Source organism: Oncorhynchus gorbuscha, linkage group LG18, assembly GCF_021184085.1.
Source record: "Oncorhynchus gorbuscha isolate QuinsamMale2020 ecotype Even-year linkage group LG18, OgorEven_v1.0, whole genome shotgun sequence".
Classification (NCBI taxonomy): Eukaryota; Metazoa; Chordata; class Actinopteri; order Salmoniformes; family Salmonidae; genus Oncorhynchus; species Oncorhynchus gorbuscha.
Genome location: NC_060190.1, coordinates 63332229 through 63476407, shown reverse-complemented (window position 1 = coordinate 63476407; position 144179 = coordinate 63332229). Strand labels below are relative to the sequence as shown.

The 144179-nt window shown below is 42.5% G+C and overlaps 1 protein-coding gene across 6 annotated transcripts; it reads right to left on the bottom strand.

Moving 5' to 3' along the window:
- Positions 1-31608: 31608 nt before the first annotated feature.
- On the bottom strand, positions 31609-125348 carry LOC124003602 (neural cell adhesion molecule L1-like protein). Of its 6 annotated transcripts, none has more exons than XM_046311994.1 (27): positions 125014-125346; positions 60870-61084; positions 58880-58897; positions 58260-58368; positions 57785-57975; positions 57115-57237; positions 56790-56960; positions 56438-56476; positions 54813-54924; positions 54500-54681; positions 54068-54199; positions 53841-53981; positions 52784-52895; positions 52235-52401; positions 51885-52050; positions 51650-51774; positions 50355-50456; positions 49822-50019; positions 49548-49618; positions 48288-48510; positions 47459-47574; positions 46997-47201; positions 46728-46850; positions 44746-44925; positions 34956-35087; positions 34112-34184; positions 31609-32846 (listed from the first exon to the last, which is right to left on the bottom strand). In XM_046311994.1, exons 2-27 carry the CDS (start codon positions 60976-60978, stop codon positions 32639-32641), a joined length of 3528 nt encoding a protein of 1175 aa, XP_046167950.1. In that variant the 5' UTR covers positions 60979-61084; positions 125014-125346; the 3' UTR covers positions 31609-32638. The 6 variants fall into 6 exon arrangements, with proteins under 6 accessions (XP_046167950.1, XP_046167951.1, XP_046167953.1 ...); XM_046311995.1 differs by lacking the exon at positions 125014-125346 and adding an exon at positions 74712-74857; XM_046311999.1 differs by lacking the exon at positions 31609-32846 and adding an exon at positions 32856-33990 and having other exon boundaries at positions 125014-125348.
- Positions 125349-144179: the final 18831 nt, after the last annotated feature.

The following is a 144179-nucleotide window of genomic DNA, read 5'->3' as shown; positions in this document are numbered from 1 at the left end:
GGCTCAGGCAGTGATTCTCCTGCTCCTCCTTGCACAAAGGCGGAGGTAGCGGTCCTGCTGCTGGATTGTTGCCGTCCTACGGCCTCCTCCACGTCTCCTGATGTACTGGCCTGTCTCCTGGTAGCACCTCCATGCTCTGGACACTACGCTGACAGACACAGCAAACCTTCTTGCCAAAGCTCGAATTGATGTCCCATCCTAGATGAGCTGCACTACCTGAGCCACTTGTGTGGGTTGTAGACTCTGTCTCATGCTACTACTGGAGTGAAAGCACCGCCAGCATTCAAAAGTGACCAAAACATCAGCCAGGAAGCATAGGAACTGAGAAGTGGTCTGTAGTCACCACCTGCAGAACCATTCCTTTATTGGGGGTGTCTTGCTAATTGCCTATCATTTCCACCTGTTGTCTATTCCATTTGCACAATAGCATGTGAAATTTATTGTCAATCAGTGTTACTTCCGAAGTGGACAATTTGATTTCACAAAAGTGTGATTGACTTGGAGTAATATTGTGTTGTTTAAGTGTTGCCTTTATTTTTTTGAGCAGTGTATAAAGTGTCATTGTTTAAAGTGTTATATAAATATATGTAAACATTCATATACATAGTTCATATATTATACAGCGCCAAGCCAAACCGCCTGACTATGTACCCCTGCTAAAACAGGAACTAGCTCACACAGCCAGCAATAAAACTACCCCCCCTATCTCTTCAGCTTTGCTGTCTTACGACTCCAGGAAACAAAGACATTCCATTGCATGAACACATACACCCAGCCATAGTAAACTGCCCCTCTACCTCACGAACCCCTCACGAACCCCTGACACAAAGATCTTCTCCTCTTTTACTGGTCGGGTGCCCAGAACAGAAGACTGCTGTGCACCAATGGGGGCTTCTACTCTGGCTAGAGCAGGTCCGCCTCCAACCCTACGGGACCATTCAGAAGGCGTCACGACAAGACTCTACCTACCTTATTCTATGTATAAAAATGAATGTAACCTTTGTATAAGTTCTCTTTTTCACCTGACCCCTCATCGGGTTATATGAACTAGATCCGTGCACGATGTAGAACAAGATATCTCTGACCAATAAACGGCCTTTTTGATACACCTGATTCCACTCTGTCCAGCGTCGTTGATCTGCATTCCCTCTCCAGTATGAAACACTAACAAAAGTGACTAGTGATAAATCGGATGTAATAAATGTTTAATGGCTAGAGATTTGAGTCAGTATGTTGGCAGTAGCCACTCAATGTTAGTGATGGCTGTTTAACAGTCTGATGGCCTTGAGATAGAGAATAAAAAACAGCTTCTATGTCCCAGCTTTGATGCACCTTTTCTGACCTCGCCTTCTGGATGATAGTGGGGTGAACAGGCAGTGGCTCGGGTGGTTGTTGTCCTTGATGATCTTTTTGGCCTTCCTGTGACATCGGGTGGTGTAGGTGTCCTGGAGGGCAGGTAGTTTGCCCCTGGTGATGCATTGTGCAGACCTCACTACCCTCTGGAGAGCCTTGTGGTTGTGGGCAGAGCAGTTGCCTTACCAGGTGGTAAGTTTGTGAGTGTGAGTGTTTTTGGTGACAAGCCAAAATTCTTTAGCCGCCTGAGGTTGAAGAGGCGCTGTTGCGGCTTCTTCACCACGCTGTCTTTGTGTGTGGACCATTTCAGGTTGTCAGTGATGTGTACGCCGAGGAACTTAAAACTTTCCACATTCTCCGCTACTGTCCCGTCGATGTGGATAGGGGGGGTGCTCTCTCTGCTGTTTCCTGAAGTCCACTATCATCTCCTTTTGTTGACGTTGAGTGTGAGGCTATTTTCCCGACACCACACTCCAAAGGCCCTCACCTCCTCCCTGTAGGCCGTCTCGTCATTGTTGGTAATCAAGCCTAACACTGTAGTGTCATCCTCAAACTTGATGATTGAGTTGGAGGCGTGCATGGCCACGCAGTCATGGGTGAACAGGGAGTACAGGAGAGGGCTGAGAACGCACCCTTGTGGGGCCCCAGTGTTGAGGATCAGCAGGGTGGAGATGTTGTTTCCTACCCTCACCACCTGGGGGGGCGGCCCGTCAGAAAGTCCAGGACCCAGTTGCACAGGGCGGGGTCGAGACCCATGGTCTCGAGCTTAAGGGTACTATGGTGTTAAAGTTTGGAGGGTTCTATGGTGTTAAATGCTGAGCTGTAGTCGATTAACAGCATTCTTACATAGGTATTTAGGTAGGGTGGAGGTGATATGATCCTTAACTAGTCTCTCAAAGCACTTCATGATGACGGAAGTGAGTGTTACGGGGTGCTAGTCGTTTAGCTCAGTTGCCTTAGCTTTCTTGGGAACAGGAAAAATGGTGGCCCTCTTGAAGCATGTGGGAACATAGGACTGGGATAACGATTGATTGAATATGTCCGTAAACACACCAGCCAGCTGGTCTGCACATGGTCTGAGGACGCGGCTAGGGATGCCGTCTGGGCCGGCAGACTTGCGAGGGTTAACAAGTGTAAATGTTTTACTCACGTTGGCTGCGGTGAAGGAGAGTCTGCAGGTTTTGTTAGCGGGCCGTGTCGGTGGCACTGTATTGTCCTCAAAGCGAGTAAAGAAGTTGTTTAGTTTGTTTGGGAGCAAGACATCAGGGTCCTCAACAGGGCTGGTTTTCTTTCTGTAGTCCGTGATTGACTGTAAACCCTGCCACATACCTCTCGTGTCTGAGCCTTTGAATTGCGCCTCTACGTTGTCTCTATATTGACGCTTAACTTGTTTGATTGCCTTGCGGAGGGAATAGCTACACTGTTCGGTCATTCGGTCATGTTTCAGGTCGCCTTGCCCTGACTAAAAACTGCCCTCAGTTTTGCTTGAATGCTGCCATCAATCCACGGTTTCTGGTTGGGGAAGGTTTTAATTGTCGCCGTGGGTCAACATCCCTGATGCACATGCTAATAAACTCGCTCACCGAATCAGCGCATTCGTCAATGTTGTTGTTTGACGCTATCCGGAACATATCGCAGTCCACGTGATCGAAGCAATCTTGAAGCGTGGAATCAGATTGGTTGCACCAGTGTTGAATAGACCTGAGCATGGGCGTTTCCTGTTTTAGTTTCCGTCTATAGGCAGGGATCAACAAAATTGAGTCGTGGTCAGATTTGCCGCGCGGAATGGCGCACGGGATGGCTTTGTATGCGTCGCGGAAGTTAGAGTAACAATGATCCAGAATTTTTACAGCCCGGTTTGCACATTCAATATGCTCAGACTAGCGTTGTTAAAATCCCCAGCTACAATAAACGCAGCCTCAGGATATGTGGTTTCCAGTTTACATAGAGTTTAATAAAGTTCTTTCAGAGCCGTCGAGGTGTCTGCTTGGGGGGTTGGATGTACACGACTGTGACTATAATCGAAGAGAATTCTCTTGATAGATAATGCGGTCAGGATTTGATTGTAAGGAATTCTAAGTCAGGTGTACAAAGTTACTCTATGTTGTTATGATCACACCACGACACGTCAATCATAAGGCATACACCCCCGCCCTTCTTGTTACCAGAGAGATATTTGTTTCTGTCAGAGCGATGCGTGATGAAACCAGGTGGCTGTACCGACTGATAACGTGATCCAGAGCATCTCAAACATGCTCAATGGGGGACATTTCTGGTGAGTATGCAGGCCATGGAAGAAGTGGGACATTTTTAGGTTTAGGAATTTGTACCATCCCTTGCGACATGAGGTTGTGCATTATTATGATGAAACATTAGATGATGGCAGTGGATGAATGGCATATCAATGGGTCTCAGGATCTCATTACGGTATCTGTGCATTCAAATTGCCATTGATAAAATGCAATTGTGGTCGTTGTCTGTAGCTTATGCCTGCCCCTACCATAAACCCACCAATACCATGGGGCACTCTGTTCACAACGTCGGCATCAGCAAACTGCTCGCCCCCACACGACGCCATACTCATGGTCTGCGGTTGTGAGGCCGGTTGGAAGTACTGCCAAATTCTCTAAAAATCACGTTGGAGGCGGCTTATGGTAGAGAAATTAACATTAAATGATCTGGCAACAGCTCTCGTGGACGTTCTGCAGTCAGCATGCCAATTGCATGCTCCCTCAAAACATGAGACATTGTGTAGTCTGACCAAAATGCACATTTTAGATTGGCCTTTTATTTTCCCCAAATGTCATGCTGTTTAATCAGCTTCTTGATATGCCACACCTGTCTAGTGGTTGGATTATCATAGCAAATGAGAAATGTCTACTGACAGGGATGTAAACGGATTTGTGCTCAGAATTTGAGAGAAATAAGCTTTTTGTGCATATGGAAACTTTCCAGAATCTTTTATTTCAGCTCATGAAACATAGGACCAACACTTTACATGTTGCATTTTTGTTTTTGTTCAGTAAAACTAATGTAATTTCTTACACCTTTAACTATCTTACAGAAAGGAAGAAGTCAGGAAACACCTGGAATGTACCCACTGGGCACACACTGGTTAAATCAATGTTGCTTCCACGTGGATTAGACCATGAATCGAAGTCTGTGCCCAGTGGATTGTCCAGAAAATCCCCCATAACAGAGTTAGCTGGAGTTGCACTGTTGAGCCCATTTCCTCCACTAGGAGCTGAAAGGAATACGTCAAGGCATTCAAGTAGGTCTAAATGTAGAACATAATTATTGTCTTAACAGCATTGAGGTGTATTAATTGAAGAGCTGTTTTTAGGATGCCAAAAAGACTCAATGCCAAATGGCTTTTTAATGTTTTGCGTTCATTGCCAGGATAGTGACCTGTCACTTCTGTTTAAACTTCACACTAATCACAGATTCAGGAAGTGAAACACAGCACTGATCTAGTGTTAATCAATCAATCAATCACTTAACTTGACAGCCCCTCAAAATATAACCAAGCAAGCTGTCTTACATGAACCATTATCCACCATAAGTGACTGCAACAAATTCAATAATATAATGAGATTAGATAATCTTAGTTCATAAGTAGTTGCTGTTTGTGCATTGACTCTATACTGAACAAAACTATAAACGCAACATTTAAAATGTTTCATGAGATGATATAAAAGATCACGGAAATATTCCATCCAGCTGATTAACAGCATGATCATTACACAGGTGCACATTGTGCTGCGGACGATAAAAGGCCAATCTAAAATGTGCAGTTTGGTCACACAACATAATGCCAGAGATGTCTCAAGTGTCAAGAGCATGCAATTGGCATGCTGACTTCAGGAATGTCCAAGAGCTGTTGCCAGATAATTGAATGTTCATTTCTCTACCACAAGCTGACCCAAACGTTGTTTTAGAGAATTTGGCCGTACGTCCCACTGGTCTCACAACCGCAGACCATATGTAACCACGCCAGCGCAAATCAAATCAAATCTTATTTGTCACATGTGCCAAATACAACAAGTGTAGACCTTACCATGAAATGCTTACTTACAAGCCCTTAACCAACAATGCAGTTCAATATTTATTTACTAAATAAACTAGAGATTTTTTTAAAATAAAATAAAACATTTAAAAAAGCAACACAAGACAATTACAGAACAATAACGAGGTTATATACAGGGGGTACCGGTACCTAGTCAATGTGCAGGGGGTAGAGGTTAGTCGAGGTAATTTGTAAAGTAACTATGCATTGATGATAAACAGTGAGAAGCAGCAGTGCAAAAACAAAAGGGGGGGGGGTGTTGACTGGGTGGCCATTTGATTAATACTTCAGCATGTTTATGGCTTGGGGGTAGAAGCTGTTAAGGAACCATTTGGTCCTAGACTGAAGTACTGCTTGACATGCGGTAGTAGAGAGAACAGTCTATGACTTGGGTGACTTGGACCTTCCTCTGACACCGCCTAGTATGAGGTTCTGGATGTCAGGAAGCTTGTCCCCAGTGATATATTGGGCCGTACGCACTACCCTCTGTAGCTCCTTACGGTCAGATGCAGAGCAGTTGCCATAACAGGCTGTGATGCAACCGGTCAGGATGCTCTCGATGGTGCAGCTGTAGAACATTTTGAGGATCTGGGGACCCATGCCAAATCTTTTCAGTCTCCCGAGGGGGAAAGGGTGTTGTCGTGCCCTCTTCACAACTGTCTTGGTGTGTTTAGACCATGATAGTTCGTTGGTGATGTCGAACTTGAAACTCTGGACCCGCTCCACTTCACCCACGTCGATGTTAATGGGGGCCTATTTTGTCCTCCTTTTCCTATAGTCCATGATCATCACCTTTGTCTTGCTCGCATTGAGGGAGAGGTTGTTGTCCTGGCACCACACTGCCAGGTCTCTGATCTCCTCCCTATAGGCTGTCTCATCTTTGTCGGTGATCTGGCCTACCACTGTTGTGTTTTCATAAACTTAATGATGGTGTTGGAGTTGTGCTTGGCCACGCTGTCATGGGTGAATTGGGAGTACAGGAGGGGACTAAGCACACACCCTATGAGGAGCCCCAGTGTTGAGGATGAGCGTGGCATATGTGTTGTTGCCTACTCTTACCACCTGGAGGCGGCCAGTCAGGAAGTTCAGGAGCCAGTTGCAGAGGGAGCTGTTTGCTGATGTCAACATTGTAAACAGAGTGCCCCATGGTGACGGTGGCATTATGCTATGGGCAGGCATAAGCTAAGGACAACGAACACAATTGCATTTTATCGATGGCAATTTTAATGCACAGAAATACCCGGACGAGATCCTGAGGCCCATTTTTTTAAGTTACCTGTGACCAACAGATGCATATCTGTATTCCCAGTCATGGAAATCCATAGATTAGGGCCTAATTAAGTTATTTCATTTGACTGATTTCCTCATATGAACGGTAACTCAGTAAAATCTTAGAAATTGTTGCATGTTGCATTTATATTTTTGTTCATTATAATTTTGCATAGTGGTCCTTTACATAAATCAGTTATCACTGTGGCCCTTGCTCAATGGTTGGGTCAGGAAGGTAAATATTGTGTCAGAGACGGTATCATATTGAGCTGGTTACTGTCAGTCACTGGAGAGTTATTGAATGATTTATTTTTCTTTGGGTATTGGATAATGCAGTGAAAACTGTAGGAAAACATATTTTAAACAAAGTTAATTCATGTTCTGTGTGCACGTTTCCCAGAATTACTTGTTCAGAGGTTGCCTATAAATAATGAAATATGACTTTAATTTAGCTTTTTTTCTTGAACGTATGCGCTCACTAAATATCATGTTGTGGTCTATTCCAAATTGTCTGAAGCCACTAAATTAAGTTGTAGGTAGTGCAAAGTGTTGTTATAACTAATAGCCAACAAGCCTCAAAGTTATTAAAGTATGAAAAACAAATATTATTAAATCAGGGACTGAGGTAAAGCAGTGAGATACAATACTCCACCTCTGGGGTAGAATAACATTCACAGCAGGATCCAAGTCAATTATATATAAAAAATTATAATCCGGTCTGAGATCAGATAAGCATCAGCAGCCAGCCAGTTTCATCTCCTCTCATGAAGAGAAGATCAATGTCAATGAGGGGGTGATTGTGGTAAACAACTTTCTCACATGTCGGTGTATTCCAGTCTGGTTCTGCTTGTAGTTGAATGTACAGATAACTGCCAAAATTAAGGAAAATTTTGAGTATGTACTGTTCTGACATTTTTCTGGCATGGTTTAGGACCACTTAACATTTTAGAGGGCAAGGTAAACACCAACAAATACACAGCCATTCTGAGTGAACACCTTCAACTTAGGGTGAACAATTTCTGTCCTGACGGGAGTGGTCACTTCCAGGATGACAATGCCACCATCCACACTGGTCCGAGAATCGTTTGATGAGCATGAAAACAATGTAAACCATATGCCATGGATGTCTCAGTCACCAGATCTCAACCCAATTGAACACTTTTAGGAGATTCTGGAGCGACGCCTGAGACAGCGTTTTCCACCACAATCAACAAAACAACATGGATGAATGAGGTCACATCCCTCCAATAGAGTTACAGACACTTGTAGAATGTATGCCAAGGCGCATTGAAGCTGTTCTGGCAACACGTGGTGGTCCTATTAAGACACTTTCTGTTGGTGTATCCATTATTTTGGCAGTTACCTGTACCTTGAAAGGGCAGAGCTGATATCTGCATAATGCTACAGTTTAACTTACAGTTATGAATATAACTACTGTTCCCTGAAAGAGGGAACGAGGTATAACATATTATGGGGAAGTCAACGAACAATCCTATTCACCTGAAGCAACCTGAAATCACATTTACATTACATTTAAGTCATTTAGCAGACGCTCTTATCCAGAGCGACTTACAAATTGGTGCATTCACCTTATGACATCCAGTAGAACAGTCACTTTACAATAGTGCATCTAAATCTTAAAGGGGGGGTGAGAAGGATTACTTATCCTATCCTAGGTATTCCTTAAAGAGGTGGTGTTTCAGGTGTCTCCGGAAGGTGGTGATTCACACCCAACGGACCACTGGATGCTGAGCCGACCTGGTGAAGACCCGCCTTCCTGGCTATAATACTGGGGCTCGCATCCATTTACTCAAATCAATACGCCTCTTCAGTGAGCCCAAGGCCCCAGATGGCATGGGGCCAAATATGTTCAGGGAACAGTAGTTATATTCATAACTGTACGTTCCCTTTCAGTTGGTCACTCGGTATAGCATGCTATGGAGACATACAACCACACCCCAAACCGGCTCAGATGGTACCAAACTAGGAGGCCCACCGCAGCCCAAGCACACACAGCTTCCACCGGCTCCGAAAGAGGTTACAGAAGCCACCCTTTCTCCTAATACTTACACTAGAAGCCTGAACTGTCAGAGCCCCATATAGGGAACCGGAACTTGCTCCAACTTGACTATGTGCACTGACCCCATGGTTCCAAGAACAATACTTACCTTGCGAGCATGAAAAATCAGAACTCACACAAGGAACCGCAAGTCCAAAACAACAGAATACCTGTCGTGACTTTGTAAAGTGCCCACGTGCGCTGCATGGCATTGAGCAGTGAAACTCACAGGAAACCTGCAATAACCTGGAAACGATCGACCTATATCAAAATTATCATTCCTCTCAAATTTTTTAGAAAAAGCACAGTAACTTACTGCCTTCCTGAAGACAAACAATGTATACACATCGCTACAGTCTGGTTTTATACCCTATCTTAGCACTGAGACTGCACTTGTGAAGGTGATAAATTACCATTTAATGGGGTCAGACTGAGGCTCTGCATCTGTTCTCATGCTCCTAGACCTTAGTGCTGCTTTTGAAACCATCGATCACCGCATTCTTTTGGAGAGATTGGAAACCCAAATTGGTCAACACGGACAAGATCTGGCCTGATTTAGATATTATATGTTGGAAAGATATCAGTCCGTCTCTGTAGATGGTCAACTACAAATCAACCGTAAATGTTGGTGTTCCTCAAGGCTCAGTTTTAGGACCACTATTGTTATCACTATATTTTTTTTACCTCTTGGTGGTGTCATTCGGAAACATAATGTTAACTTTCACTTCTACCCGGACTACACACAGCTGTACATTTTGATGAAACATGGTGAAGCCGCAAAATTTCCCTCCCTGGAAGCCTGTGTTTCAGGTTTAAGGAAGTGGATGATGTCAAATGTTCAACTTTTAAACTCTAACAAAACAGACGCTAGTTCTAGGTCCCAAGAAACAAAGAGATCTTCTGTTGAAACTGAAAATTAATCAAATAAAACTTTGAATGACCTCGGCGTTACTCTGGACCCTGATCTCTCTTTTGACGAACATGTCAAGACTGTTTCATCTAGGTTAGACTACTGCAGTGCTCGACTGTCAATGGTGTATTTGAGGCGAAGTCAGGTGCAGCAGAGCAGAGCATAATGAACAAGCACACTTTTATTAAAGTTCCAAAAACGAGAGCACTACATAAATCAAACGCTCTCAAGAAACGGAACATAAAAGTAAAGCGCGTAAACTAACACCACATCACATGAAACAATTACACACAAAACATGATGGGAAACAGAGGGTTAAATACAAGTAGATTGATTGAGGAAATGAAAACCAGGTGTGTATGGAAACAAGACAAGACAAATGGATATATGAAAAATCGGTGATGGCTAGAAAGCCGGTGAGGTCGATCGCCGAACGCCGCCCGAACAAGGAGAGGAGCCGACTCCGGTGGAAGTCGACAGTACCCCCCTTGACGCGTGGCTCCAGTGGCGAGCCGACAAGGGCCTCAAGGACATGAGGCGCAGGGCGATCCGGCCGGCGACGGTGAAACTCCCGCAGCGTTCATGATCCACAACATCTGCAACCGGAACCCATCACCTCTCCTCCGGTTCGTACCCCTCCCACCCCACGAGGTACTGAAGGCTTCCCACCCGATGCCTCTAATCCAGGAAGGAACGAATGATGTACGCCCCCTTGATGTCCAAAGGGGGCGGAAGGACCTCCCGCACCTCAAATTCCTGGAGCGGACCAGCCACCACGATAATAAGATAATCAGAGGGAAAACTGTAATCTATAACATACCTCGTTCACCCTTCTCAGGACTTTAAATGGCCCCACAAACCGCGGACCCAGCTTCCGGGAGGGCAGCCAGACGGGCAGGTTACGGGTCGAGAGCCAGCACAGGTCACCTGGTGAGAACACCGGGGTATCACCGTGGTGATGGTCTCACTGCAGTGATGGTGTCCTGATAGTGGGAAGAGCTGTCAATCTCTACATGACTAACCGAGATGGCTTCAATATAAACCTTCAATGTGGAAAAAGAAAGGCCCTGCTCAAAAAGGTCTTGCATGAACTTCAAAATGTCCACCAAAGAGCTCTGAACAAGGAGACAGTCCTTTAACCCTCAAACGTACGGCACTTATATGTATGAAACCCTCCCGTAGAGGGTGCAGAAGCTGACTGTACAATCGTAATCACGTTCGAGGGTAAACCCCTAGACTTCAAATTCAACCTTTCAGGGGGCAAACCCACAGATCTGCAGTCGTTGGTGCCAAATTCTCCTGTGAGCCTGGGACAATAGATCACAATGACACGAAATGCCCCACGGGTCCATGCCCGTGATCTATGGGAACCACCAAAATCAACAACAGACCCTCCTGGCGGACCCTCTCTACGGTGGCCTGAATCAGGTCCACCGTAGGAATGTATTGAGCAGGGTTCGAGGCCAATGATACGCAAATGCAGCCGATCCCAATTGAGTGCCCAGATTCCTTATTGAGTAGAACAGAAGACAATGCAAGTTTTCTCGCAATGCTTAAGATCTATGATGGCCTTTTCGAACCGGTCCTATATCTGGCCCAACCCAGAGGGATGCAGTCTCCATTCTCCCTGGAAATATATTGGCTCCCACGTTAAGAGATCCAGGAACATACACTGCCCTGAGCGACACTGCTCCATATGAGCAAATCACGTGCCAGGTTTAGGAGAGAGAGAGACGGCTATCGCCCAATGCTGAAACAGATGCATCAACAGAAGTACCAGAGGCACCACAGCTATCAGAGGCCATCAGACTGCAAGAACAAGCAATACATGCCCCATCTGAAACTGTACTAGACAGAACAGGAATGCGGCACTCTTCTGTTAGGACAAAAATGCATGATTCAGAACCGAGTCCAAAACGAGACCCAGAAACTGAATGTGCTGAGCCAAACAACTTGTCTTGTGATTCACTATGAACCCCAGAGACTGAATATGGGAAACCAGCATCGCAGAGTGGAGCTCCACCTGTGCTCTCGACTCCGCTACGACCAGCCAATCGGAGTACACTGCTAGTTTCCCAAACATTGTCTCCTAAAGGGGCCAAACACCAACCTGAGGACAGGAATAAGTATTTTTAAAGTATTTTTTAATAAGTATTTTTTGGGCTTCCGTCTGGCCACTCTATGATAAAGACCTGATTGGCGGAGTGTGGCAGAGATGGTTGTCTTGTCTATCCCATCTCCACAGAGGAACTCTAGAGTTCTGTCAGAGTGACCATCAGGTTCTTGGTCACCTCCCTGACCAAGGCCCTTCTCCCCTGATCACTCAGTTTGGCCGGGCAGCCAGCTCTAGGAAGAGTCTTCGTGGTTCCAATCTTCTTCCTTTTTAGAATGATGGAAGCCACTGTGTTCTTGGGGACCTTCAACACTGCAGACATTTGTTGGTACCCTTCCCCAGATCTGTGCCTCGACTCAATCCTGTCTCGGAGCTCTACGGACAATTCTTTCCACCTCATGGCTTGATTTTTGCTCTGACAAGCACTGTCAGCTGTGGGACCTTATGTAGACAGGTGTGTGTCTTTCCAAATCATGACCAATCAATTGAATTTATCACAGGTGGACTCCAATCAAGTTGTAGAAACATCTCAAGGGTGATCAATGGAAACAGGATGCACCTGAGCTCAATTTCGAGTATCATAGCAAAGTGTCTGAATACTTTTCGAAATAAGGTATTATCTGCTTTTATTTTTAACACATTTGCTAAAATGTCTAAAATCCTGTTTTTGATTATTCATTATGGGGTATTGTGTGTAGATTGCTGAGGATTTAAGAAATATATATTTTAGAAAAAGGCTGTAACGTAACAAAATGTGGAAAAGTCAGTGGGTCTGAATACTTTCTGAAGTCCTCTATGCTCTCTAAGCACTCCCCTACCTGTATCTGGGCAGAGGAGGAGACAATGAATACGACAAGTCTCCTCTCTAACCCAGTTTGCTACAATAGATTTTCCCTCAAGACAGCTCTGCAAGTGTTATAATGTCAAAAAAGTTACTCACTAAATCGAGAGCTTGGTATGGTGAGGTTAAATCTCCAAAAAGATGATTCTTATATAATTGGCTTTAAAGTTCCAAACCATCATTGATTTGTATGATGTCGGCACCTCCAATGAAAATCACTCATTACTGCCATGTACAGTATCCTGTACAGTATCCCAAAAGATAATTGATTTCATCACATGCATCATATCAACCTATCAACCTATATTGTTTCACACGCGCTACACGGAATGCAATAATATTTCATGTAAAAGGTGGATTTGGTCAAAAACAGTACATAGATTATTTCCAGACAATCTTTTGTGGTTGCTTGTAAATGTAATTTATACCTTTTTTGGAAGTGCATATTGGGCATGACAGCAGTAAACGACTATAGTTTCTCAGTGAAGCTACATATTTTGTGAATTTGATAATCTTTTTTTATTTTTATTTTTATTTATTTTTTATTTTACCCCTTTTTCTCCCCAATTTCGTTATTTAATTATTTAATGATGCATTGTACTAGATACAGTACATACATCTAATATAACTTGAAACTTGATTATTACATTATCTATTAATTGGCATGTACATGACGTCACGACTTCTGCCGAAGTTGGTCCCTCTCCTTGTTCGGGCGGTGTTCGGCGGTTGACGTCACCGATCTTCTAGCCATCACTGATCCATTTTTTCATTTTCCATTGGTTTTGTCTTGTCTTCCTTCACACCTGGTTCCAATCCCATCAATTACATGTTGTGTTTTTAACCTTCTGTTTCCCATCATGTTCTGGTCGGAGATTGTTTGTTTGTATGTTTGTGTATATGTATTGGTGCGCGACAGGTTCTTGTACCCACTTTTATGTTGTATTTTGGTTTTGGAGTTTTTGTTAAGTGTACTAAACAACTCCATTTATACCAAGTTCGATTCTCCTGAGCCTGAATTCCCTGCCACCTACACACACGTTGTTACACATGACCACAGTTATAGTCATAATTATCATTGTTGCAGTGAACCTGCAATGTATTTTAATCTTTAAAAATTAGCTATGAAATACTGTATTAATGAATGCAACACAGCTTTGGAGACACCCCCATCTAAAAAACAAATGGTTATGTCCACTTAGAACTTTAGGAAATTAAGCTTCTCCTCTCAACTGTGCCGCACAGCTTGCAAAATGATTGCTGTCCTTAATGAGAAATTACCAAATTTACCCTCTTTATGTAAAAAATAAAAACTGCCATTATTATTCAAAGACAGACAACCAAGCTCAGAAGGTTACATAGTTATACAATTATCTCAAAAGGCTTCTCACTCACACCTGATTCAGGAGAGGATTGATTTTCTCTGCTTTAACCAAGAAGTTTGATATTGCAGGCCAGCCACTTATAGCCAGAAAGTTAGCAAGCCAAATGCATAGCTGGAGCCCTGAGCTGGAGAAAATGTATTTGGCACATTTTAGATAGAATAGTTATCTTATAGTTATAAGATATTTAGCTGGCAAACATTTTATAGTGAATTTCAAGTGTAACTTGATCACCTCTCTTGTGCTGCTCAACAGTGATCATCACATCACAAAACTTCTGTTTGCTCCATGTGCTCTTTGTTAACAAACACACCATGTGACTGCCTCATGATAAAAAAATTATGGGGGATGGGGGACGGTATTGAAAATCATAACATTGATATTTCAAAATACCCGGTATATGGTATATACTGCCAATGTCTATTGTCCATAATTGTTGATTATACGATAATACAATTATTGTGCCAGGCAATTTTTTTCCCACAGTTTACTCACCTTCTTTTACCCCTGAAGGTCAAAGCAATTGAGCGCAGAATTGCCTTGATTGTAGTGCTCTGAAGCTGATCCTCTTAAGTGTGAGGGCTTTTGAAATTGGTATGGTAGGACTTTGGCTTACAGCTTATCCTGGAGTAACTGGTGTGAAAAATGTGTTCAGAATGTGTGAGAGCCTCTGCTCCTCCGGCGTTGTCTACAGCCCCTGGTGGGGAGCCCTGTGCAGGTGGCTGGCTAAACAGCCCAGCACACAGCAGATAACGGCCTCCTCATCTGATTGGTTGACAGAGACCCACTCCTCTTGCGGTCTCCTCGCCAGCTGTGAGCAAGAAGGTAGAAGCCAGAAGCCAGGGTGAGGTGGAGGCTCTGTCCACTCAAGTCATTAAGTCATTATAAAGGTCTTCTGAAAAGCCAAGGGCAGAGCTACGTCTCCTCACACAAGATATAGCAGTAAACATCTTAGTATAGGCTACTTGCAAATAAAATGATTCTGAACTGTGTGATACAATTGAGACATATTGTAAACGACGTGTTTGTAAAAGTGAAAGTCTCATTCAATCAATGAGTTTAGTTTTTTTTCAGAAATGTAAAATGTCTTTTAGTTTGTTTCTCTATATACTGTATTATATTGACATTTGTCAACATCATCATACTTGGAAGCATTTGTAAGACCAGTCAATGCTTTTCAACATTTAGAATATTTGATCAACATCCCTAAAATCTTGAAAAAATAGCACTTGATCCTCTGAGAGCAGACACAATAGATTTTTTGTTCAATAAACCAGGAATCATTTTTGCTCAATTAGCTATATTTATCTCAATAATAGTATTTCAACTATACTTGGCCAGCTCCCTTTGTTGTATCTTGAAGTTGTAATACATGTTTCATTGAAGCTTGACTTCTCATTCCATTGCATTTCTGTTGTAAATCAAAAAGAATCAATCAAAATCCTGGACAGGTGAAATATTAGGCCATATATTATCACCAATGTAATTAAATATTTTGGAGTCATGGTTGGTAACACATTTGTCACACACATTCATTGGTGTTGCAATACACTGTGCAGTTGAAATGTTGTGAAATATTCAGCACAAAAAACACAAACATTGTTTTTGCTCATAAAGTCGGGCGGACATGGTGTAGTTTTTTACTTGAATGTCGAGAATATTTCTGCATTTAAAAACCAGTGGGAATTTCCCCATCTGTAAGGCACTCTGGCACAAGTAATAATCCTATTTCTAAAGACCCAGGGCAAGGATTTACATAGCACCATTAGGGCAATAACGAGAAGCTGTTTAATGCCCTCATCAGCATATCAATAAATAATACAGTAGCACCTTAAATTTAATTTCTTTGATTCCATTTATGACTTGGCCAGTTCTTCGATTCCCCCTTTCCTGCATATACTTTCCAGTATGTTCATGTACAGTAGTATCTGTCATTCGTATTCCTGATTGGGTGTGTATCTGAATTTTTTTACCTTTGTAAATCAGTAATTCTTCCAGGTGATATTCTCCATAAGCCTTTCATAGCGACAGAAAGGTATGAGTTGTGAATGGGTTTGGAATTTATTTTCCCCATTGCATTGTGTATTAATAACAAAGAGAGTAAAATATGCAAATCCACTTCGAAGCACGCATCCAGTTGCACATTTGTGGTAAGGGCAGGTCTTATTTCTGTTTATTTGTTTCATGTTTCATGAAACCCATGGATTATACAAGCTAAGGCAACCTGGCCCCTAGTAGAGAAGGCCATACTGTAGCACTGCCTAGAGGGCAGACACTGTGATGCCCATGAGACCACACTCACAAACACAAGCACACACACACACTGACAGACAGACAGAAACTGAGGCACATACAGTAGAGGATATGTAGAGACTTGGAACCGAGAAGAACAGAGATTCCGGGTCGAACATTGAGTCGCCCCAGTCTGAACTGCAGAAACCTCTGCTTCAGTGCTCTGACCTGACAGTGTTGGGCCGCTTCCAGAGCAGGCCTAGAGCCATCTCAGATGTGTCATATACCCCCATCTGTCTGCCCCCCAGGGGGACCTGCTTACCTTTGCCCTGCCATGTGTTTCTCCATAGCCTAAATTCCCAAGTCCGTGCTACCAGAGTCACAGTACAGCATCTGTCTGTGCCAGATACGTCAGTCTGGGGTTGGCCTTTTCACGCCTTCTCCAGAAATACTGGGAAGATGTCCTAGTCCCAGCACTTAAAGCTTTGAGGAAAATACTCTTGACATTACAACTTCAAATATATGTTTCACTGAAAAAGCCACTAGTTCTACAACAGTTTGGATTGCTCCAGGGGACTGCGATCAGAAATCGTCCCTGGCATTTCGAACTCACCGGACCATTTAATTCCTTGAGGCCCCCACACCAGACAATTGTTTTACTTGACCCCTCCACACTGGCCCATTTTGTTTCCTTGAAACCCCCAGTATTAGACAGATAATTATAATTTTGCACAAATCCACCGTGATAGACAGGCCCACTTTGGTAACAATGGACCAGCCCATCTGGTATTTTCCTGAAATGCCAGATGGCCAATCCGCCCCTAAATTTCACACCATCAAGAGCCAGAACCAGACATGTGAGATGTCTCTGTAATCATCATTAACCTCAGCATCACTGCATCACAAATGCTTCTGCAAAGTCTGTCAGTAAGAGTACATGCATCTGATCTGTAGATAATTAGTCAGAAATGCAGATACCTCAAATCAAATTGTATTTGCAAATGCGCTGAATACAACAAGTGTAGACAAAACATTAAATAATTACTTACAAGCACTTAACCAACAATGCAGTTCAAGAAATACAGAAAATCAAATATTTACTCGTCTTCCAAGATGGCGTAGCAGTCAGACGTCTTTGTCTTGTCGTGTCCCTTGTATATATCTTTTTACGTCTTTTTCTTCGCATATCTTTTTAAAACATTTAAATTAAATAAACCTCAACTTCTAAATACTCTCCTGTATCACGCCTCACCCAATGTGGCGTGAATCTTCTATTTACTTCGGATCTGGAATCCCTCAACTGAAGCTAGCCAGCTAACTACTGTCATGACTGTCCTGATCAGGTCAGTGTCACGTTCTGACCTTTATTTCCTGTGTTTTATATTTAGTTAGTATGGTCAGGGCGTGAGTTGGGTGGGCAGTCTATGTTTGTTTTTCTAGGTTTTGGGAATTTCTATGTTTCGGCCTAGTATGGTTCTCAATCAGAGGCAGGTGTCATTAGTTGTCTCTGATTGAGAATCATACTTAGGTAGCCTGGGTTTCACTGTGTGTTTGTGGGTGATTGTTCCTATCTCTGTGATTGCACCAGATAGGACTGTTTTGAGTTTTCACATTTATTGTTTTTTTGTAGTCAGTTGTTCATGTGTACCTTAACGTATTAAAAAGAACCAAGGACACTTACCACGCCGCGTATTGGTCCTCTGATCCGTTTCGCCTCTCCTCTTCGGAAGAAGAGGAGGAAATTCATTACAGTCATTTTACAGGAGACCACAACCCTACAGATTATCCCTCAACCCCAAAAGAGTAGGAGATATCTAGGGGTCTGAAGATGTGGGGGTTTTATGACCCCTCATGCCCCTAGTAAATCTTAGGCCACAGACAAATTCATTTTGTCCTGTTACTATGGAGAACCAGCCTCAGAACATTAAACATGAAATAAAGGGACTTTGGAACAATGTTCAACATCAGCCACAATGGTGGTCATGACGATAGATGGAATATGAAAATGTATGTCATTTTTGTTTTGTTATTAAACGTTAATAGATGACGTTATTACGAAAACATTGTAACGTCAACAGTTTACCTAGTATATGTTTGACGTTTATACATTGTACATTGTATGGAAAATGTCCAAATCAAAGAGAATGTTTTGGTAAAAAATGAAAGGTGAAGTTATTGTCTAAAATTGTCTAAAATTGCATTTGAGTAAATTCTAGACGTTGCCTCCTCTCTGCGCACCGAACCCATTAGCGGGATTACATTCGACAACATACGGTGAACGCTACATAAATAGTCATATTAAACATTCATGAAAATACAAGTGTCTCACATGGTTCGAAAGCATAGAATCTTGCTAATCCAACTGCGTTGTCAAATTTAAAAAAGGAACTGCGAAAGAATACGATGCGAACATCTGAGGACAGAGCCCCATAAAACAAAACTATTTCAACCAGGACAGGCGTAATAAAATCACAAATTGCAATAAAATAAATTGTTTACCTTTGACGATCTACCTCTGTTTGCAATCCCAATGCTCATTGTTACACAATTAATGGTCATTTGTTTGATGAAATAAATTTTTATAGCCTAACACATAACATTTTGTGAACCGCTTGTGTCGTGAATTCCGTCTCATTCAATTTTCGACGACACATTCAATGTAAATACACACACTAAACGTGACTTTCAGTCATGTTTGGTTTCATTGCAATCAACTGGTTTGTTTGTAACACAACCAAACTTGACAGGTCATTTCGCGAGACGTATTGACTGAAAGAAACCGATTTGAAGACAACATGTAATGACATCATAGTGCACCAATGATATGACCGCTGTTTCGTTGATTGACTGTATTTTAACCCAATGCCCACTGATCGTCTTGAAATCTAGCTGGGTAGATAGCCAATGATCTGCGGTAAACAGCAATATGTAATGTTTATGTGTTGGAAGACCAACCCATGTTTTAAACTCCTTCGTAAATACGGTCATTCGCCATTGAAGATTCATACTGGAAGGAGCCAAGCTTGTTAAGCACAGCACTATTTCGGGAACACACATCTTCAGCTGTTTATATATCGAACATCATGGTGAATAAGTCAGGGAAAGCTAAATCTAAGACTAGATATACGAATGTAGACACAATTATAGAGGAAATTGATCGTGACAGTGAAACAGATCTTCTTTTGGAAGACGATTCAGTTAGCGACCATAGCTATGACTCCAAAATGGAAGCATATTTTTTGAACGCAGCCCCAAGACATTTTTGGGGCTGCCTCTCGGGCTTCCAGCCACGCTGCCGTGCTGCCCCCTCATACCGGCACCTCTCTGCTTTCACTGCCTCCAGCTCTGTTTTGGGGCGGCGATATTCCCCTGGGCAGGGTCCTTCCAGGGTCCTTCGCTGTCCAGAATCTCCTCCCATGTCCAGGAGTCCTGCGTTCTTTGCCGCTGCTGCTGCTGGCCGTTACCGCGCTGCTTGGTCCATTGTTGGTGGGTAATTCTGTCACCATCGTCGTATTGAGGAGACCAAAGCGCAGCGTGATGTGAATACATCTTTTTAATGAAAGACGAAAAACACGAAGTACACTAACCAAACAAACAAAATAACAAGACAAACGTGACCGCTAACCCACGAACCACAATACAAAACAGGCTACCTAAATATGGTTCCCAATCAGAGACAACGACAAACACTTGCCACTGATTGAGAACCATATCAGGCCAAAACACAAACAGACGAACTAGGTATGCAACATAGAATGCCCACTCATTTCACACCCTGACCAAACAAGACATAGAAACAAACAACGCAAATAATGGTCAGAGTGTGACAGCTATATTGTAATTACTTCGCCACCATGGCATATTTATTGCCTTAGCTCCCTTATTTTACCTCATTTGCACTCACTGTATATAGACTTTTTTTGTTTTTTTATGTTCTATTGTATTATTGACTGTATGTTTTGTTTATTCCATGTGTAACTCTGTGTTGTTGTATGTGTCGAATTGCTATGCTTTATCTTGGCCAGGTCGCAGTTGCAACTTGTTCTCAACTAGCATACCTGGTTAAATAAAGGTGAAATAAAAATAAATAAATAAAATAAAATACTAAATAAACTAAAGTAAAAAAAAAATGGAATCAATGAAAAAGTAACCCAAGAAATGTACATAACAATGACGAGGCTATATACAGGGGGGTACCAGTACCGAGTCAATGTGCGGGGGTACAGGTTAGTTGAGGTAATTTGTAAAGTGACTATGCATAGATAATAAACAGTGAGTAGCAGCAGTGTCAGGTCTCTGACCTCTTCCCCATACGCCATCTCATCGTTGTCAGTGCTCGGGCCTACCACTGTTGTGTCATCGGCAAACTTAATGATGATGTTAGAGTCGTGTACAGGAGGGAACTAAGCATGCACCCCCGTGGGGCCCCTGTTTTGAGGATCAGTGTGGCGGATGTGTTGTTACCTACCCTTACCACCTGGGGGCCGCCCATCAGGAAGTCCAGGATCCAATTGCAGAGGGAGGTGTTAAGTCCTAGGGTGATGAGCTTTGAGGGCACTGTTGAATGCTGAACTGTAGTCAATGAATAACATTCTTACATAGGTGTTCCTTTTGTCCAAATCAAAAGAAATATAATTTTATTGGTCACATACATATGGTTAGCAGATGTTAGTGCGAGTGTAGCGAAGTGCTTGTGCTTCTATTTCCGACCATGCAGTAATATCTAACAAGTAATCTAACAATTTCACAACAACTACCTTTTACACACAAGTGCAAAGGAATGAATAAGAATATGTACATATATAGATATATGGATGAGCAATGGTCGAACAGCATAGGCAAGATGCAGCAGATGGTATAGAGTAGAGTATATACATATGAGATGAGTAATGTAGGGTATGGTGGGAATAGGTCATGTGGAATAGGCAGTCCAGGTGGAAATAGGCAGTGTGGAGTACAATAGATATTGCATCATCTGTTGATCTGTTGGGATGGTATCCAAATTAGTGTGTGTCTAAGGTTCCTGGGATAATGGTGTTGATGTGAGCCATGACCAGCCTTTCAAAGCACTTTATGGCTACAGCCATGAGTGCTATGGGTCGGAGGTCATTTAGGCAGGTTACCTTAGTGTTCTTGGGCACAGGGACTATGGTGGTCTGCTTGAAACATGTTGGTATCATGCATGCTTCAAAGCGAGCATACAAGGCATTTAGCTCACCTGGTAGGATCGTGTCACTGGGCAGCTCGCGGCTGGGTTTCCCTTTGTAGTCCATAATAGTTTTCAAGCCCTTCTAACTCTGACGAGCGTCAGAGCCGGTGTAGTAGGATTCAATATTAGTCCTGTATTGACGCTTTGCCTGTTTGAGGGTTTGTCTCTGGGCATAGCAGGATTTCTTATAAGTGTCCGGATTAGTGTCCCGCTCCTTGGAAGTGGCAGCTCTAGCCTTTAGCTCGGTGTGCCTGTAATCCATGGCTTCTTGTTTGGACATGTATGTACTGTCACTGTGGGGATGACGTCGTCGATGCAGTTATTGATGAAGCCGGTGACTGAGGTGGTATAATCCTTAATGCCATTGGATGAATCCTCTAGAACAAATTCCAGTCTGTACTAGCAAAACAGTGCTGTACCGTAGCATCCGCGTCATCTGACCACTTCCTTATTCATCGAGCCACTGGCTCTTCCTGCTTTAGTTTTTGCTTGTAAGCAGGAATCAGGGGGATATAGTTATGATCAGATTTGACAAATGGAGGGCGAGGGAGAACTTTGTATGCGTCTCTGTGTGTGGAGGGTTGCACATATGATATTCTGGTAAAAATGAGGTAAAACGGATTTACGTTTGCCTGCATTAAAGTCCCCAGCCACTAGGATCGCCACATCTGGATGAACATTTTCTCCCTTTGCTTATGGCCTTATACAGCTGGTTGAGTGCGATCTTAGTGCCAACATCGGTTTATGGTGGTAAATAAATGGCTACGAATAATATAGACGTGAACTCTTTTGGTAGATAGCGTGGTCTACAGCTTATCATGAGGTTCTCTACCATAAGCGAGTAATACCTCAAGACTTCTTTAATATTAGACATTGCGCACCAGCAGTTATTGACAAATAGATAGACACACACACACGCCCCTCGTCTTACCAGACGTAGCTGTTGTGTCCTGCTGAAACATGGAGAAGCCAGCAGGCTTGATATTACCTTTGTCATCATTCAGCCATGACTCTGTGAAACATAAGATATTCCAGTTTTGATGACCCTTTTGTAGGATAGTCTTAATCGTAGATCGTCCAGTTTATTTTCCAATGATTGCACATTGGCCAATAATACCTAGGGTAGTGGTGGTTTACTCACTCACAAACAAATTTTCACAAGGCACCCAGACCTCCACCCCTCTATTTCCTTCTTTTCTTCACGCGAATGACAGGGATTTGGGCCTGGTCTCCGGGAAGCAGTATATCCTTCGCGTCAGACTCATTAAAGAAAAAATCTTTGTCCAGTTTGAGGTGAGAAAACGCTGTTCTGATGTCCAGAGCTCTTTTCGGTCATAAGAGAAGATAGCAGCACAACATTATGTACAAAATGTAGCAAAAAAAGCACAGTTGGTTAGGAGCCCATAAAACGGCAGCCAACCACTCCGGTGCCATTATAAAACAACTTGATCCTCAATGACCTGAGTAACTACATATATAGTTGCTGTTCCTTCTCATAACAAAGAAACAGTGCTTATAGAAAGTACATACACCCTTGAATGTTAACATGTTGATGCATTGCAAAGTGGGATTAAAATATATGTGCAGTTGAAGTCGGAAGTTTACATACTCTTAGGTTGGAGTAATTTAAACTCGTTTTTCAACCACTCCACAAATTTATTGTTAAAACTTCTTATGGCTGGGGGCAGTATTGAGTAGCTTGGATGAATAAGGTGCCCAAAGGTGCCCATAGAAAACTGCCTGCTCCTCAGTCCCAGTTGGTAATATATGCATATTATTAGTATATCTGGATAGAAAACACTCTGAAGTTTCTAAAACTGTTTGAATGATGTCTGTGAGTATAACAGAACTCATATGGCAGGCAAAAACCTGAGAAAGAATCCAACCAGGAAGTCGAAAATCTGAGGTTGGTCGATTTTCAACTCAGCCCCTATTGAAGATACAGTGGGATATTGGTCATTTTGCACTACCTAAGGACTCCACTAGATGTAGAATCTTTAGAATCTTGTTTGTTCTACTGTGATGGGGGGCTGAATGAGAGGGGAATGAGTCAGATGTCTGCCAGCAGCCACGAGCTGGTCACACGCATTCACATGAGAGGTAGCTCCCGCTCCATTGCTTTTCTGAAGACAAAGGAATTCTCCAGATGGAATATTATTGAAGATTTATGTTAAAATCATCCTAAAGATTGATTCCATACATCGTTTTACATGTTTCTACGGACTGTAACTAGTGAACGCGTTTCATGAGTTTTGATTTGTTTACCAAATGCGCTAACAAAAGTAGCTATTTGGACATAAATTATGGACATTATCGAACAAATCAAACATTTATTGCGGAACTGGGATTCCTGGGAGTGCATTCTGATGAAAATCATCAAAGGTATGTGAACATTAATAATGTTATTTCTGACATCTGTTGACTGTACAATATGGCGGATATCTTTTTGGCTTGTTGGGTCTCTGAGCTCCGTACTCAGATTATTGCATGGTTTGCTTTTTTCGTAAAGCTTTTTTGAAATATGACAGAGCGGTTGCATTAAGGAGAAGTTTATCTCTATTTCCATGTGTAACACTTGTATTTTCATCAACATTTATAATGAGTATTTCTGTAAATTCATGTGGCTCTCTACTGAACATAACGCACCAATGTAAACTGAGATTTTCTTTATATAAATATGAACTTTATCGAACAAAACATACATGTATTGTGTAACATGAATTCCTATGAGTGTCATCTGATGAAGATCATCAAAGGTTAGTGATTCATTCTATCTCTATTTCTGATTTTTGTGACTCCACTCTGGCTGGAAAAAATGGCTGTGGTTTTCTGTGAGTTGGCTCTGACCTAACATAATCATTTGTGGTGCTTTCACTGTAAAGCCTATTTGAAATTGGACACTATGGTGGGATTAACAACAAAATTACCTTTGAAATGGTATGGTACTTGTATGTTTGAAGAATTGTAATTATGAGATTTCTGTTGTTTTGAATTTGGCGCCCTGCACTTTCACTGGCTGTTGTCATATCGATCCCGTTAATGGGATCTCAGCCCTAAGAAGTTTTAACAAACAATAGTTTTGGCAAGTCGGTTAGGACATCTAGTCATTTATCCAAGAGTTGTATAACTAAACATTTTGAATAAATTCAAAGATAAATAATAGATAGATAGATAGATAGATAGATAGATAGATAGATAGATAGATAGATAGATAATTTCACTTATAATTCACTGTATCACAATTCCAGTGGGTCAGAAGTTTGTGACTGTGCCTTTAAACAGCTTGGAAAATTCCAGAAAATGATGTCATGGCTTTAGAAGCTTCTGAAAGGCTAATTTACATCGTTTGAGTCAATTGGAGGTGCACCTGTGGATGTATTTCAAGGCCTACCTTCGAACTCATTGCCTCTTTGCTTGACATCATTGGAAAATCACAAGAAATCAGCCAAGGCCTCGGAAAAAGAAATGGTAGACCTCCACAAGTCTGGTTCATCCTTGGGAGCAATTTCCAAACGCCTGAAGGTACCACATTTTTCTGTACAAACAACAGTACGCAATTATAAACAGCATGGGACCACGCAGCCATCATACCGCTCAAGAAGGCGACGCATTCTGTCTACTAGAGATGAACGTACTTTGGTGCGAAAAGTGCAAATCAATCCTAGAACAACAGCAAAGGGCTTTGTGAAGATGCTGGAGGAAACAGGTACAAAAGTATCTATATCCACAGTAAAACGAGTCCTATATCGACATAATCTGAAAGGCCGCTCAGCAAGGAAGAAGTCACTGCTCCAAAACCGCCACAAAAAAAGCCAGACTACGGTTTGAAACTGCACATGGGGACAAAGATCGTACATTTTGGAGAAATGTCCTCTGCTCTGAAGAAACAAAAATAGAACTGTTTGGCCATTATGACCATTGTTATGTTTGGAGGAAAAAGGGGGAGGCTTGCAAGCCGAAGAACACAATCATAACAGTGAAGCACGGGAGGTGGCAGCATCATGTTGTGGGGGTGCTTTGCTGCATGAGGGACTGGTGCACTTCACAAAATAGATGGCATCATGAGGACGGACAATTATGTGGATATACTGAAGCAACATCTCAAGACAACAGTCAGGAAGTTTAAGCATGGTCGCAAATGGGTCTTCCAAATGGAAAATGACCCCAAGCATACTTCCAAAATGGCTTAAGGACAACGAAAGTCAAGGTATTGGAGTGGTCATCACAAAGCCCTGACCTCAATACGATAGTTATGTGTGCACAACTGAATAAGCGTGTGTGAGCAAGCAGTCCTACAAACCTGACTCTGTTATACCAGCTCTGTCAGGAGGAATGGGCCAAAATTCATCCAACTTATTGTGGGAAGCTTGTGGAAGGCTACCCGACATGTTTGACCCAAGTTAAACAATTTAAAGGCAATGCTACCAAATACTAATTGAGTGTATGTCAACTGTAATTGTATTTTTTTTGTCATTGATCTACACAAAATATTCCATAATGTCAAAGTGAAAATAACATTTAAATATATATATTTATAAACTATATCTTCTAAGAAACGTCCCAGAACACTAAAGAGGCCTTTCTACTGACTCTGAAAAACACCAAAAGAAAGATGCCCAGGCTCCCTGCTCATCTGCGTGAACGTACCTTAAGCATGCTGCAAGGAGGCATGAGGACTGCAGATATGGCCAGTGCAAAAAATTGCAATGTCAGTACTGTGAGACGCCTAAGACGGCGCTACAGGGAGACATGACGGACAGCTGATCTTCTTCGCGGTGGCAGACCACGTGTAACAACACCTGCACAGGATCGGTACATCTGAAGATCACACCTGCGGGACAGGTACAGGATGGCAACAACAACTGCCCGAGTTACACCAGGAACGCAAAATCCTTCCATCAGTGCTCAGACTGTCCACAATAGGCTGCGAGAGGCTGGAATGAGGGCTTGTAGGCCTATTGTAAAAAAGGTCCTCACCAGACATCACCAGCAACAACGTCGCCTAAGGGCACGAACCCACCGCCGCTCGACCAGACTGTACTGGCAAAAAGTGTTCTTCACTGACAAGTCGCAGTTTTGTTTCAACAGGGGTGATGGTCGGAGGAATGAGCGTTACACTGAGGCCTGTAGTCTGGAGCGGGATCGATTTGGAGGTGGAGGGTCCGTCGTGGTCTGGGGCGGTGTGTCACAACATAATCGGACTGAGCTTGCTGTCATTGCAGGCAATCTCAAAGCTGTGCGTTACAGGGAAGACATCACCCTCCCTCATGTGGTACCCTTCCTGCAGTCTCATCCTGACATGACCCTCCAGCATGACAATGCCACCAGCCATACTGCTCGTTCTGTGCGTGATTTCCTGCAAGACAGGAATGTCAGTGTTCTGCCATGGCCAGCAAAGAGCCCGGATCTCAATCCCATTGAGCACGTCTGGGACCTGTTAGATCGGAGGGTGGGGGTTAGGGCAATTCCCCACAGAAATGTCCGGGAACTGGCAGGTGCCTTGGTGGAAGAGTGGAGTAACATCTCACAGCAAGAACTGGCAAATCTGGTGCAGTCCATGAGGAGGAGGTGCACTACAGTACTTAATGCAGCTGGTGGCCACACCAGATACTGACTGTTACTTTTGATTTTGACCCCCCTTTTTTTAGGGACACATTATTCAATTTCTATTAGTCACATGTCTGTGGAACGTATTCAGTTTATGTCTCAGTTGTTGAATCTTGTTATGTTCATACAAATATTTACACATGTTAATTTTGCTGAAAATAAACACAGTTGACAGTGAGAGGACGTTTCTTTTTTTGTTGAGTTTATATATATATATAATAAAGTCTGCTTGAAAATACATGGCAAGAGTTTAATATTGCATTCCAGTCATGATCCGCAACAACTTGACCTTTGAAAAGAATATTGGCCAAATATTGCACAATACAGGTGTGCAAAGTTCTTTATGAGTCTTACCCAAGACGACTCACTGCTGTAATCACTGCCAATGGTGGTGGGGCGGGATTTTGATTAGATTGTTGACAAAAAAATTTAAAAAATGAATCAATGGCAGGGTAGCCTAGTGGTTAGAGCGTTGGGCTAGTAACCGAAAGGTTGAAAGTTTAAATCCCCGAGCTGACAATGTACAAATCTGTCGTTCCGCCCCTGAAAAAGGCAGTTAACCCACTGTTCCTAGGCCGTCATTGAAAATAAGAATTTGTTATTAACTGACTTGCCTAGTTTAATAAAGTTAAAATAAAAAATCTATTTTAATCCCACTTTGTAACACAATAAAATGTGAAGAAATCCAAGAGGGTGTCAACTTTCTATAGACACTGTACATCCAGCCATAGGCCAAAAAGGTTGATTTATGATATTGCAGTACATACTGTAAGTGTGATGACAGTATACAGTAAATCAGGCGGTTTTATCCAATGCAACTTATAGCAGTAGTATGTCCATACATTTTCATAATGGCGGGAAACAAACCCACACCCCTGACATTGGAAGCACCATTCTTCACCAACTAAGCCACATAGGGTCATAATCATATATTTCTACATATCATTCAGAAGAGCAGAGTAACAGAAGACCAGGCCAAATGAATTTTAGATCGACTAGGGCAAGCTCTAACCGCCTCCTGTTCATAATGTGTTTCCTGAAATGTCCAGCAGTGCCTGCAGCAGGATTTATGCAAAAAATAGGCCAGGGAATAAAAGTTTTCCTCTATATTTTGTGCTGTTATTGCTGCTCACAGGGAAAATGTTGTTGATGAATGAAGGAGTCATACAAAGTGAGTTGCTAACAGCTCCATGAGAGCTGGGGACCAATTCCTTTGCAGCATGAGTGCGATATGTTGAGATCATTCCCTTAGATGCCCCAGCTGCATAAGAGCTTTGAGTGAGTCACAGGCCTGCCTAGGCATTACCATTTTTGGTAACGAATCACCTCTTTAGAGCTCACAGCACTTGTAATGCAGGATTTCCTTACTTTATATGAATATGTGCTGTAACTAACTCTTGCTAAGACAGAGTGAGAGTGGTCATTTTACTTGCAGAAAATACTGAAACGTCTTCAATTCTAACAACACATTACATTTAAGTAAATGGAAATAATGAAGCAACAAAATATGTGTAATTTCATTTGACAATGACTTTCAGTCCTTTCAAGTTCCAAAGACAATTTAAACCATAACCGTGCAAAATGGATGAAAAGGTTTACTCCTTCCCTGGCAGACATTGATAGTTTCTACTGTTTCCAAATTGTTCCAATGTGCTTGAAGAGATATAATGAAACTGAAACAAAGCATAAAAAGTTACATAATGTTCTCAATTATTTCCATAAATTGGCCTCATAATGACAATGCCAGTATTTCAGCAAAAACATTAGTCAGTTCCAACATTAAGGATTTAACGTGCTCTCCGAAGAGGTGATAATCACATCTATAGTACAGTTCCTCTGGAGGCTGCAACCTGAATATCTGAAACAACCTAGAACTGGTGACACAGGAAAGGATTTATATTGTGGGAGAGACCATTTTTCCTCTCTACTTAATCCAGCCATTTGTTCCTGTGCTGGGCCTTCTAGGCAAATGTTGACATTGACCCGAGTTTTATTTATTACTTTCCTGGTGAATTAGATGAAACGATGTGGGAGGGCTTTGTTAGAAAATGCTCTCTGGGGCTCTTAAAGGTCCAGCTTGTTCTCCGAGTCATTGACCTCTCCTCTCCTGCATTCATTCCTCAGTAGCTTCAGCAATACTAGCACAGGGGCTCAGTCCTATTCCTGACAGTCAATTACATTACACTAGAGGTAAGGGAGCACAATGGAGTGGGTTATTCACAGCCCAAAACTTGCTGTTTCATCAACATTTGCCTGCTGAGTCCTAAAGAACACACATGGTCATTCACACAGGAGGGAATGTGACTTGTAAAGCTCAGTCAAACAGAAACAGGCCAGTTCATTATGACCTGACTAAATAGGGCACTCTCTCTGCTATCTGCTTATCTCATGTGATTATAGCCTTGTTCCTTTATCCACTGGCATAGACCACCCCTTTGATTTCCCATGTTTATCTCCTGAGGCACAAGTTGTTTTAAAAAACCTGTTACAACCTTTTTGGGATAGGGGGCAGCATTTTCACTTTTCGATGAATAGCGTGCCCAGAGTGAACTGCTTCCTACTCTGTCCCAGATGCAATTTATGCATATTATTATTAGTAGTGGATGGAAAACACTCTGAAGTTTCTAAAAGTGTTTGGATGATGTCTGTGAGTATAACAGAACTCATATGGCAAGCGAAAACCTGAGAAAAAATACAACCAGGAAGTGGGACATCTGAGGTTTGTCGTTTTTCAAAGCTTGACCTACCGAATACACATTGAGATATGGATGAGGTTGCACTTCCTAGATGGCTTCCACTAGATGTCATCAGTATTTTGAAACTTGAATGAGGATTCTACTATAAAGGAGGGGCTCATGAGACCTCTTTAAGTCAGTGGTCTGGCAGAGAGCCTTCGTCTCATGACGCACGCTCCTGACAGAGTTACCTCGCATTCCAGTGTATTTTCTGAAGACAAGGGAATTCTCCGGTTGGAACATTATTCATGTTTTATGTTAGGAACATCCTAACGATTGATTCCATACATCTTTTGACATGTTTCTAAAGGATTGTAATGGAACTTTTTGAGTTTTTGTCTGGATGAAGTGCCTGCGCCTCATGAAGATGGATTACTGGGCTGAACACGCTAACAAGTGGCTATTTGGACATAAATTATGTAACTTTATGGAACAAATCAGTCATTAATTGTCGAACTGGGATTCCTGGGAGTGTCTTCTGATGAAGATCATCAAAGGTAAGTGAATATTTATGGTGTTGTTTCTAACTTTGTTGATTCCAAAATGGCGGATATTCCTCTGGCTGTTTTGGGCTCTGAGCGCCGTCCTCAGATTATGCTTTTTCCGTAAAGTTTTTAAAAAATCTGACACAGCGGTCGCATTAATTAAGGAGAAGTCTATCTTTAATTCTGTGAATAACACTAGTATTTTTTATCAATGTTTATTATGAGTATTTCTGCAAAATCACTGGATGTTTTGGAATCAAAACATTACTGCAAGTAAGGCGCCAATGTAAACTGAGATTTTTGGATATAAATATGCACATTATCGAACAAAACATACATATATTGTGTAACATGATGTCCTATGACTGTCATCTGATGAAGATCATCAAAGGTTAGTGATTCATTTTATCTATATTTATGCTTTTTGTGACTCCTATCTTGGGCCGGAAAAATGGCTGTGTGTTTTTTCAACTTGGCGGTGATCTAACATAATCATATGTTGTGCTTGAAATAGGACACGATAGGTAGATTAACAAGATGTTTATCTTTCACTCGCTGTATTGGACTTGTCAATGTGTGAAAGTAAATATATATTTTTAAATTATTTGAATTTCGCTCGCCTTTTCAGCGGAATGTTGTCGAGGGGTTCCGAGGCGCTTGAAAGGTTAACAACCTTGGAGACAGAACTTAAAGTGACACCTTTTCAGATACAAATCCCCCCCCACCATTCTACAGTTATTAGACAGCTAGATGCTTTTATTGTTTTGGGCAGCCCTCCTAACCCTCTGTTAGTCCCCTAAGATCGATATCCACACTTGCGCGGAAATGTAATTTGCATAATACACAATTCTGTCAGATCATTGTTTTTTTACATTGGATCTTTCTCAATTCACCGCACCCACCTATGTCGCCTTTTGCTCTATGACCTCCACAAGTGTCAGGAGACTCGTCTGAAGACACTGGAGCCGATCTACCAATTTTAGTCTGTAGCATCTGAACTGTTTCGATGGGCTAATAGCAGTAACACCAAAACTCTTTTTTTCATCCAAACATTTTTTTAATATATAATTTTGATACTTCAAGAGGTCTTAAAATTCTAAATCAAATAGCTAAATGATCCTTGGTATGACCTTCCATATAGCTTAGTATATGGTTCGCGACCTGAACTACCTTGTTCTTCTAGTTAGATAGCTAGCTAAGGAGTGGATTTACTCATTTCACATGTTTTAATGACATTCAAAAGCTTTCTGCAGAAGCAGAGTTCATTACAAACCCCAAAGCACAATGTATATTTATATTGAATTATTATTTCTGTATGCAGTTAAAGATGGACAGTCAGTCTATAGCCAATGGTAATGAAAAGTTAAACAATTTAATAACATCAAAACATCCACAAACATTCTTTAACATACAATAGCTATATTTCATGTATTTGTACAAAGATGCAATCGAAGGCGATCATCATGGTAACGTTTAGGTTGACTTTCAAACAGGTTTACTATGATTACTTTTTTGGAGTTGAATGGCATTGTCTACAATGACATGCAAGTTGTAATGAGCAAGGCTGTTCTAAGAACATGGGAACAACATTAATGCTTTAATTGGTATTTTGATGAGCTAGAATAGATCAAGTGGTAACTCGGTTGATAATTGTCTGCATGTTATAGCGAGCTGGCACATAAAACCACTGAATCATAACCTCACTGTGGAAACAACAGAAGTACTTTCCTGTTATCAACTGAGAGTTCTCAGAGCCCTTGCCTTAGATATTTTGGCATTTCATGTGATATAACTGAGGCATCTGTTTTGTATTGTTATTTTGTCATGTATAAAACCAGGAAATAAGTTGATGAACAGCCTTTGTACACATATAAAAATCATATTTAATGAATGCCTTTCAAATATAAAATGCCAATATTTGCTTCAACTGAAACAGGCTGACATCATCTGATCACATACAAGTGTAGCTTGCTAAATGATGACTGGGAATGAGAGATCTGGTAGTATAAGACAAGGATCAATGTGGACTGGAGATGTATTTTTCTTCCTCTTTACATTTGAATTGATTTCAAACAGTTGTTGCATTTGACAAAAAAATGCAAAAAGCCTCAAAGGTTTTCACTGATTTGCAGTAATATAAAACACTCCCACATACAATAATATTTACATTTGGAAATTATGCATTCTGTTACAGCTTGATAAAACAAACAGCTTTATAAAATGAAGATGGCAGTGCAGCTGACAATGACACATTACATTTGACATTGGATTGTGATTGGTACGGATTATGTCATCTACTTACTTTATGTCCCCTCCCCTCCACCAGTCTAGTGAAAGTATTGTCCTAAGGATGGATGATGGACCGTTTTCCTTGCTCTCACGCTGTGCTCTGATTCGTGGTTCCTTTGACTTCCATGGACACCTTCTTTTCTTTGCGACCTGCGTACTCGCCGATGAAGGAGCCATCTTCGTTGAACTGGATGTCCTCATCCCCATAGTCCACCAGGCTGTCCCCACTGTCCTCTGCTTTGATCTGTCCGCTCAGAGAGTGCTGGCTGCCCTTCAGTGGCTTCTCATCATTGTCACTGTGTCACAACATGACGGCACAAAGACAGGGGATTTCAAAACCACCTAATTTCACTCATGGCTTAACTCTATGGGCTTTATTGGTGAGGACAGGGACACAGGCAGGTTTGAACCCAAAGAGCTTAAATGAAGAGCTTCGGCGATTGGCAGCAATGTTTACCTCTTACTGACAGACGGATGAAAAATGATCAGATATGTGCACTAGTAAAGGGCACTCCTATCAAGTGTACTTAAACCCTACATGTACAGTATATCAATGTATGTGACAAAGAATGGGATAATTAAAAGAAGATGGGGTATTGATTTGGCTGTCAGGCTGATGCAGATGGCGACCGTGCACATGCTGCAGTCACAAGGTGCATTTTAACCCTGTCTGTATGGGGAGAGATGCTCAGGCTGTAGTTTTCATTGAATTATTCAACACGAAAGTGATCACATAAAGGGTTGATTGTATAGACTAATGGTTTGGATTGGCATCATGCTGCTCCTACATGGTTAATGATGGTGAAGTCAGGTGCTTCAGGGATCTGAGCATTTTTTGATTTTACAATAAATGTGCTTTCCCGTGGTCTGACATTGGGGGCCATATATTTTAGGAACCAGACGCAACATTCTACTTCACAACTTTACTGTGACCACATGATGAAGATGTCTAGGCTACTTCTGATTCATAACTTCCAGTTAGAGTGTGAGACTACTGATTGAAGTGAAGTGTGGGTCTCTGAGTTGCACTCTGTGAGTGTGATCTGAATCGGACCAGTGAAAGATTAATGAATTGAGCACAGATTTTACTGCCCCGGAGATGAGCTGCATTCAATTACACAGATTGGTTTTAGCCTCCTGCCGGGTTGTGTTGTGGCCAGGCAGCCTTCCTTCATTGAGTTCTATTCAGAAACAAATAGTAACATCTGAACAATGAGGCTGTTACTGCTAATGACCTGAGCTCTACCAGGACACATCTACCTAATAACAATGCACAATATAGGGCGATACCACATCAACATCACTGATGTGTAAACAACAACGGGGGTATTTGTTGCTGTTTACCACATCATGTTTAGAATACATATTACTCAGCCCATCACATGTCTTGAACAGGGATGTCTGTGAAGGTCTGTGTTAAGCTCATGCATGTAGGCTTTTCTTTTTAAATCAGGAGAAATGCAGAGATAGAATTATACAATGTGATACAATTCAAAAACAAAGTTAATATATGAGCTGATTTCTGAATTATTGATACAATGGTGGTTGGTGGTATGATTACCTGTATTCACAGAAGGTGTCATCATGGATACCCTGGGACTCTAGGTCTGGATGAAGATCCTCTTTCTCCTTTACTGGTCGGAGAGAAAGATCAATGTTTAGGGTACCTTGAGTACAGTACAACATTCAAATAACAACTTTGTAACATGTTAAAGACAAAGTCATGTTCTGCTAAAACACCTTACAAGTTCTCACACATTCCTGAGTACAACATAGTCAGTGCTTGATGTCAGCAGCAATATGAGTAACAACTGAATCCTAATTTCAAAAGGGAAAGCTAACTATCAGTTAAAGTGCAGGAGGTAGTGTTTAATGAATGCATCACAGAACAAAGCCCTGTGATTTAGACTGTCTTTCTGATATGATAGGCGATTAGCTGAGCTGAACCTGGCGCTCAATAAGTGAATAAAGATGAAAGGTACTGTAAATGACCCCCTATCCCCCACAGACAGGACTGGCATTAAGATCCCCACCGCTGGCATGTGACCATAACATTTACATATCTTCTGTGTATTCTGTGCATTCTATGTTTTGTTATTCAAATGCTGCATATTTCAAATAGGCTGTATTTATTTAAATGTTATCAATATAAATGCATATGCTCCCATTAATTTAAGTTCTCATTATACTGTAAATATCAGCATTGAAATGTTGAACAGTGGTGTGATGTATATATTCTACTAATAATAATATATCAGCTTAAATATGTCTATAATGGTGTCCAGAGTGATCATTTCTCTTTGGTAATAAATACTCTAAATGGAAATATAATTATGCCTAGTGCAGTGATTAGTTAGCATTCATAAGGTGCAATGTGTGTGCGTGTGTGTGTTTTGAGTACCTACCGGAATATTTCCCTCCTTTATTTCTGTTGACAAAGCAGGCGATTAACACCATGAGTGTGAGGAGAGCCGCGACACACATCAGTCCGATGAACCAGCCCTGGGTAGAGATTCCTCCATGGATGCTTGCCAGACCTGAGGAGAGGAGAAGAAACAACAACACTTTGACTTTGACTCTGCCTTTCATGAGGACAATTGATTGAATGTTTACATCGACAAATCTATTGGATGCAGAGGCAGCAGGTGATGTTGAAATGGAAATGTACCAGTATTAATATTAAACAGCTAATCCCCCTTGTCTAATTAATCAACTGAGGAGGCTGTTCAAATGGAATTCCTTTCACCAAGTCACAAAAAATATATAAAAAATCCTATTGACACAGAGAACCATGCATGATACCTTGAGACATGTTCAAGGACATTGGTGCACCTGCATACTTAATAAAACTTCAATTGGTTATGGAGATTGTGTGTGTAGGGATTTGATTGGGGGTGGGAGAGATTTTTCTTCTTTTCCAATAGCATCCCTGCTCACTTTAGCCCTGGTCCTGATTACATATTCAAAAATACTAGTATTATCAACCCAGTTGTTAGTCATAAGTCGCACAGTGTACACAGTCCCAAGCTCCAGCCCCTCAATCACGTGGAAAGTCTTAGAGGAGTTAACTGCCTCAGAGATAGTCTAGTTACCTTTACCTAGGTGCACAATCAGGGAGGGTTAGTACTCATGAGGGGGGAAGGGTTAAAGGGTTATTTACAGAGCGTTCGATGAAACAACACAGGACACAATTTCTAGCATGTAACAGTAGAACTGTATGGAGATGTCTCAGATGTTACCAATACGTTCAAAATCACCTTAAAAGTATATCGCTATAAAATATACTACAAATGGACATAGAAGTAATGTGCTTACGGTTGTTCATATATGCAACATAAGACTCCGTTTGTTAGTTCCCTGGAATTCAACTGATGTTTGCAAAGTTGTCATGAACTGAGGAACTAATATTCAACAGGGCTGTGACTGACAGACAGATGAAGGAGGAAGAGGGGATACATGGCAGAACAGGGTTAATAAAGGATTAAGGACAGTACACACAAAAAACATGGATCTAAAGCTGGCCAGGGACTTGTTGATGAAGTCAATCCATTTACTTATGCACATGCAGTGCTGCATATATAGTCTAACATATGTGTCTCATGCTTAATACTACTGGAGGATATAGAATGAAGGCTTATCAATAACTGGCACATTTCCTGAATCACTTGAAATGAAATTGACAAAGGAAAAGGAAAGCCAAGGAAAGCCAGCAAAGCTGAAGAGAGTATGTATCCATTGAAACATGCAGACCACATGAACAATCCAAAACCCTGCTTATTGACCTTGCATGTTCATTTTCTTAATACAACTGATTGCTATCGCTTTCAAATCACATAGATTGTGCTTCTCTCTACAACAGTATACATTTCAACAGAAATGTTAAATAACAGGGGTGAGCAGAAGTCCCTGTGCCTCACTGCAGCTTAACTCATGTACACAGCGGTGCTGCATACATTAGACAATAACAGACTAATAAAGTCTCTGAAGACTGACACTCCAGGAAATCAAAGAACCACTGCAGCTGGAGGGAGGGTGAGAATAATGCACCACTTCAAATTGCAAGTTTGAAAAGAAAGGTTGCACAGCTTTGGTACGACAGGTCAACGGCAAACAATCCCCTTCATCTCCCTCAGGCAAACATGCAAATCTTCGACTGTGTCTCCTGCTCAGGTGTTTGCTCAGGTGATCATTCAGAACACAAGGACACCTGTGTCTGGGCTGCCCATCCCTGTGAGCACAAATGACACACCATGGGTAAAGCTGGTGTATGACTCTGTAACTATGGTAATTCCCATCATTTGCTTAGTATGATTATTCTAAGTGACAAAAAATATCCCAGGGCTTGGCGTGTCTGTCATTGCAGTGCTCAGCCTGGTATTAAAGGCTGCAGAAAGCATCTGTTGCCACAGCAGGGAGCGCAGCCCTGGCCCTGCCACAACGCCTGCAAAATGGCTCTTCAAAGTCAGGGAGATTTTTTAAAGCTGAGCCCAGTACACTTAAATATTCTGATCTACAGCTATCAACAGTTTCCACTTATCCACTTATCTCAGTTTCCCCTAAATATCACCCTCTCTGTAAGAGCTCACACCTCCTGCTCCTCCTCCTCACTCGGCCTGACTAGGCCTACATTTCCTCCAGCTCAAATATTGCTACTGTATGGACAGTTGCTTGTCCAACAGCACTATTGTTGTTTCCTCAGTTGAAGGTTAAATGAAGGTGGCGGGTGATGGCTTGGTCAATATCTTGCTGTGTAAAGGAGGACTTTGGCCCAACAAATCAATTAGACATATGACAAATATGTCTAATTGATTTGTTGGGCCAAAGTCCTCCTTTACACAGCAAGATATTGACCAAGCCATCACCAGACATTTCCATTTAACCTTTTTGATCTACACTCACACCTTCAGGTATGGCATAGATTCTTTATTTAACTAGGCAAATCAGTTAAGAACAAATACTTATTTACAATGACTGTTCCTAAACAGTGGATTAACTGCCTGGTTCAGGGACAGAACAACAGATGTTTACCTTGTCAGCTCAGGGATTCAATCTAGCAACCTTTCAGTTACTGGCTCAACGCACTAACCACTAGGCTACCTGCCTCCCCTTAAAAAACAGGACTGTCTCAATGAGTTTGTTGAGATGTTTGCGGGACTTTAACTCAACATCAATTCTTAAGCTAGTTTTTATCGATTGAAGTTAAGCACAAAATAGAGAAGAGTATTTTTATCATATGGTATCACTAGAGTTGAGTGTTTTCACTACAGGTGGCTGGTGGCACCTTAATTGGGTAGGACAGGCTCATAGTAATGGTAGGTACGGAATAATTGAATGGTATCAAACGCATCAAACACATGGTTTCCATGTGCTTGATGCCATTCCATTCTCATTTATTATGATCCTTCATCCCCTCACCAGCCTCCTGTGGTTTTCACCTATGGCTATCATTGCCATATTGAACACAATTGGTTATATGAATACCTATGTTGGAGCGGGTGAACTTGGTCATATGGGAGACTGTAGTGCTTGGATGTGAGGGGGAGGCAGACTGGCCTGAAAAGGAAGACACCTGAAGATTATTGGCTATTTTTTGAGTCAGGGAGCGGGAGCTACTGTCTACTGACTAATACAACTTTTAGTACGCTACTACTATGGACTGATATGAATTTTTAGTCTATAGATATCTCTCATATAACAACTAGTCTGGGTGGTTACTACTACAGAGCAAATGAAATCAAATCACGCTTTATTTATACCACACATTTCAGACAAGGAATGCAATGCAATGTCTTTCACAGGAAACAACTAATACAAAACAATAAAAACAAGGCTGAAATATTTACTACACAACAAACAAAAGAATGAAAAAACTGAATGACTAAAAAGCACTCTAAGAAAAAAACATACGTGTTTTAAATATGTCCACAGTTTCGGCCCACCTCAGGTTCTCTGGCAGGCTATTCCAGAGGCCGGGGGCATTAGAACTAAAGGTATCCTCTCCATGTCTCTTGGTCCTAGTCTTTGGGAAAGTTAAACGGCCAGTGCCAGAGGACCTGAGAGACCTACTGGGTACATAAATTAAAAGCATGTCTGACTTTTAATTGGGGTGCGCAATCGTGGCTTGAGCAATGAATACCATCAAACAACAAGCAAATAAGGTCTAATGTGTGGTTAGAGGTGATCATTGGTAATGATTTATTCTACAGGAAGGGACTTTTCCTCTGATGAAACAAAGACGTCATCATTTGAACTTTTATTGACAGTACAATATACAGCATATGCACGTCTGATAGCCTTCCTGTATGCTGCACCTAAAGCTTAATTTGATCCCTCTGTTTGTAATACGTGTGACATTGAGCCTAATGTTGTTGGAACAAAAGTCAATATTAATTTACAGATTCACTAATGAGACTGGATTCATATGAATTTATAAACGGGATCCTCATTACCATTGTTACTGCAGAGAAACCCACAAACGTTGTCTGAAAACAGCGGAGTCTGTATTGGTCTACTAATGAACGGAGGCATCAGAGTGCTCAGCGCTGATGGCAAGGGCACGCAACAGAGAAGGGAAATTATTCACAGATGAGGGGAGTATCTGCATCATCTTAGTTCCTTATTTGTGTGAAATATGCCTTAATGGTTGCTGACATCAGACTTGTTTTCTAAATGCCTGCTTGACCTAGTCAACCATGCAGGCAACTGGGCCAGGAGCTGCTGTCTCCAAGATTCACCTCCCACTAGTATTTCAGCCCTTTATCCATATTCATGCACTCACAACTAGTTTATGTTAAAGAAACTACATACAGTATAGCTTATAGAAATCATACTAACAGATATCAGAAGAATAGTCTTTGTCAGAAATGGAATGTGAGAGCTATAATACTACTCAAGTATCCACCAAGGATTTGATACAAATAATTCATGGATGACTCATGCAGAAATAAATCAATGTAGTTATTTCACAGAGAATATACCTGTAGGGATGATTTACATCAGTGTTAGACTACAGACGTTGCTTTGTGCTGCACATAAACAGAAATCTACATACTGACAGTGGATACCACTGTGGAAACTAGTGAGGAGATGGAAAATAAGAAAGGAAAGCATTACCAAGCAGATACATGTATGGAAAGTTGTTTTAGCTTCCACACCACACAGTGAACGTATCATCAAGAAGATGGATACCCACCTGACAGGCACACATTATTATCAATTGCATAAGTTAAAAGCCTTACGTAATTCAGCATGGCACAGCAAGAACATGTGCTGACACCAACTGCAATATAAGCATGAAAAAGATGCTAAATGGTTCCCTACATAAATTTGATGGGAGATCCAATCATGTATATTAAGTAGATTACAAATCAGGGCCATCTCCGTCTTTCCTGAGTTTACAGGGTATATATTCAAAACAATATTACATTAGTCACTTTACCCCTATCTATACTGTGTGTACAGAATATATTCACAGCCCTTGACATTTTCCACATTTTGTTGTGTTACATCCTGAATTTAAAATGCATAAAAAAATTTAAATAAATGTGTGACTGGCCTATACACAATACCCCATAACGTAAAAGTGGAAATACATTTTTCTAAATGTTTTACATTCATAAAACATGAAACGCTGAAAGGTCTTCAGTAAATAAGTATTCAAGAACCCCTCTATTATGCAAGCCTAAATAAGTTCAGGATTAAAAATTTGCTTAACAAATCAAATAATAAGTAGCATGCTTTAAAAAAGCAGACATTGAATATCCCTTTGAGCATGGTGAAGTTATTCATTACAATTTGGATGGTTTATCAATACACCCAGTCACTACAAAGACACAGACGTCCTTCCTAACTTAGTAGCTGGAGAGGAAGGAAACCGCTCAGGGATTTCACTATGAGGCCACTCGTTACTTTGGAGCAGTTACAGAGTTTACTGTCTGTGACAGGAGAAACTGAGGATGGATCAACAACATTGTAGTTACTCCACAATAATAACCTAATTGACAGAGTGAAAAGAAGCATGCCTGAATACAAAGTGTTAATTTTGGGTCAAATACAATACATTACTGAGTATTAGGGTTGAATGGCGGGAACGGCAGGAATCCGGGTATCTAGATTTACCAGGATTTTCCCTCCCAAAACCACTCTCTTTTCCCGGGATAACAGAGGAACCGGTAAAATATTATAAATGATTTTTATGAACAGCATGGCTTGAAATGGAACTATTAAATTATGTGCAATGTCTAAATCTGGCTTCTCTGCAGACTCTGCATGATGAATCAACGCTCAGGTTGGGGACAGACAGCCCATCTCAGTATGGAGTGCAATTCACAATGCATGTAGACCTATCATCTCATCATGGTAACTTTTTTTCTTGTGACAGGTAGGCCTACATTTGTTCCAGCATTGGCTATACTACAGTAATATAAAGACCGAATGTACCTACTGACCGAATGTAATTTACTGTACCCATAATCATCTGGCTTTCGGGGGTCACCTTGTTTTTTAATTGTGAATGTCACATCTGCTCCTGCCACACCCCCTAGTGGACATCTGGTGTCACCTTGACTTGCAGCCATTTCTCCAGTACACTCTCTCTCTCTCTCTCTCTCTCTCTCTCTCTTCTCTTTCTGTTTGTTTGTGATTGTGTGGTTGGAGACAGGTGTGCTGGAGCCAGAGCGGATCCTCACCAGCTGCAACCCCTTCCATAATCAAGATCTCTACAAATACTCAGTCCTGCATGTTCCACTCTGCCAGATCGTAATCTCTGCTCAGTCAGTTTATGATTCTAGCTATTTATGATTATTCAAGACCCTGTTACCCTGCTGTGTCTGTTTCCCTGCCTGATGCTGTTTATCCTCTCACTGCAGTTTTGCCACTCTGGCTCCTGTCTCCTGCTCTTGGGTTCCCCTGTGCTGCTCCGCCTAACAGTAAAGTTTTGTACTTTTTTAATTTGCAGCTGCAGACCTTTATAATAGCCTATCACTTGAATATCATTGCTTTAAATCAGTGCACATATGAGCACTCTCTCACAGTCTTCCTCTCTCTCCATTAACACCATTCAAATGGCATCCAAAATAGACAATCCTGTTCTAGATTTATATATAGATGTCCTAGCCTAACTCTTTCAGGTAATACATTCAATGCAGTATTATCCTTATTTAGCTAATTTATGATGGGTTATGCATTATAAACTTCTAACGTATAGCCTCTGTCTCTTGCACAATACCCAAGCACCTGTGCTCCGCTGGCCTCTCTCCTTAACAAACCCTCCTTAGCTCTTGGAGTCCCATGCAGGAAAAGCTAGACTAGAATAGCCTGCTGGACATTTTTGTTTTGTTTTTCCATTTCTTATACCAATAGACTATTCGAAGAGGGACGCAAGCTCTTTTTGCTGAATGTTAAATACAGCAGCCAATAGAACTCACGGATAGTTTGAAATAGTGAATACGCTGTGGCGGTAGACTATAGCAATTATGTATTCAGACCCCTAACCATTCAATCTTTGTGACGAGAAATTAAAGCCTTCTTCATCTAATTCTAGTTCTATATTACTCAAGGATTTCATTAGAATGATGAAGATTAGGACAACGAAACATATTTCTATTAACTGTTGAAAGTGAGGAAGGAACAAAGCAACAATAGAGAAAGAGGGGCTAAGCTAATAACATGAGGGGAAATGTTGTGAAAGGTATATATACTACTTATACAAATAGGCTATATTATATTTCAATGATATAATCAAATTTGCTAGCCTATACTTGTAACTATGTATACTGCATGTGCTGCACCAGAATCACATGTTCTCTTCTGCTTTATCGTGGTTTGAAAGATGTGCGTAATTCCAGTCCATGAAATACAAGACAGTTAAAGTTCACACTCAAAAATATTAGCCTACTGGAGCTAGATTAATTTATTTACCCAAGATAGCATACAGCTAGCTACATCCATGGGCTTTTATGTTTTTCTGTTGAGCATACTGTTCAGTAGCCTACACATATGTATTGGATAAAGACACAATTATTTGTTTTTTTTGGGCTTGGGCTCATTAAATGTTAATGTATTTAATATATGGTTCTTCGGGGTCAGGTAGCATCAGGTTTGAATTTTCATGCTGAACAAAGCTCCAATCAAATCCAGACATATTTATATGCTTTATAACGCTTTTGAATGACACTTTCGTTTTGGCGGGCACATTTGTAAAATACCGGGAAAATATTCAACCCTACTGAGTACTACTCTCCATATTTTCAAGCATAGTGGTGGCTGCATCATGTTATAAGTATGCCTCTAATGGTTAAGGACTTGGGAATTTTTCAGGATAAAATAAATAAATAAATAGAATAGAGCTAATCACATGCAAGATCCTAGAGGAAAACCTGGTTCAGTCTGCTTTTCAGCAGACACTGGGAGATGAATTCATCTTTCTGCAGGACATTAAACTAAAACACAAGGCCAAATCTACACCGGAGTTCCTCACCAAGCAGACAATTAATGTTCCTGACTGGCCGAGTTACAGTTTTAACATAAATCTACAAAAAATCTATGGCAAGACCTGAAAATTGTCACGGTTGTCCTCCTCTTCATCTGAAGAGGAGAGGCGAGAAGGATGGGAGGACCAAAATGCGGCGTGGTATGTGTTCATGATGAGTATTTAATAAAAGAAAGCACTGAACACTGAATACAAACTATACAAAAACAATAAACAAATAACGACCGTGAAACTATAAATGAGACCTGTGCTGACACAAGCAACTAACATAGACAATCACCCACAAACAAACAGTGCACCCAGGCTACCTAAGTATGATTCTCAATCAGAGACAACTAATGACACCTGCTTCTGATTGAGAACAATACTAGACCGAAATATACAAATCCCCAAATCATAGAAAAACAAACAGACTGCACACCCCAACTTACGCCCTGACCATACTAAATAAATACAAAACAAAGGAAATAAAGGTCAGAATGTGACAAAAATGGTTGCCTAGCAATGATGTCTAGCAACAAAATGTAGAATAAGTCAAGGGGTATGAATACTTTCTGAAGGCGGTGCATCTACCTCGATTACCTCGTACCCCTGCACATTGACTCAGTACTGGGACCCTGTGTATGTAGCCAAGTAATCGTTACTTCATTGTGTATTTACTCCTTGTGTTATTATTCTCTCTGCAATGTTGGGAAGGGCCCGTAAGTTAGCATTTCACTATTAGTCTGCTCCTGTTATTTACAAATAAAACATGATTTGATTTGACATTACTCCCACACACGGAGAAAGTATATTTAATTGGATTTCATACCATAATGGTGTTTTTTTTAGTAAATCAATCTAAACATGCATTCTTGCATTTAATTAATCCCAGAAGCCTGCTTACTGTGTTTGATTGAAAAGGATGCTATGTTTTGTTAACCATTTATATGAATTTACAAGCCCTTACTATTAGAGAGTACCCAAATCAATTATTACTATTGTTAGACAGAAGCTATGTGTGATGTGGCACCACAGTGCAGACCCTCCATTACACATTCAAGTGCACTTGCTTATTTTCATTAGATTCTAATCATCTTTGACTGGTGTCACCCCCTTATCTCCACTCCCAAAGACTCAGTTGAATTGAGCTTGGCCTGGTTCCGACAGAGTACATCTACCACTCCACTGAAGTAGAACTGACATAGAATTCATAAGATGAAAATGTTGTGTCAAATGAATGAGCCAAACATTGCAATGGCAATCTACTTACTTTACCAATTCCTATATAATTATACAATACGATCCAGAAATGTGCATTTTCCGTTGCTGAAGGCAATTCTCTTTCCTAGCCGTTTGTTTCATATCTCGCTTTCTCCTTCAAATCAATAAGCATTTGCTCTTTTATGACAATGATGAATGAAACCCCTTCTCACACCCTTATGATAGTGTTTACCCACAAACATTACTTAGATGGAGATATGAGAAGCCTGGCAGTTGGAGCCAATATCACATTCCCTGAAATTCAATGAGCTAATACATTACTGAAATGGCTTGGTCATCTACAGTGTACAGGCTTGGTCATTTACAGAATACATCATCCCTCTAATACAAAGTCCTGCTACCACGTCTCGCTATTTCCCCCAACAATAAACCCATACCCCCCTTCCATTCTCAAAGATTTTCCACCAGGATCCCCCTGCCACACCTCGGCCTGTGTGACTTACGTGCTTCAGGTGTGGTGGTGCTCTCCTTGCTGACCCGGGGCCCACAGCCCACCCTGGTGCAGGGGCGCAGGTAGAACTTGTATCTGCTGATAGCCTCCAGGTTCTGCAGGACCCACATGGTGGTGTCAGGGTTGCTGATATCCACAGTCTGCAGGACACCCACCTCCTCTGTGTCGTTGACTAAACACACACAGAGACTCTATTAAACGTGTCTGTATGTATTAATGGACACAAAGGATATCTCTGATACAGAAGGACAAAATAAGCATTTGATTGATCATTTGAAAAGGACACTCATTAAATGTTGTGGGTTTGGTAGATATAGGACCACATTGTGTGAGCATATAATCATGGGCTGCATGTTTCGTCACAATGTTGTTTTGAACGTTTGTTTTGGACTGATGGCCAACTGAGCATTCTACTCAATGTATTGTCAATGAGCGCTGATAAAGATTGAATCAAAGGTGCGTTAGAGTGGCTTAGAAATACAATGCCATTCAAAAGGAGGCAAATAATTACAAGGCAAATCTTTTTAATCATTTTGATGTTGCCAGGTTGGCTTTAGATGCAGTATAAAGTTAGCTAGTTAGCTAAGATTGAGGGGAGGACACCGGATTTTAGCGAGCTACTGTTAGCATTGCTAGCTATTCTTGACAAACTTTGCTAGCTAATGACAACATTTCCATCTGTCTAAAGTAAATTTGATGACATGATAATGCTGGCAAATTTGTTTCCTACTGAACATTTGACTACTTTAGCAATGTTGTCGTATTTCCAGGCACTATAGTGTAATTTAGACTAAACAGTCGTTAGCCTCCATCCAGAATGACTGGGCTTATCACGACTTTAGGACACCACTATTCACAACAATGGCATGACACGACCGAGTGATGGAGGTGCAACCTATGAACAACATCTGTTTTGCATTGGTAGTTGGTTCTTCCTTCCCTAGAGATGGAACTGGCCATCAATCTAACCGTGTAGGTCCTGGGAAACCTGGGAAATATTAAGTTAGCAAATAACCTCTAAGAAGCTGGGCTCAGCCCTGGAACAGCTTTGCAGCAGCCTTTCAATTCCTCTGCTGCTTCCTCTGGTGCATTATCTTTACCATTAACACCACTTCCTTCAAAACCCCTCACTTCAAAAGAGTCCATCAGCTTTATCATGATTGCACAATGAAAACGTCCCTTCTTCTGAAATGCAACATGACACTTTTGACCCTCTTGTGCAGCGGAAAAATCAAAAACCATTAGGGAGAGTTACTTTGCAAAGCTGTCTTTGAAATGTTGTAATCAGCCTCATCATCGGTGTTGTTTCAGGCCAGGGAGGGACACACACATGCACATTATTGTTGTCCTATGACTGTTTAATCTGGGTGGTTGGTTGTGACGAAGTCCCCGGTGGACAGGATGGGGTCAGTAACCAAGACCTTAAAGGGCTGTGACACGCTGGCCTTGGTCAGCGCTGCTGGTGCCGGATCACAACACACCACACAGGCCACACCCTGACCAGATACTGACCCCTCTCTCACCAATGGGGTCATTCTACATTCATACTATCAATGAGTCACACTGGATATCCACTTCCATGCTTTCTGATGCCATCCAATAACAGACGTTTAACATTTAGCTGTATTCAACCCTCATTCTCCTTGAGGGTATTTTTCATCTGAGTATTTGTTCTCCATTTGATCATATTCTCATGCAACAACTTGTGAGATTTAAACCTGTGGATCTTCACTATCAAAGCTCTGCATGTATTTTCTCACATTTCTATATTAAGACAAACATTTCACATCAGCTGTAGGAGCTAAACTAGATACTATCATTAACAAGCATTAAAAAATGCACTGTAGCACCACTCATAAGCACAGCAATATATCATAGTGGAAAGATCAAGGAGTTGCTAGACATATTGAATGAAAGGAGCCTGGTGCATGTCAGACTGCAGGTTAACAGGGAAGTGGAAAGATTTGTACATACTCAGCTGATACTCTAGCAGGTATCCTGTAAGGACTCCGTTGGCTTCCAGAGGAGGTGCCCAGGTGAGAGTGACGGTGTGCTTCTGAACATCTGTGACCCTGAAAACTGGGGTTTTCTCTGGAACTGGGAAACAAACAAATATACAAGTAGTAAAAAGTGTTAACACAATAACACAATAAGCTTGTGTCCAGATAGTTTATTTTCTTCTTCAGTTGCACAGTAGTGAATTAATATGTTCCATGGCACGCTCCTCTCCCCTCCTGTCTTACCTCCCTCTGGGGTTTTGAAGTTGACGGCGTGGCTACCTGGCCCATTGCCTCGCCTGTTGAAGGTCATGATGATGAGGCTGTACTCAGAGAAGGGCGTGAGCCCTGGTACCATGGCATGGTTCCGGTCCCCCGGGAATGTCAGAGTGTGTTTGTCCCCGTGAGTCTTCTTTGAGTCCAGCAGACTACGCAGCCGCCACCAGCTTATCTGACACCGCCATGACAGAAGGACACACAGTGTTATGAATCTAAAAGATCGTATGTGAGAAAAGGACAATACATCCTGAATGGGAAAGGCTATAGTCTGGGTTATAGTACTTTGCGCTAGTGGCCTGTGTAAGGTAACAGTGCACTGCCAGCGTTAGGGAGACAAAGTGGGGTGAGAGGTCCAGGAGATCCAGCGAGGTCAGAGTCTCTGCCTTTAAACTGTGTCTGAAAGTTTCAGGGCTGTTTTAAATAATTTACCCTGTAGCCTCCCAGATGTCCATGCAGCTTGTCCTTGTGAACACGCATCCAGCTGACCTTGACCAGTGAGTTGTTCATCACCTCCACCGCTACATCATCAGGAGCCGCAGAGGGGACTGCAGGGCCAAATACACTCACGTCACAGTCCATTCAGCCCGTATGTCACACTAAGTACTATAAAAATCAACCCAACATGTGAAATATGAGCTCAGCTTTATGGTGAATGATCCACCAGATCATAATATATGTTTAGTATTGGCTGGGTTGAGTATTTAGATGCTTCAAATATATGCTTCTGTAAAATATGAATCTATAGGTCAGTGACTGCATCTAAATAATGTGATATACCACTTTCACAAGGTAGGAACTAGTGTGGGGCTCACTGCTATTGCCTAAGCGATGATACCAGACAGTATGACAACAAAGTATTACGAAACCTCTAAAGGAAGACAAAACATTCTTAACAAGGTTGAGGTGCTTTTAAACAATCTACAACATTGTATTTGACCACCTGAGGTAACTTCCTGAGGGCAAGTCCAAAAGAAAGCTAAAGATGAAGATGGAAATATAAATAAATACAAACCAGCATGGAATGAAGTGGTTTATGACTTCTAAAAGATAGTTTTAGCTCAATAAAGCTACTACATGCATATCACACATTTCATCAGCTACTTCGGCCTTTTCAGAGAAAATAGACTATATTTTAAGGACTATAGCCTACCACACACACAGCTGAATGGTACATACTGTACCGTATTATCCTTGTGCATTTCAATAGTATAATTATTGTGAAATACACATAGAAACTCTCTGTGTTTAAGTCACTCACAGTCTTCTCCAGAGTAGCCCGTCACCACTTTGGGTTCAGGTCCCCATCCGTGGTGGTTCCTTGCCTGGATCCTGATCTCATATGGCACAAACGTGGGAGTGTCCTTCACTACAAACGAGTGTCTCTTCACCACATGCTCTTGCCAGTCCTCCTCCACATGCTGTCTCTTATAACTCACCTTATATTCAAGGCCTGGCCCATTGTGTTCAATGGGGGACAATGGCTGCAAGAGTGGGGAAGGTAAGAATAACAGTAACACACAGATTATTACCATTTTATAGGAACTTGAACAATTAAGCAAGGATTTCTTTATATGTCTTTCTTCATCTAGGCTATTGCAGGATTATAATGACAAGCCCATACACTTGGATCCTAATGAGGCTTTGATAATATGAAATCAGTAAAACAATTAGACATTTGGCTGGGTGCTGGGTCCAGGCAGCTCTGAGCCACACCTCTGATATAAAGAGCAGGCTTCACCAATTGTAGAGAGATCTAGTGCTTTCCTCACAATTGCCTGACCATGATGGGAAATAGAATACGACACTATTATCCACAAAAGCAAATCATTAACAATAAGAGAGCTCATCAATTCAGAAGCTACATTACTCTGCAGGAGCAGGAAGATAATAAGTGGGGGTGAGATTAATCTTTTTACAATAAAGCTGAATTTATTACTGTACATGTAAGAAATCTTCTCTCCTCTCTTTTCACTTTCTAATAAAAGCACCACAATGAGCAGCTTTGATAGCAATCCAATTCACCATCAAAATAGCTCTTCTAAAGTTATAAATCAACAATATGAAATATCAACAGCATGGATATTTGATTCCTGAGGGATTCTTATTTATAATTGCATGTACACTCTTAGAAAAAAGGGTTCCAAAAGGGTTCTTCAGCTGTCCCTATAAGTATAGGAGAACCCTTTGTGGTTCTAGGTAGAACTCTTTTGGGTTCCATGTAGTGTGTCTAACATGGAACTCAAAAGGGTTCTACTTGGAACAAAAACAGTTTTACTTGGAACCAAAAATGGTTCTTCAAAGGGTTCTTCTATGGGGACAGCTGAAGAACCCTTTTAGGTTCTAGATAGCACCTTTTTTTCTAAGAGTGTACACTGTTCTATCTTATTTTCTCTTTGAATGAAGAGAGTTTTTGATTTCCACAAAAATGTAACTCCTGTGAAATATTCAGTATTCAGAGAGGTGCATACGTATTCAGGGAAGGTACAGTATATTGAAGGAACCACATTCCATTTCTTACCTCCCAGTTGATATCCATTTCATGTGGCAAATGACCTTCAATTTTGATATTTTCAGGGTTCTTGTCAGGGGCTGGTGAGAGAGAAGAAATATGGATTTTGGCAGAAATCTCCTGTGAAATGTGCACATAAGAGACCTTGGTATCAACAAGAGTGGAATCAATTATCTCAGATGATGAGTGTTTTAAAGTTCAACGAGCAGTGCAGGCAGCTCTGGCGGCCTGTACGGTGATATGAAGGAGGAGGACAAGGCAACATGAGTGGAGGAATTCCTACCTGCGGGAGGGGTCTTGTATCTCTCTGTGGGCTCACTGGGGCGCCCTCTGCCCACTGTGTTGACTCCAGACACTCGGAAGCGATAGTTGACATGTCCGTAAAGTTTGAGGACTGCCGAGCCGTGATTTCCAGGAACTCTCTGAAGCTCTCTCCAGGTCCCCGGCTCCCACTGGCTCTCCTCATACTCAATAATGAACTCTGTTGACAGGGTGAGACACACAGACCAGTCCGCAATCTGCCCAAGCCCTTTGCCAAAGGGGCTGTTTACCCAACAGCCAGCAATGCAGCAAACTATTCCGACCCTGTACTGAGCAGGATACTTGCTCCAAAAGATTAAACTACTCATTTGTATTGGGATGTTGACATGAGACTAACACAATAATAAAGTACTAATTCAATTTTTCTTAGTAAATATGTGCCATGTTATTGTCAGTGTATACTGTATACTACAGGCCTGATGCTCCAACATGCATGCAGAGCTGCTTATTGTGTTTGCTGTGTTTGAAGAGCCAGGTGGATGACCAGACTATTACCAGTGGTTGAGCTGTTGTGGTCCTCCCCAGGGATCCATTTGAGCTTCACACTTCTGCCCTTGTGTTCAGATAGCACCAAGTTCTCAGGTGCATGTGGGATGTCTGGAAAACACCACCACCACAACAACATTGCTTTGATAACACACAAAGACAGGGAATCCTCTGGAGTGGAAAAGGACTGAGGAAAAACATTTGAAGCAGAAACTGACCAATTGAGAAGAAAGAAAGTGAAAACTATGATGCAGTAACGTAGTCATACACATCTAATGCCTGCGTTTCAAACTCATAAAAGACACACCCTCGTCCACTTATCCTCGCCTTATGCCCTTGGGGGAATCCCCCTCACCATCCTGTACGTCAGTCCAAACGATTAGCCAAACAAGGGAAGTTTGCAACGTAAGCCCCTCAGCCCTCGTTTTTGATCGAGTTTGCAAGTGTACTATTATGTTCACTTCGAGGCCTGAAACACCCCATAATTCAATTCGCGATGATTGTACATCCACTAAGAAAAGTCAGCCAAAACTTAAAACCCCAATGTCAATATGGACAAGTTAACACACAAGTGTAAGTAAAGAGCAATGTAAAAATGTTAGAAATTGTGCTACTAATGCACATGATGGCACAAACACGTCTCGTAAAAATAATGATGTTTTTGTTTGGTTAAGTTTTGGAAATTGTATAAATCTTTTTTTTCCTTCTTCATTATTTCCAGCTAGGCAGGCAAATGTTAGTTAGCTAATTATTTTGGTAGCTATAATACAGTAGATGTATATTAATAATTATATAGTTCATATAAGTAGACATGCAATCATAATTGATTGTAGCGCATATATAGCACCCACAAGCTACCGGTGGCTGAAAACACAAACATCGCGGGATGAACGAGTGACGAATTTCTGGACAAGGGCGGTCCATTCTAAAAATCATTCCTTCCTCCCTCGCCCCTTGTCCTGCAAGTGTATAGTGTACTCGTCAGACGTCATGATACGTCATCAGAAGTGTCTACTCAATTTGAGGGCTGAGGGGATAGAGTGTGTCTTTTAAGTGTTTGGAATGCAGCCATTGTTTTTTGAAGAGGAATCAAACAATGTAAATGCATTTTACTGTAAATGCAGAGCCAAGGTCTGAATCTGAAGACATGTGTAATCATGTTCTGCTCTGAGTACTATGCCATGGCACGCTTGGCTTCATCATACGGTATGGATCCATACTGTGGCATGCATTTCTATTGTGCTGGGTGTCGTAGAGCCTTTAGGTCTGAGCAGACTTTGATGTATTTGACATAATTTGCTCACCCAGCACCATGAGTAGTGCAGAGGCAGTGTCCTGATCCATTGGAGTACTGGCCACACACTTGTACATGCCCTGGTCTCTGTGGCTGACGTTGACAATCTGCAGTATACCATCCTCTACGAAATATCTATCGGCAGAGAAAAAGAGAGACAACGTATTGATCTGTGCCATCTAAAAAGCAAGTGAACTTTCTTGCTCGGCTTATATATGTAACACCACAAGAAAGGCTTATCTTACCCAGAATTCTCTGTGTGGTTTAGTGCTATCTCCACATCGTCTTTTTCCCACACAATCTCAAAGTCGCCACTGAATGAGTTGTCGTACACCGCCAGGCAGGAGAGCTGGGCTGTGGTTCCTATTAGGACCTGCAAGTCTTGCGGGGCCTGGAATATCTTTGTGGGATCTTGGATAGTTCAAACACACAACTGTATATGTAAACGGTTATGTTTAGGACCCAATGTTTTCTGACTACGTGACTGAAGCAGGGAAAACTAGGTAAGACCGTTTTCAGGTCACATAGTTAGAAAAAACACATGGTCCTAGACTAGGGTGTTTAAAAAAATGCTTTCTTTTATTGAGTTGTATACCTTTAACATCCAGTAAGGCAGTGATAGCAGACATCCCTTCAGTATTCTTGGTGTAACATGTGTATTGGCCCATGTCCTCTTTTTCCACATTATATATCTCCAATGATCCATTCTGGTGAACTGTAAACCTTGGACCCTCCAAAGATCCTGGGGAGTCCTCCTTGTTCCTGTAAAACATTAAAAGCAATCAATTATAGTCTCCACTTGAGATTTAATTAAATTACAGAAGAATGTTTTTGAGCACATCACAAGATAAAACATGTTTCAGTAAAGTTTTTGTGTATGTATAAGATGCTTTCTTTCTGTATATTTCCTCAATAAACAGTGGAGCACCAACTGATAAACAGATTCTGTACACAGGTGTTTCATAACTATCTCTTGACACATTGATATCTACTGCTCTCTACTGGCCTCTGAGAGGACTGGTTGGAGCTGGACGAGCCTGGTATTGCCTGGGTGCCAGTGATGACATCACATGACAGCAATAGCAGAATGAGCTGGGTAAAGCCCATGCTGTTCTGGGACCAGGGTTAGGGAGAGTCTACTCACCAGGTAACAGCAGATGGTGGAGAACTGAACACCTTGCAGTGCATCACTATAACCTTCCCCTCCACCGCTGAATACTCCAGACCTTCCTCTGTCAGGATCATAGGAGGCAGATCTGTGGGGAGAGACATCCCAGTGAGTGATTCAGGGTTTGGGATATGAATGAGATATGAAGGGATTTAAGTGTGGTCCTCCACTTGAACAGACTACTTCTTCCAGTATTTGGCTATAAAGAGTTAATATTAAAGTCAATTCAAATTTGAGAGCCAAAATGTTAAGGTGAAAATGTTGGCATCCTTCTTTGTTAATTACCATTTATTTTAAAAGAATGGCTGGACTGTCAATGAAAATAGAAAAAATGAAAACATAGAATAATGAGCGCTAAATTTTAAATAAATGCGTCTTATCATTCCTAGCCAAAACATCCTGTGTCTGTCTCACTTTATGGAAGCTGTGATTTTGCACCCAGAAACAGACCAGTGACAAACTCCAGACATTTCTGAAAAGCCAAAAAGAGCAAATAATTTCTTATCGGCTCTTATAAAAGCAGCACATGTTAGTGTTATGGCATTGAATTCTGAATTGACTGGAGAAATGGGTTAGCATATAAATGCCTGGGAGCATGCAGAGTGAATCACAGGGGATGTGGGTGGGTAATCCTTCTGGAGGACCGTGGTGCTCAGACAGCCATTCCTTCACCATGGCCCAAGAGCTGCAGGGTAGAGACCGTGCCTGAGCTGTCTCTCAAACCAGACACAACACCACTCACAGACCATCTTCCACTGCCTAACGCCAATGTCTGGCAATTACAGAGAAACAGATGCTGCCCGTTCTATTGCCAAGCAACCGGTTAGATTCTTTACTGCACTTTCCTTGCCATACAATTTCATACTTAATAATGGGTAACTATAAATAGATGGGCGCATCTGGTTAAACAGAGTGATTAAGACTGAGATTTAGCAACTATTTATTTGTAACCAATAAAACATAAAGTCTCAGATGAAAGTAAAGGCTATTTTCAGAGGTGGAGATTAAAACCAGTGAAGCCCCATAAACTTACTCATGATCATGATATTGACATTGGCTAGCAGGGTTCCATGTCTGTTGGAGGCCTCACATTGGTAGACGGCACTGTCAGTCGAGTTGGCATTGTGCAAGACAATTTTTCCATCAAACTCTTTTCTGTTAGATGCTGGGACCTCTGCAATAAACAATGAAATCCATTAACTGTGCACCAATAGGAAGTCCTGGAGATGCATGTCTTGTTGAGGTACACTGAGAACATACCCTCAATAGGCTTTCCATTCACCATCCATTGGATGGTGGGCTGAGGAGTGCCCGTGGCGGAGCAATTGATGTGCACATCTGAGCCAATCATCCTAAGCTGGCTCTCAGGCTCAGACACCCACTGAGGAGGCTCTGGACAGACCAACATCAAAGACAGACATAAAATCAGGCCACAGTTTACACTTCTCAATAAATGCCTCATTTTTTTGTTTTACATGGAAATCACAAAATACTTGATTGTGTTATCTTACCACCCAGAGACAGTTCTGAAATTGTGACTTTTTGATGCCCTCTTGAAAAGCAGTTTGTTCAATGTACCATAGATGGCACTATTTCTCATGAAAATGTGTTACTATTATGAGGTATCTTCCTACAGTGAAACCTAAATGCAGTTTAAGCTATACAGCATATATTTCAGATACACACACATACCTTCCACTGATACGTCAAAGTAGTGGACGGCCATTCCATGGATGTTCGTAGCCTTACACATGTACTTCCCATTGTCATCTTCATCAACCTGGTCAATGCTCAGGAGTTTCCCATGGTTCTCTATTGTTACTCTGTCAGGCAGCATGTGGTCTATCTTCAACCACTCAATCATGGGAGTTGGACTGAATGAAAGAAGAGGGGCAGTGAAATGTTGTATGAGCAGGTTGTTGTAATTGCTTTACATTCAGTGGCATGTACAGTAGATATCATGTTGAATCAGTCCTTGGTAAAATACAGAGGTAGGTTTACTTACAAGCCCTCTGCAATGCACTCCAGTAGTAGCTCATCACCTTTCACCAGCTGTGTCTCCGACTTGACACCAGAGGGCATCAGAAGACTTGGTTTTCTCTCCATGATTGAATTGGCTTTGAGAATGGAACAGAAACAATCAGTGTTTTATGCTTAGTTAGTGAAACTGGTAAATACTAAAGTGATTTTTCAAAGAAGGCAATGAATGGGTCGCTTGAACTGCTAACCTACAACGCAGTCTTTGGATCCTCAAATAACATTCTGGTATGGAAAAATGGGTGTTGTAGACAGATATACAGTGAGGGGAAAAAAGTATTTGAGCCACTGCTGATTTTGTACGTTTGCCCACTGACAAAGAAATGATCAGTCTATAATTTTAATGGTAGGTTTATTTGAACAGTGAGAGACAGAATAACAACAAAAAATCCAGAAAAACGCCCATTTTAATGAGGGAAATAAGTATTTGACAGCTCTGCAAAACATGACTTTGTACTTGGTGGAAAAACCCTTGTTGGCAATCACAGAGGTCAGATGTTTCTTTTTAGTTGGCCACCAGGTTTGCACACATCTCAGGAGGGATTTTGTCCCACTCCTCTTTGCAGATCTTCTCCAAGTCATTTAGGTTTCGAGGCTGACGTTTGGCAACTCGAACCTTCAGGTCCCTCCCGAGATTTTCTATGGGATTAAGGTCTGGAGACTAGCTTCATCTTGAGCCACTCCTTTGTTGCCTTGGCTGTGTGTTTTGGGTCATTGTCATGCTGGAATACCCATTCACGACCCATTTTCAATGCCCTGGCTGAGGGAAGGAGGTTCTCACCCAAGATTTGACGGTACATGGCCCCGTCCATCGTCCCTTTGATGCGGTGAAGTTGTCCTGTCCCCTTAGCAGAAAAACACACCCAAAGCATAATGTTTCCACCTCCATGTGTGACGGTGGGGATGGTGTTCTTAGGGTCATGAGTTGATGCCAAAGAGCTCCATTTTGGTCTCATCTGACCACAACACTTTCACCCAGTTGTCCTCTGAATCATTCAGATGTTCATTGGCAAACTTCAGACAGGCATGTATATGTGCTTTCTTGAGCAGCCCACCTCGTGGGCTCTACAGGATTTCAGTCCTTCATGGCGTATTGTGTTACAAATTGTTTTCTTGGTGACTACGGTCCCAGCTGCCTTGAGATCATTGACAAGATCCTCCCATGTAGTTCTGGGCTGATTCCTCACCGTTCTCATGATCATTGCAACTCCACGAGGTGAGATCTTGCATGGAGTCCCAGGCCGAGGGAGAATGACAGTTCTTTTGTGTTTCTTCCATTTGCGAATAATCGCACCAACTGTTGTCACCTTCTCACCAAGCTGCTTGGCGATGGTCTTGTAGCCCATTCCAGCCATGTGTAGGTCTACAATCTTATCCCGGACAACCTTGGAGAGCTCTTTGGTCTTGGCCATGGTGGAGAGTTTGGAATTTGATTGAATTGATTGCTTCTGTGGACAGGTGTCTTTTATACAGGTAACAAACTGAGATTAGGAGCACACCCTTTAAGAGTGTGCTTCTAATCTCAGCTCGTTACCTGTATAAAAGAGACCTGGGAGCCAGAAATCTTTCTGATTGAGAGGGAATGTAACTTACCATGACCTGGACCGCTACTTGAGTCATTGTTTGAATTTTCTGAAATGAAGGTGGGTAGTAACATATGAAAATGTACAAAGTATCCATAGAAGAAAAGTGACACACAATGCTGTGGTTTAAATGAATTATAACATCAGTGGCATCAAGAGCATGGCAAATACAACTTTGGAGATGCTGTTGGATATTGGGAATGTTCTTCATCATATACATGATCATAATGACAAATGCATTGGATCAGAGCTTGAGACCATTATGGTGATCAAAACAAAGCCCTTTTCTAACCATAACAAGCTCCTTGCTGTAGCTGAGATCATAAATACATTTAATCACAGTCTTTTAGATTGATACCTACTGCTCTTGACTATGACAGACATGGCATTCTTCTGTACGATGGTGCGTATCTTGGGAAAGGCAGCGAAGCAGCAGTAGTCTCTGTGGCTGTCCTTCTCCAGAGCATTAGAGAAGAACAGGTCGCCGTTCAGACCCATGGACACCCTGTCATCCTGCTCTATGTGCTGAAGGCCTGAGAAGGTGAAAACCACATTTGAGTACATTTTTTAAGCTATTGTGCATCAATAAAACTGCAGGTGTCAACACAAAGGATTTGCCATGACTCAGACAGGCCTCTCTCCAGGGCGTGTCAGGGTGTCAGGTCTGGGAAGCCATTAGTCACTTACCGATGGTCATCCAATAGATCTGTAAAGGAGGGATTCCTTTAGGAGGGTTACACTCCAGAATGACAGGCTGACCCTCCTCCACCTCAATGGGATCAATCTTCTCCTTAGGAAACTTCGGTACATCTAACCCCCAAAAATAAACAAAAGTTTACAATGATTTGTCAGTCATTTAGTGTAGTTGCCTTTCTCTCCAGCAGGTGGCAGTCCTATGATACTAGTGTTTTGTGTTGGTTGTGTGTGAAGGTGCTTGTGTTGAGCCAGTGAATTGGATTTTACAGCATCTTCTTTATATATTGGCTTGCAGGAAAAAAATAGACGTCATTACTACTGTTGTACTGCATGTCAGCCACCCTGAATGGTTGAAGCATGGAACAATTTAGTCACAGTTCCCCTCTGTCTGGATTTATTTGAAGATGTATGTACTATGCTTTGGAACTAAATGAAAAATGTATCAAGTGAAATGATGGAGATGCTAGATCAGTCTCCCTTCTGCCACACAGTCCATATGGGTAGATGCAACTGGGTGTGGAATGTTTTGGAGGTTCAATGACTTTCTGCCATGGCCAATACAACAAACAGCTCACAATGGAGCGACACATTGGATTCCAGGACCTGAATCACTTTGAAATAATTGTAATGGAGCACCACAGAGCTTAGGGATGCTACTCACGGGGCACAACAAACTCAACCTCCTCTGTTATGGCTGTCCCTAGTTTATTCGAGGCATAACAGCGGTAAGTTCCCTGGTACTCTGTGAGGTTCCCAGTGTTGGGGATCACAAACGTCCCCGAGTTTTTCTCCTTGATCAGCCTTGGGTCCTGGTAAGGGTCAAACTCTTCCCCATTTTTCGTCCACCAGAATCTACAAAATCAACAGTTCAATCAGCCATTGATAACATTCAAAATAAACCTTGAAAATGTCAAATGTGTTTCAGCCAAATGTACACAGTGTGTTCAGTGTCCAATGTTGGCACTCACAGTATGTGCACGACTTCACACCATGAAATCAAACAGCCAAAAACAAGTTGACATGCCAAATCGATGGCCGGTGGTAGGCTGTCTGTTGGGCTGCTAACGAGCTCTCCTGGGTCGTCCCTCTCCCATCTGCTGGGTATGGAATGGTAGAGTAGGATACTCATTACTCACTCTGGCTTGGGGTTCCCTTTGGCTTCACACGTCATGGGGAAGCTCTCATCGAAGGGGAAGGCGATCAGAGAGCTGGGGGACGCCTCTGTGATGGTGGGCAGCTGCTCAACTGGACAACAGACAACAGGGACAACACCTTAATGAAGAAAACTCCATATACCTACTGCAGGTTTATTATAGCATCATCTCTCACTCTAGTATTAGGTGTTAGGGGATGATTAGTTTCCATTATGATGATATTTTCTTTTCCAATAGTTCTATTTCACAGTGACATCCTGTTTGAACCTGTTCTGCTTTGTCCATGCTTTCTTGTTTAAGTGATATGTGTTAGAAATATACTACACAACTACAGATGTCAGCAACAGTAAAAGTAGCATCATGAGGTCAGGCCAGTAGGACCAGTGGTGCAGGTTAAAACTACATGCCACTAAGTGGGTGAGCATTCAAGACAATCCAATTCTAAGATGTTGATTGTGTGACTAAATTGAGATGCAGATCGTTCACGAGATGGCCACATGGTACAGCTGCTGTGTTGCTGACCACTGAGCCAAGAGATTAAGTGATGACAGACAGGCGGTCACTAATGCTGAATGGGACAGGGCACGTCAGAGCAAACTTACTGTTTACATGACCTACAACTAGAATATCCATGGCAGCAGGAAGACAACAAACAAAATACAGACAGAAGTTTAAGCATAATTCAGTTTTGTGTTGGTTGTAGACATTTATAAATGAAACACTTCAGCCCACATTTAAGGAGATTGCAGGAAATGAATCACCTTGCATCAACATAAGTATGGGTTGCTTTTCTGAAATGTTATTTATGTGCGGGCCCTTAAGAGATGATTTATGAATCATTTAGATGGAGGAAAACCTGATACTTGTTTCCAAGGAAACTGTAAGATACACGGCCCAAATACAAGAGAATGAAAAAACCTGATTTAACTTGTTATGGCTGGGGGCAGTATTGAGTAGCTTGGATGAATAAGGTGCCCAGAGTAAACTGCCTACTACTCAGGCCCAGTTGATAATATATGCATATAGATTTGGGTAGAAAACACTCTGAAGTTTCTAAAACTGTTTGAATGATGTCTGTGAGTATAACAGAACTCACATGGCAGGCAAAAACCTGAGAAAAAAATCCAAACAGGAAGTGGGAAATCTGAGGTTTGTAGTTTTTCAACTCTTTGCCTATCGAATATACAGTGTCTATGGGGTCAAATTGCACTTCCTAAGGGTTCCACTAGATGTCAACAATCTTTAGAACCTTGTTTGATGCTTCTACTGTAAAGAAGGGGGGAATGAGAGCTGAATGAGTCAGTGGTCTGGCAGAGTGGCATGAGCTGACCACGCGTGTTCACGTGAGAGTTAGCTTGAGATCCATTGCATTTCTGAAGACAAAGGAATTCTCCGTTTGGAACATTATTGAAGATTTATGATAAAAACATCCTAAAGATTGATTCTATACATCGTTTGAAATGTTTCTATGAACTGTAATATAACGTTTTTGACTTTTCTTCTGAACTAAGCAATCGTGCTTTGAGCATTTGGATTACAGGGATAAACACGCTAACAAAAGGAGGTATTTGGACATAAATGATGGACTTTATCGAACAAATCAAACATTTATTGTGGAACTGGGATTCCTGGGAGTGCATTCTGATGAAGATCATCAAAGGTAAGTGAATATTTATAATGTTATTTCTGACTTCTGTTGACTCCACAACATGGAGGATATCTGTATGGCTTGATTTGTTGTCGCTGTACTCAGATTATTGCATGGTGTAGTTCGTCGGTCAAGCTTTTTTGAAATCTGACACAGTGGTTGCATTAAGGAGAAGTTTGTCTATAATTCCATGCATAATAGTTGTATCTTTTATCAATGTTTATTGTGAGTATTTATGTGGCTCTGCAAAATCACCGGATGTTTTGGAACTACTAAACATAACGCACCAATGTAAACTCATATTTTTGTATATAAATATGAACTTTATCGAACAAAACATACATATATTGTGTAACATGAAGTCCTATGAGTGTCATCTGATGAAGATTATCAACGGTTAGTGATTAATTATATCTCTGTTTCTGCTTTTTGTGACTCCTCTCTTTGCCCGGAAAAATGGCTGTGTTTTTCTGTGACTAGGTGCAGACCTAACATAATAGTTTGGTGTGCTTTCGTCGTAAAGCCTTTTTGAAATCGGACACTGTGGTGGGATTAACAACAAGTTTATCTTTAAAATGGTGTAAAATATTTCTATGTTTGAGGAATTTTAATTATGAGATTTCTGTTGTTTTGAATTTGGCGCCCTGCACTTTAACTGGCTGTTGTCATATCCATCCCGTTAGCGGGATTCAAGCCATAAGACGTTTTAAACAAGAAATCAAAACCCAGCCAAGGATGTGTTCCATCCATGAATATAATAGAACTGATTTTGGTACGATACGGAATTACAGAATACTCAATATTTCAAAGAATACATGAGGATGACCATTACAATACATACAGCTTTGACCATTAAATATATTGGAAAACAAAATCAATATACTGTACTTTACAAAGCTGTATGGTATCCTGCCCAGGCACTTCAATGGAAAGTGAGCGCTTACCCTCCAGTGGTATGTCTATGGCAGTGGTGGGGTGAAAGGCACAGATACTGGCGACCACACCGACCAGGAGAGCCAATCCTGGGCTCCACCTCGACGACCTCATCCTCATCACGCCACAGCAGACAGCAATCTCAGAGTAAATCTTGGGGGAAGTGACACACGCTGCTCTCTTCCAGTTCTCAATTCATCTCTATGGCATGCAGAAGACGTCGGACCTGCAAGTGCAACACAGACAACAGAGTGAGAGTGGCGTCCCATGAATCCAGATCCACCCACGCGTCAGGCAGACAGACAGTCAGGCTATCCCACACAAGGCAGAGAGAGAACCCCCGGTGACCGAGAGAGATGCTCAGCCAGGCACAACACAAGTTTCCAGCACAGCAGTCACTCACATCAGCAGGGACCACATTCTGGGCTTCATGCTTAAAGCGGCAATCAGCCATTTTGGTAAAAAGCTGAGGGACGGGGCTGGGGAAATGTAACCACTCCTATTAAATTAGTAACCAGAGCTATAGTTGCAATAACTGACCATCCATGATATCAAAATTATAGTTTGAACCATGTTTTGAGGTTATCTAGTGCTTGTTTACATTTACTTTGTTTACAAACATTGGAGTAAAACAAGCTTATATTTTGTGTTCTCATGGAATGTGACAGTTGAATTTAGCTCATGAGGCATTTCTAAGTTATATTCTTCAAGAATCAATAGGCTCATACAATTAATTTAAAAGTGAAAGAATTGATGTAGCAACTACTGATTACCCCTTTAAAATGCTACTGTGACACAAATCTAATTATTGCATCTCTATATCACTCTGTTCCCTGGAGACACACATTGTTTTCTTGTTTATTGTCTGTTGGAGTGTGTTGGCTAGGCAGCTAGAGCGAGTAGTTTTTCATGCACCATAGAACAAGAGTTTAAATACATAAATACATGAGGCAGTGGTTATATTAATACATGCTCCACATTTCAAAGTGAAAATTATGAATTCATTCCACAACGGAGTGAATGATTTACATCATTAAGATACAACCCTGCTGCAGCATTTGTCATCAGGCTGTTCCTGTTCCTGTTCTGTGTTTGTGGGCTCCTCTCTGAATATTCAAAGAGAACACAACACAGCCATGATGATCACACATGGTTCTCAGACTTAGCAATAATCTTCTTCCAAAGAATAGCAATAGTATATATATATATAACTTTTTTACCCCTTTTCGTGGTATCCAATTGGTAGTTACAGTCTTGTCTCATCGCTGCAACTCTCGTACGGACTGGGGAGAGGTTAACGTCAAGAGCCATGTGTCCTCCAAAACACAACCAAGTCACCTGCCCACTTAACCCAGAAGAATCAATTTGTCAGAGGAAACACTGTACACCTGGCAACCTTGTCAGAGGGCACTGCACCCAGCCCAACAGAGGCATCACTAGTTCACAATGACATCCCTGCCAGCAAAACCCTCCCCTAACCCAATTGTACGCCACCCCATGGGTCTCCGGGTAACAGCTGGATACAACAGAGCCTGGACTTGAACCCAGAGTTTTTAGTGACACAGCTAGCAAAGCAGTGCCTTAGACCACTGCGCTACTCGGGAGGACACTAGCAATAGTATTTTTTATCTGTTTTATATCTGATAACCAGTGGGTCTCAGGGTCAGATGGCACGGGTCATTCTCCTCTTAACAGGCCAGCGGCTTGAATCCTAATGAGCTGTGTACAGTATGACAAGAGCACAGAATTGTGGGGATAGAGCTCTGTGCAGGAATGTTCACCTCGACGGCATTGTTGCCCACCAGCCTCTGTTCTATAATAGAATCTCTATGGTATCTGTTCATTAGCCTGCCTCAAGTTGGCTGTTACCTACTGTAGGTCACTGGGTCATTCTAGTCAGGAATCTAGTTGGTTGAACGCAGGGTAGCAGATAGACCAGGCCACGTTGAATAATGTCACACTAGTAATACGAAAATTGGTGACAAAAAAATGTGCCTAATTAAAATGCTCATGGGAGTCCGCAAAAATGTCCACTGACAAAAATGGAAATAGCTGAACACTTCTCATCAAAGCATACAAATCCAGTAATTACAGTGTTTGTCTCTTCTCATGTAGATGGAGCTTCCAATTAATGGCAAAAAATTGATTTGTCTGGGAATTTGTGTGTGTTAAGCTCTTTATTTCAGCAGGATGGAGCGAAACCGGAGAGATAGCCACGCTTATTGGTGTGTTTTCAATCATACTGACCAAAAACACTGCTCCTCTTTTTTGTATCTTCTCTCTCAGTTACCAAATTCAATAGGAAACACAGAGGTCAAATGGCAGTTCACGAGAAGTAATTGAATAATTGACCAAGGAGTGAAAGAGTCGATTTAATTCATTTCTTTAGGAGGCTCTGTTTTAAAATAGACACGAACCCTGAACTCTCTCCCCATGCTTCATGCTAATGGTATTAACTCTGTCTGGGGCCTTTGTGAGTCCATCCTGGCTAATCTGACCTAGTGGATGACCTCCCTGATGTCACCGGCAGAGCCACAGACAACATAGTGTGCAATACACAACCCCTCTTAATCACAATACTACTGTAGGACATTGACTTTTCCTCCAACCTCAGACTCACATGGCTTTGTTATGATCCATGAGTCCGGACTGGAGAAATGCCCCAGGCGTAATAATGTTGCTACCAGTTCACTCTTTTCCCACACATTGTGATTTATGTTGCAAATTACAGATTAAAATCAAAAGATAGGACGCCGCGCTCTCCTAATTAGCAGTGCTTTGTTGGGAGGATTGGTGAGTTTAAGATGGAGGTTTTTACAATCCCTCCAAGACAATGCGTTTCTCTTTGGGCCTTTATCAACCAACCTAACACCACTTAGATGGATTATGTTCTGTTCAAACTGTGCTTGATCACCTGCCATCTGATTTAATTAATTTCCCCACTCGTTGAGCATTTAGCCAGATCCAACTTGGCCATCTGGTTGAGGGAGGTTAATAAATCATATAGGGGCTAAACTGGTGGGAGACTGGGATGTCTATCTCTAACCCGGCATACAGTATAGGCTACAGGGGCTATATGAATCAGTTGAGTGGGGCCGGGGCGAGCCTGCTCTAAACCACAGGCTGTTCTTAATCCTCTCCTTCAGCAGCAATAGCATGAGCCTGAGGCAGATGAAGCTGGCTAAGTTAAAAGCTGCTCACCATGAGAAGTCCAATATGAACTCTGACCTCCCTTAGCCGAGGCTCAGAGGGAACAGAAGCTGTCCTGGGGTTGAAGCAGAGGGACAGGGGACACGGGACGAATCTGGGCCATGTGAAGTCTGGAGCCATGCTTTAAACTAAGCTAAGATTGACATACTGTAGTGTTCTGCTCTGATTCGCTCTCTCTCATTTACAGTGGGCTACCTGCCAAGATGTGCAAAAAACATTTCTCATTCAGAATGAGCCCCATGCACAAGACTGATAACAGAGGAAATGTAAGAGACAGGCAGAGAGGGAAGTCACGTCTGCTCCATGCTCACTCTACCTGCTGGTTCATTTGATTGAGAAGCCCCATTCTCATCATTCAGGCTCCAGGCTGAATCAGACACCCACGTCTCTCTTCATAAGGAGATGTTAACAGCACAGTGTTCTGGTTGGCATACTTTCTATTCCTTCAGTCTCCTAGCTCAGCCATCTGGTCTGGCATGGAATCCTAACATTGACCTATACACCAAAGTCAAGGGTCTGTTGATTAACTGTAGGATTCACTATTTCCTCACCTCAACATAATAAAACACTTTCCACAACACTTCAACACTTTCTGATTGACAGGAGGCATTCTCAAGACATAGACAAGCAGTCAAATTTGCTAAATGAAAATGGTGAAGCGCTGCTGAAGGACTCAGAAGTGTCCTTAACGGTTGCCATTGAAAGATGCTATGCTGTTCAACCTTTTGCCGTTAGACAGGCAGAAGTGTCTGTGTCTCCACAGGCCTTCTATAGTTTGATGTGCTGCAAGCCTGTAATGGGATTAAGCAGATCCTCTTCGTGTCAAGCTGGATTAAAATATTCTCCTCACTAAAGAGCTGTGACACTGGGAAGACGCGCCACGCTCCCAACACACTCCTGGTAATGTTTCAGCACTGAATCCCAGTTAATCACTGAAGTACAATTAAAGTATTGGGAGAATTTGTTATAATTAAACAGCAATTAGCCTGTTGCCGGTAATTAGGCATTTTTTGTTTGGTTTCATTTCTGTTTTTGCCAAGTCAATTGCTCATTTATACAACTGATTTGAGACTGATTCTAGACAACAACAACAAACATACTGTAAGGGTGTAGCTCTGTACTGCCTAATAGAGTAAGTAATGCCCTGCAAAGACACACCCACATCTTGTTTGAATTCTTTTAAAACTATTTTTAATAATGAACTACTAAAGGGGAAGTAGATCCCTGGAATTTCGTTAAAAGTAGTTTTATTTGGATGCATTCCGTTAACTTAATATAATATAATAATAGTTCCTGTTTATTTGCAATGGGTTACATTCTGACCTCTGGCGAGATGAGATTCTTCAACATGCTTATGAGTGGGAGGAGTTCATTCATTATTAAAACTTCAGCAGAAGCAGCAGGAGCAAAACACAAACAAGGCCCTTAATGAGATTAGGAAGTCAGCACAATATTAAGTAATAACCTTGTCTAATTGAGATGTGGCTCAATTTCATTCTGCTTTCACATGCATGCAAGAGAGTGAACAGTTCAATTACCACACCATTAAATCTGTCTGTCTGCGCATAGAGCAGGTGGATGAGGCTGGGGCTGGGTCGGAGGGAGAGCGGAGGGGGGTAAGAGAAAACTGCAGGAGTCTGTCTGCGCATAGAGCAGGTGGATGAGGCTGAGGCTGGGGCTGGGCCGGAGGGAGAGCGGAGGGGGGTAAGAGAAAAATGACAAGAGGGACTGGGGACGTAAAGGAATGAGGGAATCAGGCTATAGGGATCTAGATGGATGTGGATTTGAAGTCAATTCTGAGATGAACTGCAGGGTCGCTGACCTCTGTCTCAAATGGAGATATGGCAAATTAATTTACTGGCCCTCTTGAACTTTTGTGACCAGGGACAGAGGGGGACACATTCCCTGGTGACACCATATGACGAAAAGGGCACAGTCATTGCTTTTAAAAACCAGCATTAACCATTCTGGAATCAAATATTGTTCTACCGCATCTAATCTGTGTCTATAGTATTTCCTTTGTCAAAATATGGGCTATTTGATGATGTTAAATATTTAGAAAAGGATATCCAAATGACCAGCTTTATGTGATATAATTTCAAGGTTCCAGTTTATCATATATATACTGTATATACAGAGCATTCAAAAAGTGTTCTGACCCCTTCACTTTTTCACATCTTTTACATTACAGCCTTATTCTAAAATTTATTAAATGTTTTTTTCCCTCATCAATCTACACACAATACCCCATAATGACAACGCAAAAACAAGTTTTAATACACTTTTGCAAAATTATTCAAACTTAAAAATGGAAATATCACATTTACATAAGTATTCAGACCCTTTACGCAGTACTTTGTTGAAGCAGTACTTTGTTCTTTGTTGAAGAGCAGCTGGCAGCTCCTGGCTGACTGACGGCTCTGGCAGATCCTGGCTGACTGTCGGCTCTGGCAGATCCTGGCTGGCTGTCGGCTCTGGCAGATCCTGGCTGACTGGCGGCTCTGGAGGATCCTGACTGACTGGCGGCTCTTGCTGATCCTGGCTGACTGGCGGCTCTTGGCTGACTGGTGGCTCCTGGCTGACTGGCGGCTCTGGCGGCTCCTTGCAGACTGCCGGCTCTGGCGGCTCTGGACAGGCGGGAGACTCTTGCAGCTCTGGACAGGCGGGAGACTCTAGCAGCTCTGGACAGATGGGAGACTCTAGCAGCTCTGGACAGGCGGGAGACTCTAGCAGCTCTGGACAGGCGGGAGACTCTAGCAGCTCTGGACAGGCGGGAGACTCTAACAGCTCTGGACAGATGAGAGACTCTAACAGCTCTGGACAGATGAGAGACTCTGGACAGGCGAGGCGCACTGTAGGCCTGGTGCGTGGTACCAGCACTGGTAGTACTGGGCCGAGGACACGCACCTCAGGGCGAGTGCGGGGAGGAGGAACAGGGAGTACTGGGCTCTGGAGGCGCACAGTAGGCTTGATGCCTGGTGCCGGACTGGGAACACGCACCTTTGGGCGAGTGTGGGGAGCAGGAACAAAACACTACGGGTTGTGAAGGTACTCTGGAGACCTGGTGTGTATAGCCGGCATCAATTGTTCCGGAGCTTTAACACCTGTTTCAGGATGAGTACTAGGAACTGACACATGTGGCATCAGACAGCTAACACGCTCCTCAGGGTGAATGCCGTGCATACTACGTCAAACCAACAGCTCTCTCTCTCTCTTCACTCTCCTCCAATTTTATCAACAACTCCTCGAATGTCTCATAATCTCCCCTCCATTCACTCTCATCCAATTTGTCCAATAACTCCTCCACATTCTCAGACGCACACCTCAACTTCACCGACTGCTCTGATTCCATCCTTGGCTCCTCACGGTAAACAGTGGGAGTTGGCTCAGGTCTGACTCCTGACTCTGCCACACTCTCCCTGTGCCACCCCCCCAATGCATTTTTGGGGCTGCCTCTCGGGCTTCCAGCCGCTCTACCGTGCCAGCTCCTCATAATGCCGCTTCTCTGCTTTCGCTGCCTCCAGCTCTGCTTTGGGGCGGCAATATTCCCCCGGCTCTGCCGAGGGACCTTTTCCCTCTAGGATTTCCTCCCACGTCCAGGAGTCTTGTGTCCTCGGCCGTTGTTGCTGCTTCCCGTTACCACGCCGCTTGGTCCTTGGTTGGTGGGTGTCACGACAGATTTCCTCCTCTTCCTCTGAAGAAGAGGTGTAGCAAGGATCGGACCAATATGCAGCGTGGTATGTGTCCATGTTATTTAATAAGAAAACTCAACATGAACACAAATACTAAATAACAAAGTGAACTGGCAACGAAACAGTCCCGTGTGGCACAAACACAGACACAGGAAACAATCACCCACAAAACCCAACACAAAACAGCCTACCTAAATATGGTTCCCAATCAGAGACAATGACTAACACCTACCTCTGATTGAGAACCATATCAGGCCAAACATAGAAATAGACAAACTAGACATACAACATAGAATGCCCACTCAGATCACGTCCTGACCAACACTAAAACAAAGAAAACACAAAAGAACTATGGTCAGAACATGACAGCATTTCGCTACTGTTACGTTCAGTGTTGGAATGAGACCAAGGTGCAGCGTGGTAAGCGTACATCTTTCTTTATTTTGATGAACAACAAAAGAAAAGAAAAAAACAAAAAACAAATGTAACGTTTTGCAGGCTACACAGTAACTGTACAAAAACAAGATCCCACAACTGAAGGTGGGAAAAAGGGTTACCTAAGTATGATCCCCATTCAGTGACAACGATAAACAGCTGACTCTGATTGGAACCATACTAGGCCAACAAAGAAATAGAAACATAGATTTGCCCACCCAAGTCTCACCCTGACCTAACCAAATAGAGAATAAAAAAGGCTCTAAGGTCAGGGCGTGACAGCTACACCAGCAATAACGTCTGCTAAACATGTGTATGCGACCAATAACATTTTATTCAATATTTGATTTGATTTCTTTCTGCATCTTCTTTCCTGTCTATTTAATCTTTGCTGAGTGATTAGTGTTTTTCATGAGTAAAGGTGAGGTGAAGATTTTCCTCTTCCTCTGATGAGCTGTTCATTTGTGCAGCTCTGCTCTGCTCTGCTAGCTGCTGAATGCTTTATTTGTCTCAGTGAAATATGGAGGCCTGCTGAGCATATTAAGAACCAGCAGGGACATAAACTGTTTCAGTGCTAATACTGCTGCAATCTCTCCCAACCACCTCACCATTAGTCTTCGTTTCAAGATAAGGTGAGATTCAGTGTTTTTTGTTTAAAGACACACATCACTGTAATAGGAAGCGAATGTGGCTGGGAAATGTGCAGCAGGACATATCACACAACAGCTTACTATAGCTGGTATTTAACTGAAAAGTGTAAATCTTGAGAGCTCAAAGTTTGGGAGAAATTCCTGACAGAATATCTCAACTTGTCACGTTTCAATTACTAGTGCCGCAAAAGGTATATCGCTCCTGTCCGTCTGTCTGTCTGCAGAATGGTGAGCCAAGAGCTTTCATTTTCTCTCTCTCAGCTCTTGTCTCTTTGAAGTCCTGAGTCACAGAGGAGCGCCCCAAGCCCAGGACAATCATCATATTAGTCTATGATCCTCACTGAGTAGCCAGGAGAGGTTTGTTATGGATTCACAGCCTGGACTGTGGGGACAGGGATATTATTTTGTGTGAACAAACACAGTGAGGTCCTCCCCACCTCCATTCACTCCATTTGACAGATGTTGTCAATTTCCCAGGTTGAAACTGTTGATGAAACTGTGCCACAGCCAGACATGATGGATGGGACTTATATCCCAAATCCCCTCCTCCATCAAACCCCAAACAATTTACTCCCATCCAACACAAGTATATTCTGATGCCCCAACTCAGATACAGTATGGTCATATATTGAATTGCGACAGAGAAATATAAAAAAACACCAGGCAGGTTGTTACCCTTTTTCCTCTCCCCTGAGGTCCCTTTTCTACACATTGAAATTCCTTGCTCCGATCTGTGATTTACAGGGAATATGCTGTCTGCAATCCATTTTGTACTTCCTGTGCTCTACAGCAGGGCATCTGGACAGCGTTCGCAGGGTGAGCTGTTTGACACAGCTGTCGGAAATATGGTCCAGTACTGAGGGACTGTGTGTGTGTGTGTGTGTGTGTGTGTGTGTGTGTGTGTGTGTGTGTGTGTGTGTGTGTGTGTGTGTGTGTGTGTGTGTGTGTGTGTGTGTGTGTGTGTGTGTGTGTGTGTGTGTGTGTGTGTGTGTGTGTGTGTGTGTGTGTGTGTGTGTGTGTGTGTGTGTCGTGTGTGTGTGTGTGTGTGTGTGTGTGTGTGTGTGTGTGTGTGTGTGTGTGTGTGTGTGTGTGTGTGGTGTGTGTGTGTGTGTGTGTGTGTGTGTGTGTGTGTGTGTGTGTGTGTGTGTGTGTGTGTGTTAAGTGTGTCAAAAATGTGTGTGTGTTTGTGTGTGTGTGTGTGTTATGTGTGTGTGTGTGTGTGTGTGTGTGTGTGTGTGTGTGTGTGTGTGTGTGTGTGTGTGTGTGTGTGTGTGTGTGTGTGTGTGTGTGTGTGTGTGTGTGTGTGTGTGTGTGTGCGTGTGCGTGTGCGTGCGTGTGTGTGTGTGTGTGTGCATGCGTGCGTGTGTGTGTGTGTTTGTGGTGTATGGTGTTACGGAGGAATGTAATGGGGTGAGCTCAGTATCAGAGATGAAAATACTTATACAATGCTACAGTTTCCTTCACTATTTGGAGAGATATTATGGGCAGTATATCCTATTTTAAGTCCTTTCAAAAATCGTATAATGTATAAAGTTTGAACATTATGTTATAATGTTACCTCTAAGTGTGTAAACGTCACCCAGCCTTATGCACTGACGTATACAGTTCATGTAGCTAGGGGGGAAGTGAGTATGGCAAACAGTGAGTAGCAGCAGTGTAAAATCACACAGCCTGGTATATAGGTTCTGGATGGCAGGATGCTTTGGGCTGTACGCACACCCTCTGTAGCGCCTTACGGTCAGAAACCGAGCTGTTGCTATACCAGGCGGTAATACAACCGGTCAGGATGCTCTCGATGGTACAGCTGTAGAACTTTGAGGATCTGGGGACCCATGCCAAATTGTTTCAGTCTCCTGAGGGGGAAAAGGTGTTGTCGTGCCCTCTTCACAAATGTCTTGGTGTGTTTGGACCATTATAGTTTGTTGGTGATCTGGACACCAAGGAACTCGTAACTCTCAACCCGCTCCACTTCAGCCCCGTCGATGTAAATGGAGGCCTGTTCAGCCCTCCTTTTCCTGTAGTCCATCGCATAGAATCGGTTTGTGGCGCTATATAGACGGCTATGAATAATATAGATGAGAACTCTCTTGGTAGATAGTGTGGTCTACAGCTTATCATGAGGTCCTCTGCCTCAGGTGAGCAATACCTCGAGACTTCTTTAACATTAGCCATCGCGCACCAGCAGTTATTGACAAATAGACACACATCCCGCCCCTCGTCTTACCAGATGTAGCTACTCTGAGTAATCACTGTTCTGATGTCCAGAAGCTCTTTTCGGTCAAAACCTGGTTCAGTCTTCTTTTCACCAGACACTGGAAGATGAATTCACCATACTTATTGTATGGCAACAAGATATACAGTGCATTCAGAAAGTAGTCACACCCCTTTTACTTTTTGTCTTGAATACAAAGTGGTATATTTAGGGCAAATTCAATACAACACACTCTCCATGTGTTCAAGCGTAGTGTTGGCTGCATCATGTCATGGTTATGCTTGTTATCATTAAGAACTGGATAACAAATCCTAGAGGAAAACCTGGTTCAGTCTACTTTCCACCAGACACTGGGAGATTACTTCACCTTTCAGCAGGACAATAACCTAAAACACAATGTCAAATCTACACAGGAGTTGCTTCCCAAAAAAGACAGTGAATGTTCCTGAGTGGCCGGGTAACAGGTTTTACTGTTTTTACTGTTTTTTTTTATCTGCCTGGAAATTTATGGCAAGACCTTAAAATGGTTGTCTACAAATGATCAACAACCAATTTGACAGAGGTTTTAGAATTGACAAATGTTTCACAATCCATGTGTGAAAAGGTCTTAGAAACTTACCAATAAAGACTCACAGCTTTAACTGCTGCCAAAAGTGCTTCTACAAAGTATCAAAGACTCAGGGGTGTGAATACTTATGTAAATTGGATATTTCTGTTTTTAATTTTCATAAAATTTGCTAAAATGTCTAAAAACATGTTTGACTTCAACATTACGGTGTATTATGTGTATTTATTTAATCCACGTTGAAGTTAGGCGGTAACACAACAAGATGTGGAATAAGTGAAGGAGTAGGAATACTTTCTGAAGGCACTGTAACCACATGAACACAGGCAATGTTCCTACTCTCCTCTCTGTGAGGGGGTGACCCTATTTAATACGCCTCACCACACATGCAAAGACCAAAACATCCAACAGCCAGCTTCTGTGCCGCACACACAGAAACATCCCAAGACAGGACAGAACCTGCAAGACTTAACTTCATTCTCCACGCTGGTCCCTCGCGAGATACATTATGAACAACCATTCCCTCTACAGGCAATCAATCCAATCCAATCCAATCCAAAGGGAAAATCAAAGCATAGAACAGTGAAGGGGTCTATCAAAATCCCAGGGACTGCTCTGGATGTGTCCACACGCACTGGATCATGTCACACAAGCTGGGGACAGAGTGAGAGAGGTGCTGTTGGAGACAAATATGTTGCCAAAGCCTCTAGCTTGGCAAAGAAGCTCATTAAGCCACTGACAATCATTCTCACAAAGCTCAATCTAAAGGCTATTCACTGGCTGTGTACAAAAGAGAGAGGAGGAAAAGTGGAGGAATGCAAGTTCCATCTCACCCCCTCCCTGTCCTGCCCAGCAATATGTTTGCTGCACCTGAAGCTTTGTTTAAAGTGCTGTTTAATAGTGTTAAGCACACACGTGTTACAGAATACACACAAGAGCACAGATGGGAGCAGGATGGTAGAAATCATCCTTTGAGTGTTGTCTGTTGAGTGAATGCTCCTACATTGTTATTTACAGTTCTCAGGGAGCAATCCTCTTTGCAGACAGGGACAATATCTTTATTTCCAATCATGTTTGTGGAGATTGTCTCTCAGCATTACAGAAGACGAGGCTACAGTATCCCTACAGGACATCTGTGACCAGGTCTGTTCTTGACCTCACCCACCCGGCCAAAAGAAGCATAATCATTTGGCTGGAGATGATATTTTGTTTGTTTGACCAGAAGAACCATTGAGCATGTAATGAAAACTGGGATTTTCTGAGCGACTGGTTTAGAGACGTTCATTGACTCAGATTGGTGAGCACAGACAAGATTCCAAGAGTCCACAGATGGGGAGAGTAGAGCATGTGTGACCTGTGGGGAGGAAGCAGAGAGCAGAGCAGAGAGAGTGTGCTAAGACTGTCGATAAAATACCTCCGTAGCCCGACAAAAGCACTGTCTCGCTCTCACGACACCGGGGGGGAGGGAAGGGAGCTGCACAGGCTGGATGATGTATAGTGTGGACCCAGGTCTGAGACTTGGGATTTAACAAGTAGAAAGGGAGAAAATGGAAATAGGGGGCGGAGGGTCATGCTTGAATTATGCTGATGCAGGTCGTAAATCCACAGCAAAAAACCTACCAAAGGCATGACTGTTTGTGCAGGCCCACTGCAAGGCTCTTATCACTTGTGCTTCACATGTGCTGACAGTTGTAAAATGGTGGAAATTAGATTGTATACCTTTAATGTTTCAAATAGACACGTTAGATAATTGGACGCTTTGCTAGTGGATAGATGCACATTAAGTACATTAAGGCATTATATGCTGTATATGGAGACTATATTATTTTTATTAGAAATTGTATTGTGATTGATTCATATAAGTGCGTTCCATTCTGAGGTAGTATAAAGTTCATCCTCCGTGACTTCAACTAGTTATATTAAAGGGTTAGTTCACCATAATTACATATAATTTTACAGAAACAAAAATATCCCACCTTTGCTGTTTCCATCAGGCCTGTCGTGACATTTTTTTATCAAACATGTACTTTGCTCACATAAAAAGGTTGTATGGAAACCTGGTTTGAGACAGAATTTTCCACCACCACCAACAAAAGTCCAAATGATGGAATTTCTAATGGAAGAATGGTGTCGCATCCCTCCAATAGAGTTCCAGACACTTATAGAATCTATGCCAAGGTGCATTGAAGTTGTTCTAGCTTGTTGTGGACCAACGCCCTAAGACACTTCATGTTGGCATTTTCTTTATTTTGGCTGTTACCTGTATCAATGCACAATTTTCTGTGTTATTTTATTATTTCCATGGGTGTGACCTTACAAAGTCATAATTTAGAGCTGAAGCAATGGCTGGGATGTTTTCTGGACAGTCGAAGGAGGACATTGGCCTTTTCATAATGTGAGGAGCAGATTGCCAGCGCCAGACACTGAGAACATTCACATGCCTCTCCTCTGCAGAGACAGAGACAGATCCAGAGCCAGAGCCAGCGGTAAGCCAGGTCCTCCAAGACCCTCAGACCTCTCTTTGAGCAGCAGCAGGATGAAGCCATGATTATAGCCACACAAACAGAGGGAAGCCTTATGAACTTTAAACAAATGCTTAATGCTTGGAGCTGGACAGCTCTGGAGGCGAGGACGACGGGGGGGAAGGTACCGGGGTAAGCTGCCAGTTCCCAAAAGCTTAGTGTTCACACACTCAGGCCAGACAAACCTGACATTGTCCTGAGCACTGCCCCGGGGACTGCCTCTTCCCCTCTTCCCCCTCTGTTCTCAACCGCTCAAACCCATTCACACCTCTGCCCCCACAGATTACATGAATGGGACATGATTTATAGTGGCACAAAAGCAAACATTTATTCCACTTAAAGCCATTAGTTAAAATGCCATGGAGACGTCTGTGGGAGACACAGTATATGGAGATCGACCGGAGCTTGGATGCTGTAATAAGCTTTTTTTGTGTCATCTAACATATTTAAAGACAAGCTCCGGAACTTTGGTGACTAGTAAATATTTGTTAAACCTCCCGCTTTGAGCTGGATGTGTCAATGTGTAGTTCATACATGCATAATCTATGAGCAGAATTACTGTCTTACCTCAATTAGCCACGAAATCCATAGTTTGAAAGCAACTGTTTTCTGGAAGCTGTGCAGAGTTATTTTCCAAAAATATTCCCCCACATGGGCCAACACCCTAGCAATTCTAGTTTCAACCAATGAGTTTCAGCCCCTCGCCATTTGAGTGACAGTTAGCAAGATGCACACACAGCAGAGAGAGAGAGCAATAATGTGGTGCATACTGTAAATCTGCACATACAGTACAAGTCAAAAGTTTGGACACACCTACTAATTCCAGGGGTTTTCTTTATTTTTACCATTTTCTATACTGCAGAATAATAGTGAATACATTGAGACTATGAAATAACACATATGGAATCACGTAGTAACCAAAGAAGTGTTAAACAAATCAAAATATATTTTATTTTGGAGATTCTTCAAAGTAGCAAACCTTTGCCTTGATGACAGCTTTGCACATTCTTGGCCTTCTCTCAACCAGCTTCATGATATAGTCACCTGGGAATGTATTTCAGTTAACAGGTGTGCCTTGTTAAAAGTTAATTTGTGGAATTTCTTTCCTTCTTAATGTTTGAGCCAATCAGTTGTGTTGTGACAAAGTAGGGGTGGTATACAGAAGATAGCCCTATTTGGTAAAAGACCAAGACCAAATTATGGAAAGAACAGCTCAAATAAGCAAAGAGAAACGACAGTCCAGCATTACTTTAAGACATGAAGGTCAGTCAATGTGGAAAATATCTTAAAGTGCAGTCGCAAAAACCATGAAGAGCTATGATGAAACTGGCTCTCATGAGGACTGCCACAGGAAAGGAAGACCCAGAGTTATCTCTGCTGCAGAGGATAAGTTCATTCGAGTTAACAGCCTCAGAAATCACAGCCCAAATAAATGCTTCAGAGTTCAAGTAACAGACACACCTCAACATCAACTGTTGGAGACAAATCAGGCCTTCATGGTCAAATCGCTGCAAAGAAACCACTACCAAAGGACACCAATAAGAAGAATAGGGCCAAGAAACATGAGCAATGGACATTAGACCAGTGGAAATCTGTCCTTTGGTCTGATGAGTCCAAATTTGAGACTTTTTTGTTTTTGTTGAGACGGGGTGATAGTATGCTGCATCAGATGACTTGGCATCCACAATCACCAGATGGAGCGCAGAGTAAAGGAAAAGCAGCCAACAAGTGCTCATTATATGTGAGAACTGCTTCAAGACTGTTGGAAAATCATTCCAGGTGAAGCTGGTTGAGAGAATGTCAAGAGTGTGCAAAGCTGTTATCAATGCTAAAGGTGGCTACTTTGAAGAATCTCAAGTATAAAATATATTTTCATTTGTTTAACACTTTCTGGTTACTACATGATTCCATACGTGTTATTTCATAGTTTTGATGTCTTCACTATTATTCTACAATGTAGAAAAACAGTAAAAAAATAAATAAAACCCTTGAATGAGTAGGTGTGTCCAAACTTTTGACTGATACTGTATGTGACATAGTAGGCAATTTCCAGGGACCCCTTTTGGCTCGTGAGCCCTACTTCAGAACTACTGGCTAAAAAGTATACAAAAGTACAAGAGAATCTCTTTAATGGTGTGCCATTGCTGGGATATTTGCTTGTGGGTCTAAATGTCATACAGTTCATTTATAATACACATGCACGTGACCAAGAAATTGGAACATAGAAAATAAAATGCAGATATTCTCCACTGATCTTTCTATGAGAGAAAATATTTTCAATTATGTTTAATTTACGACACATTTATTTTCTCCTCCAGGCAGCAATCAACAAATACTCCCTGGCCAGAGTGAGAAAAAGGCCTATCTATCCTATCAAGTCAATGTAAAGGAATTAGAAACATGGTCCATACCAGAGTTCCCTCAGGCAACTAGGAATATAGCAAAACAGAAGGACACGGGAAAGAGCATAGCCTGCATCAACAACTTTAACCCCACACCCCATAGTAGACATGTTGTTCTCATATTGCCCTGTACCCTGATAGCAGGGAAAAGACTGAGGGCGGGTAGACTGAGAGAGGGGAGAGGAGACTGAGGGAGGGGAGAAGAGACGGAGGGAGAGGATACAGAGGGAGGGATGGGAAAGGAGAAAGAGGGAGGGGAGAGGCGACTATGGGAGGGACAGAGGAGCCAGAGGGAGGGGGAGAGGAGACTGAGGGAGTGGATAGGAGAGGAGAATGAGGGAGGGTAGAGGAGAATGAGGGAGTGGATAGGAGAGGATAATGAGGGAGGGTAGAGGAGAATGAGGGAGTGGATAGGAGAGGAGAATGAGTGAGGGTAGAGGAGAATGAGGGAGAGGATACAAGGGGAGGCAGGGGGACGAGACAGAGGGACGTGAGAGGAGACATAAAGAGGGGAGAGGAGGCAGAGGGAGGGGAGAGAAGACTGGGGGAGGGAAAAGGAGACTGAGGGAGGGAAGAGAGGATTATGGGAGGGAGGGAGGGAGACACAGGGGTGGCCAAACACATCACCGGGAGCACACTGTCTGCCCTCCAGGACACCTACAGCCCCTGATGTCACAGAAAGGCCGAAATGATTATCAAGGACATCAAACACCCGAGACACGGCCTGTTCGCCACACTATAATCCAGAAGGCGAGGTCAGTACAGGTGGATCAAAGCTGGGACGGAGAGACTGAAAAACAGCTTCTATCTCAAGGCCATCAGATTGTTAAATAGCCATCACTAGCCGGCTACCACTGGTTACTAAATCCTGCATCTTAGAGGCTGCTGTCCTATATACAGTTGACGTCGGAAGTTTACATACACCTTAGCCAAATACATTTCAACTCAGTTTTTCACAATTACACCAGCTCTGTCAGGAGGAATGGGCCAAAATTCACTCAACTTATTGTGGGAAGCTTGTGGAAGGCTACCCGAAACGTTTGACCCAAGTTAAACAATTTAAAGGCAATGCTACCAAATACCAATTGAGTGTATGTAAACTTCTGACCCACTGGGAATGTGAGGAAAGAAATTAAAGCTGAAATAAATCATTCTCTCTACTATTATTCTGACATTTCACATTCTTAAAATAAAGTGGTGATCCTAACTGACCTAAGACAGGGAATTTTTACTATGATTAAATGTCAGGAATTGTGAAAAACTGAGTTTAAATGTAGTTGGCTAAGGTGTATGTAAACTTTTCGACATCAACTCTGTGTATGTGACCAATAACATTTTATTTGATTTTGAGGGAGGGAGGGATGGAGGGAGGGAGGGGATAGGACACAGAAAGAAAGGAGAGGAGACGGTGGGGCGAGGGAGGGGAGACTATGGGAGGGAAGGGATAGGAGAGGAGTCTGAAGGAGGGGAGAGGAGACTGAAGAAGGTAAGAAGAGACTGAGGGAGGTCAAGAGGAGACTGAGGGAGGGAGGGAGGGAGGGAGGGAGGGAGGGAGGGAGGGAGGGAGGGAGGGAGGGAGGGAGGGAGGGAGGGAGGGAGGGGGAGGGAGGGAGGGAGGGAGGGAGGGAGGGAGGGAGGGAGGGAGGGAGGGAAGAGGAGACTTTGGGAGGGAAGGGAGAGGGGAGGAGACTGAGGGAGGGGAGAAGAGACTGCGGAAGGGGAGACAGGGGAGGAGAGGATACAGAGGGAGGGGAGAGGAGAGGAGACAGGGAGGGAAGAGGAGACTGAGGGAAGGAAGAGGAGACTGAGGGAGGGAAGAGGAGCCTGAGGGAGGGAAGAGGAGCCTGAGGGTGAGGAGACAGAGAGAGGGAGGGAAGGAGGGAAGGAGGGAGGGATGGGAGACAGAGGGAGGGGAGAGGAGACAGAGGGAGTGGAGCCAGAGGGAGGGGGGGAAACAGAGGGAGGGGAGCAGGTGTGTTCACCAGCAGTGTCTAACCTCGGTTTAATCCTTATACCATAGATATCAGACAGTCGGCTCTTTATGCTCAGGTGGGTCTTGAGTATCTCCTTCTGTCCCGTCAAGGAGATCTATGCTCAGGCATTAAACATCGCTTCAAAGCCTCAGACTGAAAGTAAAGTAAGTTGGGGTCAGTGAAGGACATCCCCACTGGGAAAAGATTGATCACTGATGAGGCGGCACTAAAGCTAATTTAGACAAGTTCAGAGGCTTGGCAGATATACACACTGTACACAGTATGAAGTTCTTTAATTGAACTTTGGGCAGATAACCCAATGTTGTTGTTTTCACCCCAAACTCATCTGCGAGTCAATGTGTGGAATTTTTTTTTATATTTATACTGCAATCTGACATGGTTTATTGTTAATCACTGTATGCATTAATCTGAAAGTGACTAAGAGAATACAGTTACTGTGTTACCACAAAGTATTTTTCCTGTGTATTTTCGTAACGGTGAAAATCGTACAGTTTATGATATCACCATGCAGATCACTTTGATAACGCTCTCCACAGCTATGTATGGACAATTAGCCGTAGTCCAAATCTTGACCCCTGATGTTTGGAGGATGTTTTTGTTTCACAGCGAATCCCATCACAAACAACATCCACCTCTATTTCATCCAACATATTGAAATCACTTAATTTGCCGGATATCTGATGGGTACTGTACGTGACCTCCGACTGCACATGAAAAGCAGATTCAATTCCACCTATTTGATTGCCCATGCAATTTTTCATTATACCTTGACACTTTAATGGCCTCTAAAATTCTTTCCAGATCCAGGTTTATAGGCAATTTATCCAGAACAACACTAGAAAGAGAGCATCCGATCAGATCAAAAGCATAAAGCTCACGCCAGATAAATCAGGGAAAAAACAAGGATATCTTTTCAAATTGGTACATATTGTATAACAAGTATGTGCCTATTATAAATCCCAAATCTTTCTGATAATTCCTTACACACAACAATATATTGTCGCAGCTTAAGAAACTGCATGCTGTTCTGATCATGTTAAGTTGTTCCAGCAGGTGGTAAGGTATTGTGCACTGTGTGTGAGTTCAGCAGTAGGTGAGTCGATCACTACAGCCATACGGCAAGGACGAGCCCTGACTGACTACAACCCTGCCAGGACAGACAGGAGGACAGGAGGACACAATGGTGTAGGCCAGGAGGGCCAGAGAGGCATCCAGCTTGCTCAGTGAGACACCAGGCCGGAGGAGAGCCCAGCGGAGCCACACAGATGGTGCGCTCAGTGAGCATGGCTGTCATCATGGGATCACTCCTCATGATTAGCACACCTATTGAAAGCTCCATGCACGCTAGCGTCTGTTGCACTTACAGCACTGGCTGAGATACAGCAATAGGGTAAGTGGTTTGTGAGTGTGTGAGTGTGTGCTTGGTAGTAGTATAAAAATGGTGATTCTTGCTGTAGATTACTTTTACAGTCTTTTAAAAATTGAAAACCGTGATATACAAGTGAAAGAAAGTGAAACTTAGTCTGAGACCACCAGGACAAAAATAATGGCTCCTATATGTGACCTCTTATCTAGTTCAGATTAAGTGTCCACTGAATCATGTTACCCCAGAAATCAATTAGCTATTTCCCCAAAAGTCACTGTTAACAAAGGAAAGGGTCTCCAAGGCTGATATTTTCAGTGTGTAGACAGCAGATTGAGAATACAGCACAAACAGACGTCTGAAAAGACAAAATTCATTAAAATAACTGCGCTGTCTTTCAGTCAACTATGTATGCAAGGCAACCGAGCTACGAAGCTTTGCTCAACCTGTAGACCTAGCGCCCAAAACACACAGCATTCCAAATGGTCGCAGGGCTCGGCACACACACACACACACACACACACACACACACACACACACACACACACACACACACACACACACACACACACACACACACACACACACACACACACACACACACACACACACACACACACACACACACACACACACACTGTGGACTACATTGAATCAGCTCTCCTCCTAATGGAGCAGTTCAATTGTAATCTAATGGTTGGATCCTGCAGGCAGGGAGCATTGCTGATGAGATCATCATCACCGTCTACACAGCAGCAGCGAACACCAGCAGCAGCCCACCTGTCTGTCAGATAGAGGAGCTGTCTCATAAACCAGTTCAGGCAGAACCCTCCCTCCACCGAAGGCCACTATTGTTCCCTACTATCTGATTTAGCCAAGAAGTTGGATTAATTTCCAGAAAACAGACTTTTCATCCCAGAGACCTATTAAGGGAAAGCAATTAAGCTAGAGCCCTCATGATAAGCAGTGAGCATCTCAGACCTTTTAAGGAGTGGCCTGCCTGCCTGCCTCCACACAGACAGCACGGGGGCCAGAGCACAGAATCTGAGGTGCCTTCCTGTCGTGGTAGACTGTGGAAAACATCTCAGGGATCCATCTCACATGAACGAGCATCTCGAGATGAAGAGGCAGTCCAATATTTTGGGGAAATGAATGTGTGTGTGTGTGTGTGTGTGTGTGTGTGTGTGTGTGTGTGTGTGTGTGTGTGTGTGTGTGTGTGTGTGTGTGTGTGTGTGTGTGTGTGTGTGTGTGTGTGTGTGTGTGTGTGTGTGTGTGTGTGTGTGTGTGTGTGTGTGTGTGTGTGTGTAGGTGTGTGTGTGTGTGTGTGTCAACTGCAATAAAAAATTCAGGTCACTACAGGCAGTGCAGTTCCATAACCCTTCAAGCTGCACCATTACTGTCAATTGATGAGCAAAAATGGCAACGTGTGTTTTATTGTACAATAGTTAAGACATGCTTTGTAATACTGGATGTTTTTCTTTGCCTGTATGAATCCTCTGTAGAACTAAATATTGTATTCATGTATGGAGACATTATAAATGAGGACCATTCTAATTCATGGGACACCGTACATTACGAGAACATAAACTCTTAGCAAAAAGGGTTCCAAAAAGGTTCTTTGGCTGTCCCCAGAAGAGAACCCTTTTTGGCCACAGGGAGAACCCTTTTTGGTTCCACGTAGAACCCTTTTGGGTTCCATGTAGAAACCCCTGAGGAAAGGATCCTACATGGAACCCAAAACGGTTCTACGTGGAACCAAAAGGGATCTACCTGAAACCAAAAAGGGTTCTTCAAAGGGTTCTCCTCTGAGGAGAGCTGAAGAACCCTTTTTGGTTCTTGACAGATCCTTTTTTTCTAAGTGTACCATGAAACTGTCTGTCCATGGTTACCCCACAGTGGTGGGAAAGACGTATATTCATTGTTCTCAGTGTTAGGTCGTTCTATGACAAATAGCCATTGTCAGGAAGAGGAGCCCATAGGCACAATTCTATAAAGGTGCACCAGGAAACTGCATTACCATGCAAATAATGTCCCTTGTGGTTTCATGTATACCAGATGGATTGCACTATTCAATTGCTTGTTGGTGCAAGAGGGCTTGTTGTATTAATTATTCAATCCAACCATGTTTTGGGGGAATTGAAAAAGAAAATAGAAAACTTTAGGCTCTCAAGTTAGAGCCATATTCCTTATCAATTTAACCAACAGCAATAAGGCACTTGATCCTTTGTGCCCGAGGGTCTTGTTGAGAAAACACGCTGTCAGCACTTAACATTATTCTACAAAATGTAGGATAGTTATGGAGATATTACCAAACAAAAGACAACTAAAGAAATGTATGTAGGGGTATAAAACTGCATCTGCAAGCCACATCTGGTGTTTCTAAACCCTATGGAACAGTAAAGTATAGTATTTTTAAGGGTCTGATGTCAGATAACCGACTGATACTCAGCCATGTGAAACAGTTTAGGCCTACTATTCTGATAGTATTAAGGAGCAGCGAAGAACATGGAACAACATGTATTATCCTGTTTGACCTGATGAAGCTCCATCTCGAAACAAAAACATCACTATTAAATCTGTTATGCAAGCATTGCAGCAGGTGGGCTACATGGGCTTAGTAAACAGAAGTTCTAATTATCTTAATACATACCCACTCTTTAGCAATGACCCCATTAATAATGACCCCATTCATTAATAATATCTGAACCTATAGATTGGATATTAACCAGCCACACTGTATAACGTGGGATAAATCCGAAAATAGAATGATTGAAAAGCTCTCTATTGTCCGAGTCCGAGAGCCTGTGCCACTTGAAAGCATTCTCACATCAATGAAACAAATGCCTGCTTCGCTGAAACACTATGCACACCCGGAAATGTATCTTTTTCAAACTTGAAAGTAATGACGGAGCATTAAATAATCCAGTCAAAAGGACCTTTTAGAGTGATGCCTTTGTCAAGCTAACATCAAACAACCCACCTGGAAAGAGAATAGTATTGCTTTGTGTTGTCTGTCTGCGTGTGAGTGAAAGTTTGTTGTTTGCTACTCTAAAAATCACGCAGAGTAGAAGGAACTACTTTTCACACGCATTGTGGTGTATTTTTGTTACATGGAAGATTTGTAAGTAAGGATGTTCAGTCCTCATGTATGTCATATTAGATACAGTTTCTGTTCTGTTTCAGTGTGTATCTCAGTCCTAAACATTTTTTGGGCTACCCCGAGAGTGTGTAAAGTGCATATTGTGAATAGTTTTTTGGTGCCAGTGCACTACCCATTTAGAAAGTGATTCCTACCACAAAATAACATATTCTAGTCTATCTGCAAAATAAATGAAAAGGGCATTATTATTACTTATTATTTTTTCCCATGGACACATGTATAATGATGTCTACTTTTGGAACCTTCTGGTGGTATTCATGGCTGTGGTTGGGTAAACATTTTGTGCCAAAACAAAGGGTGTTCTGTTCCAGATTGCCATTTAATATTCATACCAAGGATTACAGGATTCAAGTGATATGTTGAATATATTAATTTACATATAAGCTGTATATGATATAGTTCGTACACTCTTTTGTTGAATGTGCTACTCTTTGCATCTGTGTAAGTGTCAGTGAAAGGGTTTACAGGGGATATAGTAAGTTACAGTGGCTTGCGAAAGTATTCCCCCTTTTGGCATTTTTCCTATTTTGTTGCCTTACAACCTGGAATTAAAATTGATTTTCTGGGGGGTTTGTATCATTTGATTTACACAACATGCCTACCACTTTGAAGATGTCAAATATTTTTTATTGTGAAATAAACAAGATATTAGACAAAAAAAACGGAAAACTTGAGCGTGCATAACTATTCACTCCCCCCAAAGTCAATACTTTGTAGAGCCATATTTTGCAGCAATTACAGCTGCAAGTCTCGTGGGGTAAACTTGGTACATCTAGCCACTGGGATTTTTGCCCATTCTTCAAGGCAAAACAGCTCAAACTCCTTGAAGTTGGATGGGTTCCGCTGGTGTACAGCAATCTTAAAGTCATACCACAGATTTTCAATTGGATTGTGGTCTGGGCTTTGACGAGGCAATTCCAAGACATTTAAATGTTTCCCCTTAAACCACTCGAGTGTTGCTTTAGCAGTATGCTTAGGGTCATTGTCCTGCTGGAAGGTGAACCTCCATCCCAGTCTCAAATCTCTGGAAAACTGAAACAGGTTTCCCTCAAGAATTTCCCGCCATCCATCATTCCTTCAATTCTGACCAGTTTCCCAGTCCCTGCCGATGAAAACATCCCCACAGCATGATGCTGCCACCACCGTGCTTCACTGTGGGGATGATGTTCTCAGGGTGATGTGAGGTGTTGGATTTGCGCCAGACATAGCATTTTCCTTGATGGCCAAAAAGCTATATTTTGAGTCTCATCTGAATAGAGTACCTTCTTCCATATGTTTGGGGAGTCTCCTAAATGCCTTTTGGCAAACACCAAATGTTTTTTTTTCTGGCCACTCTTCCATAAAGCCCAGCTCTGTGGAGTGTATGGCTTAAAGTGGTCCTATGGACAGATACTCCAATCTCCGCTGTGGAGCTTTGCAGCTCCTTCAGGGTTATCTTTGGTCTCTTTGTTGCCTCTCTGATTAATGCCCTCCTTGCCTGGCCTGTGAGTTTTGGTGGGCGGCCCTATCTTGGCAGGTTTGTTGTGGTACCATATTCTTTCCATTTTTTAATAATGGATTTAATGGTGCTGCGTGGGATTTTCAAAGTTTCTGATATTTTTTTTATAACCCAACCCTGATCTGTACTCCACAACTTTGTCCCTGATCTGTTTGGAGAGCTCCTTGGTATTCATGGTGCCACTTGCTTGGTGGTGCCCCTTGCTTAGTGGTGTTGCAGACTCTGGGGCCTTTTAGAACAGGTGTATATATACTGAGATCATGTGACAGATCATGTGATACTTAAATTGCACACAGGTTTCATAGCAAAGGAGGTGAATACACATGCAAGCACCACTTTTCTGTTTTTAATAAAAATTTAACCAGGTTATTTTTTTCATTTCACTTCAACAATTTGGACTATTTTGTGTATGTCCATTACATGAAATACAAATAAAAATCCATTTAATTTACAGGTTGTAATGCAACAAAGTAGGAAAAATGCGAAGGGGGATGAATACTTTTGCAAGGCACTGTAAGTGGCATGGTAAGGGTCTGCCGTTCATATGAGCAAAGAGATCGTTAACTGAGGTCTCTAAGTTTGGAGTGATTGGGCAAAAGGACACTGATGTCCTTCGTATCAGTGTAAATGTTACTGTGACAGACAGTGTAAATGCATTTATCTGTTTAGCCCTGAGCTAAGTGGAATTTAATCTTATTTAGGAAACATTTGCTGAATAATAAAATCGATACTCATGGAGGACCAGGGGTGGGGATATCATCATATGCCATCTGTAGCGATAGGACCAGGGGTCGGGGTGGCATATAATCGTAAGGCCATCTGTAGAGATAGGACCAGGGGTGGGGTGGGATATAATCGTAATGTCATCTGTAGAGATAGGACCAGGGATGAGGTGGGATATAATCGTAATGTCATCTGTAGAGATAGTACCAGGGGTGTGGTGGCATATAATCGTAATGTCATCTGTAGAGATAGTACCAGGGGTGTGGTGGCATATAATCGTAATGTCATCTGTAGAGATAGGACCAGGGGTGGGGTGGCATATAATCGTAATGTCATCTGTAGAGATAGGACCAGGGGTGAGGTGGGATATAATCGTAATGTCATCTGTAGAGATAGGACCAGGGGTGGGGTGGCATATAATCGTAATGTCATCCGTAGAGATAGTACCAGGGGTGTGGTGGCATATAATCGTAATGTCATCTGTAGAGATAGGACCAGGGGTGAGGTGGGATATAATCGTAATGTCATCTGTAGAGATAGTACCAGGGGTGGGGTGGCATATAATCGTAATGTCATCTGTAGAGATAGTACCAGGGGTGGGGTGGGATATAATCGTAATGTCATCTGTAGAGATAGGACCAGGGGTGGGGTGGGATATAATCGTAATGTCATCTGTAGAGATAGTACCAGGGGTGAGGTGGGATATAATCGTAATGTCATCTGTAGAGATAGGACCAGGGGTGGGGTGGGATATAATCATAATGTCATCTGTAGAGATATTTCTGCCATGAAAAAAAATGATTGTTTGAATAGGTTATAGTTGTTGCAAGGTATACTGACATTGTTAATGCAGTTAAAAAGATGGATAGAGTACTCAGCATTGTAATTGCCCGAGGTAAAATACTACAGAGCGGAAGAGAGGTTTGGCTATAGTTGAGGTTGGCCAGAGCTGAATCCCATCCAGTGACCTCTCTGTAGCAGTAGCATAGTTACTGGGAGCAGCTGGGTAATCATGTTAGCTAGTGATTGAACAGAAAGCGTTGTGAACTCCACAATAGGTCATCTAAAAGCAAATAACAAATACAAAAACTGTGATTTGGAATGGGTTTCAGGCAGGGCACTTCAAAGTCTGTATCGTGAAGTCTAAATCAAACAAGGTGGATGATGTATTGTATTGTATGTACTAAGGGAGTGAAAAAACAGAACTGTGCAACAATAACAACCAAACGGGCAATGGAACAGTTTATCTACAATAAAACGTCTAGGCAGAAGCCACACTTTGATGTGATATGATCCATAGAATGTTTGATCATGACAGCATCGTCAAATGTTTGACTGGGCCACTCCCTTAGAGGTTACTGATGCATTTGAACAGCAGGCTTTACACAGTGTGTGGGAATGAATGCATTGCTTTCACACGCATGCAATAACACACGTTTTGAGTGAAACCCAGAATCAAAATATCACTCAGAGAACTGGAAATAGTTTCCTCTCAGTTGAGCTTTTGGAACTTGCTAAAGTAGGTAAAATAGATATTAAGGCAACAAAAAAAATAGGTTAGGTCCCCCGACACTACTCATAAAAATGCATATATGCTAAAAGTGAGGGCTTTGAACCCTTTCGAGTCATTAAATGAATAAAATCCATATAAAACCAGAGATAAATGTTTTTATAATATGCAGTACTGTATCATATAAAAACACTGATGGATTAACAATTTAATTCAACCGTCTGTTTTTGAAGATGAAAACATGATATTGCTAAGGATCAGGATTTGGGAGAATATCAGGTGGCATTAATATCAGGTTTTCACTGTAGTTTCTGTAGTGAAAACATTCAATTTACACTAATGTTGAGTGTGCAGAGGATTAATCAGTCATCAATACTGTTATTGAGGCTCGATCCCCTGCTGTAGGCTATGCATAGTCACTTTAATAATAACTCTACCACATGTACATATTATCTCAACTAACCGGTGCACATTGATTCTGCACCGGTACTCCCCTGCATATAGTCTCACTATTGTTATTTTACTGCTGCTCTTTAATTACTTGTTATTTTTATTTCTTATTCTTAGCCATATATATTTTTTTAACTGCATTGTTGGTTAGGGGCTTGTAAGTAAGCATTTCACTGTAAGGTCTTCCGACACCTGTTGTATTCGGCGCATGTGACTAATACAATTTGATTTGATTTCCCGAATAATCTGACTCCAATGTTAGCTCAATCAACTGCCATTCCAGTGGCAATATAAGAATAAGGACTGCCATGCAAGGGAGTCAGAATACAGGGGGGAAGTAATGTCTTCGCAGTCGGTACAGCCAGCTGGTTTCTTCAAGCATCGCGCTGACAGAAACAAGCATCTTTCTGGTAAGAAGAGGGGCGGGGGTATGCCTTATGATTAACGAGACGTGTTGTGATCATAACAACACACAAGAACTCAAGTCCTTCTGTTCACCTGATTTAGAATTCCTCACAATCAAATATCGACCGAATTATCTACCAAAATAATTCTCTTCGATTATAATCACAGCTGCAGATATCCCCTCCATGCAGACACATCGATGGCCCTGAATGAACTTTATTTGACTCTGGAAACTGTAAACCACATATCCTGAGGCTGCATTCATTGTAGCTGGGGATTATAACAAGGCTAATCTGAAAACAAGACTCCCTAAATTCTATCAGCATATCGATTGTGCTACCAGGGCTGGTAAAACCCTGGATCATTGTTATTCTAACTTCCTCGACGCATATAAGGCCCTCCCCCGCCCTCCTTTCGGAAAAACCACAACTCCATTTTGTTGCTTCCAGCCTATAGACAGAAACTAAAACAGGAAGCTCCCGCTCTCAGGTCTGTTCAAAGCTGGTCCGACCAATCTGATTCCACGCTTCAAGAATGCTTCGATTACGTGGATTGGGATATGTTCCGCATTGCATCAAACAACAAGATTGATGAATACGCTGATTCGGTGAGCGAGTTCATTAGCAAGTGCATTGGCGATGTCGTACACACAGCAACTATTAAAACATTCCCCAACCAGAAACCGTGGATTGATGGCAGCATTCGCACAAAACTGAAAACGCGAACCACTGCTTTTAATCAGGGTAAGGTGACCAGAAACATGACCGAATACAAACAGTGTAGCTATTCCCTCCACAAGGCAATCAAACAAGTTAAGCGTCAGTATAGAGACAAAGTAGAATCGCAATTTAACGGCTCAGACACAAGAGGTATGTGGCAGGGTCTACAGTCAATCACGGATTACAAAAAGAAAACCAGCCCCGTCAAAAGACCAGGATGTCTTGCTCCCAGATAGACTAAACAACTTCTTTGCTCACTTTGAGGACAATACAGTGCCACTGACGGCCCGCTAAAAAAATCTGCGGACGCTCCTTCACTGCAGCTGACGTGAGTAAAACATTTAAACTTGTTAACCCTCGCAAGGCTGCAGGCCCAGACGGCATCCCCAGCCGCTTCCTCATAGCATGGCTGGTGTGTTTACGGACATATTCAATCAATCATTATCCCAGTCTGCTGTTCCCAAATGCTTCGAGAGGGCCACCATTGTTCCTGTTCCCAAGAAAGCTAAGGTAACTGAGCTAAACGACTACCGCCCCGTAGCATTCACTTAAGTCATCATGAAGTGCTTTGATAGACTAGTCAAGGACCATATCACCTCCACCTTAGCTGACACACGACCCACTCCGATTTGCTTACCGCCCCAATAGGTTCACAGATGACGCAATCGCAACCTAACTGCACACTGCCCTAACCCATCTGGATAAGAGGAATACCTATGTGAGAATGCTGTTCATCGACTACAGCTCAGCATTTAACACCCTCCAAACTCGTCATCAAGCTCGAGACCCTGGGTCTCGACCCCGTCCTGTGCAACTGGGTACTGGACTTCCTGACGTGCCGCCCCCAGGTGGTGAGGGTATGTAACAACATCTCCACCCCGCTGATCCTTAACACTGGGGCCCCACAAGGTTGCGTTCTGAGCCCTCTCCTGTACTCCTTCTTCACCCACGACTGCGTGGCCATGCACGCCTCCAACTCAATCATCAAGTTTGCAGACGACACTACAGTGGGAACCTTGATTATCAACAATGACGAGACGGCCTACAGGGAGGAGGTGAGGGCCCTCGGAGTGTGGTGTCAGGAAAATAACCTCACACTCAACGTCAACAAAACAAAAGAGATGATCGTGGACTTCAGGAAACAGCAAAGGGAGCACCCCCCTATCAACATCGACGAGGCAGTAGTGGAGAGGGTAGAGAGTTTTAAGTTCCTCTGCGTACACATCACGGACAAACTGAATTGGTCCACCCACACAGATAGCGTGGTGAAGAAGGCGCTGCCTCTTCAACCTCAGGAGGCTGAAGGAGGCTGAAGAAATTTGGCTTGTCACCAAAAGCACTCACAAACTTTTACAGATGCACAATCGAGAGCATCCTGTCGGGCTGTATCACCACCTAGTATGGCAACTGCTCAGAACTGTAAGGCTCTCAAAAGGGTAATGAGATCTGCACAACGCATCACTAGGGGCAAACTACCTGCCCTCCAGGACACCTACACCACCCGATGTCACAGGAAGGCCATAAAGATCATCAAGGACAAAAACCACCCGAGCCACTGCCTGTTCACCATGTATTCATCCAGAAGGCAAGGTCAGTACAGGTGCATCAAAGCAGGAACAGAGAGACTGAAAAACAGCTTCTAGCTCAAAGCCATCAGACTGTTAAACAGCCACCACTAACATTGAGTGGCTGCTGCCATACCTGTAAAAAATGTATCACTAGCCACTTTAAACAATGCCACTTAATATAGTGTTTACATACCCTACATTACTCATCTCATATGTATATACTGTACTCTATACCAACTACTGCATCTTGCCATCTTTATGTAATACATGTATCACTCACCACTTTAAACAATGCCACTTAATAGAATTTTTACATACCCTACATTACTCATCTGATAGGTATATACTGTAATCGATACCATCTACTGCATCTTGCCTATGCCGTTCTGTACCATCACTCATTCATATATCTTTATGTATATATTATTCATCCCTTTACACTTGTGTGAATAAGGTAGCTGTTGTGAAATTGTTAGGTTAGATTACTTGTTGGTTATTACTGCATTGTCGGAACTAGAAGCACAAGTATTTCGCTACACTCGCATTAACATCTGCTAACCATGTGTATGTGACAAATAACATTTGATTTGATCAGATTTGATTTGATTTGACTAAAAACACCTTATTGTAAAATGTTCTGTTTTTTTATTTTCATCAACCTATTGTTGGTGGGTAGGTTACAGATGTAATATCTTAATTTGATCACTATGTTGTTGCAGAGAGTGTTCCTACACAGTAGGACATGCAAACTTGTATTGTATTTGAGGTTTAAAAAAGGCTTCTAAAGTTTGTAATTTTCCCTTAAAATTTTTGACTTGATTTGCCCTTAAAAAAACTGTCCATTAATTGTAATCCACATAATAATAAAAATGTCCTGTTGCTGCAAGATTATTTTCCTGCTGTAGAAAAGTATCTAGAATTAAGATCCTACGTCTGTATAACTTCATAGAGAGGAAGTATGACCGATCATGTGGCTTTTTGTGAAGGCCACTTGGTGAAGGACATCAAGCACTTGATAAACCTAGTGAAGCTCTTGGACACGGGTTGAGTGCCTCTCTGCTGGCTTCTGCCTAAAAAAGCACACCAGAACATCCTTCCTGTCTTAAGTCACCCATGTAGCACCTAAGGCTGTTGCGGTGACCTTATTACCGCCACACCGGCAGAGTCTCGCTAATCTCCTGTTATGGACTCCTGTTATGGACATGCTTTGGTAGTACCCAACTCGCTAAACACCATCAGGTCCTAATGGTCTGGTACTCAAGGGCTCTATTGTCCCTCTAACTAGTCTGGCATCAATGCAAATGCATTCGAAAATCACATCAAACACTCCTCATCAAAACAGTATCATGCTTTTAAAACTCACCTCACTGATATGATCAATTTGAAGAAAGAAGTTCAACGGCAGGTTGAAACGGAATGTAAATCATGGTCATTGTAGATGTTGTTTCAAAGCCTAACAAAACGAAATGGACAGCTTTCTAACGGGATGATTAATTCAAAACATCCATATGCATATTAGAGCATATAAATACCCAAAGGCTTCTGAGCCCAAGCCCCAAAAAAGTATTATTGTGCCATTATACAATATATAGCCTACCGCATATTAGGCATGGCAGAAAAACATAAAACAAAACTGATTTAAGATGTCTTTGGTGCATAATTGGTCTAGCCTATAATTCACAACTAAACATTTCACTTTCCCCTGCCCCTGTTCCTGCCCATTTGATAATGGGCCATTCTAAATCAATGTTGTTTTTAAAAAAAACATTTTAGTAAAGACAAGGTTAAAGTGAGAATAGTCTGATGGGTGAAAATATGATCACTTGATGAGAGAACAGCTGTGCAGCCTGAGGCAAGGAACAGTGAAAGCTTTTTTTTCTCCTGTCTCAAATTATCAATAGCCTATAGTCACATCATGCAGCCCATATATGTTGGAATTTCTAAGACATTGTAAGGTTTTCATCATTCACAACTAAAGTTGCCAAATAATAAATAAATCTGGCATATAAGACCTGTTTCCAATCATCACTTTTACACTCAACATAGTCACCTCGCTCCAGCATGGGAAAAATATCCTTTCTATTTTATTTAGCTAAACGAACAAGAGCATAGAGCATAGCCAGATAACATACAGTAGGCCTTATGGAAAAGTGGGGACTGTGAAGTAACACAAACATAGGCACAGACACATACATGATAACATACGCACTATACCTACACGTACACATGGATATTTTGTTGAGATATGTGGTAGTAGAGTACGGGCCTGAGGGCACACACTTAGTGTGTTGTGAATTCTATAATGAATGTATTGTAATATTTTAAAAACTGAATAACTGCCTTCATTTTGCCGGACCACAAGAAGAGTATCTGATGCCTTGGCAGCAGCTATTGGGGATCCATAATATATACAAATACAAATATTCTGTTTTCTGAAATATATTTTTATAGACCTGACTAAAATAAATAATGGATGTATTGTGATGGTGTGTATTCAATTGATTTATTATACTCTTTTAAATGTCGATGTTGCAAAGTTGCGCATCAGCGGCTTGCATGCAGCTTGTACGCATGGAGGCCTGGAGATACTAAACCTGCTAATATTAATCAGAGGTCATTTACCGTGAGACTGGCCGTCTTTTGCATGACAATAACCATCTGCCAAAATGTCATGACCGCTACAGTCCTAGTAGCACCCCATCTTAACTCCTCCTCCACATTTACTGGATTGGCTCAACAGTACTGTTTCTTCTCGTCAGTACCAGAAAGAAAGAAACACTGCTTATTTTACTCCTGCTACTTTAGGAAACCCATTTAGATAAGGAAATCATTTATTCCCCTGCAATGACTGTCCTCTGCATCTCCTTCACTCATTAACGACCTCAGTGTTTCTCCTCAAGTCAGAACTGATCCTGCCATCATTAAAGACAAAGAGAACACAGAGTTGCTGGAATTAAATTTCATCCTCTGAAATTGCCTTGGGTCTCAACAAAAGCACCTGTTCTGCCGGCCCTGAAATGCCTTTGTTCTCCCTCTAACCAGCACGCAAGGTCCCACAGCACCCGGAAATATGTGAAGGTTGTTATAGCGCCAAGTCGCCAACAATGCCAAGAACTTCTACAAGAGATTTTAAATGTCAAGGCCAAATGCAATCTTGATATTTTTCCAAATAGCCTAAAGGTTTAGAAAAGTAATATAGAGGCTCACTTTGTGAGCTTGTGTGTTACGTACACTTACATGTGTCTTTGTGAATGAAAGACAGGGACATAATAAGACCTCCACAATTCCACTTGTTGTTGTCACACATTTCTTCTGTTGAAAATATGTCCATGTTTTCCACGAAGCCCCTATTCGCTAGCACCATAAGGGCAATCTGTGCCATGTATTGACATGGGAACCCCAATAAAAAGTGTTAAGAGCCAGAGGCAGCATTGTGGAAGAAGCTGAATGGGTGAGTTTGTTTCTCTTCCTGCACCTCACTGAGACTCGATTAAAATGAGCTTTAGAGATCACTCTGGGTGTTTCTCAAAATGCATACAGCCATATAAAAAACAACGTACAATTTCTTCAAATCAACGGCATTAATTGAGCTGAAGTGAGAGTTAATGCACTCCGACTTCTGAAATTATATGTTGCCTATTCACATCTCATATGTTGCCTGACTACAATATTTTATCTTGATATGTTAATAAATATATGTTGTGTTAATTTTGGCATGTTTACCTGCCAACGCCCATAATTAAGTCAAAAGGGCTAACTGTCTAGCTACCGCTGTTAGCTAGCCACAAATAATTGTTAGCTAGCTACCCATGAAGAATTTACATCTATCTTGCATAATATTATTTTAAAGTAATTTTGTCTGTTAAACTATCTGGTTAGATACATTATTATGATTCAATTACAGTGAGGTGATAGTTGCTTTGTGTGTATCGGTTTCTTTGTGTATATCTTGTTTCGTCTCTAGGGCTAACTCCACTGTAGCTATCCATGAACAATTGGTAGCTACCCACAAAAAATGTACATCTACCTTGCATAACATTAGTTTAAGGTAATGTTTGGCTCCTTAACTAGCAGGCATATTGTCTTGAGCAGGTTGAGGGAGAGGTTGTTGTCCTGGCACCACACGGCCAGGACTCTGACCTCCTCCCTATAGTCTGTCTCATCATTGTCGGTAATCAGGCCTACCACTGTTATGACATTGGCAATTTTAATGAAGGTGTTGGCGTCGTGCCTGGCCATGCACTCATGAGTGAACAGGCATTACAGGAGGGGGCTGAGCATGCACCCCTGAGGGGCCAATGTGTTGAGGATCAATGTGGCAGATGTGTTGTTACCTACCCTTACCACCTGGGGGCGGCCCGCCAGGAAGTCCAGGATCCAGTTGCAGAGGGAGTTGTTAGTCCCAGGGTGCTTAGCTTATTGATGAGCTTTGAGGGCACTATGGTGTTGAACACCGAGCTATAGTCAATGAATAGCATTCTCACATAGGTGTTCCTTCTGTACAGGTTGGAAAGGGCAGTGTGGAGTGCAATTGAGATTGCATCATCTGTGGATCTGTTGGGGCGGTATGCAAATTGGAGTGGGTCTAGGGTTTCTGGGATGATGGTGCTGATGTGAGCCATGACCAGCCTTTCAAAGCACTTCATGGTTAGAGACGTGAGCGTTCCTGGTCGGTAGTCATTTAGTCAGGTTATCTTAGTGTTCTTGGGCACAGGCACTATGGTGGTCTGCTTAAAACATGTTGCTATTACAGACAGACAGGGAGAGGTTGAAAATATCAGTGAAGACACTTGTTAGTTGGTCAAAGCTCGCAGGACACGTCCTGGTAATCCTTCTGGCCCTGTGGCCTTGTGAACATTGCCCTGTCTAAAGGTCTTACTCACACCGGCTGCGGAGCGCGTGATCACACAGCCTTCCAGTACAGCTGGTGCTCTCATGCATGTTTCAGTGTTATTTGCCTTGAAGCATAGTAGTAGTTTAGCTCGTCTGGTAGGCTTGAGTCACTGGGCAGCTCTAGGCTGTGCTTTGCTTTGTGGTCTGTAATTGTTTGCAAGACCTTCCACATCCGACGAGAGTCAGAGCCGGTGTAGTAGGACTCGATCTTAGCCCTGTATTGACGCTCTGCCTGTTTGATGGTTCGTTCGTGGGGCATAGCGGGATTTCTTATAAGCTTCCGGGTTAGAGTCCCGCTCCTTGAAAGCGGCAGCTCTAGCCTTTAGATCAGTGTGGATGCTGCCTGTAATCCATGGCTTCTGGTTGGGATATGTACGTCTGGTCACTGTGGGGACGATGTCATCGATGCACTTATTGATGAAGCCAATGACAGATGTGGTGCACTCAAAGCCATTGGAGGAATCCCGGACAATTTTCCAGTCTTTGCTAGCAAAACAGTCCTGTAGCTTAGCATCTGCTTCATCTGACCACGTTTTTATTGATCTAGTCACTGGTGCTTCCTGCTTTAATTTTTGCTTGTAAGCAGGAATCAGGAGTATGGAATTATGGTCAGATTTGCCAAATGGAGAGCGAGGGATAGCTTTGTATGCGTCTCTGTGTGTGGCGTATAGGTAGTCCATAGTTTCTTCCCCTCTGGTTGCACATTTAACATGCTGATAGAGATTTGGTAAAACTGATTTAAGTTTCCCTGCATTAAAGTCCCCGGCGACAAGGAGCGCCGCATCTGGGTGAGCGTTTTCTTGTTTGCTTATGGCGGAATACAGCTCATTCAATGCTAACTTAGTTACAACCTCTGACTGAGGTGGTATATAAGCAGCTACGAAGAATACAGATGAGAACTCTCTGTGTAGGTAGTGTGGTCTACAGCTTATCATAATATACTCAACGTCAGGCGAACAATAGCTCAAGACTTCCTTAGATATAGTGCACCAGCTGTTATTTACAAAAATACATAGTCCGCCGCCCCTTGTCTTACCAGACGCCAGTGTTCTATCCTGCCGGTACATCGTATTACCAGCCAGCTGTATGTTGATATTGTCATCGTTCAGCCACGACTCTGTGAAGCATAAGATGTTACAGTTTTGAATGTCCCGTTGGTAGTTAAATCTTTCCCGTAACTCGTCGATTTAATTGTCCAAAAAACTATGTTTGCTTGCAAAATTTAGGAAAGTTGGGGTTTATTCGATCGCCTCCAAATTCTCAGAAGTCAGCCCGCCTCTCATTCTCTGCCTCCTCTTCACGCAGATCACGGGGGGGGGGGGGGGGCTGTTCCCGAGGGAGCCCTATATCCTCCGCCTCAGGCTTGTCAGAGTTGTGAAAAAAAGAAAAAGGATTCTGCTAATCCATGGTGAGTAATCGCTGTCCTGATGTCTATAAGTTATTTTCGGTCAAAAGAGAAGGTAGCGGCAACACTATGTACAACATTTGTGAAAATATAACTTAAAAACAATGCAGATAAACAAACAAAAAAACACAATCAGTTGGGGGCAAGTAAAACGTCTTCCTTCTGCTCTGGCGCTATCTTTGTTTTACAGTAAAAGTTTTTTTTCTTACATTCACTAAGTTATGCACTCTTCTTTCAATGGTCAGTTAGGTTACCTTGGTTACCTCAGAAATAGGGAATTTCGTCTTGAAATGAGGTGGAACAATAATTGTTTTCCTAAAGTTAACCAAACAGGAAATGATCAATGAAGAACCTTGCTTTCTTTATTATCTTCAGGAATGTGTCTCTCAATGTACAGTAAATTTGGAAAATATTCAGACCCCTTGACTTTTACACATTTCGTTACTTTACAGCCTTATTCTAAAATGTATAAATTGTTTTTGTTCCTCATCAATCTTCACACAATAGTCTTCCAGCGAAGGGCCTGAATACTTATGTAAATAAGGTATTTCTATTGTTTATTTTTCAATAAATGTACAAAATGTACAAAACCTGTTTTAACTTTGTCTTTGTGGGGTATCTGCTAAATTGTAATTATTTGCTACTATGGCCTACTTATTGCCTACCTCCTCATGCCTTTTGCACACACTGTATATAGACTTTCTATTTTTATAGTGTGTCATTGACTTGTTTATTGTGTTATTGGCTTGTGTATTGTTTATTCCATGTGTAACTCTGTGTTGCTGTCTGTGTCACGCTGCTTTGCTCTATCTTGGCCAGGTTGCAGTTGTAAATGAGAACTTGTTCTCAACTAGCCTACCTGGTTATCCTTTTTGGGATAGGGGGCAGCATTTTCACATTTGGATGAATAGCGTGCCCAGAGTGAACTGCCTCCCACTCTGTCCCAGATGCTAACATATGCATATTGTAATATATGCATAGTATTATTAGTATTGGATAGAAAACACTCTGACATTTATAAAACTGTTTGAATTACGTCTGTGAGTATAACATAACTTATATGGCAGGCCAGGAAGTGGGACATCTGAGGTTTGTAGTTTTTCAAAGCTTGGTCTACCGAATACACAGTGTCTATGGAGTCAAGTTGCATTTCCTACGGCTTCCACTAGATGCCAACCGTCTTTAGAATATTGTTTCAGGCTTCTGCTATAAAGGAGGGTCTCATGAGACCTGTTTGGGTCAGTGGTCTTGCAGAGTGTCTCAGGCCCGTGACTCGCACTCACGACAGAGTTAGATCTCGTTCCAGTGCTTTTCTTCAGACATAGGAATTCTCCGGTTGGAACATTTTTCATGTTTTATGTTAAAAACATCCTAAAGATTGATTCCATACATCGTTTGTCTTGTTTCTACGACCTGTAAATTTTCAAGTTTTTGTCTGGACGAAGTGCTGGCGCCTCATGAAGATGGATTACTGGGCTGAACACACTAACAACAACTGGCTATTTGGAAATAAATGATGGACTATATGGAACTTTATGGAACAAATCAGTCATTTATTGTTGAACTGGGATTCCTGGGAGTGCCTTCTGATGAAGATCATCAAAGGTAAGTGAATATATATAGTGTTATTTCCAATTTCTCTTGACTCCAACATGGCGGATATGTCTCTGGCTGGATTGTGCTCTGAGCGCTGTTCTCAGATTATGCTTTTTCCGTAAAGGTTTTTTGAAATCTGACACAGCGGTTATATTCAGGACAAGTCTATCTTTAATTATGTGAATAACACTAGTATCTCTTATCAATGTTTATTATAAGTATTTCTGCAAAATCAACAGATGTTTTGGAATCAAAACACTACTGCACGTAATGCGCCAATGTAAACTGAGATTTTTGGATATAAATATGCACATTATCGAACAAAACATACTGTACATGTATTGTGTAACATGATGTCCTATGAGTGTCATCTGATGAAGATCATCAAAGGTTAGTGATTCATTTTATCTATATTTCTGCTTTTTGTGACTCCTATCTTTGGCTGAAAAAATGGCTGTGTGTTTTTTTGATGTGGCTATGACCTAACATAATCATGTTGTGCTTTCGCTGTAAAGCATTTTTTAAATCGGACATGATGGGTAGATTAACAAGATGTGTATCTTTCATTTGCTGTATTGGACTTATTAATGTGTGAAAGTTAAATATTTCTAAAAAATATTTTTGAATTTCGTGTGCTGCCTCTTCAGCGGAATGTTGTCGAGGGGTTCCGATATCAGAACGCCTGCCTTAGAAAGATTAAATAAAGGTGAGAAAAAATATTGCTTGTAGATTGACAATGAAATAAATATATGAATCCATTTTAGAATAAGGCTGTAACGTCACAAAATGTGGAAAAAATCGGAATGCACTGTATGTGCTACAACTTTCTATGATCCAAACAATGCACTTTCAAATATTGTCAAATATTTTACCATTATAGTGCATTGATCTTAATAGACAGTGTTATGTGGGGATTGAAAGGTTGAGATTTACCAGTCAAACAAATCAATAAGAAAGTGAAATAATCCTCAATTGTGACCTTTCGTGCCCAAGAGAACTAAATAGACTACCTGCAAAAACGACATCTGCCCTTGACATGCCCTCATAGGATATACTTACCCTTCAATCTGACACGTATAATCTTGCTTTCACACACACCAAAGGATCTAAAATGTCACAGCTGTATTTAATTGATATGAATCTCAAAAGCTATTGAAGAGGTTGGTATTGTAATGGACAGAGCATAATTATCCTCTGCTGTAATCTGCACTAATGAAAGCTCCAATTCATCTCTGGTTTGGGCTCACGCTTAGGACCCAGCAGGACCTCTTGTCAGTCCAGGGAAGTACCTTAGCTGGTTTTCCCTTACGCTTTCATCCTGGTACGCCAAAAGCTTCAACAGTGGAAAACTACGATTTGGTGTTACCACATCATACATAATGCATGCATCCTTTAAATATTGTGTCTGGTTGTTAATAATGGCAGACACGGTGTGCCACAGCACTGTGCATGTATGTCCAGCTCGCAGTGGGTGGGTTTCAGCCCCCATCCGCAGTAATGCCCTACAGTATGAGGAGAGGTTATTAAAAAACAGAATTGATCAAAACCGAAGTGAACTAGAGTGCTCTCATCTGAGAGCCTGTAGAAGTGGCTTGGTCCATTTAGTTTTGGACGTGTTCCATTTTTTATGTTGGCAGTGGTTTTGCTGGCATGGTTTTCTTAGCTTTAAGCAGATTAACCTACAATACAGAGAAAGAGCATGCAAAGTTCAGTCGATTGCAAAATGTATGTGAGCCTGCCCATACCAATATGCTATTTATCTACACAGAGCAGATTACAATAACATTCAATCCCTACCAGTAATGCTATCTATCTATACAGTTCAGATTACAATAACATCCAATCCATAACAATAATACTATCTATCTACACAGTGCAGATTTCAAAAGCATCCCACCAGTCCTTTAATCCATTAACATTTATAACATTATATTGTAACCCTCTTGAACTTGCAAACTCCTGGTGAATGTGTAATTGAATTACTGATGCACACCCACACAAAGGTATTAAAACGAGTCCTTCATATATAGCTGAGGAACAGGTCTTTGCCTGATGTTCTGAATCATCTAATGCAAGCACTAGAAAGCCCTTCAAGCCAAGAAAGGAGTATTCAACAATGCCATGTAATAATCAGAGGTAACAGAACCAGAGGCAGCAGAGGTAGAGGATCCATCAGAGGATGGAGGGGGGCAATGAGAAGAGGTGGAGGAAGTAGGCTACAGTAGGACAGACTTGAACAAATGGCTGTCTCCCTCAGTGCACCCATGGGTTTTACCACAGAGCAAAGGCTTTTATTAATAAGATTAGACATCATCACTGAGATTTTTGTGTGCTATACACGGCCTTGTCTCAGGATGGTAAGTTGATGGTTGAGTTCTAAATTGAGCAGCTGCTGAAAAATGAGCTCCTGTATATATTGAGATTTAAATGGTTTTTTAGAGTGAAGTACATCAAAAAAATCAAGAAAAACTGCAAGACTCAATAGAAGACAAAACAAGGAACAAACCAAAAAGACAGGCTTTTGAAAAATTAACTATTTTTCATAAAATTGTACAGTTATCTTAGCTAGCTGAATTGCTAGCAGAATTGTTTACTTGTTGCTAAGCAGTTGCTAGGGACTCTCCTGGAAGAAGCTAGCTAGCTTACAAAGAATAACAACAAAAAATATATAGTTAACAGAAGAAAGGAAGACAAAATAAGGACAAAAGAAGGACAGAAGAAAAAGGAAAAGAAAGAGGACAACATAGTGAAACAGTCAGCACTTCTATTGCAACTTGTATTTCGTCGTCCTAACGTAGTCTACACTGCTATCTGCCCAGCAGCTAGCCAGCTAGCATACGTCCACCGTCTACCGAATAGCAGCACTGTAGAAACTATTACACTCAACTGAACGACTTGATTAGTGTAGTGTTAGCTAGCTACATAGTTGTCTTTGCTGTCTTCGTATCCAAGATAATTGTGTAGTTTAGAGCGTGTAGTCTTAGAGTGATTATCTTAATTTACTGAGGTTAGCTAGCCAGCTATTTGTCGTCCTTAACGTAGGAGACACTGCTAGCTAGCCAACAGCTAGCCAACGTCTACTGAATAGAACTTCCGCACTCAACAACCCGGTCGCATTCCGCTTCGCTCCACAGGTAGTATCACATTTTTCATTTAATTTCATTACAGCACAACGGTTTGATTTGTTTGATCGTAGCTAGCTACATAGCTAGCTACATAGCCGTCTGTGTATCAAAGATAATTGTTTTCGTTCTTTTAACGCAACGTAACGTAATCAACACTGCTAGCTAGCCAGCTAGCCCCCGAATAGCAGCACTGTAGAAACTATTACACTCAACGGAACAACTTGATTAGTGTAGTGTCAACAACGCAGCCACTGCCAGCTAGCCTACAAAGTCAACAACGCAGCCACTGCCAGCTAGCCTACTTCAGCAGTACTGTATCATTTTAATAATTTTAGTCAATAAGATTCTTGCTACGTAAGCTTAACTTTCTGAACATTTGAGACGTGTAGTCCACTTGTCATTCCAATCTCCTTGCATTAGCGTAGCCTCTTCTGTAGCCTGTCAACTATGTGTCTGTCTATCCCTGTTCTCTCCTCTCTGCACAGACCATACAAACGCTCCACACCGCGTGGCCGCTGCCACCCTAATCTGGTGGTCCCAGCGCGCACGACCCACGTGGAGTTCCAGGTCTCCGGTAGCCTCTGGAACTGCCGATCTGCAGCCAACAAGGCAGAGTTCATCTCAGCCTATGCCTCCCTCCAGTCCCTCGACTTCTTGGCACTGACAGAAACATGGATCACCACAGATAACACTGCTACTCCTACTGCTCTCTCTTCGTCCGCCCATGTTCTCGCACACCCCGAGAGCTTCTGGTCAGCGGGGTGGTGGCATCGGGATCCTGATCTCTCCCAAGTGGTCATTCTCTCTTTCTCCCCTTACCCATCTGTCTATCGCCTCCTTTGAATTTCATGCTGTCACAGTTACCAGCCCTTTCAAGCTTAACATCCTTATCATTTATCGCCCTCCAGGTCCCCTCGGAGAGTTCATCAATGAGCTTGATGCCTTGATAAGCTCCTTTCCTGAGGACGGCTCACCTCTCACAGTTCTGGGCGACTTTAACCTCCCCACGTCTACCTTTGACTCATTCCTCTCTGCCTCCTTCTTTCCACTCCTCTCCTCTTTTGACCTCACCCTCTCACCTTCCCCCCTACTCACAAGGCAGGCAATACGCTCGACCTCATCTTTACTAGATGCTGTTTTTCCACTAACCTCATTGCAACTCCCCTCCAAGTCTCCGACCACTACCTTGTATCCTTTTCCCTCTCGCTCTCATCCAACACTTCCCACACTGCCCCTACTCGGATGGTATCGCGCCGTCCCAACCTTCGCTCTCTCTCCCCCGCTACTCTCTCCTCTTCCATCCTATCATCTCTTCCCTCTGCTCAAACCTTCTCCAACCTATCTCCTGATTCTGCCTCCTCAACCCTCCTCTCCTCCCTTTCTGCATCCTTTGACTCTCTATGTCCCCTATCTTCCAGGCCGGCTCGGTCCTCCCCTCCCGCTCCGTGGCTTGACGACTCATTGCGAGCTCACAGAACAGCCGAGCGGAAATGGAGGAAAACTCGCCTCCCTGCGGACCTGGCATCCTTTCACTCCCTCCTCTCTACATTTTCCTCCTCTGTCTCTGCTGCTAAAGCCACTTTCTACCACTCTAAATTCCAAGCATCTGCCTCTAACCCTAGGAAGCTCTTTGCCACCTTCTCCTCCCTCCTGAATCCTCCTCCCCCCCCCCCATCCTCCCTCTCTGCAGATGACTTCGTCAACCATTTTGAAAAGAAGGTCGACGACATCCGATCCTCGTTTGCTAAGTCAAACGACACCGCTGGTTCTGCTCACAGTGCCCTACCCTGTGCTCTGACCTCTTTCTCCCCTCTCTCTCCAGATGAAATCTCGCGTCTTGTGACGGCCGGCCGCCCAACAACCTGCCCGCTTGACCCTATCCCCTCCTCTCTTCTCCAGACCATTTCCGGAGACCTTCTCCCTTACCTCACCTCGCTCATCAACTTATCCCTGACCGCTGGCTACGTCCCTTCCGTCTTCAAGAGAGCGAGAGTTGCACCCCTTCTGAAAAAACCTACACTCGATCCCTCCGATGTCAACAACTACAGACCAGTATCCCTTCTTTCTTTTCTCTCCAAAACTCTTGAACGTGCCGTCCTTGGTCAGCTCTCCCGCTATCTCTCTCAGAATGACCTTCTTGATCCAAATCAGTCAGGTTTCAAGACTAGTCATTCAACTGAGACTGCTCTTCTCTGTATCACGGAGGCGCTCCGCACCGCTAAAGCTAACTCTCTCTCCTCTGCTCTCATCCTTCTAGACCTATCGGCTGCCTTCGATACTGTGAACCATCAGATCCTCCTCTCCACCCTCTCCGAGTTGGGCATCTCCGGCGTGGCCCACGCTTGGATTGCGTCCTACCTGACAGGTCACTCCTACCAGGTGGCGTGGCGAGAATCTGTCTCCTCACCATGCGCTCTCACCACTGGTGTCCCCCAGGGCTCTGTTCTAGGCCCTCTCCTATTCTCGCTATACACCAAGTCACTTGGCTCTGTCATAACCTCACATGGTCTCTCCTATCATTACTATGCAGACGACACACAATTAATCTTCTCCTTTCCCCCTTCTGATGACCAGGTGGCGAATCGCATCTCTGCATGTCTGGCAGACATATCAGTGTGGATGACGGATCACCACCTCAAGCTGAACTTCGGCAAGACGGAGCTGCTCTTCCTCCCGGGGAAGGACTGCCCGTTCCATGATCTCGCCATCACGGTTGACAACTCCATTGTGTCCTCCTCCCAGAGCGCTAAGAACCTTGGCGTGATCCTGGACAACACCCTGTCGTTCTCAACTAACATCAAGGCGGTGGCCCGTTCCTGTAGGTTCATGCTCTACAACATCCGCAGAGTACGACCCTGCCTCACACAGGAAGCGGCGCAGGTCCTAATCCAGGCACTTGTCATCTCCCGTCTGGATTACTGCAACTCGCTGTTGGCTGGGCTCCCTGCCTGTGCCATTAAACCCCTACAACTCATCCAGAACGCCGCAGCCCGTCTAGTGTTCAACCTTCCCAAATTCTCTCACGTCACCCCGCTCCTCCGCTCTCTCCACTGGCTTCCAGTTGAAGCTCGCATCCGCTACAAGACCATGGTGCTTGCCTACGGAGCTGTGAGGGGAACGGCACCTCAGTACCTCCAGGCTCTGATCAGGCCCTACACCCAAATAAGGGCACTGCGTTCATCCACCTCTGGCCTGCTCGCCTCCCTACCACTGAGGAAGTACAGTTCCCGCTCAGCCCAGTCAAAACTGTTCGCTGCTCTGGCTCCCCAATGGTGGAACAAACTCCCTCACGACGCCAGGACAGCGGAGTCAATCACCACCTTCCGGAGACACCTGAAACCCCACCTCTTTAAGGAATACCTAGGATAGGATAAAGTAATCCTTCTCACCCCCCCCCCCCCTTAAAATATGTAGATGCACTAATGTAAAGTGGCTGTTCCACTGGATGTCATAAGGTGAATGCACCAATTTGTAAGTCGCTCTGGATAAGAGCGTCTGCTAAATGACTTAAATGTAAATGTAAATGTAAGTTATCCCTCTATTGGTGTGGGGGCTGTGCTTTGGCAAAGTGGGTGGGGTTATATCCTGCCTGTTTGGCCCTGTCCAGGGCTATCATCGGATGGGGCCACAGTGTCTCCTTACCCCTCCTGTCTCAGCCTCCAGTATTTATGCTACAGTAGTTTATGTGTTGGGGGCCTAGGGTCAGTCTGTTATATCTGGAGTATTTCTCCTGTCTTATCCGGTGACCTGTGGGAATTTAAGTATGCTCTCTCTAATTCTCTCTTTCCTTCCTTCTCTTTCTTTCTTTCTTTCTTTCTTTCTTTCTTTCTTTCTTTCTTTCTTTCTTTCTTTCTTTCTTTCTCTCTCTCTCTCTCGGAGGACCTGAGCCCTAGGACCATGCCTCAGGACCAACTGGCAGGATGACTCCTTGTTGTCCCCAGTCCACCTGGCCGTGTTGCTGCTCCAGTTTCAACTGTTCTGCCTGCGGCTATGGAACCCTGACCTGTTCATTACTATTATTTGACCATGCTGGTCATTTATGAACATTTGAACATCTTGGCCATGTTCTGATATAATCTCCACCCGGCACAGCCAGAAGAGGACTGGCCACCCCTCATAGCCTGGTTCCTCTCTAGGTTTCTTCCTAGGTTTTTCCTAGCCACTGTGCTTCTACACCTGCATTGCTTGCTGTTTGGGGTTTACTATGTTTCTTGTGAGAATTTGCTAAAAAATGTAATACACTACTGAAAACACTACCAAGATTATAATTTAGTTCAACTACCACCAACAGCAAAATATAGTAGAGCAATTTGTAGTTCACTACTCCCCAACTAACGACACAGGACATTGATCCAATTGAATATAAGTATTGATCAACATCAGGTAGACCACAACACAGCCACGGGTTAATCATTATTAATGATGCACCAAGTCACAGATACGAATCACGTCAAGACAACCAGAGATGATTCATACACTGTCAGAGGGGAGTCACAAGTAGATTGAGAGAAAAATCAGGAATAAGAACATGTTCCTCTCATGGCTGCCTCCAAATTAAATGACTGCCTGCTACCATATTCAAAATACATGATAAAAACATGGCGACAATTGCAAATGTGTTGTTTTCTGTGACTATGTTAAACAAGCCTATTCAATAGCAACAGCTGGTTGGTCGACGTTAAACCACACTGAATCACTGAATGACTTGGGAGAGGATTGACCTCAACCTCTCTGAGGCAGACAGCGTTAAATTACTGGAGGGTTATTGATCTGCAAAGTGTACATTTGGAGTTGGGGATGAGCGTGCTTAAAAAGGGGGAAAGCAGCTAAGCACAATGACCGCAGGCTCTTCAGCAAACAGTTCATTTGGCCGGCTAAAAATCTATACCTCCTCCACAAAGATGAAAAGGGGGGAAGGTTACACCACTATACATCCTTCTACAGCACATAATTGGAAAAAGACTACAAGCATTCAATAAGACTAACAGTAAACACAGTTGATTAATGGGTCTTGTCGTGGCATTGTATTGATTCAAAATTATGGCACTCAACAGTATCATGATTAATGAAGACCATAGATCTTCATTCTCTGGAAATATGGAAGACGTTTTATAATACTTATCTTGAAAAGTGATATGCTTTCCGTGTTTGAAGATCTGAAATCTCTTCCCAATGTAATTAGGAGTCTAAGGCTAGCAGGTTCATTAGGTCACCAGCACCAACCAGCTCCCCATCCCCCAAGCCAAACACTGCCTCCACTGTCTGCCCTTTACTCCTCCCCAGCCTGCTCCCCAACTCAATATTGAAACCAGTAAACAAAAAATATCCTCTCCAGTCTTTAAATGAAGATAAACAAGGGCAAAAAAAACAATTAGCTGCCTTTGAGGATGTGGGCTTGGTGGAGAGAGGATGTTACCTTCAAACCATTCACCATGGTTGGTTTCTCAAAGAGCTGCTCAATGCATCCTATAGTCTAAAAGGGGTGAAGGCTATACATAGCATAACACTATTAATTCATGATTTTACACTAGCCGGTCTCCAATGAGCCCTCAGAAAGTGCCGAGGTGGCAGAACAGAGCAGGGATAGCCATTATGATCTGGACCAGTGACGCTCCAATGATGATAGCTGGTGGAGTTCGAGAATGCTGTGCTCTGCATTCTACTCAAAATGAGCCCAGAGCCTTCAGGCTCCTTTTTGACAGTGGGGTCTCCCTCTGGGGTCTCTGCTGCTGATGGGCCTGTCTCTCCTCATTCACCAGCCCAACAGGGAGGAACCGTTCGGCCAAAAATATAATCACTGTGGCGCAGCAAAGCACTGGAGCTTAGCTGACAATATTTACAGACCAGATAGTATTTTTCTGTCTGAACCAACCTCTTTGATTGAGTGGGTTGCTGCTATCCTTATATGCAACATCCCAAGGCACTCAGCTTGTATGCTTTAATGTAAAGGATGTGGTGTTAACATGTTAGTTGAGGAAAGCCATTTAGGAAAACAAATGTACCACACCGATACATTTGCACTCATTCATAAAAACCTTAAACCAAACTGGAATATGGAGGAAAGAACATTTAGTCACGTGCCATTTGCAGACTCCGGCGTCGGGATTCCACTAATGGAACAAATTAAAGTATCAGACTGAAATTGCCTCTCTCATCACCCAATCTACCGTCCAGTGATAGTGACAGAGAGACATGGCTCTTTAAATCAGCCATCTCCCCTCTTTCCAGCAGCAGCAAGACGCTGAAGAAACACAGGCCAAAGTATCAGGCACTCTGTGGGGGGAAACTATTTTGATGTTATTTGCTGCTCATACTGAGGAAAACAAATCCCCCTTGGTTCCTGTCTGAGCTGAGCGTAGAGAGATCTTCCTGGCTGAGCGAGGTAATGGAAGTCCCCCTTAGCATGCACCGCTAGTACTAGCACTCCCTGTGTTGGCTCGCAGTCTCAGCCCCACTTCACAGCCTCATAGCTCACAGACAGGTAGGCGTGACTCCACTGATAATGCTGAGAAACACAAGAACATCTGAGAACACTGTTTTAACTCATCCTCTTTGTGGTACACATAAGTAGACACAGGTCAAATGTTACAACAGAGAGAGACTGATTGTTGATGTTCTTGTTCTCTGATTTCATAGGGTGGAATGTTAATTGAATTAACATCAGCCATAACTAATTTGACCCATTGAGTTGCTTAGCCTTGATGCTCACTTGCCTGCATGTGTTTCCGGAATATGCTAACCACCCACTAGGCACAGACGTCAATTCAACATCTATTCCATGTTGGTTCAATGTAATTTCATTGAAATGGAATGGAAAGAACCTTGATTCAACCAGTGTGTGCCCAGTGGGCAGGCACTAAAATCTAGTAAATTGAGTAAGGGTTTCAAACCTTATAATCACTTAAAATGCATTTTCTGAACAATAGCGACAATTTAAACAGTTTATTTAAGTTAATTCCTACCACCTTCCTCCTACTGGGGCCATGTGGGCCCTGAGAGAGTGAATTGAAAACTTGTTTACTGTTTTGGACTGTGGAGCCCACTGGAAAGGAGGAGTATATTTGGTCCAAACGGTGCTGAACCGTGAGGGTTATCTATATGGGGGGAACAGTGGTGCTACTGTTCAGAAGCACAATCGGAATGAAAGCTTTTCGAGGGCCAGCAATCCATGTCCATTTTCACTGGAAGGAATGCAGACTATTCTCTAATGAATGGGGAAGAGTTTGTCCGAGTGCCCTTCATACACTGGCATAAAGAGATAGGATAATGCAGGGGGTTAATGGGTGACCTGGCACACTTAGAGCTCTACTCAAGCTCTACTCACGCCACAGGTGGTTGGGGTGAGCGGGGTGGGGTGAGCAGAGATTGTTGTTTCACTCTCAGAGGCAAAAAGAGGGAGGGTAACTAAGGGAGCCTCTGTGAGTCAGTAATGACATTAGGTTCGGACCAGCAGGGGGGAACCTGACTGTGGTCCATACCCCCCAATCTCTCTCTGCCTCCAGTGCTAGTGGGCGACTCCAACAGGAAACAGGGACATCCTAAACACAGGTCTCCTGCTGCTACAAGGGGACAACAGGGGGATAACAGTGGGACCAGGCAGTATTTAAACATGCTCCAAACATCTCAACTGCAGGTGAGTTAACCCAGGGGTGGGGACATGGGGGCCATACAAGTGTGTTCAGCAAGAAGGTGTGGGCCCCCTAGACATAAAGCATTTGTGGACAGGTTTGTTGCGTGAGAACATATGGGCCAGAGCCACAGGCACCTTACACTCTGATAGTTTCATCACATGTTCCTAGTGGCACAGGTTGCCAATGGAAACGGGCTCAGCTGCAGCCAATAGTAGCAAGGAATTACTGAGGTGTAAAAATAATTTATAAAGAGGAAGCCTTATTTACTTAGGCTATAGAAGGGAAGAGTTAAATGCTAAGTGCCTGAGGGAATTGGTAGGTCCCCAAGGCTGAGGTTGTCAATCATACCTGGTTTCTGGTGATAAACCAGAGCTCACCCTCTGTAGACCCTGTCATTTTATTGAGCAACATGCTCTCCCAATTACCATGAGCCCCAGTCTAGCACCTTTAACCCCTGCATTGATTACTGTGTGCACAGGTTGAGGAGATTCTGTAGCAGAGGCAATAACTGTCAAATGGTGACGAGAGCTGCAGGCAGATCCTGCATATAAAGCCTCTTGTCTCAGGCACATTATGTTTGTTCGCACAATATTTTGAGTTTAATTCATTCATGAGAAAAGTCATTGTGTGTATGATGCTGAACAGATAAAAAGCTCCCTATTCAGACAATAATGGGTCAGACTGTATGATTGCTTGCGCCTGTAGAATACGGTTTCATCTGAAAACAAGAGACAATTTAAGATGACAGCATAGGATACAATAATAGGCACACATGTAGACATGCTTGCACGACAGTCTCTCTCTCTCCCTCTTCAGAGTGTGCTATTAAACACATCAGAATGACAATAACGAATTTGAGCTGTGAAAAATCAGTTCCATGGAGTGTTGTCATTTGCGAGTAGACAACATAATGCCTACAAAGCTGCGGCTGCATCCTAATTAGCTATATTATAGCGTTTCAAGTAACTCAAGCAACAGAAGGCCTACCTGCCGCTTGCACCGTAAAAATGACACACAGTCTGACTCTGAGAGAAGCCACAGGAAACTGGCATGGTCAATGGAATGACAACCAGCGCAGGCTGTCCATCCAATCAGGAGAGAGTCTCACTGCAGAATCCACCAATTGTCCATAAACGTCAAATTTCGAAGGTTAACTTTAGGCATTCATTCCAAATGGTCAAGGTAAGGGTAAAAAAAAATGAAGGTAAACATTTTTTTTTTTTTAAATGAGTGCCTAGCACTGGGATTGAAATGCGACCCTCAAGCCAGAGCCTGCGGCTCACTGTTGCCCCTAGTGGCGTTTAAAAAATAATCTCCTGACATCCTGCTTACCTGGACAGATGTCAAATTTCGCAGTGGAATCTTGAGCAACCTGGTTGCACTCTCAACAAAGACTGATGGAAACATTTCCTGGCCTGTAGCACCAGATATCAAAGCAGAATTTATTTTAGATCACCTCTATTGATATGTTTTTGCTTCAAAACATTGCCTGGAACCTCACAGCCATTTTAAATCCACAAAGCACTTAGATAACACTGGACTGTGTAAGGTCTGTCTATGTGCTGACTGTATCGAAAAATGAAAGTCCATTAAATAATAGTGGATTTGGAATTAAATTGTTCTCTCAAGTCCCTAAACCAAACCAAGATTCCTCTATTTGCATGTTGGTATCATTGTTTCCATGGCATTACTATTCTATTGTTTTATTTCGTACCCTCCCCTTCAGGAGATTTCTTTCTTAGTTTTTGCATACTGTAGGATCCTTCAGAACCCCCAAGCTCAATCACTGAGAGAGGAGAAATATGGCACAGATGCTACTTAGAGATGGTTTACTTGAAAATAAGATAGGTTTTCCTAAGGGCACGTGTAATTGCTAAATATAAGGGCAACAGACAACAGAAATCAAAGCATTATGGTCTGTTTACTCTTATAATTCTCCAAAAAGGAATATCACAATTGTGTTTTCAGAGTACTTTAATATTTTGTTCCCAATATATCCAAGCTCTTTCCCCAAATAACAAGCACACAACAGCCTAAATACCAATCTAGTGTATGCTAATTTGATACGCAAATGATAATGAGCTAAATGTTGATGGAACTGCCTTGCATGACTCCAGTAGAGTCAGTCTGTTGTAACATTCAGGGAAACCTGCAGTGTACTGATTAACTAATGCAATTAAAGACAATTTACCACAGAGATTGCCCCTTCCTTCATGCTCTTTTGTTTGTCAATTTGTAATTTACACGGCACATTTGAACGGCAAATGTAGATTTGGACTAAAGCATATGTTCAATTCCTCTGGGAGGGAAGTGTCAATAATAAGACATAATGAAGACATTTTCAGTTGAAGAGTCTTAAACAATAGCAACAGGCAGAATTCACTGTTCATACTGGTGATGCACCGATATGACATTTTTGGCCGATACCGATATCCGATATTTTCCTTGCCCAAAAAACCCAGATACCGATACCCGATATTTAAAATTTTAGCGGCCTTTAAATCTTTCTTGTACAGTTAAATAGTTAACACACAGACATGGACGCAGCGGTCTAAGGCACTGCATCTTAGTGCAAGAGGAATCACGAAAGACCCTGGTTCAAATCCAGGCTGTATCACATCCGGCCGTGATTGGGAGGGCGGTGCAAAATTGGCCCAGCGTCGTCCAGGTTTGGCCGGAGTAGGCTGTCATTGTAAATAAGAATTTGTTCTTAACTGACTTGCCTAGCTATATAAAGGTTACACACACACACCACACTGACCAAAAAGTTATTTTGTTGGCATTTACGTATGTCCCCATTACATTTACATTTACATTTAAGTCATTTAGCAGACGCTCTTATCCATTACCAGTAAAACATAATCAAAACCTATTTCTTTCATTGTTAATTTGTTCAGTCGTTTCATTCTCAACCAGGATTTCTGTGGAACGCCGTCTGGTTCTTTGTGTGTCAAAAAAGATACACGTCAAATAACACTATTTGATGTGTCAAATAAGCTTGTTGACCAATCAGGACCTGAATATGACTACACATCAAATAATAATTTAACACGTTCATAATTTTTTACGGAGTTATTACACATCAATTACACTATCACTCGTATTTCACATGTCACAACGATTCAACGATACATATGCTATGATGCTGGTAAAGTTGTCTCGTTCACATACAGTGCGGTTATAAAAAAATCTAGATAGCTCATGGATGCAAACCATGTTCTTCCCCCAAAACATAGCAAAACGACATAATCTGTTTCAGTAGCCATAGCTAGCTAGCTAACTATATAGCTAGGTGTCATCATCTAAAATAACCCTAATTTATAAGACAGTTCTTATTTGATTAATGGTGGTAGGACACATCTATGTGAAGCTAGCCACAATAAGGATTAGCCACAATAGTGGACTTTGCGGATAGCCTCCAAAATAAAAGTATTAATTGACAGTGATGCAAATTAATACAAATTGTAGAATTATGTCATAATTGAATAGATAATTCTAAACGAGTTTGGAATGTTGTGATATAAAATCAACAAAAGACAATAATTTGTTAACTTCACAAAAACCTGTTGAAATCACACTGGCTGTATTATACTTTAGAATTGCATAGGGGGCAAACTTATTTCACTGTACAGCCTTACCTATGGATTGTGGATCAATGACATGGGGTATCAGTCTACTCAGTGACACTCAGAGAACATTAGCATCATAGCTTTTATTGCGGTACTCTGAAACAACTGTGAATTGAGCCACATTTATTGTTAACCTATGTGTATTGAACAATATTCCTGAGGAAAAACAATACTGCGTGGATATTTTAGAGTCTGAAAACTCTGAGGAGGATGTTGGGAAAAATAGCTTACTCCATTTCATTGATCCCCAATCCTTAGGTAAAGCTGTACAGTGAAATCAGTGAAATCAGCAAGGGCTGATTTCAAGATTTTACTGCTAACCTACAAAGCATTACATGTGCTTGCTCCTACCCATCTCTCTGATTTGGTCCTGCCGTACATACCTACACGTACGCTACGGTCACAAGACGCAGGCCTCCTAATGTCCCTAGAATTTCTAAGCAAACAGCTGGAGGCAGGGCTTTCTCCTATAGAGCTTCATTTTTATGGAACGGTCTGCCTACCCATGTCAGAGACGCAAACTCGGTCTCAACCTTTAAGTCTTTACTGAAGACTCATCTCTTCAGTGGGTCATATCATTGAGTGTAGTCTGGCCCAGGAGTGGGAAGGTGAACGGAAAGGATCTGGAGCAACGAACCGCCCTTGCTGTCTCTGCCTGGCCGGTTCCCCTCTTTCCACTGGGATTCTCTGCCTCTAACGCTATTACAGGGGCTGAGTCACTGGCTTACTGGGGCTCTCTCATGCCATCCCTGGAAGGGGTGCGTCACCTGAGTGGGTTGATTCACTGATGTGGTCATCCTGTCTGGGTTGGCGCCCCCCCTTGTGTTGTGCCATGGGGGAGATCCTTTTTATTTTTATTTTTTTATTTTTCACCTTTATTTAACCAGGTAGGCTAGTTGAGAACAAGTTCTCATTTGCAACTGCGACCAGGCCAAGATAAAGCATAGCAATGTGAACAGACAACACAGAGTTACACATGGAGTAAACAATTAACAAGTCAATAACACAGTAGGAAAAAAAGGGGAGTCTATATACATTGTGTGCAAAAGGCATGAGGTAGGCGAATAATTACAATTTTGCAGATTAACACTGGAGTGATAAATGATCAGATGGTCATGTACAGGTAGAGATATTGGTGTGCAAAAGAGCAGAAAAGTAAATAAATAAAAACAGTATGGGGTTGAGGTAGGTAAAAATGGGTGGGCTATTTACCGATAGACTACGTACAGCTGCAGCGATCGGTTAGCTGCTCAGATAGCAGATGTTTGAAGTTGGTGAGGGAGATAAAAGTCTCCAACTTCAGCGATTTTTGCAATTCGTTCCAGTCACAGGCAGCAGAGAACTGGAACGAAAGGCGGCCAAATGAGGTGTTGGCGTTAGGGATGATCAGTGAGATACACCTGCTGGAGCGCGTGCTACGGATGGGTGTTACCATCGTGACCAGTGAACTGAGATAAGTTGGAGCTTTACCTACCATGGACTTGTAGATGACCTGGAGCCAGTGGGTCTGGCGACTAATATGTAGCGAGGGCCAGCCGACTAGAGCATACAAGTCGCAGTGGTGGGTGGTATAAGGTGATTTAGTGACAAAACGGATGGCACTGTGATAAACTGCATCCAGTTTGCTGAGTAGAGTGTTGGAAGCAATTTTGTAGATGACATCGCCGAAGTCGAGGATCGGTAGAATAGTCAGTTTTACTAGGGTAAGTTTGGCGACTTGATTTGATTTTCGATTGGAGATGTTTGATATGAGTCTGGAAGGAGAGTTTACAGTCTAGCCAGACACCTAGGTACTTATAGATGTCCACATATTCTAGGTCGGAACCATCCAGGGTGGTGATGCTGGTCAGGCGTGCGGGTGCAGGCAGCGAACGGTTGAAAAGCATGCATTTGGTTTTACTAGCGTTTAAGAGCAGTTGGAGGCCACGGAAGGAGTGTTGTATGGCATTGAAGCTCGTTTGGAGGTTAGATAGCACAGTGTCCAAGGACGGGCCGGAAGTATATAGAATGGTGTCGTCTGCGTAGAGGTGGATCAGGGAATCGCCCGCAGCTAGAGCAACATCATTAATATATACACAGAAAAGAGTCGGCCCGAGGATCGAACCCTGTGGCACCCCCATAGAGACTGCCAGAGGACCGGGCAGCATGCCCTCCGATTTGACACACTGAACTCTGTCTGCAAAGTAATTGGTGAACCAGGCAAGGCAGTCATCCGAAAAACCGAGGCTACTGAGTCTGCCGATAAGAATATGGTGATTGACCGAGTCGAAAGCCTTGGCAAGGTCTATGAAGACGGCTGCACAGTACTGTCTTTTATCGATGGCGGTTATGATATCGTTTAGTACCTTGAGCGTGGCTGAGGTGCACCCATGACCGGCTCGGAAACTCGGCTCGGATGGTAAGTTGGTGGTTGAAGATATCCCTCTAGTGGTGCGGGGGCAGTGCTTTGGCAAAGTGGGTGGGGTTATATCCTTCCTGTTTGGCCCTGTCCGGGGGTGTCCTCGGATGGGGCCACAGTGTCTCCTGACCCCTCCTGTCTCAGCCTCCAGTATTTATGCTGCAGTAGTTTATGTGTCGGGGGGCTAGGGTCAGTTTGTTATATCTGGAGTACTTCTCCTGTCCTATTCGGTGTCCTGTGTGAATCTAAGTGTGCGTTCTCTAATTCTCTCCTTCTCTCTTTCTTTCTCTCTCTCGGAGGACCTGAGCCCTAGGACCATGCCCCAGGACTACCTGACATGATGACTCCTTGTCCACCTGGCCGTGCTGCTGCTCCAGTTTCAACTGTTCTGCCTTATTATTATTCGACCATGCTGGTCGTTTATGAACATTTGAACATCTTGGCCATGTTCTGTTATAATCTCCACCCGGCACAGCCAGAAGAAGACTGGCCACCCCACATAGCCTGGTTCCTCTCTAGGTTTCTTCCTAGGTTTTGGCCTTTCTAGGGAGTTTTTCCTAGCCACCGTGCTTCTACACCTGCATTGCTTGCTGTTTGGGGTTTTAGGCTGGGTTTCTGTACAGCACTTTGAGATATCAGCTGATGTACGAAGGGCTATATAAATACATTTGCTTTGATTTGATTTGAAATATGAATGTCAATCCACACAATAGGCTGACTGGGGAGATGATTTCACACCTTCCCAGTCCCGCAATACAACCTACAACGCTAATATTTGCGTAAACTCTTCACAGTTGTGTTATGTGGGTGTCACCAATTGTAACAGCATCACTTTCAAATAGATACTTTTATTTTGAAGGCAAATCGCAAATTCCACTATTGTGCCTAATCCTTATTGTGGTTAGCTTCACAACACATAACCCAGTACGGTCGAGCCTCACTAGCCAGATGAAGCTTGCTGGCTGCTTATACTGTTGGCTTTGGGCAACAGGGTTAAGTAGCTGGCTTGCTATTTATTTTCATGAAGTTCAATTTCAATAGGCGAACACCACCTAGCTAATACTTACTCACAAGGATTCCTAAATCACTGCTAAAAATAATGAAAATGACTGCAGTTTCTACTGGTCAAAGTTGCCGTCAAACAAATACTGCTTTTTTACCAATGCGTTATTGTAAACACATTGTTCATGGCTGGTGTTTTGCTTGTCTGCAGACTTTTTTGCACAGCTTTTACAGTGCTACTGATAGTAGTGGTGGCACTTGGCTTGCAAGTGCAAATTCAGAACACACAACATTCTATAACAGAATTGTGTTATTTGATGTGTCAAATTAAAGCTTATTTAATGCATGTATCTTTTTTGACACACACAGATTCAAACGACATTCCATAGTATGTCATGAAACTAATAGCAGTGACGCCATTACTGTGTAACTACGGTAGGGCAACATCTGAAAAATAGCTCACTTGGTAGTGTGTACCGGTGCTCGACCAGTCGCGAAAGCCATCATCACCCACGACAGAGAACGGTTGATTGTCAAGGGCAATGCATTTCATTATCTTAGCGTTAATGGATTTCACATTAGAGTTGTCTTTCTGAAATGTTCTCACTCTTCCAAATGACTGCTCAACTTGTTGAGTGCTCGATCCACACAGCCGACATTGTGGGCTAAGTTAGGAATGCTGTGTTGCACATGTAGCGCAAAATTTTACATGGCACCATTACGTCATGTACCTACGTTATATAGGTATGCTTGTACGCTTTGACATTGGTTTTGCACATCGGTGTTAAACTAGACATCGGGCCGATACCAATGTTCGCATTTTTAGCTAATATCGGCCGAGTCCGATATGTTCACCAATATATTGTGCATCCCTAGTTCATACTATCCCATAGCGTTGTTATATACACATGTATTATCCTCACATGGCATCAGTGGTACTTGCCTTGAGGGGTGGCCACACAGAGAGTGGTTTCTATCTACACTGGGGATAATGAGGTAAAGATTGAGAGGAAAGACGCCATGGCATTTTAAGTTAGTGGTTTTATCAAGACAGGGCCCCCTAACCCACTGGCAGACAAAACCCCTCAGCCTCATGTAACCAGACACAGCTGCAGCCAGTCCATAGAAAACCACTCCCCAGGCACTAGAAAATACATCATTCAAATCTGGAAGATGATAGGTGACAGGTTCACTCCAATTCAATGTAGTGCCATAAAAATAAATGGTTCCAGCCAAGTTGGAAACATAATGAGGTCAAAGTGTCTCCACTGTTCTGCAGGTGGTCCCACGGTTAGATTAGTAGAAATGGGCAGAAGAGTTACCCCCGAGCTGATAAATGGTGCTGACTCTCGACCAGTTTGGCAATTTTACTCAACATTTGCCGTGTCTGGGGGCGAGAACATTAAGAAGTAGACTATTGCTGTGTTCTGGCTGTCTGTATAGTTGACCCCCAGTATGCTGGGTACAGACACAAAGACTTTCAGAACACCAATAAATATACTGACATTTCTTCAAAAACCAGTCAATTTGTAGGCATTGTAAAATGGCTTTTATAATAAAAAGCTGCATCATAATATTCAGTTGATTGCTAATGAGTCTTAGGGTGTCATCTAGTTGTAAATTGAGCTGGGGAAATCAACTATGAAAAGCAATTTAATTTCATCATGATAAATTAGAAGCTCTGAAAACACTCATTCAGTTGAAATGATAAAGTCATTTGTTTCCAGCTGCTAAACACTTCTAATGAACAAAGGATAATAGAGCACAGGAATCGACGCACCTTCAAACTGAGAGAAGATTAAGAGTTTACACATACAATAGCAACCCATCCAACTATTTAGCATGTCCTCCTTGTTTCATTATTCTAATCATGGCTGGTCAGTGTTCTCTGTCAGGGGAGAGCCCTGTTTGACTCTAGGTGCGGCTGGGTGCAGCATGTAGCTCCGTCACTAGCTGAGAGTCCTAGCCAGCCAGGAGTTAACTCTGCTTACGGCCCCCAGCAGCGCTCCATGCTGTGTAATGTGGCCCCAGAGGACACCCCAAAGTGAGTGTACCGCTGCCTTCACATTCTGAGGTGTGTTTTAGGTTCCCCCTACAGACTTTTCGTAGGGCCATATCTAATTCCAAACAAAACAGCAGTTCAATTTTAATATTATGGGAAGCCGCCAAATTATGAGCACACATGGGTTAGGTGATTATGGTGGAGCACCTGGGCCATGTGTTTGTGTACACTTGGATGTATGGGATCGCTGTGCATCCTGTTGTTGTCTGTTGTTGTCTGTCTACCCATCAGATTCAGTCAACAACAATGCTATATGGTGAAGATCTTAGGAGGCTGCTGAGGAGAGAACGGTCCATAATAATGGCCGAAACAGAGTAAATGAAATAGCAACTAACAACTGGAAACCATGTGTTTGATGTATTTGATACCATTCCACTGATTCTGTTCCAGTCACCACCACGAGCCCATTCTCCCCAATTAAGGTGCCACCAACCTCCCGTGGTGAATATATTTTCATTGCCCATTCTGTACGTTTGGTATGAGATAAGTGATACGGTATTACAAGGTTCACCAACTGGTCCCCCAAGTTTAGATTTTTTTAAAATCTGGACATAGAAGGCTGTAAAAACACCAGCAAATCAGCTCCAAGTTATTCCAATGTATTCCTATGCATTATAAGGAGATATATGTGATCGTATACAAATGTAAGCAAGGTTTGAAATGTGTCAGAGTCTAGGTGATGTGGGTAAGGCGGAGTCAGGTGCAGGACACAGAGATGAGTAATAATAGTAACTTTACTCAAAAATAATCTTCTAACAAGAAGAACGAAAATCCAGAATCACATAAACGAGACAACTGACAACAATAAACACGGACAAAACCATGATGGCTCCAGAGGGTTAAATAGGGAAATAATTAAAACGCAATGGGAACCAGGTGTGTACAATACAGACAAAACAAATGGAAAAAGAAATGTAGATCGGTGGAGGCTAGAAAGCCGGTGACGTCGACCGCCAAACGCCGCCCGAACAAGGAGAGACACCAACTTCGGCGGAAGTCGTGACAAAATGATTTCTGTTTGGGCTTCTTGTGGTCAATTTGCAGTCTATAAATGACTTGTAATTATGTTCCGGCACCCTGACCATTCACCCAAGAAACAAACGGCCTGTGGCTGCTGCTCTATTACAATAGCACTGCATGTAGTAGACGTTAAACATGAGCCTCATGTATCCTCCTAAATTACACTCCCCATTATCTCTAACCTAGTGGCTTCAAATTACATTTACCCAACAACTGAGAGGGAAGGGAGGGAAACTGTCTGATACCCGCTCTTATCATACCACTTGAGACAATGGCTCTTTTCCTGTCCACGTGCCTGTCTGTCACATCTGTCCTGTCCTCCTCATCCTGTCAGCCCTTCTACACCACTCCCTAGGGGGGTCCTCCTAACCTTGCCCACACAACACACACAAGAAGACTGTGATCGCCTCTATTCCATGTCTCTTTTATGTCTTTCATCTTTGTTCAGTACGCTCTTATATTCATGAGTTTTCTGGAATTGAGACTGCAATTGAAATGGGAATAATTTAGCTGACTTTTATTTAGGATAATAACTTCTTGCCTACCAAGTGGTACAGCGGTCTAAGGCACTGCATCACAGTGCTTGAGGCGTCACAACAGATCCTGGTTTGATCCTAGGCTGTGTCCTACCGGCCGTGACCGGGAGTCCCATAGGACTATGCACAATTGACCCAGCATCGTCCGGGTCAGGGGAGAGTTTGGACAGGGGGACTTTACTTGGCTCATCATGCTCGAGCGACTCTTTGTGGCTGGCCGGGTGCCTGCTGGCTGACTTCGGTCGTCAGTTGAATAGTGTTTCCTCCGCTACATTGGTGCAGCTGGCTTCCGGGTTAAGGAGCATGGTCATGTTTCAGAGGATGCATGACTCGACCTTCACCTCCCCCAAGCCTGTTGGGGAGTTGCAGAGATGAGACAAGATCGCAATTGCATATCACGAAATTGGGGAGAAAAAGGGGGTAAAATACAACAACAAAAACGTACTCTTTGTGTCAAGGCTGTCAGGTTTTGTTATACCTTTGAGGACCTTATTCACTATATATACAAAAGTATGTGGACACCCCTTCAAATGAGTGGATTCGGCTATTTCAGCCACACCCATTGCTGACAGGTGTATAAAATATATAAAATACATTACATATTTATACAAAGGTATGTGGACACCCCTTCAAATTAGCGGATTAGGCTATTTCAGCCACAGCCGTTGCAAACAGGCATATAAAATCCTTATAGACCACACAGCCATGCAATCTCCATAAGGAAATTGTCAGTAAAATGGCCCGTTCTAAAGAGACTTTCAATGTGGCACTTTTCCAACAAGTCAGTTTGTCAAATTTCTGCCCTGCTAGAGCTTCCCCGGTCAACTGCTGTTAATGTGAAGTGGAAAGGTTTAGGAGCAACAACAGCTCAGCTGCAAAGTGGTAGGCCACATAACCTCACAGAACGGGATTGCCGAGTGCTGAAGCTAGTAGTGCGTAAAAATAATCTGTCCTTGGTTGCAAACCTCACCACCGAGTTCAAATTGCCTCTGAAAGCAACGTCAGCGCAAGAGCTGTTTGCCGGAAGCTTCATGAAATTGGTTTCTTTAGCCGAGCACAAGCCTAAGGTCACAATGCGCAATGCCAATCTTCGGCTGGAATAGTGTAAAGCTCGCCGCCATTGGACCCTAGAGCAGTGGACATACATTCTCTGTAGTGATGGATCACGCTTCACCATCTGGCAGTCAGATGGACAAATCTGGGTTTGGCAGATGCCAGGAGAACGCTACCTGCCCGAATGCATTATGCCAACTGTAAAATTTGGTGGAGGAAGTATAATGGTCTGGGGTTGTTTTTCATGGTTCGGGCTAGGCCCTTTAGTTCCAGTGAAGGTAAATCTCAACGCTACAGCATACAATGACATTCTAGATGATTCTGTACTTCCAACTTTGTGGCAACAGTTTGGGGAAGGCCCTTTCCTGTTTCAGCATGACAATGCCCCCGTGCAAAAAGCAAGGTCCATACAGAAATGGTTCGTTGAGATCGGTGTGGATGAACTTGACTGGCCTGCACAGATCCCTGACCTCAACCCAATCAAACACCTTTGGGATGAATTGGAACGCCGACTGCGACCCAGTCCTAATCTCCCTCTGGTGGCTGAATGGAAGCAAGTTCCTGCAGTAATGTTCCAACATCTAGTGAAAAGCCTTCCCAGAAGAGTGGAGGCTGTTAAAGTAGCAAAAGGGGGACCAACTCCATATTAATGCCCATGATTTTGGAGTGAGATGTACTTTTGGCCATTTTTTTAACACTTTTATTAGAATCACTTGTGAAAATTCAAACAACCAAAAAACAAAAGGCACTATACTGATTGAATACAGGCATGCAGGGGCTCGAGTGGCTTAGTGCTAGATTGTAAACCCTGTTCTTTCAGAAAAGCAATGCACAGTTGGCTCAAAAGGCATCCAGTAAAACCTAATCCTATTGGTTGTGGTTCTCATTCCTATGAAAACATTGCAAGATGAAACAAAACATGGTTTTGTGGATTTGTTTTTTATATAACTGTACAAATTTGTACCAGAAGTTGCCACTTTCACCATGTACTGAGGCAGAACAAGTGGCACTGAAAGAAGATGAAGAATGATACGCCCAGCCATTGCCTTAAGCCCGGAAGTGTACAGGGTACCTTGCCAGTGAGAGAGACAGCCTCCTATCGCCCTCCCACTGGGTTGTTCTGGGATAGGAACTCCAGAAAATGTGTGATAACATTGACCTCGTTGCAGGTTTGTCCTTCAGTATTAACTTTGCAGATTAATTGTCCGTGCAGCGCAGGCTGCCATTGATCATATTCACCAGTGGCCCCAATAATGCAGCGGCCTGTTAAATAAGATATGAAGGTGAATTCTGGTTGATCACAACCTCTTATCATTACATCTTCATCATCCCCCACCCAACCCGTTGCCCCCAGGGTGAATGGACAGAATAATTCCCTTACCGCTATCTCTCCCCAGACTCAATTTTATAGGTATCCTACAAAAAAAAAAGATATGCACATTTCTGGAAAAGCAGGCAGAGATTGTGGAAAATTATGAATGAATATTTCATATTTCCAGATCATACAAGACATGCTGCTTCTTCTTCCTGTCACCAGCAGTAAACATGATAGAGGACAGCTCAGGTAATGCTGCAGCAGAGGGAGCAGGAGTCGTCGCTGTAATTGCTTGTACCAATGGAAGCCTGAGTTGAAGTTCAATTACGGCTGGATATTTGCTAGGTTCCACCACACATCTTCCAGCACACTGTCATCCATACCATACAGAGTCTGCTGTCTGGAGTACATCTAGGTGTCACAATGTTTCATATAATCAGTGTTTACAATATCAGCATCCGTTCCTGGGTCAATATAATTGCTCTCTGTCACAGTCCAGAGACGGTCAGAAAGGCTAATCTGTGTTATGAATCACCAGTGTTTTATAGATTAAGAGATTAAGGGGCATCATATATGGGCAATGAAATCTGTATAGCAATTAATGTCTTCTTCCCGTTGCCAAGCTCATCTGTAATCTCTAACAAGTATCTGTGTAATCTGTATTCCATCAGTCAGCAGGGTGCCTGTAGAGCACAGGTGTCAAACTCATTCCATGGAGGGCCGAGTGTCTGCTGATTTTCACTCCTCCCTTGTACTTGATTGATTAATGAAGGTAACTAATTAGTAAATAACTCCCCTCACCTGCTTATCTAGGTTTTAATTGAAAGGAAAACCAAAAACCACCAGACACTAGGCCCTCTTTCTATCCCTCTCACACATGGAAAATAAGCTTGTGTGCACAAACACAAATACACATGCATACACACACACTGCGTCTCTCAAGCTTTAAAAGTCATTCTGCCTCAGGAGGCATTGCGTGTTTGTATTAAGGATTGCATGAACATGAAAAAGAAATTCAGTGGACGTAGTTACGGGTGCAGGTGTTTGTTTGTATGACTGATTTAGCGTCTGTGTATGGAGTATGTGTCAGTTGGTTACACTGTCTGACAGGTACAGTCCAGATGATAATGTGGATGTATTCACATGTATGGATGAGGGATTGGTCATTCTTGGTCACTTTTTAGAGTCTACTGTGCAGTCCAAATCATGTTGAAAGTCCATGTCAGTAGCCTTACTAGCATTACACAATCCGGTATTTTTCATGCATTTTTGTTACCTTTAAAACAAAATAGGCATGAAATTTGTCTGGTCAGAGACTCATGTTAAGTGGTGAGAGAAGTTTGCCGGGCTGACATGGACCTGCAGGTACATAGTTGGTGGTGGAGCCCTTCCTTGTCCAATTACACTGAACTTCATTCAACCTGTTTGGTGAGAAGTATTCAACCAACCTTTTGGTACACAGCACCAATGGCCTGAATACTGAGAAACTTGGGATGACTCATGATCACCAAGTGCCATGATAGACTCTCATCCTGGAAATATATGGACTAACTGGTTCAGCAAGACATCTCTACAGAATATCACACTTAAGGTGGTATACACTCATTATACATACTGCAGGATAAAAAGGTATAGGCCCATCAATCCACCTTTACCAAAAGGAGTTTTTCTGTGCTTAGGGACAAGCTGAGCTATGACCAGAAATGGAAGTGTGATCTTCACAAGGTCCATCTAATTGATGTGGCATGGCAAGAGTTGCTGCACACAGGCACACGAAGAAAAGGGAATTGAATAATATGATAGGAGAAGCATATAGGCTTTCTAAACAAATAACCCCCAAGAGGCACTTCACTGTGTGCTGTGAAACCAATGACCAAAACACAACTCTTTGAAGGTGGCATATTCCTCCTGAGCTATTTTTTTACTACTTACCTATTTTAATTAGCAACAGCATACTATGGGAGGAATCATTGAGGCAAAAACAAAGTGTGCAGTATACTGTACACACTGGTATCTTTAGACTCACACAAAAACAAATCATCATCACCTGTTCCATCTTGCTCAAAATCAATTATGAAATGTAGAAGCTCCGAAATGCAATAACGTCAATCTGCTGAGCACTTCTAAAGTGACTAATCATACTCATTAAAGAGAAATCACTCATTCTTTTGCCACGCCATGTGCTCTCCACAGAAAGCCCTTTCCCCATAATCCAAACCAATGCATAAAATGGAGATGAATTTTCTTGATGGGGAAAAGTCATCAAGAATCTTGGAGGGGCTCTCAGTGGCAGATGATTGCTGTACTCAGAGATGCATCCGGTGTGCGTCTCCCCACTAACATTTGCCTCTTGTTAATCTACCTGATTATAGTCTAGGTAGTGAATCATTCAAAAAGACAGAAGAACAAATTGAAGAGTACACACAGTTGTACAGGTGATTTGCATTCTTCATTAGCAATTCAAAGGAAGAAACTCAGTTCAGTTCTTGCCATAGTTGCACTTAGGAAGTAATTAAGGCTACTGTGGGCTTGACAACACAACAGTATTTTTCATGGTCTTTTAGGAGAATATTCAACATGTCAGGAGATGAACCACCAACATCTTGCAATAAAGAAACTATTTTTCTCTCTGATCTCTAGCCTCCTGAAATGACCAGCAAGCAATTATGACCAGCAAGTAATATCAAAGTACTATCAAAAGTATGTTACAAATCATTTAACTATAAGAAAAGTAAATACAAACTAAATATACAGCGTGCACATATTCTTGCTTATTTATATTACTGTCTGATTATGCCTGGAGGGTAGCCTAAGGGGGTATGAGGATGGGAGTGGGAGGGGGGGGGGGGGGGTAGTTTCCCCCCCGCCCCCAATTACAAATTATACTGGTGTACATAAAGTGTCCTTTAGTTGTGTGGGCTATAATTCCAAATTGTGAAAAGACTTGCAAGACATTATTGGCCGTGATATATGTTGCTATGCAACATAAAGCACTATGCATGCTGTAAGATCAGTGGATATTGTTTTAAGAAATCCATGTAGATGTAACTGAAATCAATGAAATGAAGGCATGTAAGCCAACTTTGTTTATCATTACAATTAAACAAACCAGGCAAATAGATGCAAACATCCATTCTAGGCTTCAGTGTCATTTGCCTGAGTCATTTATCTATTCACTCTGACATTTTCTATTTGATTGAGTATGTTGTTCTATAATAGACAATTCACTATAGGTTATTTTGGTTATTATATCTAAGTAGGCTACTTGATTTACCGGTTGTGGTAATTTATGCCTGCCTACTTTAGAGCAAATTATCACAAATTAAGAACACAAATTAAGAACTAATTACAAGACTATGCCTTTACCGGAAAAAAAATGCAAAGAAACATTTACAAAAGTAAATACACATACCTTTTTAAGAGCAGTTCCTATCGTTCCAGTCGTTTGATGAGGTTGAATTTAGTTTATAGCGGTCTGAGATGCATCGACCTACTGAATCTCAAAACGTGCGCAATTGGTCAGACAGAACTAGAATTACACGAAACGCTTCCTCGAGCGTAGATGCTATCGCCCCCCTTGTGAAAAAGAAGAAAAACGAATAGGTTTTCTTCTACAAAGACGTTCAGAGAAAGAGACCCTATCGCAGTCAATAGCTTTTAGAAATCCATGGCAACCGAGAAAACCGTCCACAACTTCTCAATGTTGTGACCGGGTTAAAAGACCCTCAATGACAGCAGCATTATTCCAGTCACAGAATGGGCACGCAGGTTTTGGGGAGGGGGAGGGGGTGACAGAACCAGGCTGTTAGAATGAAGATTATTGAATGGAAGGGAAATGAATTGGAATTGTGAATGTAAATCAAACAACATCACAGGATATTATTATTCAAGTGCTAGGCTAAATATGCAACCACATAATAAAAATACAAATATTGAAATTACCATTCACATTATTTGTGTCAGTACATCAACAGCTATTTCCCAGTATAGCCTATGGAAACCTAATGGTCAGATTAGGGAGGGAGACTCGGACCACATATTAGTCTCTGTGGGGACAAGTTGTTTCAGCACTTCAGACAGCAACAGCAGCATCAGCAGCATCATTAAAGCACTCACTCTGTTTCTGCTCCACTGACCAGCTGTGTGAGGTGGGGGAGGTCAGCTAGCAATCAAATTAGCTTTTCAACCACCACCATATTACTGGGTGCTGATTTGGATTTGAGCAGACACCTGCCATCTAAGCGTTGCTCAGTGATGAGAAATGTGCATCTAAAAATTGGAAATGAATGCTGTCAACTAGCTTATATGGGCTATAGTTGGATACAGTTCTACTGGGTAGCTGTGGGTGTGGTCTGGACAGGGTCAATAATTCCTGGAAAAACACTGTTTATGGCTGAGAGTGATGTAATTAGATGACACACTACTACAACATGACCTATGTACATAACCTGGGGTTTCTTGTCAAATGTTACAGGCTACATTCAACACTACATCCCTGTTCATATCCAGAGATTGGTCTTATTTGATAGATTTCATCCTGTTCTCTCAAGTGCTTAACCTGATACGTCTGAGAGAGGAAATGAACAGACTGAATAGAATCAAACCTAATCTAATTCAGGCCATTTTAATCACATTGACCGGATTACACAATGCATTCACTGAGGACTGAGTGTAATAGGATCTTTATATGAGGCAGACTGCACATACCAAGAGTGCTCCATCAAATACAATCTGATTTCTTGTCATACTGAAAAAAACTTGTCTCATTATTTGAAGAGCAGATTGTACATACAGTACTGTAGCATCTCTAACTACCACAATACAATGACTGTACCATCCCACCTAAGCATGCAGAGTGTTAGAGGTAGCCTATGCATAACTCATACAGGCTACATGTGAACAAAACACTTAGGGATTGAATAGAAATCAGTGTAGCAGAGATAGATATTGTACTTTTCTCAATTAGATTTGCTTAACTCCTGTATCCTCTCTCCACTGTGGGTTGAATCAACTTGATTTAAGCTTTTTCTGCTTGTCCGTTTGTGTTTTTACTCTGTTTTTTCAGAACCTAACAGTTGGTGTTTTCGGCAGGATTCACCATGATTTGCAGTTGAACTGAAGAGTCTGAATCAGTTTAACAGGGGCCGGCACAAAACAAGGTAGGCAAGTTCCTACACCTGTTACCACTCATTCTGACATCTTGGGGAGAAGAGGGTCGTAGGCTGAATACAATTTATAGGATACAGACATAGAAAGCATGAGTTTATTCAGTAGTCCCATTGTTTTTATACGACCGGTTGTAGGCCTATATGCAATAGGGGTAAGGGCAGGTTCTGTAGTAGGATCGATCCCAAGTGGGGGTGTGTCCTGTGCAAATCCGTAGGTGGACGGGCTTATGGTGTAGGGTCTTCTGAGGGCAGGTCCCGAGTCCCTGAGTGGGGGTACTAGACTCCCACGAGGGCTATACGTAGATCTATGTGCAATAGGGGTAAGGGCATGTTTCGTAGAGGATAGTTCCCAAGCAGGGGTGGGTCCCATACCTCGAGCACTCGACCACTTCACTCGATCAGTTTCTTAGTCACAGAGAAGAGAGGACGAAGAACAGTCTTTTGCCCAAATGAGAAAAGGTCATAGTTTTTAGACACATTACATACAGTAGTCATACAGTATTACATACAATACAATGTATTCTGATTCCCTTCAAAATATTAAAATGTGTGCCAACAAAATTATGGCATTATATGAAAAGGGAATAAGGGTTTCACATCATTTTTGAAACACACTTTCAAAACACTACCTGTTGTGACAGCAGCAATGTCGAAGACATAGCAGTAACACGGTCTTGTTTTGGGAGCAGTGGGCTATAGTCCTTAAGACTATCTGGGAAACCCATTTTGCAAATCAGATCTTGTTTCACTTGAAAGTAATGCCTCTGGAGGTGACCTAAGGTCATTCGATATGACAGCCTATGAAATGACTTTCATTCATTCACGGGAAGCATAGATTGTGAATGGAATTGACTGGAAATGTGGATTATGTCCTCAACTGATCCACTATTCCGAGACAGTAATGAGAGAACACTCTGTGGGGTTACTAGCCTGTAAATAACTACAGTAAAATAAGATATCATCAGCACCTCCAGCATCACTTCCGCCACCACCAGACACTATGACATTATGAGTCAGAATGCCAAATGTCCTATGGATACAAAGCGAGAGGAAATTAATGAGCTCCTGTCGTCAGAGTTGGGTTTGCAAACAAAGGGAACCTCTGTCAGAGGTGTCAAAGTTCACAGGCCTAGCATGTATAAATATATGCCCTATCGTCCCCTTTCCTCTGTGTCCCTGTGTTACTCTGACCACTCATCCATTACAGATATCTATACACGCATCTCTCTCTCTCTTGCACTCTCTCTCCCGCTCACTCTCTCTCTCTCACTCTCCCTCACTCTCTCCCCTCTCCCCTTCCTCTTTTTTTCTACTGTGGGTATCTCTGTGGGGCAGAAATCCCCTCATTGACGTCTGAAGGGCTGCATAATGAGAATATATGAGCTGGAAGAAATATGCAGCCTGTTTTCTGCCTGATGCTCCTTTACCAGTCAGCCCATAGGCTTTCCTAAAAAAGGAAAACATGTTGTGTTGCCAAAAGGCACAATGTTGTATGGTGTTGTATTTCCCCAGAATTAAAGGGCCCCTTTGGAGGATACAGTTACACTACATTCAATATGTTTAGAAGTACCATTGGATGTATTGTAAATAGTTTATTTGTTTATTGTTATGGATGATGAGCATACCATTTGGCAGTAATTGAACATGAATTGTACTCTGTCTGCTAGTATACTAATTGACGTAAATTATACAAATTTAATTGGGTTTAATGGTGCAAAATAAACATATTAATCTGATTGACATTTACCTTTCATTCAATAAGACTAATATTACTGTCTATCTTTTGCAATTGACCACCTCTGAAGGAGGGTAAGCAGTCTTGTGGAACAGTCGGTTGGGATCACTGGCCCTTCTGAGGAGGCCCTGATAATCTCTCACTTAGTGCTTCTATTTGGTAAACCTTTGATGTCAAAGAGGGAAATTGGCTGCTTCACATTCATCGACTAAGAGCATATTCCCCTGGGGAGCCCAAGCAAACCCCCCTGATAAGAAAATACACAAAATACTCAAAAACATGTTAGAGCCATTGCCACAAGTCATTATGAATATTGTCTAGGTATATGTGTATTATTGTTGTGACATTTTAGGGCAGGATCAAAGGTAAGCCTAGTGCTTATTCATTTCACTTGAAGATGCAACCATTCACAGCTTTTAGTAAATGGAAACAGGGAGATTAAAAACTCAGATCTGAATGAGAGATTTCTGAAAACAATTGTTTTCTTCATTCAACAAATAGTCTGTATGGATTAGGTCCCTGTCTGTTAGTTTGAATTATCTGGGGAGAAAGCATACATCTCTTTTTAAATGGGAATGCTATCATAGAGGTATGCCAAAAAGGCATCATTGGTTCCTCAGTGGTATTAACAAACCAATTGTTTGTTGAATACAATGTGTAGGATTAAAGGTAGCCCTACAATCTGCCTTGCCACCATCCTGCATTAGAATGTTCCTAAACCATCTGTGGATCCTTAGTGTTCTAATGAACCCACAGCCCCAGAGCCAGAGACTGGGATGTGCTGCCTTGAGATCATACAGCCATATGTTGTCCAGGGTTTGGACTTAATATCATCACCAGGCAGGGAGAGGCAGGCGTCTTCCTGAGGCAGATTTCAGTGTGCGTAGGAGAGTTCCCAGGAGAACAACCCAGTGCTGGCATGAGCTCCATCATACCGCCATCGTGGGATAATTTACTCTTAATGAGGGAAATAAGGAACTTCCTTGCACACAATCAAATCTGGGAGAATCTGGCAGTGGATAGATGGGGGGGGGCAGGGTAGGGGCAGGAAATGTGGGAGCTAATATGTTGTTACCATAGCAATCAAAATATTGAGGAAATTAAATTTGAGGTGAGATAGCAAACAGATGCCAGACTGTCACCGATATTTCCATTTAATATTTGTAATATTACTGCTGTGTTACACTTACATGTTAAAAATGATATTGTCTACACATATTTCTACAACATCAACAAGAAACCGACTGATATAGGTGGGGAACAAGAGAGCCAGTAGTGGGTTATATGGTTGCCATACAAATATGTAATATTGAAAGTGGTTTGAAGTTCATTACTGAACATATGGCAAATTTGGATTGAAAGGTTTGTGTGTTACTGTATACATAGTGAGAAACATGCATCAAAGTGTCTGCCAGTCAGTCTTCACTTCCATCCTTCTCCTCTGAAAAAAATGACTATAATTCCATATCTCAATGGATGGATGCAACACAATGACTGTCTAATCATGCAAATAATTGTCTTTACACTCATGCTCAGCCAGATGGGTTGGCAGGCATGGCCATATCTGATCTGTGTGAATACAGCAAAGACTTTATGTTTAGAGAGAGTAATCACCCTGAGTGATGTTGTACATTAATGAGCTCCAATGTGTGAATGATTGTTTAAAAAAACATTTTGATATGAAAGGTTGATTGTTGTAGGAGGATGTCATTCACTAGCTTTATCACTGGAGGATTCACAGACACTAAACAACCCTCCAGGCGTGAGAGGCTGTTCTGTGCTTCTCTGTGCTCTAAATTCCCTGAATAATTCCCAAGATGAGGGTTAAAGATCAGAATCATGCTGGAGTGTCTGTTCTGCACACCAACCCAGAATGCAAGGCGCTTCTTCTTCCCCAAGGGAAGTTCATAACAGGGTAATAGAAATGGGCCCGTGGGACAGCAGGGGTGTTATTTTGTCACTTTCAATCAAATGGTTTCTGGCCCCATCAGAAGCAGACTACATGTTTGGTAACACGGCGAACACAGCCCACAGGGGAGGCAGCAGAGAACTGTAATAAGCATTACAGGGGATTTAGAGTCTAACACAGCCCACAGGGGAGGCAGCAGAGATCTGTAATAAGCATTACAGGGGATTTAGAGTCTAACAAAGCTCACAGGGGAAGCAGCAGGGATCTGTAATTAGCAGGAGAGTGGTTTTACAGTCTAACACAGCCCACGGGTGAGGCAGCAGGGATCTGACTGGCGGCGCTGGGCAGACTGGCGGCGCTGGGCAGACTGGAGGTTGCTCTGGATAGACCGGACCGTGCAGGCGCACTGGAGCTCTTGAGCACCGAGCCTGCCCAAGCTTACCTGGCTCGATGCCCACTCTAGCCCGGCCAATAGGAAGGGCTGGTATGTGCCGCACCTGGCTCTGCACACGCACTGGAAATACCGTGCGCTCCATAGCATAACACGGTGCCGGCTCGGTCTCTCTAGCCCAACGGTGAGCACAGGGAGTTTGCGCAGGTCTCCTACCTGGCATAAACATACTCCCTTCTAGCCCCCCCCCAATAATTTTTTGGGGCTGCTTTTCCGGCTTCCAACCGCGTCGCCGTGCTGCCTCCTCATACCAGCGCCTCTCCGCTTTAGCCGCTTCTATTTCTTCCTTGGGACGGCGATATTCTCCAGGCTGAGCCCAGGGTCCTTTACCGTCTAGTTCCTCCTTCCATGTCCAATTCTCCAAGTGGTGCAGCCTCTCCCACTGCTACTGCTCTTCACGATTAACAGGGAGAGTTGGGTCAGGTCTGAACCCTGACTCAGCCACTCTCCCTCTGTGCCCTCCCCCAATAAATAATTGGGGGTTACTTTCGGTTTTCGCTCTGCGTCGCCGTGTTTTCCTTTTTGAATCCATTCGCCTTTAGCCCTCTTCCCAGGCGGGCGCCAGCACCCTCTCTGGGTCGGCCGCCCACCTGTCGATTTCTTCCCACGTCGTACACTCCATGCCTCTGCCGTCCATAACGTCCTCCTTTAGCTCCTGCCAGTTTACACACTGCTCGGTCCGTGAGAGGTGGGTGTTTCTGTAACGGTGTTCGTCTGTTGAAGAAAGAGAGTCGGACCGAAATAATAAGCAGGACAATGGAATTGAAGTCTAACACAGCCCACAGGGGAGGCAGCAGGGATCTGTGATAAGCAGGACAGTGGATTTAGAGTCTAACACAGCCCACGGGATCTGCAATAAGCCTTACAGTGGATTTAGAGTCTAACACAGCCCACGGGGGAGAAAGCAGGGATCTGTAATAAGCAGGACAGTGGATTTAGAGTCTAAAACAGCCCACAGGGGAGGCAGCAGGGATCTGTAATAAGAAGAGGAGTGGTTGAAGAGTCTAACACAGCCCACGGGGGAGGCAGCAGGGATCTGTAATAAGCAGGACAGTGGATTTAGAGTCTAACACAGCCCACGTGGGGAGGCAGTAGGAATCTGTAATTAGCAGGAGAGTGGAATTGGAGTCTAACACAGCCCACGGGGGAGGCAGCAGGGATCTGTAATAAGCAGGAGAGTGGATTTAGAGTCTAACACAGCCCACGGGATCTGCAATAAGCCTTACAGTGGATTTAGAGTCTAACACAGCCCACAGGGGAGAAAGCAGAGATCTGTAATAAGAAGGAGAGTGGAATTGGAGTCTAACACAGCCCACGGGGAGGAAGCAGGGATCTGTAATAAGCAGGAGAGTGGATTTAGAGTCTAACACAGCCCACAGGGGAGGCAGCAGGGATTTGTAATAAGCAGGACAGTGGATTTAGAGTCGAACACAGACCACGGGGGAGGCAGCAGGGATCTGTAATAAGGAGGAAAGTGGATTTAGAGTATAACAAAGCCCACGGGTGAGGCAGCAGGGATCTGTAATAAGCAGGACAGTGGATTTAGAGTCTAACACAGCCCACGGGGGAGGCAGCAGGGATCTGTAATAAGCAGGACAGTGGATTTAGAGTCGAACACAGCCCAAGGGGGAGGCAGCAGGGATCTGTTATAAGCAGGACAGTGGATTTAGAGTCTAACACAGACCACGGGGGAGGCAGCAGGGATCTGTAATAAAGCAGGACAGTGGATTTAGAGTCAAACACAGACCACGGGGGAGGCAGCAGGGATCTGTAATAAAGCAGGACAGTGGATTTAGAGTCGAACACAGACCACGGGGGAGGCAGCAGGGATCTGTAATAAGGAGGAAAGTGGATTTAGAGTATAACAAAGCCCACGGGTGAGGCAGCAGGGATCTGTAATAAGCAGGACAGTGGATTTAGAGTCTAACACAGCCCACGGGGGAGGCAGCAGGGATCTGTAATAAAGCAGGACAGTGGATTTAGAGTCGAACACAGACCACGGGGGAGGCAGCAGGGATCTGTTATAAGCAGGACAGTGGATTTAGAGTCTAACACAGACCACGGGGGAGGCAGCAGGGATCTGTAATAAAGCAGGACAGTGGATTTAGAGTCGAACACAGACCACGGGGGAGGCAGCAGGGATCTGTAATAAAGCAGGACAGTAGATTTAGAGTCGAACACAGACCACGGGGGAGGCAGCAGGGATCTGTAATAAGCAGGAGAGTGGATTTAGAGTCTAACAAAGCCCACAGGTGTCACGCCTTGGTCATTGTATTTTGTGTTTTGTTATATGTTTGGGTAGGCCAGGGTGTGACATGGGTGTATATGTTGTTTTTCGTATTGGGGTTTGTAGTATTTGGGATCGCGGCTAATTAGGGGTGTTGTATAGGCTTGGCTGCCTGAGGCGATTCTCAATTGGAGTCAGGTGCTTATCGTTGTCTCTGATTGGGAACCGTATTTAGGTAGCCTGAGTTCGCTTTGGATTTTGTGGGTGTTTGTACCTGTCTCTGTGTAGTAGTCACCAGATAGGCTGTAATTAGTTTCACGTTTCGTTTGTTGTTTTCGTATTGCAGTTATTTCATGTACCGTTTTCATTCATTAAAGTCATGAGTAACCTACACGCTGCATTTCGGTCTGACTCTCTTCTTACAACAGACGAATGTCGTTACAACAGGGGAGGCAGCAGGGATCTGTAATAAGCAGGACAGTGGAATTGGAGTCTAACACAGCCCACAGGGGAGGCAGCAGGGATCTGTAATAAGCAGAGGAGTGGATTTAGAGTCTAACACAGCCCACGGGGGAGGGAGCAGGGATCTTTAATAAGCAGGAGAGTGGATTTAGAGTCTAACACAGCCCACAGGGGAGGCAGCAGGGATCTGTAATAAGCAGAGGAGTGGATTTAGAGTCTAACACAGCCCACGGGGGAGGGAGCAGGGATCTTTAATAAGCAGGAGAGTGGATTTAGAGTCTAACACAGCCCACAAGGGTGGAATCAGGTATATGTAATAAGCAGGACAGTGGATTTAGAATCTAAGCCCACAGGGGAGGAAGCAGGGATCTGTAATAAGCAGGACAGTGGATTTAGAGTCTAACACAGGCCACAGGGGAGGCAGCAGGGATCTGTAATAAGCAGAGGAGTGGTTTTAGAGTCTAACACAGCCCATGGGGGAGGCAGCAAGGATCCGTCATAAGCATTACAGTGGATTTAGAATCTAACACAGCCCACGGGGGAGGAAGCAGGGATCTTTAATAAGCAGGAGAGTGGATTTAGAATCTAACACAGCCCAAGGGGGAGGCAGCAAGGATCTGTCATAAGCATTACAGTGGATTTAGAATCTAACACAGCCCACGGGGGAGGAAGCAGGGATCTTTAATAAGCAGGACAGTGGATTTAGAGTCTAACACAGCCCACGGGGGAGGCAGCAGGGATCTGTAATAAGCAGGAGAGTTGTTTTGGAGTCTAACACAGCCAACGGGGAGGTAGCGGGGATCTACAATAAGCAGGAGAGTGGATTTAGAGTCTAACACAAATCAATAGCATTAGTGCCAGAGGCCCAATCTAATCAAGACCTAAGCCCTCGGCCTAATTGAAAATAAAAGATTATAATCAATACAAATAATATTTTATTTGTAATCTTCATGCTTGCCCCCTGACATATGGAGTAGATTCAGAGGAAGGGGGAACAGCACCACCTGTTTCATCATAGGGCTGTGGGGAAAACATGTAAAACTCATGAGGAGTGCTCATTTGGGTCCTTTCATAGAACATAATAGGGGGGAATTGTCCATTTCTAAGGGTGCTACTCTGTCAGAGTTGTTTCCTCTACATTCACTCTATTCCTATCTTCTACTACAATAGTTTGTTCCAGTGCATATTGTTATCAGACCTGGTGTTAAAGAACATCCCCCACAGCTATCTGATGTCATTTACTGCAGTGAAGAGACAGCCTACACACAGCACTCTGCCTACACACAGCACTCTGCCTACACACAGCACTCTGCCTACACACAGCACTCTGCCTACACACAGCACTCTGCCTACACACAGCACTCTGCCTTCACACAGCACTCTGCCTTCACACAGCACTCTGCCTTCACACAGCACTCTGCCTTCACACAGCACTCTGCCTTCACACAGCACTCTGCCTTCACACAGCACTCTGCCTTCACACAGCACTCTGCCTTCACACAGCACTCTGCCTTCACACAGCACTCTGCCTTCACACAGCATGCTGAACGGAATAACAGTGGTATGGTGATGACATAGATGACATTTAGGTGACAAGTCACATTTTCCTCTGGTGTTGAAATGGTCTCTGTAATTAGAAGACATTGCATGTGTGATCATATTTGCCAAGATAATCGAGTATAAGTAACCGTGACAACATATTGGCTGAGGACAATTAAATTGATGGTTGTGTTCCAAGAAGAGCAGATTAAACATGTTTGATAACAATGAGATTACAAAAACCCCTAAACAAATCAAGAGTTTGTTTTTAAATGGTGGGTTTTAAGCATGTTCTTGCACAATGGCACAAGTTTTTCAGCAGACAAGCTATCCTGATACCCCACAGATGTAGACACATGATCTGTTGGGGTCAATGTGCTAGTGAGAGAGAGATTCAGAGTGGCTCCCAGAGGAGGAGTGGGACACCAGGTATTGAGTCAGGCCTGGACTGGATGATCTCACTGTGACAGAAAACAGAGAAGGCCATGTTAGTGTCAGTGGGGACTGGAGTTCAGCTCTGACAACCAACCCCCACTATCTATCCCTGGCTCTCCTACACCTGCCCTCTCTGTGATACCTATGTCTGTGCATCTGTGCCTAAATGACTCATTCTTTACGAGTTCCCAGAAGCCATAGACTGCTATTCATGATAACTGCTATTCATGATAACTGCTATTCATGATAACTGCTATTCATGATAACTGCAACAAAAATCTGTGGTAGCTAGATAGTGCAAGTGATTTAAAAAGAAAACTCAAACCAACACTAAAAAAGTGTTTGGAATATTTGTTTTTTCGCCTAAAAAACAAGTGTTGATTTACTATTCAGAGACTGGCATGATGTGAGCTAGAGTGACTAAGACTGTTTTGAACTTTGTTTTTCTTTTGCAGCAACCTTGAAAAGAGCCACGGGGTTGCCATGGAGATGTAGGCTAGGTGGAATTCAGGAAGTCAATTAAAAATCTAGCTGTATGTCATTATATACTGTCTTGCATGCAGTGATAAGCAGCTGAATATGGGATTTATTTCCAGACATTTACATTGAAGCAGTTTATGCTTCACTTCTATTCATAGAATTATTCTACTGTGCTTCAATGGACAATGGCTTTATAGTGTGCTTCAATGGACAGTGACGATCAACAGTTAACCTGAATCCGTGACCTGTCACCATTGTGAATACAGGGGATTCAGAGGGCCTTTTAAACACTCTAAAGCCACCATTCTACATCTCAAATGAGGTATATTCTCGTTAGACCACGTGTTTGTCTGCAGTCATTCTGTAGAAGCCAAAGGTGCTAGAGGCAAGGGACACTCACAAAAGCTTGCTGATAAATCTGTCGGCTCAACAAAGTGCTGCCTGAGACTCAGACATTCAAAAGACACACACAAGGGCAGGCAGGATTGTATGTAATGTGCATGTGCACCCAAAATCCTGGAAAGGCGCAGCACACATTTTTTCTGTCTGGCATTGGCTTTTGTGTCTCTGAGAAACAAGGGCGGGGCATAGCCAGTCAACAACAAAAGGCGTACAACAAAGAAATAAGAAAAAGTAGTAGTACCAGGACTACTACTAGTAGTAGAAGTAGTAGTAGTAGTAGAAGAAGTAGCACCAGCAGTAGAAGTCATTTTAGTAGAAGTCTTAGCTAACTGTGGTTATAGTGGTTTTATCATAGTGATTCTCATAGCATTAATAACAGCAAATATGATAATATATTCTGGATGTTATTACTGGGCTTGACCAGTCACATTGTGAGACCTGATGCATTGAGCAGCAGACTTAATTAATCTGTGCTAGACTCCTGGAAGCAGTGAGGCTTCCAGTCATGGTGGGTGACAGGCAGATGACATCAGCGTGCACCCGGGGGCTCTGGGGATGCGGCATTGCTTCCTCATCAAGACAAATAAAGGAGGACTTTGATGGTATCATCAGGGAGTCACAGCCTGCCCCCCACACTGGCAATGTCACACTGACAGCAGAGTTACATTTCCCAGTAATCGAGTTTCTGTCTGCCCTCTTTGTGTTCAGATGAAGCTCCCCCACACAGTATCAGTATGTCTCTCTCTCTCTCTCTCTCTCTCTCTCTCTCCTCTCTTTCTCTCTCATATCTAGGTTATGAATACAGTCTGAATAAGGAATAATTTTGCTGCAATAACACCTTATAAGTGCACTGTAACATTTTTTGCGGGTGTATTTAAGCTATGAATTCAATATCTTTAGTTTTGTGTACCTGCAAAATGGATGTCTGGTTCCTTAGCTGGTGGTCTCTTGGTGCCATTATAATGGAGAGATCAAGGATGGTGTATATTTGGGGTTGCTACGAGACAAAATATTGTCTAGTGGTGTGTAGAATGGTGTATGGGTTGGCCATTCTTCACAGGTGGTTTGTTCTGATTCGCAGATATTGTATACACTGGCTCCACAAACACTTGTACTGCTCTTTGTTTCTCACATTGTTTCACATGTGTCTTACATTTTTGTATAGCTCTTATCCAGAGAGACTTAGAGTAGCAGTTTAAGTGCCTTGCTCAAGGGTACATGGAGAGATGTTTCACCTAGTCAGGTCGAAACAGCGACCTTTTGGTCTAACCTCTAGGCGACCTGCAGACCTGATGCAAAACCATCTATATCTTTGTGTAATTTCAGTGGAATCAAATTCAAGTCATTTCAGTATCTGCCTCAGCACTCCATGTCAGGTAATTGAGCTAGGAGTTAATGTCATTTGATGAGTAATGGAGTTATTGGCTGATTGTTGAAAGTATCTTCACAAAAAAAAGAGAGAGCGAGAAAGACCATTTTCAATAAGGCAAGAAAAAGGGATCAAATAGGGACTGGAAAGTCATACAGCCCAGAGAGGGAGAGCAATCATATGTAATCTCCCTGTGCCTACAGTTTATACGGTCTTTTCCTAAAATTGGCTTGTGCTACAGTACTCCCCACTGGCCGTCATAGTAATTACAACTGATAGGAGCAGAGGCACAGTTTTCCTTAGTGATTTGGTCATAAATCATGACATTCAATAATCATCACCATAAGTAACATTTTCTCTGTTAAATACTGTACTAAAACATTATATTTTTTATTCCACTATTACGATGTATCCCTTGTTATCTCTAAACTGAAATGAACCGATTGACAGATTGTGTTGTCTTTAACGCCCCTGTCTGGACAAAATGTTTCTTGCACTCAGTAATGAGAAAGAATGCAATGGAAGATTTATCACATGATATACATTTCTGTACTCGTAAATAGGATTTGTAATTCATGATCTACATTAAAAAAGGAAATCCTTACACCTTCCACCACTAACTGGACCAAAAATTGCCATTGAGAGGGAGATGATTTTTGTTCTTTCCTGCATAGTAGTAGCACTAACCCAGGCTGTCTACTCTGTTACACTGTTAGCTCCCTTGACTTTGAAGTCCCCTTGCCTTCGGGATCTTACCATTATTACTCCCACCAATTTCATTTCAATGTATAATTAAACATGTTTTCACTGCGTCAGCATGAGCTATCACAGAGGGCCAAAGCCCTGGTGATTTACCAACAGTGACATAGAATCCCAAGAGGGGTTTTTGTGCCCTTGAGAAATGTTCTTGTCCTTAATTGCCCCTGTAAAGATAGTTGTTCAAATGGATTAGTCTGTCTAAAATGTTACATACATTGTAAATAATTATTGAACTGGGAGTGTAATTTATGAGATTCCCTAGTATCATGCAGGTTTTATAATAGCACTATTAGGGCACTCATTTCTACTACAGCCCTATGCAAAGTAGGCCTAGTCAGTGATTCCTCCATAATTAATCTTTTGTATAAATAAATATCCAGCATGCACATAGTCAAGAGGGGAGAAATGGAACATGTAAACCATACAGTATGCTGACTGTTTGGGATCTCTTGCTTTACATTTATCATTCTTCCCTGAGGCTGGGGAATAGTGCAACTGGTCATGCCTGAAAGCATGCAGTGAACTGGCTCCACAGACACATGTGAGTGCAGTGTAAACTAACACTAATATGTATACGGTAGAGTAACTGCATCCCACTCAAACCCACGGCGACTCAATCCCATGCCATGCATCAATGCCAGTGTAATCTCACATACCAAAGCATTTGCTAACAGCCCTCCAATTTGGCAACTAGCGCTCTGTGGAGAAGGACCCAGAATGCATTGCACCCCATCCATATTGAGGAATTTTTCTGATGTCACTGGGGCATGCCACTCATCAGCAGAAAGATCTGCAACTTTGCTGGTTTTCACCTTGGAATAAAGTACATTTTATGGCCTAAAACAATAGCCTTCGTATTTACTAACGCCACTACACAGAGGAAACACGATAGCATTGCTCGTAACTAAAATCAGCTAGCACAAGACTACACTGCAAGTGTGAATTATGAATGAATTTGGAGCCATAAAATCCCAAGCAAGCAAATGTGTTTACTTCAATGCCAAGAAAAGTGTAACATGGGGGATTTAACCTAACGGGTTATTTGAATAAAGGAGTGGAGCATGGGAATCAGACAACAATCATGATGTAAGTTCATTTTCATTTTCAGCATCACAAATCTCCACAGGCCTATATAATTTCCATACATTTTCAGCTACAGGAGTTCTGTCCTACAACTGTCCTACAAGACCGACTTCAACAGATGACAATAGTCTTACAAACATCACTACGTTTATCTGTTTCATTCACATATGAAAACAGACAAGTATGTTGTACAACACGAATGGATGGCTTACTTAGGGAGGAGGAGAGCAGGTCAAGGTGAACCAAAGTTACTGAGCCCAAAACACTATGTTTATATTTGCTACAGTTCCATACTTATTTTTGATACACTGTCCCCTCAAGGCATGCCAACCTTAACATGCTAAAGGTGTTCCCCTGATTGACACAAACAGGAAGGCGTCTATACAAAAGGACACTCTCTTAATTAACAATCACATACACCTGGCACAGGCAGACCTGTGTGTTCAAAATAGGTTGACAGTTCAACCCTGTGACATCTTTCCCCATATTTTTTTGGTGTCCTCACATTTGACACAAAATAAATTATACAACTCCACACAAAATTACTTATAAATGTCACACTATACAAAAGCACAACAAAAATAAAGACTAGCAAAATAAACATGCAATACACACCATTTTCAAGCTAAATGAATCCTGAAATCCTTATACTGTAAAAAAGGATAAGAGGACCGAAACATGCAGAGGCACTGGGGGGGATAACATCCAGGAACTTAACTGCTTCCGAGGAGTCTCACACTGCTACATCAGGTTTTACCAGGGGACAAATACCATTCTGCAACATATGAACTTGGACAGATTCACTGCACAAATATCTCAGTTTTTCATCACATCAACAATTCATCAGTGTTAAAAAAAACTGTAATTTACACGTTTCTCTATACAAAAATGTCAAAATACATCTATAATATGATTGGTGTACTTAAATCAGTTGACAAATTTGGGTATGTCATTTTAGGTGAAAATGTAAAACAAGGGGCGGATCCTTAAGAAGATAGCCCTATTTTCTAATATACCAAGTCCATATTATGGCAAGAACAGCTCAAATAAGCAAAAGGGAATGACAGTCCATCATTACTTTAAGACTTGAAGGTCAGTCAATCCAGAAATTTCAAGAACTTTGAAAGTTTCTTTAAGTGCAGTCGCAAAAACATTCAAGTGCTATGATGAAAATGTCTCTCATGAGGACCGTCACATGAAAGGAAGACCCAGCAGTTACCTCTGCTGCAGAGGATACGTTCATTAGAGTTACCAGCCTCAAAAATGGCAGCCCAAATAAATGCTTCACAGAGTTCAAGTAACAGATGTCATGACGTTGGCCTGGGGGGTGGGTTTATGACAGTCATAAATACCTCTTCCCCCCTTTTTCCTCTCTCTACCCTACTGATGTTACATTTGCGAAACCCTTGATTAACATAGAGATTCTGGTAACATCAGTAGGTGGGGGTAAATGAACTATATTCTGGTAATACGACCAATTGAACATATGCGGTGGTACTTAATGAATATGATGTCAGTTCGGTTGTCATCTGAGTCCTTCTCATCAACGATAAGATGACATTAACTCTAAAATGGAAAGGGAAAGAGCTATCGGATTCACTTGGAATTGTTGTTCAATTTAAATGTTTGAATATGAAATTATTCGTCATGGGATGAAATGTGATTTTAGCTTCTAAATGTGAGATTTGGGTTTTCATAAGGTAGGGCTCTGCTCAATCAGTGGCCCACCCCTGTGAAGGGACATGGGCTATGAAACTTTTCAAACACGCCCTCCTCTCCCTTCCTATATAAAGCCTTGACGACAATATAACCTCCTGTTCCGAGGACGTGAGGACGACGGTCCGATGTCAGAATGGTTCAGATAATAACTACAGAACGAAGCCAACATCAGCGTGAGCTTTGGTTGCGAATGGTATGAACTTTGCACTCTTATTCACTACAGAAATGATACCTCCTAGCCGTTGAGTAAAAAACAGCCGCTGCAAACGAGGGATAGGAAGGAACAGACAGAGTATTCTGTCTACCACACAACAACTTTACTACAACGTATTCAATTTACCATTCTTCAAATGACTCGGTTGGGCAACACGTCCTTCCATCTACCACCAACCCACCGAAGCGCAGCTCAGAGTAAATATTTATTGCATTTTCCTTTTCCAAATGGGCGGTAATTTAGAATGCATAAGATACTGTATTTACGATAGCACAGCTTCGCCCTTTTTTCCTCAGTCTTCCCGCTCTTTCATTCAAACCCAGCCCCCCTTCTTTTGTGCAACCAGCTGCCATATCTGTTCCGCCCGCTAGGGGCGTTTTCCTTTATGACGTCATTTGTAATCAAGTTATGGTTTAAATATGTGTATGTGTAATTCTGTGTGATTAGTTAGGTATTTAGTAAATAAATAATTGAACCCAATTTTGTATTGCTGATTCAACTTGTTAGCCAGGGTTCATGCAGATAACCAAGAATTTACAACTTTCAGATGAGACTGAATTAAAATGATGATTAATTGCTATTGATGTAAAATATTAGTAGGTCTTTAAGAGTTTATTCGGAAGATAACAGCTCTATAAATATTATTTTGTGGTGCCCGACTCTCTAGTTAATTACATTTACATGATTTGCTCAATCAGGTAATATTAATTACGGATAAATTATTTTATGGAATAGCATGTCATATCACTTAATCTGGCATAGTCAAAGACATGACACAGACATTTCAACATCAACTGTTTAGAGGAATCAGGCCTTTATTGTCAAATTGCTGCAAAGAAACCACTACTAACAGGACACCAATAATAAGAAGAGACTTGCTTGGGCCAAGAAACACAACCAATGGACATTAGACCGGTAGAAATCTGTCCTTTGGTCTGATGAGTCCAAATTTTAGATTTTTGGTTCCAACCGCAGTGTATTTGTGAGACGCGGAGCAGGTGAATGGATGATCTCTGCACATATGGTTCCCACCCACTGGTGACTCTCAGTGATTTATTTAGAAATCAAGGCACACTTAACCAGCATGGCTACTACAGCATTCTGCAGCAATAAGCCATCCCATCTGGTTTGATCTTAGTGTGACTATCATTTGTTTTTCAACAGGACAATGGCCCAACATACCTCCAGGCATGGACCAACACACCTCCAGGCTGTGTAAGGGCTATTCGACCAAGAAGGAAAGTGATGGGATGCTGCATCAGATGACCTGGCCTCCACAATCACCCAACCTCAACCCAATTGAGATGGTTTGGGATGAGTTTAACCACAGAGTGAAGGAAATGCAGCCAACAAGTGCTCAGAATATGTGGTAACTCCTTCAAAACAGTTGGAAAAGCATTCCAGGTGAAGCTGGTTGACAGAATGCCAAGATCGTGCAACGCTGTCATTAATGCAAATGGTGGCTACTTTGAATAATCTAAAATCTAAAATATATTTTGATTAGTTTAACACTTTTTTGGTTACTACATTATTCCATATGTGTTATTTCATAGTTTTGAAGTCTTCACTATTATTTTACAATGTCAAAATAGTAAAAATAAAGAAAAAACCCTTGAATGAGTAGGTGTGTCCAAACTTTTGATTGGTACTGTATACTAAAACATCCCTTAACAAATAAATACTCTTAAAATATTCCCATGCTCCGGTCCCTGATCCTGTTAACTATGCAATAAATATCTATTCCTGCATCTGTACTACACCACCTCTTCATACCTGAGGTGAGGTCCTATGGACTAAGCTAAACATCACAGGTTATTTTCATCAATCAGACAACAATCAGAATGTCACAGTTTATTTTCATTTTCAGCATCACAAAGACAGTGGTGTAAAGTACTTAAGCAAAAAATGACATACCCAAATCTAACTTCCTGAGGCTCAGTCCCTGAAGCAAGGATGTGCATATTATTGGTACTATTTACTTATTTATTTGAAGTTTATGGAGATGCGAAAGGAATGTAGTAGAATATAATACAATAGATCTGGTAAAAGATAATACAAATAAAAAAACAACTGTTCTTTTGTATTTTTTTGTACCATCATCTATGAAATGCAAGAGAAAGGCCATAATATATTATTCCAGCCCAGATGCAATTTAGACTTTAGCCACTAGATGGCATCAGTGTATGTGCAATGTTTTAGACTGATCCAATGAACCATTGTTTTCCTGTTCAAAATGTTGCATTAATACTGCTCAAATGTGCCTAATTTGTTTATTAGTAACTTTTCATGTTCAAAATTGTGCACTCTCCTCAAACAATAGCATGGCATTTTTCCCTGTAATAGTTACAGTGCAGTTATATTAACAAGAATTTAAGCTTTGTGCCAATATCAGATATGTCTATGTCCTGGGAAATGTTCTTGTTATTGCTAATCGCATAGCCTACGTTAGCTCAACCGTCCCATGGAAGGGACACCGATCCCGAAGAATTAAAGTACTACTAGTTTTTTGGGGTTTCTGTACTTTAATTTAGTATTTATATTTTTGGCAACTTTTACTTTTACTTCACTACATTCCTAAAGAAAATAATGTACTTTTTACTCCATATATTTTACCTGACACCCAAAA

Bases quoted from the DNA above. Each gene is read 5' to 3' on its own strand.
- LOC124003602 (XM_046311994.1), bottom strand. From the start codon at position 60,978: ATGAGGATGAGGTCGTCGAGGTGGAGCCCAGGATTGGCTCTCCTGGTC. The intron at 56,961-57,114 runs GTAAGTGACTAA...TCACCTTCTCAG, and splicing joins GATCTATTGGATGACCATCG to GCCTTCAGCACATAGAGCAG. The intron at 49,619-49,821 runs GTAGGAATTCCT...CTCTCTCACCAG, and splicing joins ATACAAGACCCCTCCCGCAG to CCCCTGACAAGAACCCTGAA.